This window comes from Eleutherodactylus coqui, chromosome 4 (assembly GCF_035609145.1).
Source record: "Eleutherodactylus coqui strain aEleCoq1 chromosome 4, aEleCoq1.hap1, whole genome shotgun sequence".
NCBI classification, from domain to species: domain Eukaryota; kingdom Metazoa; phylum Chordata; class Amphibia; order Anura; family Eleutherodactylidae; genus Eleutherodactylus; species Eleutherodactylus coqui.
This window is the reverse complement of record NC_089840.1, coordinates 290,352,200-290,486,703: the sequence shown is the minus strand read 5'-3', so window position 1 is coordinate 290,486,703 and position 134,504 is coordinate 290,352,200. Positions and strand designations below refer to the sequence as shown.

The 134,504-nt window shown below is 45.2% G+C and overlaps 2 protein-coding genes across 3 annotated transcripts; one reads left to right on the top strand and one right to left on the bottom strand.

Moving 5' to 3' along the window:
- Positions 1 to 14,759: 14,759 nt before the first annotated feature.
- LOC136626388 (pancreatic lipase-related protein 2-like) lies at positions 14,760 to 80,234 on the bottom strand. 2 transcript variants are annotated; one of them, XM_066601388.1, is made up of 14 exons: positions 80,046 to 80,234; positions 79,924 to 79,968; positions 78,816 to 78,864; positions 73,033 to 73,190; positions 69,023 to 69,148; positions 67,954 to 68,088; positions 62,826 to 62,934; positions 42,161 to 42,259; positions 31,438 to 31,566; positions 29,340 to 29,458; positions 29,143 to 29,263; positions 25,507 to 25,618; positions 18,270 to 18,437; positions 14,760 to 14,891 (listed from the first exon to the last, which is right to left on the bottom strand). In XM_066601388.1, exons 1-14 carry the CDS (start codon positions 80,148 to 80,150, stop codon positions 14,828 to 14,830), a joined length of 1,539 nt encoding a protein of 512 aa, XP_066457485.1. In that variant the 5' UTR covers positions 80,151 to 80,234; the 3' UTR covers positions 14,760 to 14,827. The 2 variants fall into 2 exon arrangements, with proteins under 2 accessions (XP_066457485.1, XP_066457486.1); XM_066601389.1 differs by lacking the exon at positions 25,507 to 25,618 and having other exon boundaries at positions 80,046 to 80,232.
- Positions 80,235 to 88,201: 7,967 nt separating this feature from the next.
- Positions 88,202 to 113,794, top strand: LOC136626389 (pancreatic lipase-related protein 2-like). The gene is made up of 12 exons (XM_066601390.1): positions 88,202 to 88,333; positions 90,191 to 90,342; positions 91,207 to 91,332; positions 94,142 to 94,276; positions 94,369 to 94,477; positions 94,652 to 94,771; positions 97,156 to 97,284; positions 107,126 to 107,244; positions 107,426 to 107,552; positions 110,611 to 110,722; positions 111,030 to 111,200; positions 113,401 to 113,794. Exons 1-12 carry the CDS (start codon positions 88,264 to 88,266, stop codon positions 113,483 to 113,485), a joined length of 1,455 nt encoding a protein of 484 aa, XP_066457487.1. The 5' UTR covers positions 88,202 to 88,263; the 3' UTR covers positions 113,486 to 113,794.
- Positions 113,795 to 134,504: the final 20,710 nt, after the last annotated feature.

Sequence of the window (134,504 nt, the reverse complement as noted above, 5' to 3'; positions counted from 1 at the left end):
AGGAGCGCCAGGCCAAATCCCAAAACTTCAATGGGACCCTTACTAAATTTAACAAAACTAATCCTACCTCTAGGTCCTGACCTGGGCAGTCCCTGAGGGCCAGTGGATTTTGGAAGCGGGTGACCAGAACCCTATTGTCAAGGAACCTCCTTGACAGAGTCCTAATCTCCTCAGCCCCCAAGCCCCAGTGACGGATAACCTTCAGAACTGGCGCAACGTAAGCCGGGAGATGTCCATGGGTTGAACAAAAATCTTTCACACGCCCTCCTGTCTCCCATTCCTGGAAGAAAGGCTGAAACCATGCCTTAGAGGAGACTACCCACAAAGGAGACCTTCCAGTATTCCAGAAGTTTGCTATATTGGTTTTAAGAAAGGTATTCACTAGGAATACCACGGGGTTGACCATACACAACCCCCTAGTCTCCTTGTGCGATATGTGACCTCCCGCTTTACTAGGTTTAGTCGGTTCCCCCACAACAGCTGGAAGAACAGACTATAGACCCGTGTCCAGAGAGGCTCCGGCAAGATACATACACTGCCCAAATAGATTAACAACGGGAGCAGGAAAGTCTTGATAAGGTTAACCCTTTCTCCCAGGGACAAAGACCATCCCTTCCACTGGTCAACCTTCTGACTGGCATCTTTCAGTTTACCGTCCCAATTTCTCCCTGGGTAATCACCCTGGCCAAACTGGATGCCTAAAACTTTTGCAAATTCTTGAGGCTCCGGGAGAGTGTCCGGGAGACTGAAATCAGGATCTCCTCCCCCCAGCCAGAGACTTTCACACTTGTCCCAATTGACTCGGGATCCGGAAGCCTCCGAATACCTAACCACCTCCGACATCACCCATCCAGCCTCCTCCTTGGACGAGACAAAGATAGTGACATTGTCAGCGTAGGCCACCGCTTTAAGTGCAGACTCCGGCCCCTCCAGGCCCATCCCGACCCCGCCAATGGTCCACCACTCAACCGCCTTAAAAAGGGGTCAATTGCAAACACATATAGCAACAGGCTCAAAGGACAACCCTGGCGGACACCGGACCCCACCCCAAAGGGGCACCCGACCCAACCGTTCCCCAGCGGAAAACTCTCAGCCCCTGCATACAAAACTTTAAGCCAATCAATAAACCCTATTGGTAAACCATATCTCAGAAGGACTGACCAGAGGTACTCATGGTCAACCCTATCAAAGGCCTTGGCCTGATCCAAGGACAGCAAGAGCCCTTTCCAATTACCGGCCCTACCCTGTTCCACAGCTTCTCGGACACCCAGTATAGCACTAAAAGTACTTCGGCCAGGAACAGAGCAGTGCTGATCCCCCGAAAGTAGTTTGGGTGCAAAATGCACCAGCCTGTTAAAAATGATCTTTGCAAGAACCTTCCGATCCGTATTGAGAAGCGCTATGGGACGCCAATTCTCAATACTGGATGGATCTTTACCCTTTGACAAAATGATCAGGGCCGACCTCCTCATTGACTCTGGCAGAATGCCTGAGAATAGACATTCGTTAAATATCTCGGTCAACAGGGGAGGCAACAGCTCCTTAAAGGTCTTATAAAACTCGGATGTTAGGCCATCCGGACCTGGCGTTTTCTTAAGCGCAAGCCCATCAAAGGCCAGTCTCACTTCCTCTTCCCTGATCGGTTCTGTCAAAACGTCAAGTGACGACCCCACCCCCTGCTCAGGGATGGCATCAGCCAGGAAAGCCGACATCTTGACTCGATCTAGATCCTTCCTTGCCAAAAGGTGTGAGTAGAAAGATCTGACGACCTCCAGGATCCCTGAACTGGACCTTTTCAGAGATCCTGTACTATCAACCAGACCCGTTACCAACCTACTATTCACTGACAGCTTACAGTTTCTGTAGGGGTCAGGTGAGCGGAATTTCCCGAAATCCTTCTCAAAAACTAAAGATGTGTGCCTATCATACTGACATCCCTTCAGCAAGGCTTTCACCCTGGAGGCCTCCTCACAGCTGCCCCCAGTCGAGACAATTTGCTCGAGTTTCCTCCTCAAAGCTTGATATAAACGGTACTAGGTCAAACTTCTGAGGTTTGAGAGCTCACGGAAATATTTTGCAACCCGTTTCTTGAAGATCTCCCACCACTCTGACTTACTGTTTCAAAAGCCCATAAGTGGAAGCTGGCTCTGCAGAAATTCCTCAAAGGACTGTCTTATTTTCACCTCCTCCAAGAGTGCCGAATTTAACTTCCATAAACCTCTTCCCATCCGAGGGGTTTCTGAAACATTCAGAGAAAACATAATTAAACAGTGATCGGCGAATTCCACCTCCACCACCAGAATTGGTGAGGAGACAGCCTCCTCCTTTAAATAAAACCTATCTATTCTAGATCTACAACTACCTCGATAAAAAGTGAACCCCATGTCGCCTGTGGTGTGCCGAACGTGGACATCCACCAGGCGAGCCTCACTCACTATATTATTCAAAGCGACGCTGTCGTAAGCCAACTTGTCTCTGGTACCTCCCCTATCACAGAGCCTCGAGACATTATTGAAGTCTCCGCCAAAGATCACCAGTCGGCTCGTAAAAAGAAAGGGCTTGATCCTTATGAAGAGGTCCTTCCTCTCGTTCTTGCTCTGAGGACCATAAATATTTATGAGCCAAAGCTCTTGATCTCTCATAAGGATGTCCAAGACCAAGCACCTCCCCATTTCCACCTCGATTACCCGTCTTCATTCTACCGCTGCGGTTTTAAAAAGAACCACCACCCTGCTATATGGCTCGGCCGCAAGAGACCAATAGGAGGGCCCATGCGTCCACTCCCTCTTTGCTTTATGGATACTGGCCAGGTCTGTTAGCCTGGTCTCTTGCAAAAACAAAATATCAGCTTCATTCCGGCTGAAAAAAATCAAAGGCCATAAAGCGAGCCATATCAGACTTAATGCTAGTGACATTAATGGTCGCCAACGTCAACGGGGTGAGTGCCGCCATCAAGGGTGATCGAGTTGGACAGCTCTCTTCTTTACATTACACGATTCCTCACCAGAATCCCTACCGCCCCTTTTTAAACACTCCGACATGTCCATTTCTACAATATTTATATTTTTTACATGATTATTTATTTCTTTTTGCAAACCCCCCTCCAGATTCGGAGAGGAGCCCTCACCTTTGTCCCGTGGCACTGAGTCTCCCCTAACCCCCGGAGGAACTTGTGGCCCCCCAGGGGGGAGGGGAGCGACGTCCCCCACCGACACTACTCTATTCCTTGGCTCCTCCTCCTCCTCTAATGAGGAGGATTCAGGGTCGCCTCTTTCCAGAGTCTGAAAGTGGTTTGTTAAAGTGACCAGAGGGGAGCCGGTTTGGCCCTCCTTTAGCATCTGACCTGGAGGGGGAGAAGATTTCTTTTTCCCCTTCTTTTTATTCTGTTTACCCTTCTTACGTTTTTCTTTTTGCCATTCCCTACTCTCCTCATCCACACTGTCTTCTGGATGGGAACTTGATAGGGAACTGGACCTTTCCTCCTCCTCTCTCGCCAGTCTCCTGACCTCTTCCTCCAAATCTCTGCCCCTTATGTCCTCAGAGGTGGTCACTGGCCCTTGGGAAACAGGGACCAGGGTCATCCTACTGGATTCCCCCCCCCCCCCTTCCCCTGCCTCCTTTTGGGACATCTGCTGTCTGGTCTTACTCATTCTTCCACCTTTTTTCATCACTGGACCTCCAGACCCCCTACTTCCGCCCACCCCCTCTCCAGCTGAGGCCCCGCTGCCCCGAGGTACCCCAGTCGGATCAGGAGCTACATTAGTATGGGCACGCTGAGGACAGCGACTGAAGGGGTGTCCTAGGACACCACACAGGTTGCAGCGAATGTCTGTACACGAGGCGGCATGGTGACCCTCTCTCCCACACAATGTACACATCAGTTTGGTACATGCCGCACTGAAATGTGTGGGGTCACCGCACTTGTGACAGACCTTCGGCTGCCCCTGGTAAAAGGCCAGGATCCTATCTCTTCCTAAGAAAGCAGAGGAGGGAATGTGGGTGACAGAGTTTCCGGACCGCCTCAATTTCACCAGGAAAGTCCAGGCTCCAGACCAGATGCCGTACTCGTCACGGTTCTTTGTGGGGTTGCCCTGCACCTCCCCGTAACGAGATATCCAGGTCATGATGTCAATGAACGACAGTGACTCATTACGGGTTAAAATGGTCACTGACTTCACCATGTCCTGGCGGGAAACGGGGATCACCTCGAAATCCCGCCAGTCGGGCCTAGTCTGAACCAGCTCAGAATTCGACCAGAAAAGTTCAAGACCTTGTGACCGAACAAAGCTGATATCAAACTCTGAGGTGCCAAATGGATGTATCAGGGCAAAGATGTCATATGCCCTGAAGCCCATATTCAGCAGGAGCTCAACCACCTTTCCCCGTTTTGGGCATGTATCTCTGCTACCTATATGCCGAAGACTGGCCCCCGGTTGCCCGCTTGTTGGGAGTGACCAATTCCCTCTATTCTCTCGGAAGGCCCCAAGTCCATGCCGCTGGATCCAGAACTCGAGGTTAACCTGCTCACCCTCTATATTGGCCGCCTTTTCTCCCCGCCTCAGGGCCTCCAAGAGACGCCGCTGTAAATTTCTCTGTCCAGCCCCACGGGAAAAAGGCCTCTCTGCCCCCCCCCCCCCCCCGGTAACCGCTCCAGCATAACTTTTGGGGCCAGGCACCACCGGGAGGGGAGATGGGTCAGACACAGCCCCCACCGCACCCCCCACCACTGCAACATCAGCCCTGGCCTGTTCGTGGGCGCCAGTCATATTATCTGTAGATAATGCTGCATCTCCACCAAAACCATCTGAAGACGCAGCACCACTAACCATAGCACCGGATGGGTGGGCAATCATCCCTACAGCATCCCTTTCTGGAAAAACTGCCCTCCCATCCCTAGACTCCTGCCTTTGTACCTCGGCAGAGGAGGTGACCAGGTTTTGAGCCTCCCCTCACAATCTAGGACCGACTACACCCTGCATGGACCCCTCGGTCACCATAATGGCCGGGCTAGCCTGCACAGCCGGACACCCTTCTGACTTTCCTAATCCAGAAGAAACACTCTTTATATCACTCACACTCTTTAAATCACTTACGATTTCCCTTCCCACTGCATCTGCCACTACCATCCCAGACATCCTCTCCTCCCCTCCTGTAACTCCGGATCCACTACCATCCCCAGCATTCCTACTACCACCCTCCTCCTTTGCAACCACAGTAGATATGCTACACCCACCCTCATGTAGCCCCTTCCCCTGGACCTCCTTCGCACTTCCACGTCCCACCACCTGCATCCCTGTTGACACTACTACCCCTGAAACAGGAGATGCCTTCACTGCAACTGCCATTTGACCTCCGTGACCTGATGTCACCGATTTTGCCACTATAACGTCACTAGGCTCCGCCCCCTTCCTAGATGCCGGCACCGCCGCCGATGCCCTGGTGTCTCGTGCTGCCGGAGCAGCTGTGATCCTGCGCCCAGACTCTGACACCGCTGCTGAGGTCTGCCTGCTCTGGGCATCAGGATTCACCTCTGATAAGGTGATAGCCTGCACCCCCTCCCCGGATGCCTGCGTGCTCCGAGGGGCGGGGTCTGTCTCGGAAGACGGCACGCCACCCATGAGCGTGCAGTCCATGGGAGTCTCAACATCCACCGCAGGTGCCTGACTAAAAACGGATGCCATACCTTTCCCTCCCTGCTCAGCATCCAACACCATTTGTGGTACTGGGGTCGGCTGAGCAGGGGGGTCTTTACCATCCTCCCCCTGGGTGCCGCTGGGAAAGATTCTCTCCCTCTGATCCATTCCCGGGACCACCACAGATGCCGAGTCTGTTTGACCAGAGGGGCTAGGAAATGGTACAAAACGGGTGCATACGACCTGTAATTGCTTCTTCTTCTTGTTCTTCTTCTGCTTGCCTTTTCCTGATCTTTCTTTGCACTCCTCAGGTAGGTCGTCCCCAAAAGAAAGATTGGACATATTAGTAGGGAATTCCATTCTTTTAATTTCTGCCATTAAAAAAACACCTTCCCCCTCCCTTTCCTCCTCATCTGAGGAGTAAGAAGCACTCAGCCTTGGGCTAGGCTGCCATGGGGGTATGGGCTGGGAAATCTCCACAGGTGATAGATCTGGAGACGCCCTGCAGGACATCACACCTGGAGACGCCATTACACCTGCCTCATCCTCCTCACTGTCAGACACTGAGGTCACTGCTAACTCCTTCCCAGAGAGGTTCCTTATGCTGTCGAATCTCTCTTGGTTGCTCAGTCTTTCTTTAAATCCACCAGCATTCTGTAAAATGTATTCTTTTCTAGTAGAATAAAGCTTAATGGCCTCTCTCACCTTCCCCATCTCTTCTGATATAGTGACACGGTCCTTTCTCTTTGTAGCAGTCTCTGCCCGAGCCTTTAAAGATTTCAGCTCCATCTGCAGCTTTTTAAGCTTCTGACCGCATGCCTCAAATTCATTAGTACATAGATGAATTCTGGTACTATACTTGTTGGTAGTCTCCCCGGGACGGCGCTCACCCCACCCCTTGTACTGGATAAGGGAATCGCCACCATCCCGTCCTTGGGAAGACTCACCTTTCTTTCCAGGTTGGCCTGCACTCTCCATGGAGTCTTGCTGCATCAGCCTCTGGGATCTTCTTAGTCGCTCTCCTCCTGAGACCAGTAACACACCGTCATTCCCCACTGGTCTCACCCGGGGAATGGTGGAGGATGTGCTAGGTTGCACACTCATGGAGGCCCTCTCACCTCTCCAGGGAGAGGGAAAGGGCTCCAGACACGTCTGCTCAGTAGCTCAGCTCTGCTCAGACTGCAAGGCTCCACCTACTCCCAACCTACTCCAGCCCCCTTGTTGCAGTCCTGGGTAGAATAGATGATGGGAGAGATCTCTGTACTGACCCCTGATATATCTATACATAGTTATTAGATCACCCCCTTGTTACAGTCCTGTGTATAATAAATGATGGAGAGATCTCTGTATTGACCCCTGATATATTATACATAGTTATTAGAGCGCCCCCTTGTTACAGTCCAGGGTAAAATAGATGGTGGGAGAGATCTCTGTACTGACCCCTGATGCATCTATACATAGTTATGAGAGCGCCCCCTGGTTACAGTCCTTGGTATAAATAGATGATGGGAGAGATCTCTGTATTGCCCGCTGATATATTTATACATAGTTATTAGGTCGCCCTTCAGCTGTCTTTTTTTCTAAACTACATAATCTCAATTTTGATAACCTCTCTGGGTCTTCTAGTCTGCGCATTCCACTTAATACTTAACTGCCCACCATTGTACCCGCTCAAGCTCTGGTATGTCCTTCTTGAGTACCTCTGGTCTTCTCCACTGTGATTGTCCTTCAGTTCTTTCACATCAACTTCGTGATATTAACAATGGTGGTACACATATACAGATCTAATTATCCTTCAGTATAAATACACATCCATGCTCTTTTTCACTTAGAACACATGATGCTCCAAATTCATTGACCTGAAATGCATCCACCTAAATCCTATGGTCACTGACCTTCAGATTCTAGTCTGAGTCTTCCCAACATCCATTCTTACACCTTGCCCATCCCAAGCCTGGTTCTTACTCAAGGTCATTTTACAATGGTTTCCCTTGCCTATGATGTCTATCAGGGGGTGGCTGTTTGACTCATTTGAATAAATAAACCAACACCCTTCTTTGTCTCTGCAACAGTCCATCAGCCAGTTCTCTGTGTTGACATTATGGGCAATAAAAGGGCCTGCTGCTGCAACCGAGCTAGGATCGAAGGTTCCAAAACCACTGGATCAGTTAATTTCCCCTCCCTGGAAACCCCTTTAAAGTAGGACACATCCGTATGAATGTTTATTCAACTGAATGCTATGTCTCAGTTTGGACACTAGTAACATGATTGCCACATCAGCTTATTTGAGGAAAGTGCTTGTTTTCATTATATTAATTATTTTAAAGTGGGTTTTGTGGACACATGAGCAAATTAATCTGCCACTGAGACAAACTGATTCACTCCTGATTTCCAAAAGGAAAGGAAGAATACAAAAGTTATTCCCAAATCTTGCATCTGAAGAATCCATTGACTCCACTTGTGTTTTGATTGTCAAAGACTTTTCCAAGCTTGTTGATAGCTTGTGATAGACCCTCCTGTGGGGTGGAACTTTACTCTCTCTCATAGGAGAAATTCATTACAGATGAAGTGAGAAGGCTAAATGAATCTTGACTTACCTAAGTCTACAGAGATAAATGTGTATTTAGGTATCTAATTTCTCAAGGATGAATGTTTCCTTAGTCCCCTAAGTCCCCAGGACTAAATGTCTCCTCAGTTTCCTAACACTCTGGGGGTGAATATCTCAATTCCCAATGCCCCATGGGTGAGCGTCTACTTAGAGATCTAAGTCTTCAGGGATGAATGCCTCCTTAATTCCTTGAGGAAACTGAGGAGACATTCACTCACAGTGACAAAATCCCTAGGTTTGAATGCTTACTTGGTTCCCTAAATCCTCAGGAATTCATTGAATTGTTAATGTTAGATAATTGATAAAGTTAAATAAATGTCAACTTAGGGTCCATGTAGATGGGAAAAGTGTTGGGGAAACTAAGCCCGACACTCGTCCATTCATGTCCTCGCTCCCGCGCTGTCACACTGGAGCTAGTACTGCTAGCTCACTCACAGAGCAGCCAGCAGGAAGGTGTGGTGGCTGCAGGAGATTTCTCTCCCCGAGCTCCCCCGTCCCTCTCCATTGACTTAACATAGCGTAGGTTCAATACTGAGCGGCTGCTATTTACACTGAATGATGAGCTATCAGCTCATCGTCCTTTGTTTATGCTGGGTAAATGATGGACGATGAGCTGATCGCTCATCGTTTAGTGTAAATAGTGGTTGTTCAGTATTGAACGATCGCTATGTTAAGTCAATGGAGAGGGGTGGGGGAGCGCGAGGGGAGAATTCTCTTCCTGCCGCCCCACTATGTGCTAATGATACTACCCCGTTTCCCTGAAAATAAGACATACCCTGAAAATAAGACATAGCATGATTTTCCAGAATTTTTGAGGATGCAAAATGATTTTTGAGGCTTTTTGAGGATGCTTGAAATATAAGCCCTACTCCAAAATTAAGCCCTGCTAACAGTTAATTTAAAAAGTCAATTGAAATAGTGTTCAGGCAGCTATACATGTAAAAAAGTTAAACCTTTTTGAACAAAAATTAATATAAGACACTGTCTTATTTTCAGGGAAACACGGTAGCTCACGGCCAACAGCACGGGAGCTAGCTTGTGCGGGGATGAGTGTCGGGCACAGTTTGCCCGACACTTGTCCCGTCTAAATGGCAAATTAGTTCCCTAAATCCCCATCTATGAATGTCTGTTTAGGGGTCCAAGTCCTCAGCAATGAAGATCTCTTCAGTTCCCTAATTCTCTGGAAGTGAATGTCTACTCAGTTCCCAATGTCCATGGGGGTGAAAATCACCTCAGCTTCCTAAGTCCCCAGCTATGAATGTCTATGTAGTTCCCTAAATCCTCAGGAATTCATTCAGTTCTTAAAGTTAGATAATTGATAGACAACTAAGTTGATATTTAGTCAACTTTATCAGTAATCAATGTTTCCTTAGTTCCCTAAGTCCCCAGGAGTGAATATCTTCTCAGTTCCCTAAGTCCCTAGGAATGAGTGTCTACTGGGTTCCCTAAGTCTTTTGGGATACATGTCTCCTCAGTTCCCGAAATCTCCAGGAATGCATACAGTTGTTGCTTCACAGGAATCAACAATTTTCATTGTTGATTCAAAAGCACACAAATTAAAGGGTCTCCTGCTGCTGGCGTTCCAGTGATCTTCTGTAATAGAACTGTAGAGTAGGAAGGGACCTCCAAGGTTATTTGGTCCAACGACCTGCTCAATGCAGGATTCACTAAATCATCCCAGACAAATGTCTGCCCAGCCTCTGTTTGAAGACTTCTATTAAAGGAGAATTCACCACCTCCTGCGGCAACCTGTTCCACTCATTGTAGAGGAATCTGTTTTAATCCCCTGCAATGCCCTCAAAAGGCACTCATTACCTTGTTTGGACTACAGCTTCTAATTTCAACTTTTTTTTTTTCGCAGCCATTCCTTGCAGGGAGATTCTGGCTTTGGAGTCACCCCTGAAGAGCTTTGTCGCCCTGTTCCGCAAAGTGTCGTCTTCTTGTATCTGCTGCATATTCACTGCTTATGAATAAACCTTCTGTGCTTCATCCTGCCACGTGTCCTATTATTATTACCAGAACAGCAAGTGACATGCATTTTCTAGACCTCGAAGAGGATGTCCAGGATGCTTTCTTCCATAAACCGCGCCATTTCTATCCGTGAGTTATGTCTGGGATTGTAGTCCAGCTCCACTGAAGTGAATGAGGCTGAGCTGCAATATCACACACAACCTGTGCATAGAAGTGGCGCTGTCTTTGGAAGAAAGTCGCCATAGCATAGTAAACCTGGGGACTCTTTACAAATAACAAGACGGTGAATGACTGCCCCTAGGTGCTAAGGCATGTGATAAATATGGTGACAGTTTTTAGCATCCTCTTACCTTATGTTAGTTCCTCATGGTATCTGCAAACAGCCCAAGGGCTTGGCTTCACTAAGAGGGAGCGTGGCTTAAACAATTCTTTTCCTGTCAAATTGCACCAACATTTTGGCGCAAAACCCATTTAAACATTAAACCAACTAAGAGGTTATATAAACAAAGACCAGACAGTCTAAACATGCAAAAGATTTATCATCAAGCATGAGTCAGTCTGATAAACAATTGTCTGCATAATGTTGGGTTTGGACATGAAGGTCTTACTGAGGGATAGCTAACAGCAAGCGAGTGACTCATGAGCATTCAAACGAGTATGTAGTGAGTCATGAGCCTTCAAACGAGTATGTAGTGACTCATGAGTGTTCAAACGAGCATGTAGTGACTCATGAGCGTTCAAACGAGTATGTAGTGACTCATGAGCGTTCAAACGAGTATGTAGTGACTCATGAGCGTTCAAACGAGTATATAGTGAGTCATGAGCGTTCAAACGAGTATGTAGTGACTCATGAGCGTTCAAACGAGTATGTAGTGACTCATGAGCGTTCAAACGAGTATGTAGTGACTCATGAGCGTTCAAACGAGTATATAGTGAGTCATGAGCGTTCAAACGAGTATGTAGTGACTCATGAGCGTTCAAACGAGTATGTAGTGACTCATGAGCGTTCAAACGAGTATGTAGTGACTCATGAGCGTTCAAACGAGTATGTAGTGACTCATGAGCGTTCAAACGAGTATGTAGTGACTCATGAGCGTTCAAACGAGTATGTAGTGACTCATGAGAGTTCAAACGAGTATATAGTGACTCATGAGCGTTCAAATGAGTATGTAATGACTCATGAGAGTTCAAACGAGTATGTAGTGACTCATGAGCGTTCAAACGAGTATGTGGTGACTCATGAGAGTTCAAACGAGTATGTGGTGACTCATGAGCGTTCAAACGAGTATGTAGTGACTCATGAGCGTTCAAACGAGTATGTAGTGACTCATGAGCGTTCAAACGAGTATGTAGTGACTCATGAGCGTTCAAACGAGTATGTAGTGACTCATGAGCGTTCAAACGAGTATATAGTGACTCATGAGCGTTCAAACGAGTATTTAGTGACTCATGAGCGTTCAAACGAGTATATAGTGACTCATGAGCGTTCAAACGAGTATGTAGTGACTCATGAGCGTTCAAACGAGTATGTAATGACTCATGAGCATTCAAACGAGTATATAGTGACTCATGCACGTTCAAACGAGTATATAGTGACTCATGCACGTTCAAACGAGTATATAGTGACTCATGCACGTTCAAACGAGTATGTAGTGACTCATGAGCGTTCAAACGAGTATATAGTGACTCATGAGCGTTCAAACGAGTATGTAGTGACTCATGAGCGTTCAAACGAGTATGTAATGACTCATGAGCGTTCAAATGAGTATGTAGTGACTCATGAGAGTTCAAACGAGTATGTAGTGACTCATGAGCGTTCAAACGAGTATGTAGTGACTCATGAGAGTTCAAACGAGTATGTGGTGACTCATGAGCGTTCAAACGAGTATGTAGTGACTCATGAGCGTTCAAACGAGTATGTAGTGACTCATGAGCGTTCAAACGAGTATGTAGTGACTCATGAGCGTTCAAACGAGTATATAGTGACTCATGAGCGTTCAAACGAGTATGTAGTGACTCATGAGCGTTCAAACGAGTATATAGTGACTCATGAGCGTTCAAACGAGTATGTAGTGACTCATGAGCGTTCAAACGAGTATGTAATGACTCATGAGCATTCAAACGAGTATATAGTGACTCATGCACGTTCAAACGAGTATATAGTGACTCATGCACGTTCAAACGAGTATATAGTGACTCATGCACGTTCAAACGAGTATGTAGTGACTCATGAGCGTTCAAACGAGTATATAGTGACTCATGAGCGTTCAAACGAGTATGTAGTGACTCATGAGCGTTCAAACGAGTATGTAATGACTCATGAGCATTCAAACGAGTATATAGTGACTCATGCACGTTCAAACGAGTATGTAGTGACTCATGAGCGTTCAAACGAGTATGTAGTGACTCATGAGCGTTCAAACGAGTATGTAATGACTCATGAGCATTCAAACGAGTATATAGTGACTCATGCACGTTCAAACGAGTATATAGTGACTCATGCACGTTCAAACGAGTATGTAGTGACTCATGAGCGTTCAAACGAGTATGTAGTGACTCATGAGCGTTCAAACGAGTATGTAGTGACTCATGAGCGTTCAAACGAGTATGTAGTGACTCATGAGCGTTCAAACGAGTATGTAGTGACTCATGAGCGTTCAAACGAGTATGTAGTGACTCATGAGCGTTCAAACGAGTATGTAGTGACTCATGAGCGTTCAAACGAGTATATAGTGACTCATGAGCGTTCAAACGAGTATGTAGTGACTCATGAGCGTTCAAACGAGTATATAGTGACTCATGAGCGTTCAAACGAGTATGTAGTGACTCATGAGCGTTCAAACGAGTATGTAATGACTCATGAGCATTCAAACGAGTATATAGTGACTCATGAGCGTTCAAACAAATATATAGTGACTCATGAGCGTTCAAACCATCGCCTTCTATCTGCTTGCTAATTGTGCAGGTAACGCTAGTTTTTGAGATCGCTCTTTGATCATTCGTCTGCCTTTGGACGGTTTCCCCTTCAGACTATCATCTTCGAACTATTTGACCGTTTTATCATTGCTGGGTGGAAAATCAAGCAACAGCTTGGCGATACAAAGGATGCGACAAACAAGTAAATTCTTGTTTGTTATTTTCTTGCTGGCCGCGTTCACACTGCAGGGTTATTGTTCGTATTCGCTCGATGTAACAATTAATCACAAGATGATCGGCCCGTGGCAATGATCGATAGTGCATATTCTGCAGAGTTTACAGTACGAGCCGTGTGGAGGGGATTTGAAAAACCTTCACATTGTGCAGATATTTTCTGCGACAAAAACACTGTTTTTGAAAAACGCTGCGGATTTTGATGCTGCAGTATGTCTGTTTAAGCCGTGGAATCACTTTGCAGAAGTTAACCCTTGAAATGCAGAAGTTAAGCAAGTGAAAATGCAGCCAAATCCCCACCATCTCGGTTGGAAATTGGCCACCAGAATTTCTTGCGGAATTGCTGAGGATATTCTGTTGCGGAATGCCTGCAGTGATTTCATCCTGTGAGTAGGAAACCTTAGACAATATTAGTAAATCTGCCCCTTTGTGCTTCATTTATTTGCAAGTTCAATTATCTGCTTGTTGTCAGTGAATAGAAATGTTCTTGTTTACATTCGGAGGATAAAGCTATTTCAGAACTTGCCTTGCCAGCACAGGTAAGTGTCTGCTACAATTGTATCCAGTCTGGATACTTCTCTGTGAGATGAACATCCTGGACTCCAGACTGATACATGTTACTTGCACTGATACATTGTAACAAACTATCAGGATTGATGATAGAAATGAAATCAGAAGCGTTTTGTTGACTGTTCGCTTGAATAGTCGCCATGGAGCACCAGACCTGCAGCAGTGATGTGTGCGCCCACCCACCGCAGATTGCCCAGGGGTGAAAGAAGTCAGAGCAGCGGTGGGATGTCCTATTGATGCGGTCCCTTTAATACCAGAGCTGTGGCCCCGTTTACTTTCTACAGGAAGGACGTCACCAGTCCCCAAGGGGTAAAGGTGATATCTGTCTGTGGAACGCTTTGACAAATTCATGACAATCTCATTATGCCAGAGTGAACCGTAGGGAACATTCGCGTTCATCCTGGCTTCTGTTCTCTGGAGCCGATGGCAGCCCCATTTCACAAAACAAAACTTTATTAACCTGTTCATGAAGTATTTTGGATTATAAACCTCTCATACATGATGTACAGGCTGGTAGTCTGCAGTAATAGATGATATCACTAGTATTAGGGGGGTGAATCTCATGTCATTATTTTAGTGATGTCATCAGTACCAGGAAGACTATTGTTATAGGGGGTACTTTTACTATTGGGGACACTACTAGGCCCATTATTATTAATGGGGACCATGTTGGGCCACAATTACTTTCGGATGCACCAGGAGGTGGGGCTGTGATCAGTGATGTCATCACCAAGGGGTGGGACGGTGACTTCCTCTCAGACATGATATACAGGTTGGTTGTCAGCAATAATAGATACAAGTTTGTCAATCAACAAGATCAAGAAATGTGACATGAAATACATTTTTATTCTGTGCCTTTATTGGTTGTGCCCATCTTTCTGACACGTTGGGTGGGTTATGGGCAGGGCTTCAGCGTCTGGGTGCCTTCTTCACTAGTCTCACCACCACAGAACCTATACCTGACAGAAAATGGAAGACATAGGTCACACATTATACAAGGTTTTATTTCTGCCTGCAGGAGGTTAAGGTGAGCATCGGTGCAGTGTTAAATACAGTAGGGATCAGTGATCCTCATGCCTAGCACATACAGATCTGGGAATCAACATGTAATCCATATAGTAAAATCCACCGCTCTGATGGATCTCCACTAGGGTTGCCACCTGACCGCTAACTCACTAAGTTGAAAGGCTGTGGCTGGTATTGATTTTTTACAGACCATATTAATATCCGGTAAAATATAATTAGGGGCTGAGAGCTCCTGTGGCGGGCAGCAACCCCCCATTATCAGGTCACTCCCACCCTCTTTCTACCTCCTCTTCAGCCATTGCTGCTGTAATAATAGGCTGTGAGAGCAGGAAGGGATTGAAATATGTGATAATGTGGGGTGCTACCCCGCCGGAGGTAGAGGATAATGAGGGCACAAAGAAGGGGCCTTATTACAACTAGGAGGCACTATTAATATTGGAGACACTGCTTGGGACACTATAACTACTGCCGACACTATTACTATTGGGGAAACTACTGCCGGCACTATTACTATTGGGGACACTGTTACTATTAGGGACATTACTTGGAGCACTATTAATATTGGAGACACTGCTTGGGACACTATTACTACTGTGGGCAATTCTACTATTGGGGGAGCTACTGCCGGCACTATTACTATTGGGGACATTACTTGGAGCACTATTCTTATTGGGGGAACTATTTGCATCCCTATTTCTACTGGGGGCACTATTACTATTGGTGGCACTATGAGGGAAACTGTTACTATTGGAAGAACTAATGGGGACACAAATACAATACTGAAGGTATTGTTACTATTGAAGTCACTTTTACTATTGGAGACACTACTAGGGGCATTATTACTATTGGCGGCACTACTAGGAGCATTATTACTATTGGCGGCACTACTACTATTGGTGCCACTACTGGGGGCACTATTGCAATTGGGGACAATAATGAGAGCACTATTACTATTGGGGGCATTATTATTATTTGCGATACTGTTAGGAACACTATTACTTTTGGGGGCGCTACTGGTGGGCACTTTTGGGGTACTTTTACTATTGGTGACACTACTAGCTTCATAATTATTATTGGGGACACTGTTGGGGCACTATTACTTTTGGATGCAAAATTGGATGCACTATTACTATTTTGGACATTCACTATTGGGGACACTACTGGGGGCACTGTTAATACTGATGGCACGGTTACTATTGGGATAACTACTGCGGGCACTATTACTATTATGGACACTTACTATATGTGGCACTACCGCGGGAACTATTACTATTGGGAGCATTATTGGGGCACTATTACAATTGGGGACAATACTAAGAGCACTATTACTATCACTGCCTTTATTGCTACTGGTGACACTACTGGGGACATTATTATTATTGGTGCTACTAATGGGGAACTATTACTACTGGGGGCACTTTTAATATTGGAGACACTACTAGGAACACTATTACTATTGGCTGTACTATTACTCTTGGTGGCATTATTAGTATTCAGGACATTATTATTGGGGACATTACTAGAGACACTGTTACTATTGGTGCCACTATTGAGGGCACTTTTACTATTGGTGCCACTACTAGGGGCATGCTATTACTATTGGGGACACCATTACTATTGGTGCCACTACTTGGGGCATTATCACCATTAGAGACACTACTGAGGAAACTATTACTACTGGGGGCACTTTATTTTGGGGACACTACTAGGCGAACTATTACATTTGGTGCCACTACTGAGGGCACTATTACTATAGGTGGTACTTTTACTATCGGGGACACTACTAGAAACATTATTATTATGGGGAACACTGTTGCGTGAGCAAGAGCTTAAGACTGCATTTCTGCTGCCTTAACACTCTGTGCCACACGAGGCTCAGAGTGTGACACTATTACTATTGGTGCAACTAGTGGGGGGCATTACTGCTATTGGGGGTACTTTTAATATTGGGGACACTACTAGGTGCATTGTTATTATTGGGGACACTGAGGGTAATATTACTATTGAGGCACTATTACCATTTGGGACACCAAAACTATTGGGACACTTCTGAGGGTACTATTACTATTGGAGGTAGTATTTCTATTAGTACCACTACAAGGGGCAATATTAATAATGGTGCTACTAATGAGGGCACTACTACCATTGGGGGCACTATTATTATTGGATACATTACTAGAGCACTTTTACTATTGGTGCCACTATTGGGAAAAATTTTACTATTGGCGATACTACCAGGGTTCTAATTCTATTGGGATGACAATTGAAAGCACTTCTGAGGTCATTATTTCTATTGGGGCACTATTATTATTGGGGAAACTATTACTATTAGCGTCACTACTGGGGGCACTATTACTTTTATGAGCATTAGTGGAGTCACTGTTACAATTGGAGACACTACTGAGAGCGCTATTACTATTGGAGGAACTAATATTATTGGAGGCACTACTGGGGACATTATTATAATTTGGGCACTACTGGAGGCACTATTATAATTGAGGACACTATTGAGGGCACCATTAATGTTGGGGGCACTATTTTTATTGGAGATACTACTTGGGGAACTATTACTATTGAGCACAGTAATATTATTGCTGTCAGTACTGGGGGAGCTATTACTATTATGTCCCCTACTCAAGGTGGTGGTACTATTTGGGCCACTACTGAGGACGCTGTTACAACTGAGGGCACTATTACCATTCAGGACACTACTGGCAGCATTTTTACGATTGGGTGCACTACTACTATTGGTACTACTACTGAGTGCCCTCAATAGTGCTCCAAGTAATAATAGTCCCCCAACTAGTGGCACCAATAGTAATGGTGCCCCTCAATAGTGCCCCCAGTAGTATTAGTGTCCCATTACTATTGAAGGCACTATTATTATTGGTGCCACTACCGAGGGCACTATTATTAGTGGCACTCTTACTATTGGAGCAACTATTGAGGGCACTATTACTATTGTGAACACTATTACTATAAGTACCACTACTAGCAGCACTTTTACTATTGGGGACAGTATTACTATTGGTGCTACTTCTATGGGCACTATTACAGTTGTTGTTACTACTGGGGACATGATTATAATTACTGGGGGTAGTGAAGTGGGCACAATTTCTAGTTGAGGCCACTAGAATAATGGATGCAAAAACATGCTGTGATAAGCCACACAGCCAAATACACCCCCTCTAACCTTGCTGGTATTTTTTGAGGACAAAGGTGGCAATCCTAATTTCCGAAAAAGTGCCATGGACTGTGAGGCGTAACAAACCCTAAACCTGCAGGATGCACACAGTGATCAGCATACATACTCAGTTCCATCGATTCCAGATGTCACGGTCACCGAATCTGCCAAAATGGTTGGCTTATGAAATGGGATGAGAAGAGTTGTTTCATAGATAAATGTAACCTGGATAACAGGCGGAGGGCAGGGGCTGTCAATGAATGCCGAGTACACGCCTCCAAGAGACACACTGCCACTGTGAAATGAAGATCATGAAACTTAGCATTGCACCAAGGATATATATATGCAGGACAGAAGTTGTACTGTGTAGAGTATATATCTAGAGTATATATTTATAGTAATGCAGGTCCCAGAGATGGCCTGCAGGGCACTGAAGAACAGGCAGACTGACTGATATTTAGCAGGGAAAGCTGTATGGGTGTGTCTGAAGGAGACAAAACCTTTAGACACACAGAACTGTGGGACTGTGGAGTTCCTCAATGTTGGAGGAGACTGCTTTCTCTGGGATCCGGGCTTGTGGGTATTATTGTATCTTGTCACCACCAGAAAGCTAGGGATTTGACAGGGCTTGGATGAACGAACTCCCCTGTCACGCACCTAGCTCCCGAGTGGGTGACTTCTCAAAGGTGCTAGCAGCATAGTGTGTAGCATTCTTTTTCTTGCCCTGGAGGGTTAGAGATTAATTTACCTGTTAGGCTTAGATTATCAGCTGAAAAGGCTTCCATGTTACAGCTGCAACCTGGAAGCATTTAAAGCAAATAATGTAAGCCTAACACCAAAACATCCCTAATAGAGATGAGCGAACGTACTCGGATAAGCACTACTAGTCCGAGTAATGTGCTTTATCCGAGTATCGCTGTGCTCGTCTTGAAAGATTCGGGGAGCGCCGCTGCTGACAGGTGAGTTGCGGCGGGGAGCAGGGGAGAGCGGGCGGGAGAGAAGGAGAGAAAGATCTCCCCTCCGTTCCTCCTCGCTCTCCCCTGCAGCTCCCCGCTCCGCGGCGCTCCCCGAATCTTTCAAGACGAGCACAGCGATACTCGGATAAAGCACATTACTCGGACGAGTAGTGCTTATCCGAGTACGTTCGCTCATCTCTAATCCCTAACCCTCCTGGCAAGGCAAAAATCAATACACTGTTTACCTGGGGAACAGGCTGCTTATTTATGTGGCCGGACTTATGGTGCTGCCTGCAAACTACTCTGTTGATCAGAGCTGGCCCCACCGTTGCTCATCAGTAGTTACATGTGACAACCGCCGGCTCCCCGCTTCCTCCTTGCTGGCCAAGGTCATGGGAAGGGAGGTGGGAGAACACAGGTGGCATGGAGAGTCACAGGGGGGCTGCTAAAAGGGAGAGGAGGCAATCGTCTTCCTCCACAGTCAGCAGTGACACTACAGCCGCCAGGGACAGTGCCGCCAGGGAGAGTGAAAGCAGCCCCGCTAATAGGAATTGGAGCCCAGAGTGAGTGCAGCACTGCTGGGGGAAGGCTGCTGCTGCCTGCAGTCACAGTGGGGCCAGCAGCACACACAGTAAACTCACATCAGGAGACCACAGTGCAGTGTAGATTGCAAGGACCTGCTGTGAGCCCCAGAAAGTGGAGCCTATCCGGAACAGGGGGCGTCACCCCCATGTCAAGCACCCTGTATCTTGTCTCCACCACTACTTCCGGTGGTGACAAGATACAATAATACCGGGTTTGTGAGATCCCGGGGAGGAGCATATAAAGCTTGGTTATTCTGGGACCGCTGGAGGGAATGTGTGTTTGAGGCTGACAATGTGCAGGAGAGTCTGAGTCTGGAGAAGCAGTCTGTGTGTTCTGCTGAGCAATCCATGGCACAGAGAAGCACTACAAGTACCAGAAACCTCCTACCTGAGCAGATTAGGCTACCAACAATCTGAGATCTGGAGGAAGGAAAGAGTAAGGTGGGGGCTCTGGTGCTGCAGCGATCAAAGCTGCTGGAATCCCCCCTGATATAAAGGGGGGGGGGTCTTAATTTCGTAGAAGAGATACCAGAAAAGAATGTAAAGGAGAAAACAAAAAAGGAGAGCAAAAGCAGCCTAAGGTGCAGAAAAAAACGTGTGTATGTGACAGGGGGCATTAGTCTGGCTGCAAGGTAAAAACAGGGCACCCCCACCCCAAAATTGCCTGGTTTGGATGCTGCAGTGAGTTTGAGGCATGGGAATGAGGAAAAAATAAGTTAAAAGTTTGGGTCCTTTGCCCCTGTTTCAGTTAGTGTGGTGACAGAAACAACCAGTAGGGCGACCTGCATAAGACATGGCAGAGTGGTGAGAGGGAATGCCAGTACGGCCAGTGATGCGACAGGTGCTTCAGGGTCAGGATCTGAAGTCTGACACACCAGTTTGCTGGTTGCAGGCACCTAGTGATGCAGAGACTTCTGGCAAAAGTAGAAGAAAAACAATAAATGCTAACCATGAAAGAAGCTGGGGAGGGGGTGGAGACATTTCAATGGTTGCAACTGCACAAGCTGGGGCAGAAGTATCACCCCGTAGGTCTACCAAGGCCCAGTTGAAACCTGGTCCTAACCCAAGATCTGGTCTAGATAGTGAAGATGAGGGCATGCATACCGTATTTCTTGTGCAGCCCAGGGTTCTGATGCTTTTAAGTTCTCAGAGACCCAGGCTACTCTTAGTGATCAGAGTATGGAGGCACCTGCTGCACAACTACATATATAGAGTTTCTCTGGGTAATCAAGAGGGGTCACTGGTACCAGTTGCTCCTCCTGTGGTGACAACCTCTGGTATGAGTTATGCCAGTGTCACCGCTGAAGGGAGGGGGTTTTCCTTGTCTCCGGGCTCTAAGGAGGGTGTTTTGCAACAGCGTATCCTGGAGGCTTTACAGAAGGGGGAGAGTACAATCACAGTTTGAGGAAGAGAGGTACTACAAGTTTAAAATCATCTTTGACACTTTCAACACAGGCCTAGGTATTTCAAGAGGGTTCATGTGTGACTGGCGATTATGAGAAATCTATAGCATAGATAACACACAGACCTGGTGACCCCCTAACACCAATTTAGGGACCATTAACATTTCACATCCCTAATCATTGGACTAATTAAGTATTTATTCCTCTGCTCATCCTATTCTGGTATTGTTTTAAGTGCAAATTAATCACACCATGTCTCTGTCTTTTCATATGTATGTGTGTATATATATGTATACCTCTTCGAATCTATTCCATTAAGCCTGAGGAAGAACCCTAAGTAGGTTTGAATTCAAGAAAAGAAGCCTCTCACCTTCTGCCACTGTTAAATGCTCATTCGTTCAGTGTATGTTGCAGTTACATATACTCATGTCCTGCCACTTGGTCCTGGTGGTTACACTTGGCTTATAGCAAACTTGTACGGAGGAATATGGACGTATAACGAGCATATATTACAACTGCTTTATTGAACACTAGTGCTTAATGAAAGCGCTACATTAAGCCTAAGTAGGTTTGAAAGCTCGCTATAACATCATGTATTTTTGTTAGCCATTAAAAGGTATCATATCAACAAGACTATTTGTCTTCTCTTGCTGAGAACAATCACATTTTGCTCTACTGGCCAACACGGTACCAACATTTTTACTGGATAGAGAAACATGACTTAGGTGCCTTCCAAGAGCAAAGAAGGAAGATCATATGCTCAACAGGGGGCACTGAGTCTCCTTCTCATGAAGGCATAGTTCCTTCTGAGGAGGGGCTACTCTGGGGCTTGGAGACAAGGACGGCGGGGTCAGGGAACCCCTTGCTATAGATACATTCATGTGTAAAAAGAGAAATAAGGTGCTTTCCTCCTGACCCTGAGGAAAGGGGTGTGAGGAAGAAAGCTGTCTAATTTAATTATTCCTGATAGCGGCACTCACTTTGCTGATGTTGGCCAGATGGTCAAGAGCAGGGTGGTGAGGTTCTTCCAGGAACACTCCAACCTCAGCTCCCTGGACAAGTACTGCATATATCAGGGCCTGAGGAGAAAATTTGAACATTTCGTTTTGACTGAAGATAACCATGAGGAGATCTCCATGGTGAAATCTTTAAATCAAGAAATACCAGTACGTTAGACACGCATCCTTGGTTTTTGAGAGGAATTTCAGGAAGTACTGTACACCAGACCTTTAAAGAAACTGTAGCATGTCAGTGAATTGTAAAGTTGTCACTGAACTGATTGATAAAAGTTTAGTACCGTGTTAGCCAGTAGAACAAAGTGTGATTGATCTCAGTAAGAGAAACCAAGTAATCCTGTAGATATGAGACCTTTTAATGGCTGACAAAAATACATGATGTTATAGCGAGCTTTCGAACCTACTTAGGGTTCTTCCTCAAGCGTAATTGAACAGATCTAAAGACACATACACATGATGACATGAGAGGGCACACATATGGTAAGATTAATTTAAAGGGGTTGTCTCGCGGCAGCAAGTGGGGTTATACACTTCTGTATGGCCATATTAATGCACTTTGTAATGTACATCGTGCATTAAACATGAGCCATACAGAAGTTATTCACTTACCTGCTCCGTTGCTGGCGTCCCCGTCTCCATGGATCCGTCTAATTCTGATGTCTTCTTGCTTTTTTAGATGCGCTTGTGCTGTGCGGTCTTCTTCCTGGTGAATTTGGCCGCTCGTGCTGGAGAGCTGGTCATCGTAGCTCCGCCCCGTCACGTGTGCCGATTCCAGCCAATCAGGAGGCTGGAATCGGCAATGGACCGCACAGAGCCCACGGTGCACCATGGGAGAAGACCCGCTGTGCATCGTGAGTGAAGATCCCGGCAGCCATCTTGGTGAAGGAAGAAGTAGGAAGAAGGAAGACGTCGCAGAGCGAGGATTCGGGTAAGTAATATAATTTTTTTTTTTTTAACACATCCCTTGGGGTTGTCCTGCGCCGAACGGGGGGCCTATGGAAAAAAAAAAACGTTTTGGCGCGAAACAACCCCTTTAAACTTAAAACGAATTCCAGGGCAGGCTGAGAAGGCTCAGACTTGATGTGATTAATAACAGATAAATAGCAGTAAATACTTAAGTAGTCCAGTAACAAGGAATTTGAAAGTTTTATAGTCTCTAAATAGTTGTTAGGGGGTCACCAGGCCATCATATTACCTCTGCTCTAGATTCTCATATTCTCATATCCTCCACTGATGCAAAAAAAACCACCTCCGAGATTCATTACATTTTCAATAGTAGCAAAGATGGTTATAAACCTGTTTTCCTAAATCTTCTGTGATGTTGGGACTTGAAATTGCCTATTAGTATAATAACTTTCCTATCTTGTATCTTGTGTTCATGACAAGAAAAAGGTATGCAAGAAGGAGACTGTATGTAAGGGGTAACTTGAAGAGCAGGCCTCTGATTGACAGGGGTTGCCCCCGTCAGGAGTGCAGCGACGTGCTAAAAAGCATGGAGCATTTCCAGCTTCAGTGCCCCTTTAATACAGACGTATGCCAACAGGTGGGGGTCTCCATAGGCTGGCATCAGCTGGCACACCTCTCCTATGCGGAGTGGGCTTATGGAGCCTTCAGAGGCCTTGGTGGCAGGGACCGCTGCACTTTATTTCTAGTTAGCCTAGTGGTCAGGTTCCACATCTGGAGTGCACGGTGTTTAATCTCGACGGAGCTGAAAGTCCTCCCCGTGGATACGGTATGTAGGAACATCCTGGGTGACCTGGTGAAGGTGCGTTCTTTGGAGTATGAGAGGCTGGGCACATCTAAGGCTTCTCTCCTATGGAGAAGGCTTGTTTTTCATTAGGGACAGTCTTATCCTACATTTCTAGGGATGGAGAAGAGAGAGAGTAGGGACAAGATGGTGGCAGGAGGGACAGTATAAGGGTGGTTTCTTTAAAGGGGCACATTAAGGACAATCTAGGGCAAAGAAAGAATAGGGAGACCTTTTTAAAAGAAGCAAAAGTCCATTGTGATGTCTGTGCCCGGCTTATCATCTCCATTCCCAGTGGGGTGGGGGGAGTGCACCATGAAGCTTTTTGCTTTGGTTTGGGCAAAATGAAAAAATAGGGTTGCGGGTAAGCTAAACTTAGGCATTTGGGCTATGTGAATAGTGTATGTATGGTGTATGATATGTATGTTGGTTTATTATGTTTTTATATGTATATATTCACGTTTTGGGTGGTAGATAGCCTGGGTGGGTAGTTGGGGGGAGGAGTGGGATTCATGCCAATGGATAACGGCGATCACGTAAAAGTTAAAAACCAGCTAATGTTTAATGTTCCTTTTGGTTTGGGCCCCGTTGTGCATACAAACAGAAGACTAGAGCCACAATGGGTATGTTTCTGATCACCGGAAAAACAGGGGGATCCATTTTGGGGTGCAAGTCTTCATTCATATGTGTGTTGTACAAAACAACTATTTTTAAATTGACACAATTGCCAAAAAAATGAAAATCATAATTTTTTCCTTCTGCTTTTCTTAGATTCATTCAAAAACTGTGGGGTCAAAATACACAATGCACCCCTAGATGAATGCATTAAGGGGTCTAGATTTTAAAATGGGATCATTTGTCAGGCTTTCTGTCGTTTTGGCCTCTCGAGGGCTCTACACGTGGGCAAAGGGGCCTAAAACACCTTCGAGCAAAATGGCTGCTCTGAAAGCCACCCGCTGTTCCTTTCGTTTTGGGCCCCGTTGTGCATACAGACATGATATTAGGGCCACAATGGGTATGTTTCTGAACACAGGACAAACTAGTGTATTTATTTTGGGGTGCAAATCCTCATTTTCATGTGCACTATAGAAAAAACTGTCCTTAAAATGACATATTTGCAAAAATCTAAAATTTATTTTTTCTCCTCTAAATTGCATTAACTCCTGAAAAGAAAATGTGGGGTCAAAATCCTCCTGACCCCCTCAGTGAATACATTAGAATGTGCGTTTTTTTTAATGGGGTTATTCTGATACCTATGAGCCTTTGCAATCTTGGCTTGGTGTAGGAAAACAAAGTGTTTCTCAAAATGTTGATTATTAATTGTAAATTTGTACGTCTCCTAAATGGTTAAAAAAAACTAAGTTTTTTCAAATGTGCTTCCAGAATAAAGTAAACAGATGGAAATATATACTTCATCAAAAATGTGTACAGTATGTTTGCACATAATTAAGATATTGAAGTTGAAAATGTGAAAAACTTGTTTTTCGGTGTGGCCATTCCGTGAGAATTCCACTGAAATTCCGTCCCGTGTGACCCCAGACTAACTGTGCAATGTGTGTATACTGTATATACACATTGTATAATTATTAGTTTTTTACAGTACAGCAGAACTGGTCCTGTGCAGTATATAGGTATAGAGAAGGGATCCTGCTAATCACCTGTATATTTCGTGATCAGCGTGGAACTCAGTAGAGTTATACAGACCAATTGTGATGGATCCGTAAGTGCTGCTGTCGCCTTTAGTTGGCACAGTCACCTTATATCTGTAGCCTGCGGACAAAGAGCGGACATGTCATGTGTGGAAGCAGTAAGTTTTACAATATTATTAGACCTGTAACCATTAGGATAGGCAGGGGTGGGCTGGGCCAGTGGGTAGGAAGGCATGAGCCCTGGGGGGTCCAGTTCCTCAGCAAGTGTTCAGGGCTGCCTCTCCTACTACCTACTGGAGTTAAAAGCTACAGAGGGAGCTTTTTTTAAAAAGTGAGGATCACAGATGAAGCTCTGTTAAAAAATTGGGGCCAGAGAGGAAGCTCTATAAAAACTTGGGGCTATGGAGGGGTCTATATTACAAAGTGAAGACCACAGAAGGGTCACTTTCACTGAGTGGAGGCTACAAAAGAGTCACTATGACTTAGTGGGCCCCCGTAAAGAGCAACAGACGTACACTATGACTATGGGGATACAATGTGTATTAGGGTTTTTACCCACTATTATTTTTTTTCGCCGTGTTTTTTCTTTCAATTGTCAATGGTAAGTTTTAATGTTAAAATCGCATTGCACAAAAAAATGCAAAAACGCAAACTTGCTTTTTTTGTGCGCTGCGATTTTAACATTAGTAAGCCCTATTAACATTTTTTTTTGGGGGGGGGGGGGAAACGCTTCGAATTCATAGCGAAAAAAAACCCCTAGTGGGTAAAAGCCCTTACTGTGCATAAAAATGCACCCATAATACGCTCTTCTGAAACTGGCCCTATAGAGAAGGAATATGAGTTTTGGTTCTGGTGCTGTATTTATGTTATGAGCTAGGTTCTGGCGCCATGTATATAGTTGGCCTCACTGGCTTGTGGTGCTCAATGGCCACACATAGTTTTGCCAGTAATGTGGGAGGCCATGTCTTGTCTGTGTGCGGCCAGCTGCGCCATGTTTCTCCACCTTTAGGCCGCCTTCACACAGAATCTCCACAGTGGAATTGGCTGCAGAAATGCTGCATCATTTACAGTACAAGCCATGTGGGGAGATTGCTAACATTTCTGTAATATGGAGCAGAAAATTTCTGCATCGAATCTGCAGCAGTTTTAATAAACAGTGGGAATTCTAAATCCACAGTATCTATTTATGAAATAGAAGGGCAGATCTGCAACAAACACCACTGCAAAATCCGCATTATTCAGGTGGGCATTTGGCCACTGCAGATTTACGGCATATCTGCTGCAGGTTTTCTGCTGGGGAATGGCACCCTTAGGGTGGACCACTGCTCATTGGCCAGTGGCATGTGCATAATTCCTCTCCTCCTCACACTTATATTACTTCTCTGACCCCCCCCCCCCCCCTTTCTTCAACTAGTTATGCTTCTCATCCTTCTCAAACAACTGTTACTTTTCCTCCTACTTACACTAGTGCTACTTCCCATCATCCTCCTTACCGTAGTGCTACTTCCCATCATCCTCCTTACCGTAGTGCTACTTCTGTTCCTCCACCTCCTCACACTAGTAATACTTCCCATCATCCTCCTCACACTAGTGCTACTTCACCTCATCCTCCTTACCGTAGTGCTACTTCTGTTCCTCCACCTCCTCACACTAGTGCTACTTACCATCATCCTCCTCACCGTAGTGCTACTTCTGCTCCTCCACCTCCTCACACTAGTAATACTTCCCATCATCCTCCTCACACTAGTGCTACTTCTGTTCCTCCTCCTCTTCACACCAGTAATACTTCCCATCATCCTCTTCACACTAGTGCTACTTCTATTCCTCCTACTCACACGAGTGCTACTTCCCTTCCTCCTCCTCACATTAGTGCTACTTCCCATCATCCTCCTCACCGTAGTGCTACTTCTGTTCCTCCTCCTCCTTACACTAGTGCTGCTTCTATTCCTCCTACTCACACTAGTGCTACTTCCCATCATCCTCCTCACACTAGTGCTACTTCTGTTTCTTCTCCTCCTCACACTAGTGCTACTTCTGTTTCTTCTCCTCTTCACACTAGTGCTACTTCATGTCATTCTCCTCACACTAGTGCTACTTCTGTTCCTCCACCTCCTCACACTAGTGCTACTTCTGTTCCTCCACCTCCTCACACTAGTGCTACTTTCTGTCATTCTCCTCACACTAGTGCTAATTCTGTTCCTCCACCACCTCACACTAGTGCTACTTTCTGTCATCCTCCTCACACTAGTGCTACTTCCCATCATCCTCCTCACCGTAATGCTACTTCTGTTCCTCCTCCTCCTTACACTAGTGCTGTTTCTATTCCTCCTACTCACACTAGCGCTACTTCCCTTCATCCACCTCACACTAGTAATACTTCCCATCATCCTCCTCACCATAGTGCTACTTCTGTTCTTCCTCCTCCTTACACTAGTGCTGCTTCTCTTCCTCCTTCTCACACTAGTGCTACTTCCCATCATCCTCCTCACCGTAGTGCTACTTCCTGTCATCCTCCTCACCGTAGTGCTACTTCCTGTCATCCTCCTCCTTACACTAGTGCTACTTCTGTTCCTCCTCTCCCTCCTTACACTAGTTCTTCTTCTGTTCCTCCTCCTCCTCACACTAGTGCTATTTCCCATCATCCTCCTCCTTACACTAGTGCTACTTCTGTTCCTCCTCCCCCTCCTTACACTAGTTCTACTTCTGTTCCTCCTCCCCCTCCTTACACTAGCTCTTCTTCTGTTCCTCCTCCTCCTTACACTAGTAATAATTCCCATCATCCTCCTCACACTAGTGCTGCTTCTCTTCCTCCTTCTCACACTAGTGCTACTTCCCATCATCCTCCTCACCGTAGTGCTACTTCCTGTCATCCTCCTCCTTACACTAGTGCTGCTTCTATTCCTCCTCCTCACCGTAGTGCTACTTCCTGTCATCCTCCTCCTTACACTAGTGCTACTTCAGTTCCTCCTCCTCCTCCTTACACTAGTTCTACTTCTGTTCCTCCTCCCCCTCCTTACACTAGTTCTTCTTCTGTTCCTCCTCCTCCTTACACTAGTGCTACTTCAGTTCCTCCTCCTCCTCACACTAGTAATACTTCTCCTCCTCTTCCTCACATTAGTGTTACTTTTCTATCCTCCTATCTGTGAACCACCAATACCTCCCAGAAGGCGGCACTTTCCAAAACTTCTCTCTGATGCCATGTACTTCATCATCAGACTCAGCTCTGATGTCCCTATGCACATACTGGGGCACCACCACACTATTCTAGCCATGGTGGTGGGAATATTCCTTCTGGCGGGTCTGTATGCACCAAAAGACCACCACCACCATATGTCAACCTGCTGCCTACTGTGAGATGAGAGAGGCAAGACCAGCTGTGGGAGGGAAGGGCATCATACCTTTCCCTTACTGCGGGTCGTGCATAAACCCCACAGAGAAACTGTACAGCAGTTGCCCATAGCAACAGATTTAGCAAAATTATGAAATTTGGCTCAAACGAATTTGCAAAAGTTGGCCAGTACGCCATTAGTTCTACTTCTCATCACCACATTACTACTATGGCTACTAGATGGCAGCATCCTGCTAGTAAAGCTACAACTGCTAACCACCACCATCACCATCACCATCATATTGCTAGAGACGTACGTCCGAAATCGTATCGCGGTCCAGTGTTCAAGTAGTAGACCCGGCAGGAGGACGCATTCTGGGGTAGTGTGTAGTAGCCCATCAGGGAGCAGCTGCCATTAGTACAGGGGAAGCCATCGCCCTGGTGGGGAGAAGGATGGTTCAGCTCATTACTGTGATCTGATGGATCATTCATGGGCCGCTGTGCTGGGACTTACCTTTTGGAATGCGCTGTAGTCGGAGGCGCAGTAACCCATGAGGCCCTCAGGTTTTTGAATTGATTCTATGAACACGTAATAGCTGTTAACATGGCTGCACAACGCGAAGTCTCGGGCCACTGGCAGGATGCAAGGACATGAAACGCGTAGTCAGTGATGTTAATAGTGGGACACGGGGGGTAGTAATAGCCAGATTTTACTGCAGGGGGCATCCAGTTTTATGTAAATAAAGCAAATAAATAAACCATTTAAGATTTCCACTTGCTGTCAGTAATGAGAGCGCTCTTGTTTGTAGGCAGCGGGTCCGGCTCACAGCGGTTTTGGGGTTTTTTTTGCAACGATAACCACTTTTCAGCTCTGTTATCAGGGCTACATATGTGCCGGGTTTAAAGTCTCTGAGTGTTAAGAAGTATGTTCTCATTCAATGACCGCAAGCAGAGGTGTTGAAATTGGTGTGGAAGCACAAAAAAAAAAGAAAAACTCATCATTGACCGTGGCATCTAAGTAGTTAAACGGCTGGGGCTAGAGCCATCTCCCAGGCATTAGAGCAGGGTGTTAGCGGTATAAGGGTATGCTCACACAGCGGAATCCATCAGGGGTTACACCTTTGGGGTATATTTGCACAAATTTCCAAATTTTCAGACAGAAAAATTAGAAAATAAAAGGAGGTAAATAAAGCGTATTATTCTAACTGATTTAATTCACACGGGTGATTTCTTTTAATTATTTTTTTTTTATTGGACAAACAGGCTGAGGGAAAAACATTTCCTATTTTGCTGCAATTTTTGGATGCGATTAAAAAAACATATTGCGCTCGTTTGATTCGATTGGGATCTGCTTTTATTGCATGGAACAAAAAAAATATGCAGAACCCTTAATTACATCATTTGGCCCATCATGTGTTTTTCTATAAAACACATTGAAAAATTCGGATAAAAATAGTGTAGAAATATCACAAAAAAATTATGTTAAAATTGGTCCGATTTTTCAGCGCTGAAAAAAATACCCCCCTCCCCGTGTGAATATTCCCTGAAGCTGCGCCGAACTGCGGATTACTGTGGTGGATTTTACCCTTGTAAATGGGCAAAATCCGTGAGCGGAATTTCCAACACGGTTCTGCATTTACAAGTCACAAATCACAACGCACATTTTTCTGCCAAAGGCGACACGGATTCCCATACAAATGATTGGGATTTGGAATTTGGTACAGAATCCGCACCAACATCTGTACCAAATCTCACCGTGTGAACATACACTAATAGAGCCGGCTCCCACAGCTTCTGTGCTCACGCCTTCATAGTAATGTGCAATTACAGCGGCTTTCCTTAACTGTGTAGCTACTATAATGAAATGGTACATCGCAGGGTAAGAAAGGGTTAAACGCAGCGTCTTTCTGGCTGTATGGGCTCATTCACACGGGCATATGCAGATTTTGGTCCGTGAATACGCAGTGTTTAGCAAGTTCCTGCGCATTTCAGCCTTGCTCTTATTGGATATGTATGTAGCATGTGTATTGCCTGCGGATTTACAGGGTCCCATTCACCTCAATAACCTATTTTGGCGCATAATACAGACCAAAATAAGACATGCTGCATTTTTTTTACTTAAAGTTACATGAAAAATATGTAGATGTGAATAAATGCTTTGATATATAACGGGTTCTCTTCACTCTGTATTACATGTTTAAAAAAAGCACTTATAATATGGTGTGTATTTACACCCGTGTGAATGAGCCCTTCGGGTTCAATCTCTCAATGGTATCTGCGCTGCACATTACACCCACGTGAGTGACATCTAAGTTTGTATGTAAGGGATTCGCTGTTATACCTGGGATGACATATGGGAGGGGCGCACTACAATGAAGAACTGCTGTCAGTGGCTGCCAGACGTAGAACCTAAAGCTCCTGGACAAATGTGGATCAGGGCCCCAAATACTTTATGGGTCATCTACTCATAAGGGACAGAGGAGGCTTTAGGGCCCTCGAACTGCAGGGCCCCGAAGCAGCTGTGGCCGGCTATAAGACTGTTACCCCAAACAGTAGACCCTGTGGTCTTCATGCACGTGATGGCTCATATTTCTGTCACACTGTGTAGTTACCGCCAACTAAGCCCAAAGATTCGGTCACGTTCATGATCTGACTCCCATCACATCCCGTCATGTGTTTTCCTCCATTTAGGAAGAAGTCCTTGTGACCAATTAATCTCTCCGTCCCAAGTCCAAGTGTACCTGAAATAAAAATGGCACAGGCAATTTAGTGGAACCTTCACAGCTCCATCCAGACTATTCAGTAGAAAACAACTTGTTTCTGATCAGTATTGATGAGAATGACCTGAAAGATGCTCCCATCTCAGATCAGTAGTGATGAGAATGACCCGGAGGATATTCTCATCTCAGAACAGAAGTGATGAGAATGACCCGGAGGATATTCTCATCTCAGAACAGAAGTGATGAGAATGACCCGGAGGATGTTCTCATCTCATATCAGTAGTGATGAGAATGACCCAAGGGATGTTCTCATCTCATATCAGTAGTGATAAGAATGATCCAGAGGATCTCCTCATCTCATAACGGTAATGATAAGAATGACCTAGAGGATCTTCTCATCTTAGATTGGTAGTGATGAGAATGACCCGGAGGATGTTCTCATCTCATAATGGTAGTGATGAGAATGACCCGAAGAATGCAGTACATGTTGGTCAGGATGATTCCTGACATCCTCCACTGACCCCTTTTAGTGAGGAGCTGTTACTATCCACAGGATCTCCTTTCACTGGATTCTCAGAATATTCTCCACACCGTTACATGAGAAAACCACACGCAGCTGGCAGTGACATCCTGGCTCCGGCTAGTCCAGCACCGATGACCAAGCCTCATTGGAAGTTGCTCATATCTCTGGATTTTCCCATTTTATGTGGATGCACACAAAAACATATCCACAAAAAAGTTGTCACATGATTTCATCCTGTACTCCGGGGTCATGGGGAGAATTTCCATACAGGAAGCACCAATTGTGATAGGGCTGGGCGATCTAATAAAGGCTGTCATTCAGTGTAGGTTCCTATTCTACATTCATCAAGTTTCTCTGTGTAACAAAGTCTGCAGAGGGGGATATTACATGCAGATGCTGGTGGTCTCTCGATTTTGTCACTTCCATGTGCTATTTTCACATGTTCATGATGGCTGCCGCTATCTTTAGACTACCTGATCACACAAAGTGTATTAGTAGTGTTAGGACTATCAATGCACTATACCTACTCTGTGATTGGTCAATGCTGCTCACATGATCAGTGCTGGCCAATCATAGAGCACTGAATAGTTGTTACGTTTGTATGGGCAATTGAGCACCGAGCCAACACGAATGTTGCCAATAAGATAGGGAACACAAGGTGAAACAACCACATATTAACACCTCTCCCTATCTTCTACTAAGAAAGTTGACCAAGGACCTACGTGAATGGGGACATCACCCCAATAAAGGGTGGCCTAGCGGTCTTCGGATCTGGGCCCTTGCTGCCCCTAGGAACCCACGCACCCTGGATAGGACACATACACATGTTACCACCGACAGGTACAACTAGACAGAGTAAGAAGACACACAGAGCCATAATCACATCATACAGCAGCAAACATGCAACCATTAGTAGCAGATGTAAATGCTATAAATACCAGGTATTAGTTGACATTTTGATCCCAATATGGAAGCTAGCAGGCCACGTCACGGCTCCTGGCTATACCGCTAGTCCCTACACTAACCAGGAGTCCAGCAACACAACCAAACAAAACACAAACCTTTTTTGTAGCCATCGTGCATAGAGCTTGCTTATACCACACAGAAAGAGAGAATGAAAACAGAGAACGCTGACCACACCCACACCTGGGAAGACAGCTGACCATACCCACACCTGGGAAGACAGCTGACCACACCCACACCTGGGAAGACAGCTGACCACACCCACACCTGGGAAGACAGCTGACCACACCCACACCTGGGAAGACAGCTGACCACACCTACACCTGAAAAAGCTATAGACAGCTTTTATGTGTACTGGCCTAGAATGATTGGCTGACTGGAGACACACACACACACACACACACACACACACACAAGCACACATACAGACAGTACAATCCCCACACATGACATTACTCTACCTTTAAAAAAGGGGCCTCTGGACCCTTAAGGCATTAAAAAAAAATTGAAAAAATTATACAACTCCTCCAAACTAGAGATGAGCGAGCTTGATGCTCGTTCGAGCATTAGGGTACTCGAGATGCTCGTTACTCGAGTCGAACACCACGTGGTACTCGAGTCAATTCCATTTCCTTCCACGCATGTTTAGCGCCATTTTCTAGCCAATAGACATGCGGGGAAGGCATTACCACTTCCTGCTGTGATGTGCCAGCCCTCTGCCCACCAACAGCAGTGAGTGGCTGGCCAATCAGGAGACCGCTGAGTACTTAAACTGGTCCTGCCCGCGGCTCGCCTCAGACGCATGCTGGCAGAGGATAGGGAAAGTGCTGCTGCTGATATAGGGAAAGTGTTAGCGTAGGTCCTGTCTTCAAGAACCCCAACGGTCCTTCTTAGGGCTACATCTGACCGTGTGCATTATACTTGTGGCTGTCTGGGAGCAGTAGTGCACAAGTTGTTGTTTTTTTTTAACATCTGTCCCTCTGCAGAGCATGACAGCTATAGCGGCTCACTTTCATTGCTAAATAGTACGCAAATATTTCCTGGCCCACTGCAGAACAGCATTTCACAGATACCATTCTATGTGTTGGGTGAGGTTGTCCCTGTTATTAGCACTGTTCACTGGCTGTATAGCTTTCTGTCCCTGGGCAGACCATTGCAAAATTCCCCTTCCTTGGGTGCGGTGGTTTGTTGTTTTTTTTTCTTTTAAAAAAATATATATATCACTGCAGAGCATTACAGCTCTCAGTCTGCTGTGCATTAGGCTGGCTGGGAGCAGTAGTGCACCAGTTGTTTTGTTTTTTTTTAACATCTATCCCTCTGCAGAGCATTACAGCTATAGCAGCTCACTCATCGCTAAATAGTATGCAAATATTTCCTGGCCCACTGCAGATCATTGCAGCTATACCGTCCTATGTGTGCAGTGCCTTAGGCAGAGGGCTCACTCTCATCACTAAGTAGTACACAAATATTTCCTGGCCCACTGCAGAACAGCATTTCACAGATACCATTCTATGTGTTGGGTGAAGTAGTCGCAGTTATCAGCACTATCCACTGGCTGTATAGCTTTCTGTCCCTGGGCAGAGCATCGCACAATACCCTTTCCTTGGGTGTGGTGAAGTTGCCCCTGTTATTAGCACTGTTCGCTGGCTGTATAGCTTTCTGCCCCTGGGCAGAGCTTCGGACAATACCCTTTCCTTGGGTGCGGTGAAGTTGCCGCAGTTACCAGCACTATCCACTGCCTTTCTAATTTTCTCCCACTCCATACAGCCTCTCTATTGTATACAAGTCTCTGTGAGCGGTAAATGACCCCTCCGTATCAGTGCTAGACAGCGGTTTAATTATTTCCGGTCACAGCATAGAGGCTCCGGTATCTACACGTCTCTGTGTGCAGTAAATTAGCCAGAGTTCTCAGTGCTATACGGTGGGGTAATTTATTTGGGCCCTTCTCTACCCTTAATCCGACATGATGAGGAGTAGGGGTAAGGGTCGAGGATGAGGACGCGGCCGCGGGCGTCCAAGTGAGGGTGTGGGCGCAGGCCGAGGTCTTGGGCGGGGTGCATGACAGCCAACTGCTGAGGGATTAGGAGAGTGCCAAGTCCCTACGCTCCTATCACAATTTGCCGGTCCGCGTGGTAGACCTTTACTACAAGGGCAGTGCAAGCAGGTCCTGCCGTGAATGGCAGATAATGCGTCCAGCAATGTATCAAACCCCCAGTCTTCTATGCAGTCCACTACTCCCGACCTAGGGACTGCACCTCTGAATCCTCTGGCTGCTACTCCTTCCTCCCAGCCTCGTCGCTCCAGGAAAATGACAGATTCTGAGCAGGCAGACTCCCAGGAACTGTTCTCAGGTCCCTGCCCAGAGTGGGAAAAACGGTTCCTCTCTCACCTGAGGAGTTTGTCGTGACCGATACCCAACCTTTGGAAAGTTCCCGGAGTCCGGGTGATGAGCCTGGGGACTTCCGGCAACTGTCTCAAGAGCTTTTTGTGGATGAGGATGATGAAACACAGTTGTGTGTCAGTCACATAGTAGTAAGGGCAGTAAGTCCGAGGGAGGAGCGCACAGAGGATTCGGCAGAAGAGCTGCTGGATGATGAGGTGACTGACCCCACTTGGCTTGCTAAGCCTACTGAAGACAGGGCTTCAGAGGGGGAGGCAAGTGCAGCAGCAGGACAGGTTGGAAGAGCAGTGGGGTGGCCAGGGGGAGAGGCAGGGCTAGAGCGAGGAATCCCCCAACTGTTTCCCAAAGCACCCCCTCGTGGCAAGCCTCCGTGCAGAGGGCTAGATGTTCAAAGATGTGGATGTTTTTTAGTGAGAGCGTGGACGAACAGTGGTGTGCAACTTGTGCCGCACCAAGATCAGCCGGGGAGCCACCACTACCAGCCTCACCACCACCAGCATGCGCAGACGTATGAGGCCAATCACCCCACAAGGTGGGACGAAGGCCATTCACAGCCTCCGGGTCACACCACTGCCTCTTCCCCTGTGCCACAACCTGTGCCACAGATCCAATCCCCCTCCCAGGATGCAGGCACGAGCGTCTCCCAGCCTGCACCCACACCCTCACCTCTACGGTCCTCCACCCCATCCAGCAATGTCTCTCAGCGCAGCGTTCAGCTGTCGCTAACACAAGCGTTGGAGCGAAAGCGCAAATATGCTGCCACCCACCCGCACGCACAAGCTTTAAACGTGCACATTGTCAAACTAGTCAGCCTGGAGATGCTGCCGTACAGGCTTGTGGAAATGAAGGCTTTCAAAAACATGATGGCGGCGGTCCCACACTACTCAGTCCCCAGTCGTCACTATTTTTCCCGGTGTGCCGTCCCCACCCCTACACCAGCACGTCTCACGCAACATTACCCGTGCCCTCAACAATGCAGTTACTAGGAAGGTCCACTTAACGACGGACACGTGGGCAAGTACAGGTGGGCAGGGCCACTATATCTCCCTGACGGCACATTGGGTGAACTTGGTGGAGGCTGGGACCGTGTCAGAGCCTGGGACCACTCACATGCTACCCACACCAAGAATAGCAGGACCTTTTACAGTGCTGGTATATGCGGTGTATTATGCCACCTCCTCCAAACCAACCCCCCCCCCCTTCTCCTCCTCTGCCACCTCCACCTCTCAATTACGCAGTTTGAGCACGTCGGTAGCACTCAGCGCGGAAGCACAGCGGTGGGCAAGCGTCAGCAAGCCGTGTTGAAACTAATCAGCTTAGGTGATAAGAGGCACACACCCTCCGAGCTGTTACAGGGTCTGAAGGAGCAAACTGACCTCTGACTTTCACCGCTGAGTCTTCAACTGGGCATGGTCGTGCGTGACAATGGCCGTAAACTGGTGGCGGCTCTGCAGCTTGGCAGCATCACACACGTACCATGCCAGCCGCACGTCTTTAATCTGGTGGTTCAACGGTTATTGAAAAACTACCCCCACTTGTCTGACCTGCTCGGTAAGGTGCGTCGCGTGTGCGCACTTTTCCACAAGTCCGCCACGGATGCTGGCACCCTCAGGATACTGCAACGTCGGTTTCAGCTGCCAGAGCACCGACTGCTGTGCGACGTGCCCACATGCTGGAATTCTACGCTGCACATGTTGGCCAGGCTGTATGAGCAGCGTAGAGCACTTGTGGAATACCAGCTGCAACATGGGCGGTGGAGTGATAGTCAGCCTCTGCAGTTCTTTACAGAGGAGTGGGCATAGATGGCCAACATCTGCCAGGTCCCCGGAGCCTACCCAAATGGTATGCGGCTATCATTAGCGTTACCATCCCACTGCTTTGCCTGCTGAGAAGTTCGCTGCCGACGCTTTGCAGTTAGAAGAGGAGACGGGGCATCCTCCTAGTGAGGGCAGCGATGTGTTGCGTACTGGGACTCTGGCACACATGGCTGACTTCATGTTAGGCTGCCTTTCCTGTGACCTACGCGTTAGACACATTCTTGCCAACACGGATTACTGGGTTTACACCCTTCTCGACCCACGGTATAAGGAGAACCTTTCTACTCTCATTCCCGAGGAGGAAAGGGGTACGAGAGGGATGCAATACTACAGGGCCCTGGTGGGAAAAGTGATGCTAAAGTTCCCATCTGAGAGCGCTAGCGGTAAAAGACGCAGTTCAGACGCCTATACTCTTGCTATAGAAATCTTACAGGGGTTCGCTTATACTTTTGCTACAGAAATGTTACTGGGGTCTGCCTATACTCTTGCTACAGAAATGTTACTGGGGTCTGCCTATACAGCTGCTACTGAATGGTTTGAGAAGTTCACCTATACTCTTGCTACAGAAATGTTACAGGGGTTTGCCTATACTTTTGCTACAAAAATGTTACTAGGGTCCGCCTATACTCTTGCTACAGAAATGTTACTGGGGTCTGCCTATACAGATTCTACTGAATGGTTTGAGGGGTTCGCCTATACTCTTGCTACAGAAATGTTACTGGGGTCTGGCTATACTCTTGCTATAGAAATGTTACTGGGGTCTGCCTATACTCTTGCTATAGAAATGTTACAGGGGTCTGCCTATACTCTTGCCATAGAAATGTTACAGGGGTCTGCCTATACTTTTTCTACAGAAATGTTACAGGGGTCCGCCTATACTCTTGTTACGGAAATGTTACTGGGGTCTGCCTATACTTTTTCTACAGAAATGTTACAGGGGTCCGCCTATACTCTTGTTACGGAAATGTTACTGGGGTCTGCCTATACTTTTGCTACAGAAATGTTACAGGGGTCTTCCTATACTCTTGCTATAGAAATGCTACTGGGGTCTGCCTATACTTTTGCTACAGAAATGTTACAGGGGTCCGCCTATACAGTTGCTACTGAATGGTTTGAGTAGTTCGCCTATACTCTTGCTACAGAAATGTTACAGGGGTTCGCCTATACTTTTGCTACAGAAATGTTACTGGGGTCCGCCTACACGTTTGCTACAGAAATGTTACTGGGGTCCGCCTACACGTTTGCTACAGAAATGTTAGTGGGGTCCGCCTATACTCTTGCTACAGAAATGTTACAGGGGTCTGCTTATACTTTTGCTACAGAAATGTTACTAGGGTCCGCCTATACAGTTGCTACTGAATGGTTTGAGTAGTTCGCCTATACTCTTGCTACAGAAATGTTACAGGGGTTCGCCTATACTTTTGCTACAGAAATGTTACTGGGGTCCGCCTACACGTTTGCTACAGAAATGTTACTGGGGTCTGCCTATACTCTTGCTACAGAAATGTTACAGGGGTCCGCCTACACGTTTGCTACAGAAATGTTACTGGGGTCCGCCTACACGTTTGCTACAGAAATGTTACTGGGGTCCGCCTACACGTTTGCTACAGAAATGTTACTGGGGTCCGCCTACACATTTGCTACAGAAATGTTACTGGGGTCTGCCTATACTCTTGCTACAGAAATGTTACTGGGGTCTGTCAATACTCTTGCTACAGAAATGTTACTGGGGTCCGCCTATACCCTTGCTATAGAAATGTTACTGCAGTCTGCCTATGCTGTGGGTGCACAAAGACTTCCCATTTGTGATGTTTTACCTGTCTGGCACAAATACACTGACTGACTAGGGTAGAAATGTGGGCCGAGGTACTTGGCGGGGTGAAACTCTGCCATGTTTGGGCACTCTGTTTTCCTCATGTGTAATACCATCTTTCAGTTCCTTGGCCTCGCCTATGCTGTAGGTGCACAAGGACTTCCCATCGCAGTGTTTTACCTGTCTGGCACAAATACCCTGACTGACTAGGGCAGAAATGTGGTAGAAATGTGGGCCGAGGTACTTGGCTCGCCTATGCTGTAGGTGCACAAGGACTTCCCATCGCAGTGTTTTACCTATCTGGCACAAATACACTGACTGACTTGGGCAGAAATGTGGGCTGAGGTCCTTGGCGGGGTGAAACTCTGCCATGTTGGGGCACTCTGATTTCTTCCTGTGTAATACCATCTTTGTGCACCCACAGCATAGGCAAGCCCAAGGAACTCAAAGATTTCGCATTGCGGTGTTGAGCTATCTGACACCTACACAGAATGAATTGTGTGTGGACACATGGATTTCCCATTGCTATGTAACTCACGGCACCTTGGGTCACACAAGGTGGAGGCTGGGACCGAGCCTGAGCCTGGACCCGCTCACGTGCTTCCCACACAGAGTATTGCTGCATTGTGGAGATGTGTAGAAGTGCTGGCACCTGAGTCCCCTTTATACCCACGTTTGCGGCTCCTGACAATTTTGTGACAGAGGTGGCACGGGATTGGAATGATGATCATACGTTAATTTATCATCAATTCTCAACAGCATTGTGGGCTATCACCCACACTTTCAAAGAGGGTCGCTGCCTGGCCCTGCCAACCCTCTGCAGTGTGTGCCTCTGGTTCCTCCTCATCCAGTACGGGCTTATAAATAGACATGAGGGTGGTGTAGCTATGAAGCGAGCGTGTGGCATGAGGGCAGCTGAAGGCTGGGCAGGGAAAATTTTGTGTGCGCTGTGGGCACAGGGTCATGCGGGGGGTTGGACAGCAATGCCAGCATGTAAACCAGGAGAAGAGGCAGCGGTGTCACCCGCAGGCAGTGATTGTCCTTGGTTGCAATTAGTGTGGTGCTTAGCTAAGATGTTCCAGCGCGTGTGCCTTGCTAATGAGGGTCTGTCCCAAGTAAATTGTTAGGGGGATGATCGCCAGGCTCTTGCCCCCATTTTGGCTTAATAGTGGGACCTGGGAGCCTGAGATGCAGCCCTGCATGCTGCCCCTGCCCTTCCCTATCCGTTTCTGTGGTGTTTCCATGACTTTCTGATGTTTTCTGGTGTTTGACAAGTCATGACCTATGCGGAGCATCGGTCCCATATAAAAATGCTCGAGTCCCCTATTGAATTCAATGGGGTTCATTACTCAAAACGAGCAATCGAGCATTACGAAAGGTTCGACTGAAGCAACGAGCACCCGAGCATTTTGGTGCTCGCTCATCCCCACTCATGTGTACAGGATTTATCTAAATACACCCTGACACCAAGGCAAAGATGGCAAATAGGAAGGAGTAACAAATTGTGCACCTTAAACTAGAACCTCTGGGCTTTGCACAAATGGTCTCAGTCACAGAAGTCTGCAAAAAGAGTGCATAGCCCAGAGAGAAAAGTTAGAAATCCCTCCTGCTGACATAGTGTGCACAGGACCTATCCATACAGGCCTAGTGCAGACGCCAGCCAGTCAGCAGGAGAAGGGAATATTAATACAGATAGTGTCAAACCCAGGAGAAAGTCAGCACAATCTAAAGACAACATAGTGCATAACATAACTATGAACACCACTCAGAAGTCATGCATGCCACTAATACAACCAAAGCAGTATTGAATCACCACACCCACCATACAAGGAGAAGGGGTGCCAGGCAACACCCACCTGGCATACAAGGAACTCTGTGGCCGGTATCACCAGCCTGCACCACACACAAGAACATCAGATGTTTGGAGACCGCACCTTCCAAGGGAAAGGGAGAAACTTGTTGGTTCATGCATCTGTGCAGACACCGTACCACACACTACTCAGTGCACGCACCCCAGAATTCAAAGAGGGGAGGGACAGCAGGTGTCCAGACCGTCCTCAGGGAAGATGGAGCAATATGCTCCAACAAACACATGCAAAGACACCACATCCTGAGCAAACACCAGAAGCAAACGCAACAGTCATGACACTAACACACACCTGACCACCCGTAACACAGACGTGTCACTAACATAACATCATGCAACATAATACAACACAAACGTGTTACTAACATATCACGCCCGGACACAGACGTGTCACTAACATAACATCATGCAACGTAATACAACACAAACGTGTTACTAACATATCACACCTGGACACAGACGTGTGTGGACAAGTGAGCACCTCAGCCAATCACAAACAGCTCTTCAGCAGGCGGGGATTTTAAATCCCCGCCTGCTGAAAGATCAGCACTACAGAGCTGGGGACAACGAGGAGAAGATGCGGCTGAGCCCTGGCAGCTGAAGGGAGGTAAGTATGTATTTTTTTTGTTTTTTAAACCCCTTTTACTAGACTTTCAGGGAAAGGCTTATATTTAAAGGCCTTTCCTGAAATCAATTGACGGCAGCAGAATCCTCTACCGCAACTGACATGTGTGACAGCTGCGGTAGAGAATTGAAGAATTCCTCTGCTGCATCTGTAACAGATGTGGCAGGTCCAGCAGCAGGGAATCCTTTTTACTAGCGGAGATGAAGAAAACATCTGCCGCACGCAGCAGATGTGTTCTTTATCCCCGCGGAAGTCCTGGCAGCGGCGGAGAGGTAAGTATATTTTTTATTTTTTTTTTACACTAAAATTTTTGTTTTTCAGGGAAGAGCTTATATGTAAAGCCCTTCCCTGAAAAAGAATGCAAGGGTACAGGCAGATCATTGTTTTCAATGGAACCACCGTCAGTAGCCACGGCTCCATTGAAAACAATGCAGGGACCTGCATTCACGTGTGTTTTTGCACATACATGGGTGCGCACCTATGTATGCACCCATGTACACTCAAAAACACGCTCGTGTGAGGCCACCCTTAAGCAAAGTACAAATAGCAAAATACTGTAACTGGGAAATAAATGCAGAAAGAAAGAGGCAGAAACAAGGACGTCACCTGCGTCTGTATGGAGGGCCACAACAAACCTCGCAACTGAAGGATTAACTACAACTTCATCAGTCTCATTACTAAAACCGGGACCGGCCGCATCCAGAACTGAGGAGAGAGAGCAAGTAACGGATTTCATCACAACATCACATGACACCAAGAAATTACCAAATCATACTATAACCAGAGATGCAAATAATGTCTAAACGTGTAAATAAATAGTAGTTATATAGGTCAGCATTATAGTAGTTATATTCTTGTACACAGGGAGCAGTATTATAGTAGTTATAGTCTTGTACATAGGAGCAGTATTATGGTAGTTCTATTCCTGTACATAGGGGGCAGTATTATAGTAGTTATATTCTTGTACATAGAGGCAGTATTATAGTAGTTATATTCTTGTACATAGGAGGCAGTATTATAGTAGTTATATTCTTGTACATAGGAGGCAGTATTATAGTAGTTATATTCTTGTACATAGGAGGCAGTATTATAGTAGTTATATTCTTGTACATAGGAGCAGTATTATAGTAGTTATATTCTTGTACATAGGGGCAGTATTATAGTAGTTATATTCTTGTACATAGGAGGCAGTATTATAGTAGTTATATTCTTGTACATAGGAGGCAGTATTATAGTAGTTATATTCTTGTACATAGGAGCAGTATTATAGTAGTTATATTCTTGTACATAGGGAGCAGTGTTATAGTAGTTATATTCTTGTACATAGGGGGCAGTATTATAGTAGTTATATTCTTGTACATAGGGGGCAATATTATAGTAGTTATATTCTTGTACATAGGGGACAGTAATATAGCAGTTATATTCTTGTACATAGGAGGCAGTAATATAGTAGTGATATTCTTGTACATAGGGGGCAGTATTATAGTAGTTATATTCTTGTACATAGGAGGCAGTATTATAGTAGTTATATTCTTGTACATAGGAAGCAGTATTATAGTAGTTATATTCTTGTACATAGGGGGCAGTATTATAGTAGTTATATTCTTGTACATAGTCGGCAGTATTATAGTAGTTATATTCTTGTACATAGGAGCAGTATTATAGTAGTTATATTCTTGTACATAGGAGGCAGTATTATGGTAGTTATATTCTTGTACATAGGAGCAGTATTATAGTAGTTAGATTCTTGTACATAGGGAGCAGTATTATAGTAGTTATATTCTTGTACATAGGAGGCAGTATTATAGTAGTTATATTCTTGTACATAGGAGCAGTATTATAGTAGTTATATTCTTATACATAGGGGACAGTAATATAGCAGTTATATTCTTGTACATAGGAGGCAGTAATATAGTAGTTATATTCTTGTACATAGGGGGCAGTATTATAGAAGTTATATTCTTGTACATAGGGAACAGTATTATAGTAGTTATATTCTTGTACATAGGAGGCAGTATTATAGTAGTTATATTCTTGTACATAGGAGCAGTATTATAGTAGTTATATTCTTGTACATAGGGGGCAGTATTATAGTAGTTATATTCTTGTACATAGGGGGCAGTATTGTAGTAGTTATATTCTTGTACATAGGGGGCAGTATTATAGTAGATATATTCTTGTACATAAGGAGCAGTATTATAGTAGTTATATTCTTGTACATAGTCGACAGTATTATGGTAGTTATGTTCTTGTACATAGGAGGCAGTAATATAGTAGTTATATTCTTGTACATAGGAGCAGTATTATAGTAGTTATATTCTTGTACATAGGGGACAGTAATATAGCAGTTATATTCTTGTACATAGGAGGCAGTAATATAGTAGTTATATTCTTGTACATAGGGGGCAGTATTATAGTAGTTGTATTCTTGTACATAGGGAACAGTATTATAGTAGTTATATTCTTGTACAGAGGAGGCAGTATTATAGTAGTTATATTCTTGTACATAGGGGGCAGTATTATAGTAGATATATTCTTGTACATAAGGAGCAGTATTATAGTAGTTATATTCTTGTACATAGGGGACAGTAATATAGCAGTTATATTCTTGTACATAGGAGGCAGTAATATAGTAGTTATATTCTTGTACATAGGAGGCAGTATTATAGTAGTTATATTCTTGTACATAGGGAACAGTATTATAGTAGTTATATTCTTGTACATAGGAGGCAGTATTATAGTAGTTATATTCTTGTACATAGGAGGCAGTATTATAGTGGTTATATTCTTGTACATAGGGGCAGTAGTAATGTAGTTATATTCTTGTACATAGGGGACAGTATTATAGTAGTTATATTCTTGTATATAGGGGGCAGTATTAAAGAAGTTATATTCTTGTACATAGGGGGCAGTATTATAATAGTTATATTCTTGTGCATAGGGGGCAGTATTATGGTAGTTATATTCTTGTTCATAGGGGGCAGTATTATGGTAGTTATATTCTTGTACACAGGGGGCAGTATTATGGTAGTTATATTCTTGTATATAAGAGGCAGTATTATAGTAGTTATATTCTTGTACATAGGGAGCAGTATTATAGTAGTTATTATCTTGTACATAGGAGGCAGTATTATAGTAGTTATATTCTTGTACATAGGAGCAGTATTATAGTAGTTATATTCTTGTACATAGGGGACAGTAATATAGCAGTTATATTCTTGTACATAGGAGGCAGTAATATAGTAGTTATATTCTTGTACATAGGAGGCAGTATTATAGTAGTTATATTCTTGTACATAGGAGGCAGTATTATAGTAGTTATATTCTTGTACATAGGAGCAGTATTATAGTGGTTATATTCTTGTACATAGGAGGCAGTATTATAGTAGTTATATTCTTGTACATAGGAGCCAGTATTATAGTGGTTATATTCTTGTACATAGAGGACAGTATTATAGTAGTTATATTCTTGTATATAGGGGGCAGTATTATAGTAGTTATATTCTTGTACATAGGGGGCAGTATTATAGTAGTTATATTCTTGTACAAAGGAGCAGTATTATAGTAGTTATATTCTTGTACATAGGGGGCAGTATTATAGTAGTTATATTCTTGTACATAGGGGGCAGTATTATAGTAGTTATATTCTTGTACATAGGGGGCAGTATTATAGTAGTTATATTCTTGTACAAAGGAGCAGTATTATAGTAGTTATATTCTTGTACATAGGAGGCAATATTATAGTAGTTATATTCTTGTACATAGGGGCAGTATTATAGTAGTTATATTCTTGTACATAGGAAGCAGTATTATAGTAGTTATATTCTTGTACATAGGGGGCAGTATTATAGTAGTTATATTCTTGTACATAGTCGGCAGTATTATAGTAGTTATATTCTTGTACATAGGAGCAGTATTATAGTAGTTATATTCTTGTACATAGGAGGCAGTATTATAGTAGTTATATTCTTGTACATAGGAGCAGTATTATAGTAGTTATATTCTTGTACATAGGGACCAGTATTATAGTAGTTATATTCTTGTACATAGGGGGCAGTATTATAGTAGTTATATTCTTGTACATAGGGGGCAATATTATAGTAGTTATATTCTTGTACATAGGGGACAGTAATATAGTAGTTATATTCTTGTACATAGGGGGCAGTATTATAGTAGTTATATTCTTGTACATAGGGAACAGTATTATAGTAGTTATATTCTTGTACAGAGGAGGCAGTATTATAGTAGTTATATTCTTGTACATAGGGGGCAGTATTATAGTAGATATATTCTTGTACATAAGGAGCAGTATTATAGTAGTTATATTCTTGTACATAGTCGACAGTATTATGGTAGTTATATTCTTGTACATAGGAGGCAGTATTATAGTAGTTATATTCTTGTACATAGGAGGCAGTATTATAGTAGTTATATTCTTGTATATAGGGGGTAGTATTATAGTAGTTATATTCTTGTACATGGGGAGCAGTATTATAGTGGTTATATTCTTGTACATAGGGGCAGTATTAATGTAGTTATATTCTTGTACATAGGGGACAGTATTATAGTAGTTATATTCTTGTATATAGGGGGCAGTATTATAGTAGTTATATTCTTGTACATAGGGGGCAGTATTATAGTAGTTATATTCTTGTGCATAGGGGGCAGTATTATGGTAGTTATATTCTTGTACATAGGGGGCAGTATTATAGTAGTTATATTCTTGTGCATAGGGGGCAGTATTATGGTAGTTATATTCTTGTACATAGGGGGCAGTATTATGGTAGTTATATTCTTGTATATAAGAGGCAGTATTATAGTAGTTATATTCTTGTACATAAGAGCAGTATTATAGTAGTTATAATTTTTGTATATAGGGGGAAGTATTATAGTAGTTATATGCTTGTACATAGGGGGCAGTATTATACTAGTTATATTCTTGTACATAGGGGGCAGTATTATAGTAGTTCTATTCTTGTACAAAGGAGCAGTATTATAGTAGTTATATTCTTGTACATAGGGGGCAGTATTATAGTAGTTATATTCTTGTACATAGGGGGCAGTATTATAGTAGTTTTATTCTTGTACATAGGGGGCAGTATTATAGTAGTTCTATTCTTGTACAAAGAGGAAAGTATTATAGTAGTTATATTCTTGTACATAGGGGACAGTATTATAGTAGTTATATTCTTGTACATAGGGGACAGTATTATAGTAGTTATATTCTTGTACATAGGGGGCAGTATTATAGTAGTTCTATTCTTGTCCATAGGAGAGGATAGACGTGTGCTTGTGAGCTCCCAGTAGGGAGGAGGCATGGCCTCTGACCCAGGAGGAAGTGAGTGCAGCTGGGCTGACGATCCTGGTAGAGCCCAGAGCCTGGAGGGTGGCTTGCAGCATGGAGATCAAGAAAGTTGTAACCAGGAATTGGTGGCTGGTGAGATTACTGAATCATGTAAAGCATTTGGATTGAGTATAAAAGTGACTAAGAAAAGTTTATTTAAACTGGAAAGACAAATTTTGAAGTTAAGAGAAGAGATTAAGATAGAGACGGATGCAAAGACAAAGCTGATGAAGTGTGAGTGCCTGGATAATTGCACACGTGAGCTTGCTATATTAAAGGAGCGACTAGACAAAGAAGCAAATGCAATACCTAAAGTAGAAAACTGGGTAATGGAGAAAAAGAAGGAGGCCAGAGTGCAAAACATGAAGAGGGAGGCCAGAGTGCAAAACATGAAGAGGGAGGCCAGAGTGCAAAACATGAAGATTAAAGAAGCCATTGAGAAAAAAGGTACTGATTATAATGTTGTGTATAGTATGGTGGAGCAGGGAACCCCTCTGAGATGTGTGGGTGCAGCACCTGGAGGGTCACTTCTTTCAGGGTCATTGAGTATGGGAGCTGAGCTATCAGACTCTGAAAATGCTGCTAATACTGAGGAGCAAAATATGACAGTCAATGAGGGGTTAATTGCAAAGGACTCTGTTTGCTGTGCTGATGAAATGAATGCAAGTAGTAATCTGGTGTATGCTTCAGGTACTGACATTGTAAATGAAACACTGTGTAGCGTAATGAGTGAAGAGACAACTACATGGACTGGAGCAGATATGGTGGAGATTAGTGAAGGCTCTCAGCCATCTGCAGAGGAGTGTATACAGCAATCTGCAGGACAGTCTCATACCACCGCAGGTGTGTCTACAGGACAGTGTGAAACCACCGCAGGTGTGTCTGCAGGACAGTCTCATAGCACCGCAGGTGTGTCTGCAGGACAGTGTGAAACCACCGCAGGTGTGTCTGCAGATCAATCAGGAGTCAGTAAGCCTGCTGATGAGGAAAGGTCAGGCACTCATCCCTCTGCTGACCGTCCACAATTCAACAGACTATTCTCCAATGTTACAAAGTCAGCTACCCCTCCACCACAGAGGAGAAACGCTGTCAGGATTAAGTACACGGGGCCAGAGGAGAACATTCCCTCCAGACTGTACATTGGGAAGAGTCTCCTAAAAGACTTTATGAAGTTTAAAGCCTCTGAGGTGTACGCTCTGATCCATATCCCCTCCAGCAGGATCTACGACATCAGCTTTAAGCTGCAATATGACTTGGATGCATTCTGGAGTATATATAATGACACAAGGGGACAGTCAATCTGGGAGTATCTCCAGGTGATCCAGCTGTCCAAGCCTCAGGTGGTGAGGGCCACCATATTGTTCCAGTCTGAGGTGGTGGCACTGGCAGATCTGGAGCACTGGCTGAGTAGGCAATGTATGATCATGAACTATCCAGAAAAAATCTATGATGAGGAGGGAATCTGGAATGGTGGATATACTGTAAAGATCCAATTAGAGCGAGCCAATGGTGTGACCAGACATCTACCGCACTCCTTCTATCTAGGCTCAGAGAGAGGAATATGCTATTACCCTGGTCAGCCTCGTCTATGTCATAGGTGTGGGGGCAGACACCTCGCTTTCAACTGCTCTCGAGTCAAGTGTTCATTATGTGGACAGTTTGGACATTCAAAAAGCGATTGTAGAGGACCCGTCATTTGTAACCTGTGTTTAGGAGCAGGTCATACATTCCGGGAGTGTCCACATGCAGAACACAATAAAGGAGGTGATGATATCGGCATAGAGCCCATGGAGGAAGGTAAAGAGGATGTCGCCGCAAGAGCAGATACAGCCCCAGAATTCAACAGTCCTAATACTAATGTAGTGCAAAGTACCAGTGACCCCGCTTTAGAGACTGATAACTCACCCGCTGCACTACAAGTACCAGCAAAGGGAGAGATGGATGGTCCTCCCACTGCACTACAAGTACCAGCCACCGAGAAGGCATCTGATGGAAAAAGAAAAATCCTTGCTGTAAGAAGTGAAAAATCCCCTGTTGTACTACAAGCACCAGCTATTGAAGAGAAACCTCATGAAAATAAGAAAGTATGCAATAAATCAGTTGCTAAATCACCTGAACAGAAGTCATGTAAGGCTACAGAACCCTCCGACTGAGCCACAAGGCCCAGACGCCCCTCTGTGGATGAAGAGGGGTTCCAGGCGGTTAAAAGAAAGAATAAAACTGCTGATCCTGCTAGAAAAGTCACCGCAGCAAAGAAAACCCCGGATCAGCCGGTGCTGGCCATAACCTCCGGACAGTATGAAGTGCTGGGAGAAGAATCAGAGGAGAAGTCAGAGAAAGAATGTGTCTCTTTACATAACTCTGATGACGACTTTCAGGAAGATGAACCTCAACCATCAGTGTCCACCAAAAGATGGGGCTCTGCAGGTGATAGCAGCGGACGGAGGAGGAAAAGCAAGAAAGATCAGTGACTTAAATGAGTTTGAGAGTCTGCTCTATAAATGTGAACAGTGTAAAGACTAAGAGCAGGAGGCAGGCGATCTACCAGCGGCTGTCAGAGGAGAGATCTGATGTCTTCTGCTTACAGGAGACCTACCTGAAGAGTAATGCTGATGTGTATGCAGCCAGGAGGGACTGGAGACATGGAGCATCATTCTGGTCCTTTGGATTGGAGAGAAATGATGGTGTGGGAATTCTCTTCAATAAGGACGTAGAGGTGGAGAGGGTCCTGGAGATCAGTCCAGGCCGGTGTCTGATGCTGGACTTTATACTGGACACTATATATTATAGAGTTATTAATATCTATGCTCCTCAGACTAGAAAGGAGAGGAGGGAGTTGTTCCAACTGATGAAGCCGTATTGTTTTACATCTCGGGTGTTCATAATGTGTGGGGATTTTAATAGTGTCTCCAGTAATGTAGATAGAACCAGTAGTCATAAACCACTAAGGTATGATGAGAACTTCCTCAATACTCTGGTTCAGCAGGCTCATTTAGTTGACCCCTATCGCTTACAATATGCTAAGAGATCTTACACCTATCATAAGGGAGGTAATGCCAGCAGAATAGATCGTATCTATATTAAGAAAGGCATGAAGTGCACCAAGTATAGGATCAGCCCCATAGAGTTCTCTGATCATTGTATAGTCAGTGTCACGCTGGGTCAGGATGGGACCGGGGTCTGCGGTCGGGGATACTGGAAGATGAACAGTTCCCTGCTGCAGGATCCACCGTTTATTGAGGCCTTCACTACCTTCTATACTGAGCGGAGGACTACCCAATGTATGTTTGATGATACGGCAGAGTGGTGGGAGTGCATGAAAGGGGACATCAAGCAGTTTATGATTAGAGCTGCCAGGAGACACAGTAATGTGGAGTATATGAAGTATTCTATGCTGAGACGACAGCTGAGTCGCTTGTATGGTCAGATGAATGGTGGGGAGAAGGTGGACGGAGCGAGCATCAGCCAGATAAAGCAGAAGATGAAAGAACTGCAGTATGATCGCTTCAAGTCTCTTAAAGCTGAGGGACAGTTTGATAGTTGGAGGGTTTACACCCCTGACCCTTTTATTGCCTGTAAGAATAGGGTTAGTAAGAAGCTTATGACTGGGCTATTAGATGAGAACGGGACGGAGCAGTCAGAGCAGAAGAAACTCCAACAGATCATTGGAGATTACTATGGGAATCTTTTCAAAGGGGGGCAGATTAGGGAGGATGACATTAAATGCTATCTGAAGAGTGCGACTCTGCCCAAATTAGACCCAGTGCAAGCAGAAGGCATGATTGTGTCCATAACTGAGGAGGAAGTGAAAAGAAGCATTGACTCCTTAAAGCCCAAGAAGAGTCCGGGGCTGGATGGCCTGACCAGCGAGTTCTACAAAGAGTTCAGAGACCTACTAGCTCCAGACTTGGTGCAGGTTTATAATGATTCCCTCTCTGCAGGGAAGATGCTCGACTCTCACTGTAAATCTGTGTTGGTTCTTTTGGCAAAAAAGGGAAATTTAAAAGATATTAAAAATTGGCGCCCACTGTCTCTGCTAAATACAGATTATAAAATCTTGGCCAAGATCTTGTATTATAGACTAAGTGATGTGGCGGATGAATTAATTATTGCTAATCAGACATGTGGCGTAAAAGGCCGAACAATAGAGGACTCACTACTACTGGTGAGAGAAGCCATAACCTATATGAAACTGCATGGTGAAGGGGCATATGTGGTTGGCTTAGACCAGAGTAAGGCCTTTGATAGAGTTCATCATGGATACTTGTATCAGGTGTTGTTGGAGTATGGCCTTCCGGTGCGCTTTGTACAATGGCTGCAGGTTCTCTATAAGGGAGCGGTAAGCCAACCCCTGATTAATGGTCACCTAGGAGATCCCTTCAGGATTATGTCAGGGGTGAGGCAGGGTTGTCCTCTCAGCCCACTATTATATGTCTTTAGTCTGGACCCATTCCTGAGAAAGCTACAGGCTGATGGGGATTTACAGGGGTTGAGGTGTCATCTTCATGGGAAAGTTGAAGTTATAAAGTTTAGTGCTTATGCGGATGATGTGACACTTCTGGTGACGTCTGCAGATGATTGTGCAGCACTTGAGCAGGACATAGCAGAATTTTCCAGAGTCTCAAATTCAGTGGTGAATATGGAGAAGAGCGAGGCATTGTGGTTAGGGAGAGATAGCGAAGTCTTTTCGGTGCCCTTCAGGCAAGTTCAGGATAAAATTAGAATTTTGGGAGTTGAGTTTGGAAAAGTAGATGAAGGGAAGGTGAATTGGGAGGAGAGGCTGGCGGTGTGTGAACAGAAGGAGCGGAGCTGGAAGCATTGGAGGCTGACATACCAGGAGAAGGTCGGCCTTATGAGAAGATTCCTGCTTCCACTCTTTTTGTACATCTCAGTGGTGTTTCCAGTGCCAGATAGTCTGCGGCCCAGACTAACCAATGTCTTCTTCAACTTCTTGTATGGTAGTAGGGTGAGCATAGTGAAGAGGAACATTGCCTATCTCCCTCATAGGGAAGGAGGACTCTCCATGCCTTGTCCAGAATTATTCTTAAACTTGATGTTTTTGATGCGAAATTTCTCATTCTGTAAAAATTCGGTGCAGAAACCTTGGTGCTATCTGTTCAAGAGCCAGATCCAGCAATTTGTATCTGTATGGTCGGTAGGTGATGCCATTAAGAGGATCTCGGGACGTATTAAGAACAACGTGTCTTGGTATGGAGTACATATCATCAGTAAGATCATTAAGTGGAGGATTTTGTATGATGAGGTCAGATTGTCCAGTAGGAAGGAGATCTATGACAAATTGTTGAGATCTCAGTTCAGTGTCCAGATACAGCTGAGGGGGGCGCCACATTTAGATGTGAAACAGACTGCACAAATCTTACAGGATTCTAGAGTGCCTACACACATGAGGGATGTGGCATGGCTGGCATTTCATGGGAAGATGTATGTCAGAGACAATTTGAAATGTCGCAATGTAACAAATAGATCTTGTCCTAGAGAAGAGTGTGGTCAGTGTGTAGAGACTATGGAGCATCTTCTTTTAGACTGTCCATTTAGTATACAGTTATGGGAGGCGGTGTCTCTGGCCCTGCAGTTACCCCAACTGAGATGGCAACCATATTGTCAAGTAGTATATGGAGACTTCCTGCCTCAGCTTAGTGAATATAACAGAAGTACTCTATATGTGATAAATGTGGTGACCGTGTACCATCTGTGGTGTGCAAGATGCTGTCTGGTCATCAATAAGGAAGTCAACTCCTGTAATAATGTCATGAAGAACATCATTGAAAGTCTGAAAACCGTATATAAGAAAGACTTAGAAAACAATGTACATAGTATAAACTGGAGGAGGATCCGGGTACCAACGTCTGTGCGGGTGTGCTGAAGTTTATTTTGTTCTATTTTTCTGTTTTGTTTATCTGTTTTCGTTGTTGAATCTTATGTTTATATTGTAATAATTTTGTTGCAAGTTTTTAAATAAAAAGATCATTATAGTAGTTATATTCTTTTACATAGGGGGCAGTATTATAGTAGTTTTATTCTTGTACACAGGGGGCAATATTATAGTAGTTCTATTCTTGTACATAGAGGGCAGTATTATAGTAGTTCTATTCTTGTACACAGAGGGCAGTATTATAGTAGTTATATACTTGTACATAGCGGGCAGTATTATAGTAGTTTTATTCTTGTACATAGAGGGCAATATTATAGTAGTTCTATTCTTTTACATAGAGGGCAGTATTATAGTAGTTATATTCTTGTACATAGGGGGCAGTATTATAGTAGTTATATTCTTGTAGATAGGGGGCAGTATTATTGTAGTTATATTCTTGTACATAGGGGGCAGTATTATAGTTGTTATATTCTTGTGCATAGTGGACAGTATTATAGTAGTAATATTCTTGTATATAGTAGGCAGTATTATAGTAGTTATGTTCTTGCACATAGGGGGCAGTATTATAGTAGTTATATTCTTCTACATAGGAGAAGTATTATAGTAGTTATATTCTTGTACATAGGGGGCAGTATTATTGTAATTATATTCCTGTACATGGGGGGCAGTATTATAGTAGTTATATTCTTGGACATAGGGGGAAGTATTATAGTAGTTATATACTTGTACATAGGGGGCAGTATTATAGTAGTTATATTCTTGGACATAGGGGGCAGTATTATAGTAGTTATATTCTTGTACATAGGAGGCAGTATTAAAGTAGTTCTATTCTTATACATAGCGGGCAGTATTATAGTAGTTATATTCCTGTACATAGTGGCAGTATTATTTTAGTTATATTCTTGTGCGTAAGAGGCAGTATTAAAGTAGTTATATTCTTGTCCAAAAGGGCCAGTATTATAGTAGTTATATTCCTGTACATCGGGGGCAGTATTATAGTTGTTATATTCTTGTGCATAGTGGACAGTATTATAGTAGTAATATTCTTGAATATAGTAGGCAGTATTATAGTAGTTATGTTCTTGCACATAGGGGGCAGTATTATAGTAGTTATATTCTTCTACATAGGAGTAGTATTATAGTAGTTATATTCTTGTACATAGGGGGCAGTATTATAGTAATTATATTCCTGTACATGGGGGGCAGTATTATAGTAGATATGTTCTTGCACATATGGGGCAGCAGTATAGTAGTTATATTCTTGTACCTAGTGGCCAGTATTATAGTAGTCATATTCCTGTACATCGGGGGCAGTATTATAGTAGTTATATTCTTGTACATAGGAGCAGTATTATAGTAATTATATTCTTGTACATCGGGGGCAGTATTATAGTAGTTATATTCCTGTACATCGGGGGCAGTATTATAGTAGTTATATTCTTGTACATAGGGGCAGTATTATAGTAGTTATATTCTTGTACATCGGGGGCAGTATTATAGTAGTTATATTCTTGTACATAGGGGGCAGTATTATAGTAGTTATATTCTTGGACATAGGGGGCAGTATTATAGTAGTTATATTCCTGTACATAGGAGCAGTATTATAGTAGTTATATTCCTGTACATAGTGGCAGTATTATATTAGTTATATTCTTGTGCATAGGAGGCAGTATTATAGTAGTTATATTCTTGTCCATAGGGGCCAGTATTATAGTAGTTATATTCCTGTACATCGGGGGCAGTATTATAGTAGTTATGTTCTTGTACATAGGGGGCAGTATTATAGTAGTTATATTCTTGTACATAGGGAGCAGTATTATAGTAGTTATATTCTTGTACATAGGAAGCAGTATTATAGTAGTTATATTCTTGTACATAGGAGCAGTATTATAGTACTTATATTCTTGTGCATAGGAGGCAGTATTAAAGTTGTTATATTCTTGTACATAGGGGCCAGTATTATAGTAGCTTAATTCCTGTACATCGGGGACAGTATTATAGTAGTTATATTCTTGTACATAGGGGCAGTATTATAGTAGTTATATTCTTGTACATAGCGGGCAGTATTATAGTAGTTATATTCTTGGACATAGGGGGCAGTATTATAGTAGTTATATTCTTGTACATAGGGAGCAGTATTATAGTAGTTATATTCTTGTACATAGGAGGCAGTATTAAAGTAGTTCTATTCTTATACATAGCGGGCAGTATTGTAGTAGTTATATTCTTGTACATAGTGGCAGTATTATATTAGTTATATTCCTGTACATAGTGGCAGTATTATATTAGTTATATTCTTGTGAGTAGGAGGCAGTATTAAAGTAGTTATATTCTTGTCCATAGGGGCCAGTATTATAGTAGTTATATTCCTGTACATCGGGGGCAGTATTATAGTAGTTATGTTCTTGTACATAGGGAGCAGTATTATAGTAGTTCTATTCTTGTACATAGGAGGCAGTATTAAAGTAGTTCTATTCTTATGCATAGGGGGCAGTATTATAGTACTTATATTCTTGTACATAGGGAGCAGTATTATAGTAGTTCTATTCTTGTACATAGGAGCAGTATTATAGTAGTTATATATTTGTACATAGGGGGCAGTATTATAGTAGTTATATTCTTGGACATAGGGGGCAGTATTATAGTAGTTATATTCTTGGACATAGGGGGCAGTATTATAGTAGTTATATTCTTGGACATAGGGGGCAGTATTATAGTAGTTATATTCTTCTCCATAGGGGGCATTATTATAGTAGTTATATTCTTCTCCATAGGGGGCAGTATTATAGTAGTTATATTCTTCTACATAGCGGGGCAGTATTATAGTAGTTATATATTTGTAGATAGGTGGCATTAATATAGTACTTATATGCTTGTACATAGCGGGCAGTAATATAGTAGTTATATTCTTGTACATAGGGGGCAGTATTATAGTAGTTCTATTCTCATACATAGGAGCAGTATTATAGTAGTTATATTCTTGTACATAGGGGGCAGTATTATAGTAGTTATATTCTTGTACATGGAGGGCAGTATTATAGTAGTTATATTCTTGTACATAGGGGGCAGTATTATAGTAGTTCTATTCTTGTACATAGGAGGCAGTATTGTAGTAGTTATATTCTTGTACACAGGGGGGCAGTATTAAAGTAATTCTATTCTTGTACATAGGAGCAGTATTATAGTAGTTATATTCTTGTACATAGGGGGCAGTATTATAGTAGTTATATTCTTGTACATAGGGGGCAGTATTATAGTAGTTACACTCTTGTACATAGGGGGCAGTATTATAGTAGTTATATTCTTGTACATAGGAGGCAGTATTATAGTAGTTATATTCTTGTACATGGAGGGCAGTATTATAGTAGTTATACTCTTGTACATAGGGGGCAGTATTATAGTAGTTCTATTCTTGTACATAGGAGGCAGTATTGTAGTAGTTATATTCTTGTACACAGGGGGGCAGTATTAAAGTAATTCTATTCTTGTACATAGTAGCAGTATTATAGTAGTTATATTCTTGTACATAGGGGGCAGTATTATAGTAGTTATATTCTTGTACATAGGGGGCAGTATTATAGTAGTTATACTCTTGTACATAGGGGGCAGTATTATAGTAGTTATATTCTTGTACATAGGGGGCAGTAATATAGTAGTTATATTCTTCTTCATGGGGGGGAAGTATTATGGTAGTTATATTCTTGTACATAGCGGGCAGTAATAAAGTAGTTATATTCTTGTACATAGGGGGGCAGTATTATAGTAGTTATAGTCTTGTACATAGGAGCAGTATTATAGTAGTTATATTCTTGTACATAGAGGGCAGCATTATAGTAGTTATATTCTTGTACATAGGGGGCAGTATTATAGTAGTTATATTCTTGCACATAGGGGGCAGTATTGTAGTAGTTATATTCATGTACTTAGGAGGCAGTATTATAGTAGATATATTCTTGTACATGGAGGGCAGTATTATAGTAGTTATATTCTTGTACATAGGGGGCAGTATTATAGTAGTTATATTCTTGTACATAGGAGGCAGTATTGTAGTAGTTATTATCTTGTACACAGGGGGGCAGTATTAAAGTTATTCTATTCTTGTACATAGGAGCAGTATTATAGTAGATATGTTCTTGTACATACGGGGCAGTATTATAGTAGTTATATTCTTGTACATACGGGGCAGTATTATAGTAGTTATATTCTTGTACATAGGGAGCAGTATTATAGTAGTTATATTCTTGTACATAGGAGGCAGTATTAAAGTAGTTCTATTCTTATACATAGCGGGCAGTATTGTAGTAGTTATATTCCTGTACATAGTGGCAGTATTATATTAGTTATATTCTTGTGAGTAGGAGGCAGTATTAAAGTAGTTATATTCTTGTCCATAGGGGCCAGTATTATAGTAGTTATATTCCTGTACATCGGGGGCAGTATTATAGTAGTTATGTTCTTGTACATAGGGAGCAGTATTATAGTAGTTCTATTCTTGTACATAGGAGGCAGTATTAAAGTAGTTCTATTCTTATGCATAGGGGGCAGTATTATAGTACTTATATTCTTGTACATAGGGAGCAGTATTATAGTAGTTCTATTCTTGTACATAGGAGCAGTATTATAGTAGTTATATATTTGTACATAGGGGGCAGTATTATAGTAGTTATATTCTTGGACATAGGGGGCAGTATTATAGTAGTTATATTCTTGGACATAGGGGGCAGTATTATAGTAGTTATATTCTTGGACATAGGGGGCAGTATTATAGTAGTTATATTCTTGGACATAGGGGGCAGTATTATAGTAGTTATATTCTTCTCCATAGGGGGCATTATTATAGTAGTTATATTCTTCTCCATAGGGGGCAGTATTATAGTAGTTATATTCTTCTACATAGCGGGGCAGTATTATAGTAGTTATATATTTGTAGATAGGTGGCATTAATATAGTACTTATATGCTTGTACATAGCGGGCAGTAATATAGTAGTTATATTCTTGTACATAGGGGGCAGTATTATAGTAGTTCTATTCTCATACATAGGAGCAGTATTATAGTAGTTATATTCTTGTACATAGGGGGCAGTATTATAGTAGTTATATTCTTGTACATGGAGGGCAGTATTATAGTAGTTATATTCTTGTACATAGGGGGCAGTATTATAGTAGTTCTATTCTTGTACATAGGAGGCAGTATTGTAGTAGTTATATTCTTGTACACAGGGGGGCAGTATTAAAGTAATTCTATTCTTGTACATAGGAGCAGTATTATAGTAGTTATATTCTTGTACATAGGGGGCAGTATTATAGTAGTTATATTCTTGTACATAGGGGGCAGTATTATAGTAGTTACACTCTTGTACATAGGGGGCAGTATTATAGTAGTTATATTCTTGTACATAGGAGGCAGTATTATAGTAGTTATATTCTTGTACATGGAGGGCAGTATTATAGTAGTTATACTCTTGTACATAGGGGGCAGTATTATAGTAGTTCTATTCTTGTACATAGGAGGCAGTATTGTAGTAGTTATATTCTTGTACACAGGGGGGCAGTATTAAAGTAATTCTATTCTTGTACATAGTAGCAGTATTATAGTAGTTATATTCTTGTACATAGGGGGCAGTATTATAGTAGTTATATTCTTGTACATAGGGGGCAGTATTATAGTAGTTATACTCTTGTACATAGGGGGCAGTATTATAGTAGTTATATTCTTGTACATAGGGGGCAGTAATATAGTAGTTATATTCTTCTTCATGGGGGGGCAGTATTATGGTAGTTATATTCTTGTACATAGCGGGCAGTAATAAAGTAGTTATATTCTTGTACATAGGGGGGCAGTATTATAGTAGTTATAGTCTTGTACATAGGAGCAGTATTATAGTAGTTATATTCTTGTACATAGAGGGCAGCATTATAGTAGTTATATTCTTGTACATAGGGGGCAGTATTATAGTAGTTATATTCTTGCACATAGGGGGCAGTATTGTAGTAGTTATATTCATGTACTTAGGAGGCAGTATTATAGTAGATATATTCTTGTACATGGAGGGCAGTATTATAGTAGTTATATTCTTGTACATAGGGGGCAGTATTATAGTAGTTCTATTCTTGTACATAGGAGGCAGTATTGTAGTAGTTATTATCTTGTACACAGGGGGGCAGTATTAAAGTTATTCTATTCTTGTACATAGGAGCAGTATTATAGTAGTTATATTCTTGTACATACGGGGCAGTATTATAGTAGTTATATTCTTGTACATACGGGGCAGTATTATAGTAGTTATATTCTTGTACATAGGGGGCAGTATTATAGTAGTTATATTCTTGTACATAGGGGGCAGTATTATAGTAGTTATACTCTTGTACATAGGGGGCAGTATTATAGTAGTTATATTCTTGTACATAGGGGGCAGTAATATAGTAGTTATATTATTCTCCATAGGGGGGCAGTATTATGGTAGTTATATTCTTGTACATAGCGGGCAGTAATATAGTAGTTATATTCTTGTACATAGAGGGCAGTATTGTAGTAGTTATATTCATGTACTTAGGAGGCAGTATTATAGTAGTTATATTCTAGTACATAGGGGGGCAGTATTATAGTAGTTATATCCTTGTATATAGGAGGCAGTATTATAGTAGTTATATTCTTGTATATAGGAGGTAGTATTATAGCAGTTATATTCTTGTACATAGGGGACAGTATTATAGTAGTGATATTCTTGTACATATGGGGCAGTTTTATAGTAGTTATATTCCTTTACATATGGGGCAGTATTATAGTAGTTCTATTCTTGTACATAGGAGGAGTATTATAGTAGTTATATTCTTGTACATATGGGGCAGTATTATAGTAGTTATGTTCTTGTACATAACAGCAGTAATATAGTAGTTATATTCTTGTACATAAGAGCAGTATTATAGTAGTTATATTCTTGTACATAGGGGCATTATTATAGTAGTTATATTCTTGTAGATAAGGGCCAGTATTATAGTAGTTATATTCTTGTATATAGGGGGCAGTGTTATAGTAGTTTTATTCTTGTACATAGGAGTAGTATTATAGTAGTTATATTCTTGTACATAGGAGCAGTATTATAGTAGTTATATTCTTGTACATATGGGGCAGTATTATAGTAGTTATGTTCTTGTACATAACAGCAGTAATATAGTAGTTATATTCTTGTACATAAGAGCAGTATTATAGTAGTTATATTCTTGTACATAGGGGCAGTATTATAGTAGTTATATTCTTGTAGATAAGGGCCAGTATTATAGTAGTTATATTCCTGTACATAGCGGCCAGTATTATAGTAGTTATATTCTTGTACCTAGGGGGCAGTATTATAGTAGTTATATTCTTGTACATAGGGGGCAGTAATATAGTAGTTATATTCTTCTCCATAGGGGGGCAGTATTATGGTAGTTATATTCTTGTACATAGCGGGCAGTAATATAGTAGTTATATTCTTGCACATAGAGGGAAGTATTGTAGTAGTTATATTCATGTACTTAGGAGGCAGTATTATAGTAGATATATTCTTGTACATAGGGGGGCAGTATTATAGTAGTTATTTTCTAGTACATAGGGGGGCAGTATTATAGTAGTTATATCCTTGTATATAGGAGGCAGTATTATAGTAGTTATATTCTTGTATATAGGAGGTAGTATTATAGCAGTTATATTCTTGTACATAGGGGACAGTATTATAGTAGTGATATTCCTTTACATATGGGGCAGTATTATAGTAGTTCTATTCTTGTACATAGGAGGAGTATTATAGTAGTTATATTCTTGTACATATGGGGCAGTATTATAGTAGTTATGTTCTTGTACATAACAGCAGTAATATAGTAGTTATATTCTTGTACATAAGAGCAGTATTATAGTAGTAATATTCTTGTACATAGGGGCAGTATTATAGTAGTTATATTCTTGTACATAGGGGGCAGTATTATAGTAGTTATATTCTTGTAGATAAGGGCCAGTATTATAGTAGTTATATTCTTGTATATAGGGGGCAGTGTTATAGTAGTTTTATTCTTGTACATAAGAGCAGTATTATAGTAGTTATATTCTTGTACATAGGGGCAGTATTATAGTAGTTATATTCTTGTAGATAAGGGCCAGTATTATAGTAGTTATATTCTTGTATATAGGGGGCAGTGTTATAGTAGTTATATTCTTGTACATAGGAGCAGTATTATAGTAGTTATATTCTTGTACATATGGGGCAGTATTATAGTAGTTATGTTCTTGTACATAACAGCAGTAATATAGTAGTTATATTCTTGTACATAAGAGCAGTATTATAGTAGTTATATTCTTGTACATAGGGGCAGTATTATAGTAGTTATATTCCTGTACATAGCGGGCAGTAATATAGTAGTTATATTCTTGTACATAGGGGGCAGTATTATAATAGTTATAGTCTTGTACATAGGAGCAGTATTATAGTAGTTATATTCTTTTACCTAGGGGGCAGTATTATAGTAGTTATATTCTTGTACATAGTGGACAGTATTATAGTAGTTATATTCTTGTATATAGGGGGCAGTGTTATAGTAGTTTTATTCTTGTACATAGGAGTAGTATTATAGTAGTTATATTCTTGTACATAGGAGCAGTATTATAGTAGTTATATTCTTGTATATAGGAGGCAGTATTATAATAGTTATATTCTTGCACATAGGAGGCAGTATTATAGTAGTTGTATTCTTGCACATAGGGGGCAGTATTATAGTAGTTATATTCTTGCACATAGGGCGCAGTGTTATAGTAGTAATATTCTTGTACATAGGAGGCAGTATTATAGTAGTTATATTCTTGTACATAGGAGGCAGTATTATAGTAATTATATTCTTGTACATAAGGGGCAGTATTATAGTAGTTCTATTCTTGTACATAGGGGGCAGTATTGATGGTAATGTCCTTCGCGACGGTTCCATCGACACCCTAGCTTCTGGCATGATTTCAAATGTGTGATAAAAAAATCTAACTTGGTCTTAAAGGAGCGGGCACAGGTGGCACAGTATAGTAATCCACTGGAATTGTACGTGGAATTATAGGAGGGCTTTGGGCAAGTTTTCCGAATTTGGTGTCCAGTTCTTCAAGGCGGAATTGTTTAAATTGTTTTGACAGCATTTCGCCATTCTAGTCTTTGCTGAGCAAGCTCCTCCCAGGTGTCATGTGACGTTAGGTGCCACTTCATGACATCCTTATATCTAAGGTATTGGCCTCCTTCTCTGTGTTTTCTTGAGGAAAGTTCTGAATAGAACACAACTTTGGGCGGTCTTGAAGAGTCCATCCACACCACATGGCCACACCATCCAAATCGCCCCTGCATAAGCATGGATTCCATGCCAGCTAAGTTAGTTTGACGCAATATTTCAGTGTTTGGCACATGATCCTTCCAGCTCACATGAAGGATGGCCCAAAGACAGTTTATGTGGAAAATGTCCAAACGCCGGATATCGCCTTTACAAAGGCACCCCATTTGAGATGCATAGAGTAATATCGGTAATATAATTACCATATAAACCAGAAGCTTAGTTTGTAATTTGACATTGTGCAATTTCCAAACTCTTTGAGTTTGCCAAAGGATAGCAGCAGCCTTGTAGAAGAGATTTCTGACTCGAGACGATTGTTGCTGCGTATCGAGTTCTCAAGATATCAAAATGTCAATACTTCTTCTTGAAGATATGATACCTTTTAATGGCTAACAAAAACACTTGATCTTATTGTAAGCTTTTGGACCTCTCAGGATCCTTCCTCAGGCTTAATGAAACAAGCCTGGATGGGACATACATAAATACAAATGTACACACATGGAAAGGCACAGACCTAGCAAGGCTAATTTGCACTTTAAAAAATACCAGATGAGATGAGCAGAGAAGTAAATACTTAATTAGTCCATAAGGGGCAGTATTGTTATAGTTATGCCTTTGATTCTGGCTTTGACTCAAAAGATATTTTTCAGTACATACAATGATTTATCACTATATAGTCTATAATTAATTTGGTACTTACTTGTCATTTTTTCAATTCCAGGTCGCCTTTTTCCAGCTTCACCTGCTGCGTGGGCCCCGAGACTATGTCCAATCATGTGAATTTTAGTCAGTGAACAGTTATATTCTTTCTAAAAGGCAATATGAGTAATTTTCACCATTCAGGCATTCACATTTGGGACCATTCATGTGAGTCTATGAAAATGATGCCTATTATAGGACCCAAGGAGGCTGGATTTTCTCTCAGTACTCAAATGGATATTTGGGGTCCTCTATCTTGCTTCTCACTGATTAACACATTTGTCCAGCTCACTACATTCCAGCCTTTATTGTTTGTACACTCCGTGGATGTTGCTGTTACTTGGAATCCCCAGGCCAGCAAGGAGCATGAGTGTCGCAGCTTGTCGATCGTGACAGCATCGTGGTATGGTGGCCGCGACGCAGTGTCAGACCTGTCGCCTTGTGGCTATGCAGGACAAGAGTTAATGCATACTGTGCAGAGATTGCTTTGCTATCCCTCTGTATGCTGCATAATGTCTTGCTATTAGTCATACCTGGGAGAGGGTTTGGGATGTGGTTCTCTAGTTGCTCTTCCTATCAGCAGGTGTGGAGAATTTTATATTCATACCCCTCCCTTTCCTCCTTGCTGGTTATTCAGTTCACTAGAGGAGAGGTTGGAGTTCATGTGATCCTATAGCCTGGCTGACAAGCTCCCATTTCAGTAAAGTGCTGCTTTATCCTTTCTGTTGTTTTTGGTTACCTCTATTGTTTGCATTGTGGTGTCAGTCCATCTCTTCAGGGGTTTCTATAGGGATAGTCAGGGCCCAGAGGAAGACAGTGGGGCTTTCCTTATCAGGAGAATAACTCTGCTTGCAGGAAGGGACTCATTACTTCCCTGTTTGGTAGGGACAGGTTCCATCTATCTGGAGTGGTGCTCACTTTCCCGCATTATGTGGTGTATTATTATATTTGAATTTTGGGTGAACGCCACCCTGCGTCCGTGATGAGCGGGGGGCTCATGTGCAGCACGGACATCACAGTGAGCTTGCTAAATGCAGGTAAGAAAATCTGGCATCCAATCTGACTTGAAATAAAAAAAAATCAGCGGCTTTATTTCATAGAATACAAAATAGGTGGATATCCATACCACTTATACGTCTTGAGCTAATTAATTACTCTCATGAATCGTGATACCAAATATTGAAGGGGTTGTGAAGTATCCTTCGCAGGATAGGTCATCAATAGTAGATCAGTGGGAATCAGCATCCCCATAGATCATCTTTTTGCAGGCTTGTTTTCATGCACTGACATGATTTCTGCAAGAAGCACACAGCTCTGTTCTCACTGAAGTGGCCAGGTTTGGTATTACAAGCAATGTTTCCATTCACTTCAATGGTAATTTTGCCTGTAGTACCAAGCCTGGCCACTACAGTCAGAATAGAGATGTCTGCCTCCTGCAGAAATTATCTCCATTTACAAGCGCACTTGCCCATCGTACAGCTGAACACTGGGGGTCCCACGTGGCAGACAATCACTGATCTACTATTGATGACCTACCCTAAGGGCAGGCTCACACAAGCGTAATTGAATGGTGTATAACGAGTGCATAATATGCTATGAACAGATCCATTGAAAGTACATTGATTTTCATTGATACATACACATTTGCGTATATACATTGTGTATAATATGTGCGTAATAAAGAATGCCTCATGTTCTATTTTGCTGCGTATTACATGTGTTAGAGCCCTGTTGTTGACAACTGCACCACCTCTTTAAGCACAATCCTCATCCTGATATCGAAGCATCTATCCTGCAAACAGAACATAAATGTAAATAACTCCATAGATGTACCGCAATTATACCTGAGGCCAGAAGGAGAACTTGTCCTCAGCCGGAGTGTCTAGAATGCATCCCTATTACACAAGGGCCTCTGGCGGTCTGCGCCACAGACAGGTTTAACCGCTTTCTCTTCTATTGACATAGCTCACAAACTGGGGACTAGTCATAAAGCACCCGGAGGCATGTGATATATTCTGCAAACCAGGATTGTGTCGTTCCTGATTGTTTCACCCCAGTGGCATACATAGATGTGAAGCGGCCACATAGCAAAAACTTAATGAGGTTGTAAACTATTGGTGGCCTTGCCTTAGGATTGACCATGGATTGTAGATGGGTTTGTATGGAAGGGATGGTCGTTCCACATGGCAGGTGCTGACTGTTTCTGACTGCTGACACCTGCCTGCAACAGCAGTGATAAGCATGAATGCTGATCGGGGCTATTAACCCTGTAAATGCTGCTGTCAGTTCTGACAGCTGCATTTAAACCTCCAGATCTTTATTCTGTGGCCCCGGACTAATAACAGTGATCTGATGATAACAGTCCATGTTACTGTTAGCAGTGATCTGTAGTCACAGACATGCAGCCAAGAGGCACATTGCATCCTCTCCGGATGTTTGCAAGCCCCGGTACGCAGAGGGAATCCCTGTGACATCATTACTCTCGACACATAGTTGCAGTGCGGCGTCTTCCTGAAGCCTTTACAACTCTACTAAGTAACAGTCTGAAGCCTGACTCGGGGTGCGGGGCTCATAGGGTATTAGTAGATGTAATGACGGCAGTCATATCATGAAGCCCACATAGATGGTATCTCACTGCACACAGGCGTTTCCACAGATTAAACCGTCTACATCTACTCTCTACCTGATCTGTGAGTCGTGTGAACCTCAGTGTGTATTCTGCACTAGTAGAGCCCGCAGGGCAGGTGGAGAAGAACACATACAGGATCTTCGCCATCCTGGTTTGCGTGGTACGTCAGATGCCTCCGGGCGCTTCATGACAATTCCCCAGCTTGTGAGAGAGACTGCCAGAAGACACTGTGTAATACAGAAGCCTTCTGGATGATCAGACTGAGTGCATCTTCTCCTACCTGCCTCAATTTAACAGATTTATATATACTGCGTATATTGAGCCATTTACATTTGTGTTTTTTAGCAGTATTTATGCTCTTATGCCAAGATTGTGTTTAATGTTTCTTCCTGGGCTACTGGTATCGACACGGCCCACCGGAGACCAGATGGCGGAATGTCTGCCCCCATCATAAGAAAAAAATGTGTGTATATAGCACTGATAGGCCTGCCTACGTTTAATGTGTCATAAAGTAGCAAGATAGCAACATACCCCCTGCAGAACAGCTCAGTACATAAATACAGTACCAGAACCAAGCTCAGTAACTCATGTTGATACGGCACCGGAAGCGAGCTGAGTACATACATACAGCACCAGAATGAAGTTCAAAACATAAATACAGCACCAGAACCAAGCTCAGTACATAGTGTAGATACAGGAGAACTAAGTGACTGTGTTGTGAGGGCAACAATGGGTTGACAGCAGCGTATCGGAATATCAGAGGGGAGGAGACAGAACCAGGAGGAGGATCATTTATGTAGTGCCACATGACACTACTGCATGGAGGAAGAAGGTCATTTGGCTGGGCAGATCTAAGAGGGTGGTCGCCCCCAGCCTACATCCATTTGTTGCCCACTGTAGGCTGGTGCTGGCACCCTCTGCACCTATACAGGTTGCACTTAGCTAAGGCCGGCCATGGGCAGCAAGCTTGGTTAGAGCAATTAACCAGCGTTCACATGTGAGTGACCGGGGGGGGGGGTTAATGTTGTGAATCTGTTATATATTGCAGCTTTTGTGGTCATGTGTCCAGACTACAACTAAGAACCGCCAGGTTCGTAATCTGTAAGTGTCCTGGATGTCTGCTTCTAAATGGTCTTTTTTATACTCTACTAGCTTACCCGTCGCGCGTTGCTGGGAAGACAGACAGACAGACATACATTCATTTTTATATATCTAGTGTAGTAATGCATAAAGGACAGACATACATTCATTCGTTTTTATATATCTAGATAACAACCAATCGCAGCGCAGCTTTCATGTTACCTCAGTGGTATAATATATAGCAACCAATCAGAGCACAGCTTTCATGTTGCCTCAGCAGTATAATATATAGCAACCAATCACAGCACAGCTTTCATGTTACCTCAGCGGTATAATATATAGCCACCAATCACAGCACAGCTTTCATGTTACCTCAGCAGTATAAGAAATAGCAACCAATCACAGCACAGCTTTCATTTTACCTCAACATTCTCAATATCCAGCAATTGTCTTGCGAAACGTTCGGCGGATGCATCATTTTCTGGTTGAACACTCATCCCGTTGCTCGTAATGCCTTTTGCTTTCGTGCTTGAGATGGAAATCAAACGATCTTTGTCTGGGGGGCATAACTGTCGATGACGCTAGTACGTGCGCCACCTATCGTAGGATAGTTGTACTATGCCAGTAATCTTCGGAGGAGTGTACTCAGCAACTTCCCAAAGTCTCATGGCAATTGGATGAATGGTGTAGTAATGCATAAAGGACAGACAGACAGACATACATTCATTTTTATATATATAGATGACATCAGGAAGGGAGAGAATTAGATTCCGTATGTAAAATTTGAACGCTAATTCTTTGGCGCTTAAAATTAAATAATCGGGTTGGGACCCATTAGCTTTTCCTATTTATGACATAATCAATGATCGTGCAAAAATTTCAAGTTTCTATGACTTTGGAAAGTGAGAGAATTAGTTTCCATACGTAAAATTTGGACGCTTATTCTTTTGCGCATAGAATTGAATAATCGAGTTGGGACCCATTAGCTTTTCCGATTTATGACATAATCAATGCTCGAGCCAAATTTCATGTTTCTACGACATCGGGAAGTGAGAGAATTAGTGACAATGATGGAAATCGAACGATCTACGTGGGGGGGGGGGGGTCATAACTGTCGACGACGCTCGCACGCGGCCATTTATCATAGCATAAATGTACTATGCCTATAATCTTCCCAGGAGTGTACTCAACAACCTCACAAAGTTTCATGGCGATCGGATGAATGGTGTAGTAGCGCATAAAGGACAACCAGACAGACACACAGACAGACACACAGACACACAGACAGACACGCATACATTCAATTTTATCTATATAGATGAAATAAGGCCCCTGAATATTCACCCGCGTCGGACGGGGCGCCGTGTTTTTTCACCTCCTGTTCCTGCGTTGTTTTCTCGCACTCCTGAACTTTACTCACCATAGTGGTGTTAATGAAGAAGGCTATTTCGGCCCCCACGACCTGCACGTTGTTGATTGCTCGGGTATAAATGCTGCTGGCTCCTCTCCTCCAGTCCACGCACACGCAGTTCATGTCCTCCTTCATTAGTATGTTCTGAAAGAAAGTTTTAGCAGGTTCACATCCTGATGGGCTGTGGGCGCGGGCATCGTGTCACCCACACCAGTAATAGCTATAATATTGTATTTTCTGGTGGCACCCCTTTTGCACTGGTGACCTTGGCACCCTGCACAACCAAATAGGTCACACACTTACGGAGTTGTACCAAGATTACAAGCAATCAACTGTCCAAGAGGATAACTTGCTGATTGGTGGGGGTCTCACTGCTGATACCCCTGCCAATCTCGAGATCACTGTCCCTGGACCGACTCCCCGGTCCAGGGACAGTGAGGAGGAGACTGAATGGAGCGCTGGTTGTACAAGTGCAGTGCTGCTCCATTCACTGTCAATGGGGCTGCGCAGACAGAGCGGCACCGACTTGGGTATTCCCGTCAGCCCCGCTGGAATGAATGGAGCGCTCTGTGTTCTGCATTGCACCGGTTCTCTTTTATTCCATCTTGAAATATAATATCAATAAATTGACAACCATTGTCCCTTTTGAATGAAGGGGAAGTGGGTTGTCTCAACACATTGTAACACTGTCTGATCAGTATAGTCCTCTGTTATTCCTCCTGGTAATTCATTGATAAGTTGACAAGTGGGTGGTACCATTCCCTGTTGTCGATAAGGGGTGCCCTTGCACACTCTGGCACTGTCCAATCAATGCTGATGATGTCAGACTGTATAAGGACACACCCCAATGACAGGGGGAATAGTAACTCCCAGTTGTCAATTTATTCATACGTTTTCAAGAAGAATAACAGAGGAACAGCACCGTGCACCACCCTACTCTGCTTGTTCAATGACTGCCAGGCATAACTAGCAATGGGATTCTTGTAGACTCTTCATCACCATTGTAGTCAATGACAAAGAGAGAGGAGACCCCCCCCCCCTTCTGCTCCCAGATGTTGGGGCGTCTCTGTACAGTTACCTTACACACGGTCTTCAGCCAGGGGTCATCGCCCTTCTCTAAGTAGCCATGGATGATGAACACCGTTTCTTTCCGGCAGTCAAAATGTGATTGTTTAAATGTGGAGAGATCTCTGGCACTGAGGATCTGGAAGATGGAAGAAACAGAGACGTCCGCTAGGGCCACAGTGACAACTCCTCTGAGAGCGACATACTGGACAGACCAGCTTGTAACAAGAGAGCTGTGGATGACGGGAGTAGAATGATAAGATGCGGAGGGGATGATAGGAGTATAATGATGAGATGTGGAGGAGATGATAGGAGTATAATGATGAGATGCGGAGGGGATGATGGGAGTATAATGATGAGATGCGGAGGGGATGATGGGAGTATAATAATGAGATGCGGAGGGGATGATAGGAGTATAATGATGAGATGCGGAGGGGATAGTGGGAGTATAATGATGAGATGCGGAGGGGATGGTCGGAGTATAATGATGAGATGTGGAGGGGATGGTGGGAGTATAATGATGAGATGCGGAGGGGATGGTGGGAGTATAATAATGAGATGCAGAGGGGATGGTGGGAGTATAATAATGAGATGCAGAGGGGATGATGGGAGTATAGTGATGAGATGCGGAGGGGATGATGGAAGTAGAACGATAAGATGCGGAGGGGATGATAGGAGTATAATGATGAGATGCGGAGGGGATGGTGGGAGTAAAATGATGAGATGCGGAGGGGATGGTGGGAGTAAAATGATGAGATGCGGAGGGGATGGTGGGAGTAAAATGATGAGATGCGGAGGGAATGATCGGAGTAAAATGATGAGATGCGGAGGCGATGATAGGAGTATAATGATGAGATTTGGAGGGGATGGTGGGAGTATAATGATGAGATGCGGAGGGGATAATGGGAGTATAATGATGAGATGCGGAGGGGATAGTGGGAGTATAATGATGAGATGCGGAGGGGATGATGGGAGTATAATAATGAGATGCGGAGGGGATGGTGGGAGTATAATGATGAGATGCGGAGGGGATAGTGGGAGTATACTGATGAGATGCGGAGGGGATAGTGGGAGTATAATGATGAGATGCGGAGGGGATGATGGGAGTATAATAATGAGATGCGGAGGGGATAATGGGAGTATAATGATGAGATGCGGAGGGGATGATGGGAGTATAATAATGAGATGCGGAGGGGATGGCCGGAGTATAATGATGAGATGCGGAGGGGATAGTGGGAGTATAATGATGAGATGCGGAGGGGCTGATAGGAGTATAATGATGAGATGTGGAGGAGATGATAGCAGTATAATGATGAGATGCGGAGGGGATGATGGGAGTATAATGATGAGATGCGGAGGGGATGATGGGAGTATAATGATGAGATGCGGAGGGGATAGTGGGAGTATAATGATGAGATGCGGAGGGGATGGTCGGAGTATAATGATGAGATGTGGAGGGGATGGTGGGAGTATAATGATGAGATGCGGAGGGGATAGTGGGAGTATAATGATGAGATGCGGAGGGGATGGTGGGAGTATAATAATGAGATGCAGAGGGGATGGTGGGAGTATAATAATGAGATGCAGAGGGGATGATGGGAGTATAGTGATGAGATGCGGAGGGGATGATGAAAGTAGAACGATAAGATGCAGAGGGGATGGTGGGAGTAAAATGATGAGATGCGGAGGGAATGATCGGAGTAAAATGATGAGATGCGGAGGCGATGATAGGAGTATAATGATGAGATTTGGAGGGGATGGTGGGAGTATAATGATGAGATGCGGAGGGGATAGTGGGAGTATAATGATGAGATGCGGAGGGGATAGTGGGAGTATAATGATGAGATGCTGAGAGGATGGTCGGAGTATAATGATGAGATGTGGAGGGGATGGTGGGAGTATAATGATGAGATGCGGAGGGGATAGTGGGAGTATACTGATGAGATGCGGAGGGGATAGTGGGAGTATAATGATGAGATACAGAGGGGATGATAGGAGTATAATGATGAGATGCGGAGGGGATGATAGGAGTATAATGATGAGATGTGGAGGGGATGATAGGAGTATAATGATGAGATGTGGAGGGGATGATAGGAGTATAATGATGAGATGTGGAGGGGATGATAGGAGTATAATGATGAGATGTGGAGGGGATGATAGGAGTATAATGATGAGATGTGGAGGGGATGATAGGAGTATAATGATGAGATGCGGAGGGGATGGTGGGAGTGTAATGATGAGATGCGGAGGGGATGGTGGGGGTATAATGATGAGATACAGAGGGGATGATAGGAGTATAATGATGAGATGTGGAGGGGATGATAGGAGTATAATGATGAGATGCGGAGGGGATGGTGGGAGTATAATGATGAGATGCGGAGGGGATGGTGGGAGTATAATGATGAGATGTGGAGGGGATAGTGGGAGTATAATGATGAGATGCGGAGGGGATGATGGGAGTATAATGATGAGATGCGGAGGGGATGGCCGGAGTATAATGATGAGATGCGGAGGGGATAGTGGGAGTATAATGATGAGATGCGGAGGGGATGATGGGAGTATAATGATGAGATGCGGAGGGGATAGTGGGAGTATAATGATGAGATGCGGAGGGGATGGTCGGAGTATAATGATGAGATGTGGAGGGGATGGTGGGAGTATAATGATGAGATGCGGAGGGGATAGTGGGAGTATACTGATGAGATGCGGAGGGGATAGTGGGAGTATAATGATGAGATGCGGAGGGGATGATGGGAGTATAATAATGAGATGCGGAGGGGATAATGGGAGTATAATGATGAGATGCGGAGGGGATGATGGGAGTATAATAATGAGATGCGGAGGGGATGGCCGGAGTATAATGATGAGATGCGGAGGGGATAGTGGGAGTATAATGATGAGATGCGGAGGGGATGATGGGAGTATAAGGATGAGATGCAGAGGGGATGATGGGAGTGTAATGATGAGATGCAGAGGGGATGATAGCAGTATAATGATGAGATGCAGAGGGGATGATGGGAGTATTATGATGAGATGCGGAGGGGATAATGGGAGTATAATGATGAGATGCGGAGGGGATGATGGGAGTATAATAATGAGATGCGGAGGGGATGATGGGAGTATAATAATGAGATGCGGAGGGGATGGTCGGAGTATAATGAGATGCGGAGGGGATAGTGGGAGTATAATGATGAGATGCGGAGGGGATGATGGGAGTATAATGATGAGATGCAGAGGGGATGATAGGAGTATAATGATGAGATGCAGAGGGGATGATGGGAGTGTAATGATGAGATGCAGAGGGGATGGTGGGAGTATAATGATGAGATGCAGAGGGGATGATAGGAGTATAATGATGAGATGCAGAGGGGATGATGGGAGTGTAATGATGAGATGCAGAGGGGATGATGGGAGTATAATGATGAGATGTGGAGGGGATGATGGGAATATTATGTTGAGATGCGGAGGGGATGATGGGACTATAATGATGAGATGTGGAGGGGATGATGGGAGTATAATGATAGATAAGAGGGGAGAAGATTACAGGATGATAATGGAGGAATGGTTGGAGGGGGAGGTGAGGATAAAAGGAACATGATGAGATAATGATGAAGAGATGAGAGGATGATGGGAGTGTGAGTGCGGCTGAGGGGTATATGATGGAAGGATGATGAGAGTCTCAGTTGAAGTATTCCGTTGTCATGCCGGGATGAAGAGTCATCCAAGCAATCTAGAGTCATTCACAGACAGACCCTGAACCCCTGGTGCCGCGGACTACAACCCCCAATGAACAGGAAGCTGATATCAATCTGCAGTTAGATGAGTACAAGCATCTGAGTGGTGGATCTGGTCTGCTGAATAGAATTCGAGTCCCTTATAGCTTGTACATTATAGGACATTTATGGCCCTGACAGGAGATCAATCCTTCAGCTTCAGCTACAACCAAGGTGCCCAGTGGAGCGCAGAGTATTTCAGGAGAGGAGTGGGCTGATATGGAGTATGGAAGGATTGGGATCACCTTACCTGGTAGTCATCCATGTTGGCCTTCGTGAACAGTAAGAATTGAGTGTTAATTTCTTCTGGACTTTGAGGGAATTCAGAGATCGGCCTCGTGGGTGATCGGTATGGAGATTTATTTGTGAAGCATCCCAGGTCTTTGTAGCACTTTGTTTCACCGATATCTGAAAGGGTAAGAGATGTCTTATATATACAGTCAGTTATGCTATATACACAAGGCCACAATCGCTTCTGCATAGCCAGTTGTACTGATTTTCCAGTCACATCCAGAGCTGCATTCACAATTCTGCTGTATTATTTATGCCATAGAAACAGGACTATTCGACTAGATGCCTGGTAACCAAACTCTGCATATGACTAGAACAGAGGTGTCCAATCCACGGCCCCAAGGACGCATGCGACCCAACACAAAATGGTAACCGTAATGCATTCTGAGATTCTCTACACCTCAGACGTTCCGTGCGCCGGTGGTGACTTGGAGAGGAAGGTAAGCATTTGATTATTAAGAGCAGTGGTGTAACGATCGTAGTCGCAGCGTGTGAAGTCGCGGCGGGGCCTGGAGCATCAGGGGGGCCACTCAGGCTGATCTGCAGGCGGTGGTACCTGGCAGCAGCAGCTTCCGTCCACAGACAGGCCCATATAGATGATGAGTCCAGTGATTCTCCTTACTGTCCTTCCAAGTCCTGACCATTTCTACCCATTATCAAAGTGAGAACAAGAAACAGTGGTCCCATATTGGACGGCCCATACTGAGGGTCCCTCCCTTTGTGTCAGAAACGGGTCCGTGCCATGAATTGCATGGGAGCTTGGATAGGTTTCATGCAGAAGCAGGAGCCGACTCCAGTCTGGAATCCATATAGCCTGGTGGCGGCAGAGGTTATTTGGCACAAGATGGGGGTTGTTTGGGGGCACAGTGAAGGACGATGGGAGATTTTTTGGAAGACTATTGATTAGTGATCATGAATTTGGGACCCACTCAACGATTCTAAAATACTTTTCGAATGGTCCACTCCATAAGTAGGATTATTATGTGAGGACCTTTTAATTATCTGTGGTGGCCGATATCACGAAAATTATGCACTGAACTTTTTATTTTGCTCATCCCCATTCGTTACTGTTTGTGTATTTAATGTGCGCCAAGACAAGTCAACTTATTCCAACGTGGCCCAGAGACACCGAAAGGTTGGCCACCCCTGGACTAGAAGATGTAACCCAGCAGAAGGCAACACAATAACAGCAACAGTTATTTTCCCTCCTGCACATTGTAACAAAGTCTCAGAATGTCATCATAGAAAGTGTTACAGTAACACTAAAGCCTCATTGACATCCGCACTGGAGGCTCTGTTCAGATCCGGCACCACATCCAAGATGAGATACATGATCTGCCCATCACCATTTAGCTTTCCTTTATTCAATGCCATCGCAGAAGCAAAAAAACAGAAGCCCTCGAATTGAACAGCGCTGAATGGACCCAATTAACTACAATGAAGTCATTGTGCCATCCGTTATACCGCCTGCCGTGTTCCCAGATAATGTAATGCTGCCTGCTGTGCTAGTTCGCCATGATTCCAGCCTCAGACACAGATGTGAACACAACTGTAGTGCAGCATGCTGCGCTATCTTGTTGGTGAATAGCTTAAGCAGCATGCCGGAAGCTGGACGGATCCACCCATTACAGTCATTGGGGTCTGCTCGCTGCCATTCAGGTCTGGCACTTTTGGAATTTATGCTGATTGGCTCTTATAATGGAAGTCGTTCTAGTTACCTGCAATAGGTGTGCATGTGGCCTCCCCTCCCCCACTTTCTGTACCCCCAGAAATGTAATACATTGTGTCCCCAGACATATAATACACCATACCCTGATATAAAGCATAAAACTCACTGTGACCCTAAAAATACATAATACTAAGTGTGCCCCCTGAAATAAATTATACCATACTGTACACCAGGAGCAAACATAGAGTTTATGGGGCTACATAGAAAAACCTAGAACTGGGTCCCTGAATCCCCCCCACCCCCCCCCCAAAAAAAAAAAACATATATTTTGTAAGACAACTTTTATAACATAGTGCTGCCTCATTAATATAACAGTGCCCCTTGTTGCTCTTATTAGTATAATTGTGCAGTAGCCAGTTTCCCTTTTCATGCCCCCTACAGTAGCTAGGACCCTTTTGTGCCCCCTACAGTAGCTAGGACCCTTTTGTGCCCCCTACAGTAGCTTGGTCCCCTTTTGTGCTCCCTACAGTAGCTAGGTCCTCTTTCATGCCCCCCCCCCCCCCCCCACACACACACACACACACACACACACACACACACACACACACAAGCTAGGACCCTTTTGTGCCCCCTACAGTAGCTAGGTCCTCTTTTGTGCCCCCCACAGTAGCTAGGTCGCCTCTTGTGCCTCCTACAGTAGCTAGGTCACCTTTTGTGCTCCCTACAGTAGCTAGGTCCTCTTTTGTGCCCCCCACAGTAGCTAGGACCCTTTTGTGCCCCCTACAGTAGCTAGGTCCTCTTTTGTGCCCCCCACAGTAGCTAGGTCTCCTTTTGTGCCCCCCACAGTAGCTAGGTCCATTTTATGCCCCCCACAGTAGCTAGGTCTCCTTTTGTGCCCCCTACAGTAGCTAGGTCCTCTTTTGTTCCCCCTGCAGTAGCTAGGTCCCCTTTAGTGCCCCCTACAGTGGCTAGGTCCCCTTTTGTGCCCCCCCACAGTAGCTAGGTCCCCTTTTGTGTCACCTGCAGTAGCTACGTCCCCTTTTGTGCCCCCTATAGTAGCTTGGTCCCTTTTGTGCCCCCCACAGTAGCTAGGTCTCCTTTTGTGCCCCCCACAGTAGCTAGGTCCCCTTTTATGCCCCCCACAGTAGCTAGGTCTCCTTTTGTGCCCCCTACAATAGTTAGGTCCTCTTTTGTGCCCCCTACAGTAGTTAGGTCCTCTTTTGTTCCCCATACAGTAGCTAGGTCCCCTTTAGTGCCCCCTACAGTAGCTAGGTCCCCTTTTTGTGCCCCCCCCCCCCCCACAGTAGCTAGATCCCCTTTTGTGCCCCCCCACAGTAGCTAGGTCCCCTTTTTTGCCACCTACAGTAGCTAGGTCCTCTTTTGTGCCAACCCCCAGTAACTAGGTCCCCTTTTGTGCCCCCCCCCCCACAGTAGCTAGGTCCCCTTTTGTGTCACCTGCAGTAGCTTGGTCCCTTTTGTGCCCCCTGCAGTAGCTAGGTCCCCTTTTGTGCCCCCCACAGTAGCTAGGTCCTCATTTGTGCCACCTACAGTAGCTAGCTCCTCTTTTGTGCCCCCCCCAGTAGCTAGGTCCCCTTTTGTGCCCCCCCACAGTAGCTAGGTCCCCTTTTGTGTCACCTGCAGTAGCTTGGTCCCTTTTGTGCCCCCTGCAGTAGCTAGGTCCCCTTTTGTGCCCCCCACAGTAGCTAGGTCCTCATTCGTGCCCCCTACAGTAGCTAGGTCCTCTTTTGTGCCCCCCCACAGTAGCTAGGTCCCCTTTTGTGTCACCTGCAGTAGCTACGTCCCCTTTTGTGCCCCCTATAGTAGCTTGGTCCCTTTTGTGCCCCCCACAGTAGCTAGGTCTCCTTTCGTGCCCCCCCCCCCCCACAGTAGCTAGGTCCCCTTTTGTGTCACCTGCAGTAGCTACGTCCCCTTTTGTGCCCCCTATAGTAGCTTGGTCCCTTTTGTGCCCCCCACAGTAGCTAGGTCTCCTTTTGTGCCCCCCACAGTAGCTAGGTCCCTTTTATGCCCCCCACAGTAGCTAGATCCCCTCTTGTGCCCCCCCCCCACAGTAGCTAGGTCCCCTTTTTTGCCACCTACAGTAGCTAGGTCCTCTTTTGTGCCAACCCCCAGTAACTAGGTCCCCTTTTGTGCCCCCCCCCCCCCACAGTAGCTAGGTCCCCTTTTGTGTCACCTGCAGTAGCTTGGTCCCTTTTGTGCCCCCTGCAGTAGCTAGGTCCCCTTTTGTGCCCCCCACAGTAGCTAGGTCCTCATTTGTGCCACCTACAGTAGCTAGGTCTTCTTTTGTGCCCCCCGCCCCAGTAGCTAGGTCCCCTTTTGTGCCCCCCCCACAGTAGCTAGGTCCCCTTTTGTGTCACCTGCAGTAGCTTGGTCCCTTTTGTGCCCCCTGCAGTAGCTAGGTCCCCTTTTGTGCCCCCCACAGTAGCTAGGTCCTCATTTGTGCCCCCTACAGTAGCTAGGTCCTCATTTGTGCCCCCTACAGTAGCTAGGTCCTCTTTTGTGCCCCCCCACAGTAGCTAGGTCCCCTTTTGTGTCACCTGCAGTAGCTACGTCCCCTTTTGTGCCCCCTATAGTAGCTTGGTCCCTTTTGTGCCCCCCACAGTAGCTAGGTCTCCTTTCGTGCCCCCCCCCCTCCACAGTAGCTAGGTCCCCTTTTGTGTCACCTGCAGTAGCTACGTCCCCTTTTGTGCCCCCTATAGTAGCTTGGTCCCTTTTGTGCCCCCCACAGTAGCTAGGTCTCCTTTTGTGCCCCCCACAGTAGCTAGGTCCCTTTTATGCCCCCCACAGTAGCTAGGTCTCCTTTTGTGCCCCCTACAGTAGTTAGGTCCTCTTTTGTTCCCCCTACAGTAGCTAGGTCCCCTTTAGTGCCCCCTACAGTAGCTAGGTCCCCTTTTTGTGCCCCCCCCCCCCACAGTAGCTAGATCCCCTTTGTGCCCCCCACAGTAGCTAGGTCCCCTTTTTTGCCACCTACAGTAGCTAGGTCCTCTTTTGTGCCCCCCCCCCCCCCAGTAACTAGGTCCCCTTTTGTGCCCCCCCCCCAGTAGCTTGGTCCCTTTTGTGCCCCCTGCAGTAGCTAGGTCCCCTTTTGTGCCCCCCACAGTAGCTAGGTCCTCTTTTGTGCCCCCCACAGTAGCTAGGTCCTCTTTTGTGTCACCTGCAGTAGCTAGGTCCCCTTTTGTGCCCCCCACAGTAGCTTGGTCCCTTTTGTGCCCCCCACAGTAGCTTGGTCCCTTTTGTGCCCCCTGCAGTAGCTAGGTCCCCTTTTGTGCCCCCTGCAGTAGCTAGGTCCCCTTTTGTGCCCCCCACAGTAGCTAGGTCCTCTTTTGTGCCCCCCACAGTAGCTAGGTCCTCTTTTGTGTCACCTGCAGTAGCTAGGTCCCCTTTTGTGCCCCCTACAGTAGCTTGGTCCCTTTTGTGCCCCCTGCAGTAGCTAGGTCCCCTTTTGTGCCCCCCACAGTAGCTAGGTCCTCTTTTGTGCCCCATACAGTAGTTTGTTTTCACCTTCAGTGGCCACATTACAGTCAAATAAAAAAATGACTATACTCACATCTTAGCTCCCTGCCATTGTGCTGGCAGACTCCGCTCTCCTCCTGGCAGTCTGTCACATGATCTGACCATGTGACTGCTGCAGTCAATCTGCAATAGTCATGTGATCAGGTCATGTGACTTTAGTACCAGAAGGTGACCAGAGGGACAGTGACTCAAGCGGCCGGCATGAACGAAAGAGGTGAGTATAGTCAGTTTTTTATTCTGTTGACAACTGACTGGGGACGGGGTAGGTAGGAAACTGAGTGACTGGGAGAATGGGTCCTAAAACCAGGTGTCTCCTGGGAAAAACTGTGTCCGTAACAAGAATGTTCTCATTTACTGACAGCAAGCAGTAAATGGAGGGAACTAAACTCCAAAGTCTGTGATAAAGCTACTGAACGTGTTATTATGCAATGATCGTGTATCACATACTGCACAGCAGCTACCTCCAGACTCTCAGGCTTACTGAGAGGTTGGAGACCAACGTGGTAAAGTGGTCAAATCCTGGAATGCATCAGATTTCTTACCTTCTACAGATATAACCAGGAAGAGTGGCTGCAAAAGCACCAAAAACATCTGGAAGGGAAAACACTGATGGTTAGACCCGGAGGCTCTATAGGGTTCCAGGAGATTCTAAGAGGTTCCATAAGGTTACAGTATATGGGTGTTCTATGTGCTTCTATGAGGTTACATGGATTTTTAGGACTTTCTATGAGGCTCTATGAGTTTCTAGGAGGTTCAAAGATGTTCAATAAGATCATATGGGATTATGTGATGCCCTATAAAGTTTTATGATATTCTATGAGGTTTTTATGGAGTTCTATACAGTTCCATGAAGTTGGGTTCCAGGGGTATTTTAAGAGCTTATATATTCATTATTGGGGTTCTATGATTACATAGAGGTTAATGAGGTCCCATGGAGTTCTAGGGGATTTAATGAGGTTCCACTAGGTTCTATAAGGCTATATAGTTGTACAAGATTCTATAAGGTTCTATGAGGCTCCCTGGAATTTTATGAGTTTCTATTGGGTTTTATAAGATTCTATAAGGTAATTATGGGTTTATGGAATTCCATTGTCTACAAAAAAAACAAGCCCTCACAGAGCTCCGCTGCCAGAAAAATACAAATGCTCTGGGTCTTAGACTGTAACAATGCAGTCAATGGCTTTCTTTAAAAATGTGTCTTTAGTGTGCGAAAGTGGTTTAAAAAAAAGGCAAAAGAAAACATATAAACCTGGTATCGCAGTAATGGTGCTGATCAGATTAAAAAAAAGTTATGGGTCTTATACTGTATGGGGAACTCTGTAAAAAAGAAAATGGAATGTCTGGACATTTTTTCCATCTTTTCCCTCAAATAATGTAATAAAGTTGTACAACACATTATATGGACCCCAGAATGCGGCCAGTAAAATATCTAATGCATCTTATTAACAACAAGCCCTTATACAGCTGTCAGCGAGTTATGGTCCTGGCAGTGCGACAGTGAAAAACGCTTGGTCCTTAAGGCACAAAGCAGGCCGGTCACTGAGGTGTATAAGAATCCAGCTTCATATATGTTCACGGACTTCTGAACCTGAGTGACAACTATCAGTATCCACTACAACGCTCTACCCTGAGAACCATGATGTATCTTACCTCCATCCACATCCTCACAGATCGTCTGCTGATGATTACAACAACCTGATGAAGAAGCAGAATGAAACTGCAGTACCTGAAAGTCTACAGCAGAAGTATCCCATATGTATTGCAGCACTCACCGGAGTCCGGAGCGGCGACAGATACTGAGCACTCGGAGTGACTGCAGAAGACAAGTGTGCCCCAGGACACATCAGACAGTGCATGACATTATGAAATGTACACATCCACCTACTTAATACTGGTAATAATTCTCTTCAGAGAACACGGAAGGATCCGAAATTATATGTATCCATCCAAACAGAAGCACACAGCAGCGCTGCCAACTTCCTTCTGGATTACAGCAAAGGAAAAAAATTCACAGTGCAATGCAGTATGCAGAGGAGTCAGATGAAACTGTAGTGGCCCGAAACATGTATATCTGGTCCCTCCACAATTGTCATGAATGTTATGTCTTTTACCGTGTTTCCCCGAAAATAAGACACTGTCTTATATTATTTTTTGACCCAAAAAGGGCACATTGTCTTATTTTCAGGAAGGAGGGGGGTGGCTTATCCTCACCTGGTCCACAGCGTCCCGCAGCATCCTCCTCGTCTCACCGCTGATCTTCTGCTGGAGACGGGGCTTTGAATACCCGGCCTCCAGCAAAGCGAGCACTGTGATTGGCTTATTGAGCACCAGCTGTGATTGGCTGCCAGCGCTCAAGGGGCCAATCACAGTAATCACTTTGCTGGAGGCGGGGTATTCAAAGCCTCGTCCCCCAGCAGAACATCAGGTGTGAGATGCGGAGGGCGCCGCTGCAGCACCGCCAGAGACCATCGGGACGCCGCAGACCAGGTGAGTATTGTTTTTTTTCTTTTTGTGGGGCACCTGAGATAGGTCCTATTTTTGGGGAAGGCCTTATATTTCAAGCCTCCCCCGAAAACCCTATAGGTCTTACTATCGGGGTAGGACCTATTTTCAGGGAAACACGGTATGTGTATTGTACAGCTGCATCATGTAACAGATTAATGTCTGAAAGTGGCTGGGATATGTCTGGAAAAAGTATCAAGTTTGTCTAGTCACGTAGTGTTGTATGAATTTAAATGTGAGTGATTGAGCATTAGGTGTGGTCTTCAGTCTATTTCTTCTGGGTTCCCTAAGAGAGAGGGCCAGCCACATGGGGGTACCTTCAACCCTCATGCCGTGAAGAGAATGGAAGCAGAGGAGAGTATCCTGAGGCCCCCAATTCCAGGAACCGCCTGTGGAGTAAGAAAGAAAAGAGAGTCCGCCGTGCAGAGTTTACACTAGAGAGTACAAGTGAGTGTGAGTGGGGTATTTCCTTCACCTGTCTTCCTCTGGAGTGTTCCCTTTCCAGAAGCGGAACCTTACAGATAACATAGACTGTAGGTCTAGTGCCATCCTTAGCTTTGCTCCCTGACTGTCATCTTCTAAACTATCTTTTCTGCACTGGCGTGTAAAGTTGTATATTTTCAAACAAGTGAAAGTCTCCAGTCACTGCCCATTCCCAGTGATTGAGGTTTCAACATTAACAGTGTGTGGACTCCATTATTTCTACCACCGGAGAATCAATGGTGAGAAGGAACGGTGGCTTCTACAGTCCACTACACACCTATACAGGTAACCAATACCCAGTGTTGCCTGGAGGAGACCTAGCAGTACCTTGGCTGAGGTTACACGCTTCCCTTCGGGGCTGAGTCTGGTAGAGAAACCGTGACAAGTGCCATCTCTAACCCGCCAGCTCCTCAGTGTGGGCCTTGTGTCTTGGTTGCTGCTGTACGTTACATAGCTACTTGTAGGACTCCACATGGCAGGTAAAGTGATGAGGAGATATGTGGCAATGAACAGTAATGCTCTTTACTTCTGCAGCAAAGTGACAACAAAGTATCGGCCGCTTAGGGTCAAGTTACAGTCTCTTTTAGCACACAGCAGATCTGTTGTGCCTCCGTTGGTTGAAATGTACAGCTCTCTGGAAATATACAGTCACGGTCTCTTTGGTTTGAGGCTTCAAGCCTTTATGCTGTCTGAGGTGAAGTGTCAAATGGCACTCCCCCCTCAGTGCAAAAAAGCCCGACTTATTTTACAGACATTGAAAGCACCAATGCACAAGATGCCCAATTATTACATGAAGCATTGAGAATTGTCTGAGGTAACAGAGTAAAAGTTTCCCCAGTACTGTCCCCAATAGTAATATTGACCATGTTAATGGCCTCAGTAGTAATAGCGACTCCATTAATGACCCCAGTAGTAATAGTGACCCCAATAGTGGTTCCAGTAGTAATAGTGATCCTCTTAAAGTCCCCAGTTGTAATAGTGAAGCAAGAAGTAAGTGTCCCCATTCGTGGCCCAAGTAGCATAGTGACCGGCACAGTGACCCCAGTAGTAATAATAACCCCCGTAGTGGCCCCCCAATATTAGTATTAATAATGCCTCCCTATACTGGACTTACAGCCTGTCAGGGCTCAAACCCAAGAGTTCCTGGTGTTCCAGGTGGTAGCTCTATCTGCTGAGCTATTCAGCTCCCTGGACAGCCTCCCTGCAAAACCTTGTCCTTTCTTCTAATTCTTATATTTCCCTGACTGGCGCTACTCTGTTTTCCCTAATTAGTCTCGCTATATAAACCAGGCCCTATCCCTCCCTCCTTGTGTGATTATTGAGCTTTTGCCTTATTCAAGTTCTATTACTTACTGCTCCTCTCTACACGATTGCTGCTATCCTTTACCAACCTCTGGCTAAATCCTGACTACACTACCTGCCTGCTCCCTTGTACTGCAACAGATACTGATCCATTACCGACCTCTGGCTAATCTGACTATGCTACCTGCCTGCTCCAATGTATTGAAACAGATACCGACCTGTTACCGATTCTTGACCACGTTATCTGCCCGTTCGGGTTACAACAGGAGCCTCCAAACGTGCTCCAGACTGTTACAGAATAATCGAGCTAAACGTGGAGTCCATACCATGGTCCGTGCGCCTTCCATAGTAATGTCATCTCGGGCAATCAATGCCACAAGCAGGTCCCCTGTGATCAGGTTTGATTGTGGCAATAGCAACCTATATCAGCAGAAAGCAGGGCACACCAATAGACCAAAACATCGGTAACTTATACTTAAGCCCATAATGCTCCAGGACGTACAGTTACATCATGCAGCATCGGGGTTTGTATGGAGCGGGATCAGGAGCCGATTCAATGCAGGTACTGGTTGTCTTTGACAGCGGACACCCACTTGCAACAACCAAAATCAGTACTTCATTCTGACAGCGGTATTTAAATGCCCTGATCAGATTTTGGGGTTCCTGAATGGTCCCCTGTGATGAGATTACGGGTTGCCGTTCAGTTGTCATGGCAGCTAGGGGCCTATTAAAAGCTCTTGGGATTGCCATTGCAGTATAATACAATACTATAGTATTACATTATGATGCAGGTGCAGCGTCCTGTAGAGTAACCTCGGACACATGACATACTCTGAGGAGCTGGGAGGGTAAAGTGTTAGCTTGTCATGGCGGCACTTACCAGGCTCCCTCCTGAAGGGACACACTTAGCCAAGGCCAGGGCAGTGCTGGGCCTCTTCCAGACACCCACGGAATAGGGATGCCCAATAAACAGGATAACAGGAGTAGAGGGATTTGTCAAAAGTGATGCCACCATTCCGATACCCCCCAGCATGAACATCGGCGGGGAAAATAAATGAGCCACAGACAGTTTAAAGGGGTTGTCCCGCGAAAGCAAGTGGGGGTATACACTTCTGTATGGCCATATTAATGCACTTTGTAATATACATCGTGCATTAAATATGAGCCATACAGAAGTTATTCACTTACCTGTTCCGTTGCTAGCGTCCTCGTCTCCATGGTGCCGTCTAATTTCAGCGTCTAATCTCCCGATTAGACGCGCTTGCGCAGTCCGGTCTTCTCCCTTCTGAATGGGGCCGCTCGTGCTGGAGAGCTGCTCCTCGTAGCTCCGCCCCGTCACGTGTGCCGATTCCAGCCAATCAGGAGGCTGGAATCTGCAATGGAACGCACAGAGCCCACGGTGCACCATGGGAGAAGACCTGCGGTCCACCGTGGGTGAAGATCCCGGCGGCCATCTTCGCAAGGTAAGTAAGAAGTCACCGGAGCGCGGGGATTCGGGTAAGTACTATGCGGTTTTTTTTTTTAAAACCCTGCATCGGGTTTGTCTCGCGCCGAACGGGGGGGCTATTGAAAAAAAAAAAAAACGTTTCGGCGCGGGACAACCCCTTTAAGTACACCAGGTCCCCAGGGAACGGTCAGTGCCGGGAATTAACTTTACTGTAAACTTCACTTTGGGAATACAAGGCATAAATTCAAATGATACATTAGTGCAGGTAAGACAGAGGATATGAGGTCAGGGAGGAAACTCAGGATTACACGGGTCCACGTTATCTGACAGGTACCGCTCCTGGACTGGGAACACTCCGGAGGAAACAAGGAGTAGGGTCACTCCACAGACACTCTGACAGAACAGTACCTCCACCGGTGGTCCCAGACTTCAGATTACTCGCGTGTGTAAGACAAACAATTACGTATCTCTGCACGAGGCCTTGACAGACTAGACTTGCTCTCTGCTCACACTGTCTCTTTGGGGCTCACTTAAAATTGGAATTGAAGACACGCATTCCGGGAAAACCTATCCTCTTCCTCCATCTTCAACACACAAGGGCTGAAGGTGCCCTCATGTGTCTGTGTTTTCTAGCAGCTCTGGAAGATGGAACCTGAACTGAACTCCTTTCCTGCTCTCAAGCACTCACATTTATACCTTCTTTCACACCATGTGACAGAATTGATACATTCACAGGCAGACAGCTCATATCCTGCAGACATTAACCCATCACTTGCTGCAGCTGTGCAATGCACACAACAGAACAAGACATTTTGCACAGTGCATCAACACAAGACATTACATGTATGACATAATGAAGGGGGCCAGAAAAGCTTGTACTGGGCCACTACACAGGAGCGATCAGACAGTCTCAAATTCCGCTCACCTATGGGGATTAAAAATAAGTTTAAAAAAGTTTTAATTATTAAAAAAAAGGTAGTAAACGTTTTTAAAAAACCCTTTTACCGAACTTATTTAAAAAAAATAGTAAATAAAGAAAACATTTGGTGTCACTGTGTCCATAAAAGTCTTATCTATCAAAGTAACAGCATTTATCCCACACGTTGAACATCATCAGGAAAAAAAATATACACAATGTCAGCATTACAATTTTTTGGTCACCCAGTCTGCAAGAAAAAATTGAATGGAAAGTGATAAAAAAAGTCACATGTCCTTCAATATGGTACCAATGGAAACTGCAGGACGTCCCACGAAAAACTCATCCTGCATAAAACAAGCCCTCCGGCAGCTACGCCGATGCAAAATAACAGAGGAAGGATTATTTGAAAGGGAGGAGGAAACAAACTAAATTAGAAAACTTAGGCTGGTCCTTGAGGGGTTAAGGAATGGAAAGCTGACAGGTTCCCTCTACAATTCTATTTTTGACACCCAGGACTTAAAGGTGCTCAGTAGTGCTGAATTTTGTGTCCTCCATGGTCGCTTCTGCGTAAAGGTAAATGATGCCCACTGTTAACCCCCGAGGTCACTGACTTTATCCCCATCCTCAAAAACAAGTAACACTGGTAATTACCTCTTGGTAAGTCGGATGAATCGGTCCGGAGCGTCTCATCAGGCCATGTGGTCACGATCACTAATACACTCATTATAAAAACGTTCCCTCCCCTTAAGTGTTGTCGGATGGAAGGAAACCTTCTCTATGTGATTGTAAAGTTGATATAACGAAGTGATTACAATATCAGAGCGAAAGGATCATTTATTGTGGTGAACCGACCCCTTGTAGGGAGGCTCTAGTACCCTGTTGTACCACCTCTAGCTTGGGTACAAGATGTGATACGGGCGGGCATGGAGGCTCTAGTACTCTGCTGTACTGCCTCTAGCTTGGGTACAAGATGTGATACGGGTAGGCATGGAGCCTCTAGTACCCTGTTGTACCACCTCTAGCTTAGATACAAGATGTGATATGGGTGGCCATGGAGGCTCTAGTACCCTGTTGTACCGCCTCTAGCTTGGGTACAAGATGTGATACGGGGGGCATGGAGGCTCTAGTACCCTGTTGAACCACCTCTAGCTTGGGTACAAGATGTGATACGGGCGGGCATGGAGGCTCTAGTACCCTGTTGTACCGCCTCTAGCTTGGATACAAGATGTGATAAGGGCGGGCATGGAGGCTTTAGTACCCTTTTGTACCATATCTAGCTTGGATACAAGATGTGATACGGGCGGGCATGGAGACTCTAGTACCCTGTTGTACCATATCCAGCTTGAATACAGGATGTAATATGGGCGGGCATGGAGGCTCTAGTACCCTGTTGGGCTGCCTCTAGCTGGAATACAAGATGTGGTAAGGGCGGGCATGGAGGCTCTAGTACCCTGTTGTACCGGCTCTAGCTTGGATAAAAGATGATACAGGTGGCATGTAGGCTTACAAGTGTAGGGTAACCACTGTTTTAAAGGTGTAGAAATGTGGTTTAATGGACTTTCCCAACAACCCCCTGTTGTGGATGAATTGGTTTAGCCCTGTCCCTGGACATTGGTAAGAAAACCACAGACAATGAGTTAAAAGGTGGATATAAAATTGGAGGGGGGGTCCCGGCAAAGAGAGTCTGCAGCACATGGGGATCTGAGTGGAAGCAGCCCCTTTCAGTTGGGCAGATATTCTCCCGCAGGCAAGAGAGCTGCTCCATACTAGCAGGAGACCAAATAAGTAATAGTTATCTGTATATATATATATATATATATATATATATTATATATACACATAATATACACATACACGTACATACATGCATACACACACATTTGGTGCTGTGTGTAAAGTACAGTAGGGGAACATATACTTTAGTTTTCATTCCCTTTCAGTTGCTCTGTGCAGCTGATGGCCCCAACTTTTATGTTTGGTGTTTTGGTCACCAATATGACTTATTGGTAACCACTACGTTTTAAGCATTTCTGATTGATCATACACGGCTCTATCAAACCCACAGTGTGATCAGTGTATAAGATAATAGACTAGACAGGGACTGGTATCCAGAATAGGGATGGCGACATTTTTAGGTGACCGCTGGCCCATAGGGAGAGTAGTGGTCCAGTTACACTGATAGACCAGTGTAGTATAGTTAGGCTTGTCATCATCATCTGCCTTCCCGTTTGGTGATTGTCGGATGAAGAAGCTTCTAGTCATCATCATCATCATCATCATCCTCCCTCGTATCCTGACCTGCAGCAGATCATCCTGTTATGTCTGAGGAATGCTACATTTTCTGCCAACTACAGGGGCCCCAGCCTCAAGATTTTTCTTTAGTTTTGACTTCTGAGGTAATGTGCATGGGACTCCCTGCGCATATATATATATACCTGGGTACAACTAATTGTGACTTCTAGCCTAAATATTGACTACTGTTATATTCAATGTAATGTATATCTCTGCTATCTCTAATTATGACTTTATAAAGTTGCTCTGATGGTCTTTATCATTAGTGATGTTGCCTAATTTGCATATAGAATCAGTCGCCTGTTCATGGTAATGCATAGGTAATTCTCAGGCAGAGATCCTTGTTATGTCCTGAGTGGAGGCGCTGACATACAACCCATGTATACACCTGTTCTAACACTCAGCGGAGGTGCCAGGTCTCCTTGTCCCATATGGGTTAGTGCCAGGGCCTGTTGGGGAGGGTTATTGTCCATACCCCCCCCCCCCAACTATGGTTACACAGGTTCTTGTGGAGACATTCATGTGACGTACTTGTGTGTGCAGTCGAGTATTATCCTGCGGGGGAAACCAAAGCCTTTCTGGCCTCACATTAGCCAAGCCAAAAACTCACTGCACACAGTTGAGGGGCGAAACCCCCGAAACAGCTGTCTGTGTATGGTATTCTGGCATGGCTTACAAATCCCAGTCATTGTTACAAGTTTTGTCTAAAAAGTCTGACATTGACGTGTAGGAATGTTGCCTTCCAATAGGTGGCGCTGCAGAGGTATTGTTCCATCTTTCTATTTGCATATTTCCCAGAGGAGCATGCATGGCCTTACAAGTCTCCTCATACCTTCTAGGTGCTTTCTTTTGAAGAGTAGACACAGCTCCCTGCTCTGGAGGACACCAGGGATGTTATGGGTTACTGGGTAATGCTTTCCTCTCTGTATGAGACAAGAACGCTAAGCATTAACTCTCTGGAGATAGCAGCTGATAACAGAGAGTCCAAGCACTGTTGCATATCTGTTTCTATATTACATTTAGTTGCTGATCACCTTCACATCTGATGTCTTGCTGCTTCTTCCAGATAATGGCTGCTATCATCCCTGTTCTCTCAGTGCTCTCCGTTTTTCAAGGTGAGTGATAGATTCTTTATCAAAGCATCAGATTCATGATATTATCGATATGTAATGCATAGCAGATACTGTATAATATACATTACATATTACACAGCAAATACAGTACATGAAATAATACCCACCAGAAACTGTATATAATACACAGCAGATACAGTATACTGTAAATACACAGCATGTATAGTAGAATTCACTGCAGATATATTACATTACTGTATATAATACACAGCAGATACAGTATACTGTAAATACACAGCATGTACAGTAGAATTCACTGCAGATATATTACATTACTGTATATAATACACAGCAGATACAGTATACTGTAAATACACAGCATGTACAGTAGAATTCACTGCAGATATATTACATTACTGTATATAATACACAGCAGATACAGTATACTGTAAATACACAGCATGTACAGTAGAATTCACTGCAGATATATTACATTACTGTGTATAATACACAGCAGATGCCATATATAATATACTGCAGATATAGTATACTGTATAATTCACAGCAGATATGACACATTAAAAATACATAAAAGAGTAGACAGTGTATTGTATAATTCACATTAGAGTATATATTATACAAGAGATACATTACAGTGTATAATACACAGCAGATACAGTATACTGTAAATACACAGCAGATGCACTATACATTATATAATTCACAGCAGATACAGTATATACTTTACAGCCGAAATGCAGAATATAAACTCAAGCTGGTATAAACCGTATAGGCTGTTTATTATATACTACATAGTGGATACAGGATATAAAACACAGCACATACAGTATACTGTTTTCTTATAAATCATGTCACTTCTAATGGTTACGATCGTGTGGGCAAACAAGCACGGGGCCCACACGATCACGACCAAAGAGGACTGGGTACGCACACGGGTTTCTAGCAACTGACCCTGTTCTACACGGGAGGGTGGCATGGCCCTACCTGAGTGGGGACATTGCCCCAATAAGGGCGGCCCAGCAGTCTTCAGATCTGGTCCCTAGCTGATCCTAGGAGGCACGCACCAGAACAGGACACATTCACACGCAACATGACAGGGACTGAACAACAGGATACACAGAGCCAGAATACACAGCATGCAGCAGCCAAATGCAAACACTAGTAACAGATAGGAAGCTGAATGTAAATACTAGGTATTAGTTGATATTTTGTACAAAACATGGACACTAGCAGACCACTTCATGGCTCCTGGTTATACTGCTAGACCCTACACTAACCAGGAGTCCAGCAGAACCGGACAGAGTTCACACAGAACGCTGCAACAGGACACAGGTCACACAGCAAGCTGACACAAAACTGACAGAATATAAACAAACAAACGGACCTGAACCAGCAAGACACAGATCACACAGCAAACTTCAACAGACAAGGATTCATGACTGCTCACCCTGAACACCAGACAGAGACTGACCAGGAGCTGGGTTTATATGTAAGCACAGACCCACGAGATTGGCTAGCAGGAAGAACCACACCCAGCTAGCTCAATCATTAACCCTGAGAGTGCTGTGCTGCTGGAAGCACAGTAGTACAACATGTCTCATCAGCACACGTAACACTAATCACATCTCAGGGCTCCACTTATGTAGCTTTATTTGTCTGCATGGAGCAATGGTCTCTTCATCTGTCTTCAGATTGCAAGGAATGTCACCATGTACCAAATCATCTAGAGCAGAGGTCAGGGCTTGCTGGGAGTTGTAGTTGCATCATACCGAGATCACTGCTGTAGAGTTTGTCATTGTATATTCATATTTTTGCACCCTTCAATCTCATTAATGCTGAGCAATATATAGAATATGTGATGTATGCCCCATATATTAGGGAAGGTGTGCTACGACAGGCTGGGCTGCTTCACCGATTCTCCTCCATGGTCGGGAACTCAACAGAGGCCAATCAGCTGCTTACCCTGGTCTCCGGAGAAGACTAACACTCGGTTCCTGCTCTACACCAGGGACAATCTGAACACATATCAGGTCAGTCCAGCCACGGTTTCCATGTATTGTAATGCTATACATCTTCTGCATCGAGGTTTACAGGACATGTTATGAAGAGGGGTCCTCTTATTTAGTGGGCAGAGTGCAGAGCTCTTAAAAAGGGCTTCTATCACTCTGGAGGACCCAACAAATGTGTAGATTACACAGAAGGACCACTGATTACAATGAAAACAGTAATAATGAAAAGGTTTGGTCCAATAGAGCAAAGTGTGATTGTTCCCAGCAAGAGAAACCACGTAATCTTGTAGATATGATAGGCGTAGGCTTGAGAGCTCGCAATAACATCATGTATTTTTGTCATTAAAAGGTATCATATCTACAAGATTCTTTGTTTCTCTTGCTGGGAACGATCACACAATGAAGACAGTATAATGCTTCATTTCACCTGTGGGGGTGCTGCAGGCGATAGAACACCGTATATATCCAGGGATTTTGAAGAAGTATACAGCTAATGCAGGAGTACAGCACATGTACATGGAGGGTGGGGATACAGCCAAGGGCATAACTATAGAGGATGCAGGGGATGTGGCTGCACCCAGGCCCAGGAGCCTTAGGGGGCCCATAAGGCCTCTCTTCTCCATATAGGGAGCGCAGTACTATGACTAAAGCATTATAGTTGGGGGCCCTGCCCCAGGTTTTGCATTGGGGCCCAAGAGCTTCAAGTTATGCCTCTGGATACAGCACATGTATATTGAGGTCAACCTGCAAGTGAAGGGGCTTCATCGGCAACCTGAGGGGGAGTTCAGGTTAACGCTCGATGACCCAGAGATACAACAGGCTTTACTGAACACTCAGTGATATTCTCAGGATGAAGTTTGTACCTCTCCATTGTGTCCTCCGCAGGAAGTCAGCGCTGCCAATCACAGCACAATCACTAACTCCAATTTTCGAACAAATCGACCGACTCACTTCATTATTCATGGATTTATTGATCATGGACAGAAGAGCTGGCTGGTGGACATGTGCCAGGTGGGTGCATTACCAGGAAGTGATGCTGTAAGGACTGGTAAGGGGTTCAGAGGAGCGGCCCTCTATTATCTGGATAAGAGGGGAGGTAATTAAGGACTGGGTCATTTATTTCACTTGCCAAAAGGTCATAGCTCACCTCCTCCCCTCCCTGTACACTGACCTCTGTATATCTAACAAGACATACTGACTATACTCACCCATAAAAGTCAATAGATGATAGACACAGCTTACACCCCCTCCCTGCACAGGTCACAGAGCATGCACACAACACTTTCCCATAGAAGTCAGTGAGTCCCCTCCTGTCAACTCACTGTCTCTCTGCACAGTTACGTCTGTACATATCACAGAGCATGCTCACCATATACTTCCATAGAAGTCTATAGGTAAATGTCACAGATCACCTCCTTCCCTGTCCTGCACATATCACATAGCATGCTCACTACACTTTGCCATAGACATCCATAGATTATTGACACGGCTCACCTCCTCTTCCTCCCTGCACAATGACCTTTGCACGCAGCACGCAGCATGCCTACAGAACTCTTCAATAGAAGTCTATAGCTGATGGTCACATGTATGTACGGGACACATTACCTATAACCCCTTCCCGCCCAATACACAACTTAGCTGGGAAGCAGTTCCTTCCCCAAGGCTTAAACTTACACCCTATGGATGGCATGGACTCATCAGTCACAGCTGGCTGCCACTGCATCCGAGCTTGTGCCATCCACAGCAGGAGGCAGCTGTGACTGATAGAGGGCCTACTGCCACAACAGCGGGAATCTGTGAGAACACCTTTCCCTGCCACTAACCTCTTACATGGCGCAATCAATGTTGATCACTGCATGTAAGGGGTCCACAGAGGGAGGGCACTGCAGTGTAGTATCATAGCGGTCATAAACTCACAGGTTCAAGTCCCCGACAGAAACATAAAAAATGCAAAGAAAAAGAACAATAGTAAGAAAAAAACTCTCCTCTTTGTTTCAAAAAAGAAAACCACATTTGGTATCGTTACATCCGTAATGCATCGTGCAATATATTGAACACACTCTGTCCCACACAGCAAACAAGTTAAAATGCTGTTTTTATTCATTTTTTCCTAATTAGAAGAGCAAAAAAAGTAGTCAGAAAAGTTGTATGTACCCCAAAATAGCAGCAATGAAAAAACAAGCCCTCACAGAGCTCCGTCCATGGAAAAATAAGAAAGTTATGAAACTTTGAATGCAGCGAGGTAAAAAAAAAAATTATATATATTCCAAATTGAGGCTGCATTCACATGAACATATATCAGCTGGGTTTTCATGCCCAGCCGATATACGGTGTCCTCATCTGCAGGGGGGGGGGGGGGGGAGGATAGAAGAGCCAGGAGCAGGAACTAAGCTCCCGCCCCCTCTCTGCCTCCTCTCCGCCCCTCTGCACTATTTGCAATGGGGAGAGGTGGGACGGGGCGCGGCTAATTCTCAAAACTTAGCCCCGCCCCTGCCTCTTCCATCCCCCCCCCCCTGCAGATGAGGACGACGTATATCGGCTCGGCGTGAAAACCGAGCCGATATACGTTCGTGTGAATCCAGCCTAAGGGTTTTTATTGTGCAACTGGGAAAAAACATAAAAAATATACATCATTTTGAATTAATCAGTAGCACTTAAAAAAAAGCTGTGGTGGAATCGATGTGTATTTTCTCCCTGCACAAAAAAGTAATAAAAGTTGTACAATGCATTATATGTACCAATAAAGCTCCGCCCACAAGAAGCACGCCCTCATAGGGTCATGTTGGTGGAAAAAAGGTTTAGCTTTTGAAAAGTCGAAATGAAAATGGGGTTAATAGCTGGTAACGAGCTTTAAGGAAATCATTCAAAACTTACAAAGCTTTACTAAGTGGTTTAACAAAAGCCAAATAAAGAAAATACACACAAGTGTAAAAACACAATCTAAAAAAATCCCCACATAACAATATGAATCCCAGAGAGCAGAATACAAACCAGAACAGATATATATCATGACGTATGTCTGACAGATTTAGTGATATACTGTATATATTCTGGTATTCTGCTCTCTGGGGGTCATATTATGTGGGGATTTTTTGTGTTTTTATACTTGTGTGTATTTCTGTGTTTTTCTTCATATGATTCTTCTATATGTAATACGTATATTTTCATACATCCTGCACTCCAGTTTACTTTTCTTCTGTCTGCCCTTTACTAATAAGAACATATGACACATGTAATATGATTCAGTGTGAAACATGCCAAGTGGCGATGATATTGTTCTGGTACAAAGTCCTGCCCCTCCCGTGCCGGGATCCTCATATCATCCCGGGAGGCCGGCAGCAGCGATAAGGACGTATCTTGTGTCAGGCGCCGGGCAGGCGGTCTAAGTGTCAGCAATACTCCTGCATTTCTGGTATCAGCAGTGCTAAATTCTGTCTGTCACTAGTAGGGACCCCAGAGCCATATATAAGGACCTAAGGACCACATAGAGGGACCTACGGGTGGCATACAGTGGATCCAAGATCTGCATACAAGGAATCCCACAGTAACAAATAGGGGACCCCAGAGAAACAAAACAGGGGATCCAAGAGCCACATATACAGTGTAGGTACCCAGGAGATACATATAGGGAGCCAAGGGCCACACACTAGAGATCCAAAAGGCACATACAGGGGTCTTAAGAGCCACATACAGGGGACGCCAGAGCAACAAAACAGAGGATCCAGAAGTCACATACAGGGAGCCAAAACCTGCTCTTATATGTCCCACATGAATGGGCCCCGGGCCCCAGCTTATCTCACCTCTCACCGTGTTATTTCAGGCCATGTTACAGGTGGAGGACGTGAACTGTTTCTGCGTTGACTGGAGCGGAGGATCCCAGACGCTGTACACGCAGGCCGCCAATAACATCCGAGTGGTGGGGGCAGAAATCGTCTATTTCCTTAACACCCTCTCAGTAAGACCACATGTTGGGGCCACAAAGTGCACAATCTCACTTTACATCATAGTTACGACTTTCACTTTTTCAATGATTTTTCTGCTTTATAGAACATATTTCACTACCCCCCCTCTAATGTTCACCTGATTGGGCACAGCCTGGGGGCGCACGCCGCTGGTGAAGCTGGAAAAAGACGTCCGGGGATCAGGAGGATAACAGGTGGGTGACCGATATCTCCAGATGTGCAGGGAAGGACATGGAGTACGAGATAATAGGGACAAGAATGATAAGCGGCATCTACAAACTACACCCGAGCTCACCGTGTGATATGTGGGCTGTGTACTGGATAAGATGCTAACCCGCTAATATCTGATCTCCTGATCCTGCACACAGGACTGGATCCCGCTCAGCCGTACTTCCAGGACACGCCCCCTGAGATCCGATTGGACATTACTGATGCTCTTCTTGTAGACGCTATTCACACCGATACATCATCAGCTATACGGAACTTAGGTAACACCACAATGATAGTGACCACAGGGGGTAATATCTATATATACTTCTGTGCAGTAGACCACAGTGTATAATATATAAGACCTAGCCACAGAGTGTCTCCACGAGCAGAATAGTGAGCGCAGCTCTGGAGTATAATACAGTATGTAACTCAGGATCAGTACAGGATAAGTAATGTATGTACACAGTGACTCCACCAGCAGAATAGTGAGTGCAGCTCTGGAGTATAATACAGGATGTAACTCAGGAGCAGTACAGGATAAGTAATGTATGTACACAGTGACTCCACCAGCAGAATAGTGAGTGCAGCTCTGGGGTATAATACAGGATGTAACTCAGGAGCAGTACAGGATAAGTAATGTATGTACACAGTGACTCCAGCAGCAGAATAGTGAGTGCAGCTCTGGAGTATAATACAGAATGTAACTCAGCATCAGTACAGGATAAGTAATGTATGTACACAGTGACTCCACCAGCAGAATAGTGAGTGCAGCTCTGGGGTATAATACAGGATGTAACACAGGAGCAGTACAGGATAAGTAATGTATGTACACAGTGACTCCAGCAGCAGAATACTGAGTGCAGCTCTGGAGTATAATACAGGCTGTAACTCAGGATCAGTACAGGATAAGTAATGTATGTATACAGTGACTCCACCAGCAGAACAGTGAGTGCAGCTCTGGAGTATAATACAGGATGTAGCTCAGGAGCAGTACAGGATAAGTAATGTATGTACACAGTGACTCCACCAGCACAATAGTGAGTGCAGCTCTGGAGGATAATACAGGCTGTAACTCAGGATCAGTACAGGATAAGTAATGTATGTACACAGTGACTCCACCAGCAGAATAGTGAGTGCAGCTCTGGAGTATAATACAGGCTGTAACTCAGGATCAGTACAGGATAAGTAATGTATGTATACAGTGACTCCACCAGCAGAACAGTGAGTGCAGCTCTGGAGTATAATACAGGATGTAGCTCAGGAGCAGTACAGGATAAGTAATGTATGTACACAGTGACTCCACCAGCACAATGGTGAGTGCAGCTCTGGAGGATAATACAGGATGTAACTCAGGAGCAGTACAGGATAAGTAATGTATGTACACAGTGACTCCACCAGCAGAACAGTGAGTGCAGCTCTGGAGTATAATACAGGATGTAGCTCAGCAGCAGTACAGGATAAGTAATGTATGTACACAGTGACTCCACCAGCAGAATAGTGAGTGCAGCTCTGGAGTATAATACAGGATGTAGCTCAGGAGCAGGAGAGGATAAGTAATGTATGTAAATAGTGACTCCACCACCAGCAGAATAGTGAGTGCCGCTCTGGAGTATAACACAGGATGTAACTCAGGATCAGTGCAGGAGAAGTAATGCATGTCTGCATTACAGCGGGGTAGAGGAAAGACCTGGTTACAAGTGGCTCTACCATCTCCTCCCTTAGAGGGTAGCTCAGGACCCTAACCCATTACCGCAGGGGGAGTTCACAAAACAGGCAACCGGGGTTACCTGTAGTCCTGTTTGTCACTCATGATGACACAGTTATGTCCTCTGCAAAGGATCTATCAGATTTAGTAAAATAGTCTACACAAGAACCGAGAACGGTCGATTCTGTTCATTTACTGAAACTCTTGAAACTATGTCTAAACAAAAACAGTCTTTGTACAGAAGGTAGTACTGAAGCAGGGAGGCTTCTTGGGGCATTTGTACAATCCACAGTCTCAGTTATCTGTAGGAATTCACTCTCCCACCATACACTCACGTTTCTCTCACTTAGAAGCAGTTTTCCATTCCTCTGGTAGCATGTAGTACCTGCGGTTTACACCGATGCGTTCCAATCATGTCCAGGCTTTCACTCTCCACGGATGGAGGCCATAGATAACCTCTTTGCAGCGTTGGGCCCTGGCGGGAACAGAAGACCACCACTCTGACTTTTCCATGTCTCCTCACACAACACTGGCTAACTGACACAAACACTGACACCATCCAACTGACTCTCTCTTGACTCTATTACATGACCACACTTTTATACCTCATAAAAGACAAAACGATACATTTTCCAGACATACCCAGACATAACCAGAAATTAACCCATTCATGCTTGCAAAGACTCAATACACATAAATCTGACTCATTCCACATTCAAGACAATGCACAAGACAAACACATAACATGTATTCTGAGGTCCTGGAGGGGACCCTAAACTCTGGGCAACTACATGGCCACAGTGACTCCACCAGCAGAAGAGTGAGTGCAACTCTGTAGTACAATGCAAAAATTGTCCAGGGACTCAGAACTGGACATTCTCTTGCAGGTAATAAAATGAGGAGTGGTGTACAGAAGAAGTAGTTGTCACAGTCATTATAATTTATTATTGTCTTCAGGCACCGGAGGTTACGGGATGAGTCAGACGGTTGGCCATTTGGATTTCTTTCCGAATGGAGGAGAACATATGCCGGGATGTGAGAAAAGTCAAGTCATTAGTCATGTGAACCCAGATGACATCTCATCCTGTAATTATACACATCATTATCACCTCATTCTGGGATAACTTAGCAGATGTGTGGTAGCATGGAGGGAAAGACAGGAGACCAAGGTCTAGCTGGGAATGCAACAACCATCAGATGAAGACTAAAGAATTAGCAGCACAGGTCCACAGCCAAGACAGGAATAAAAGTCCTCCCTAATTGCTAAGCAGGTGTAACAGGTAGCAGAATTCTTCCATAGACACTCCCACCAGTGCTAGAGAAAGCGGAGAGGAAATCCAAATCAGCACTAGCATAAACCAGACCTCCGTGAACAAAAACCAAAACCTGTCCCAACAGTACCTCCTCTTCTAGAAGGGGCCCCAGAACCCTTAAGACCAGGTCTATTTGGATTACATCTATGAAAATTCTTAACTAGATGATCCATATTGATATTGGCCGGAACCCATGTCCTTTCTTCTGGCCCGTAGCCCCCCAATGCACTAAGTACTGTAACGAATTCCTCCCTCCACGAGAGTCCACAATGTGAGTGACCTCAAATTGAAGATCCCCATCAACCATCACCAGGGTAGGAGGAAACAAACCATTCTTTGGACGGATATACTTTTTTAACAGAGATTTATGAAACACATCTGTAATCTAAAAGAGTTGGGAATCTCCAATCTAAAGGATACATAATTAATTATTTCTGTGATTTTAAAAGGACCAATAAGCCACAGACCTAGTTTGAAAGCCTGTTTGAGTTTTGTTTTTAGTTAATAACCAGATCCAATCTCCAACCAAGAATTCAACCCCCTAGGACCGCCTGACATCCGCCACCCACTTGAAATTTTGTACCGACCTCCTAAGGTTTTCTTTGATCTCATCCCAAACCACTTAATTTTAGAGTAGAATTCATTCTCCAGAACCTCTTAAAAAATTTTGGAAAAAAACCACAAAACATGGATAAAAACCATAATTGCATAAAAAAGGTGATGTGCCTCTAGACTCTAACGATCTATTATTAAGAGCAAACTCTGCTAAAGGTAAAAACTCTGACAAATGTTCCTTATTTTCTGACACAAAACATTTCAAGTACTGATCCAAATTTTAATTACACCTCTCTATCTGGCTATTACTCTCTGGATGATAGAGAGGGAAAAGAGAGTTGTATATCTGAACGAGTACACACAAACCTTGAAAGAAACCAGGCCCCTCAGTGAAAGATGATACTAAGAGGTAACCAGTGTAATCTTACGATATGAGAAACAAACAATTTGACAAATTTTGGCACATCTTGATCAACCACAACCAAGATGGCCAGGTTTCCCTCAGAAGGTGGCAAACCTGCAATGAGATCCATGGCCAAATGAGTCCAAGCTTTCACAGTAATCGGTAAAGTTAACAACTTCTTAGCTGGGAGATTCCAAGGAGATTTAGTTCTAGAACAAACCTCACATGAGGAAACAAAACTAAAAACACATTCCTATGTAAAGCTGGCCACCAAAAAGTTCTTGTAAGTAGTTTCTGAGTGTTATAAATCCCAGGACCGAACTATGCTGTCAGGACAGTGTCCGGGATATGGGGGTCCCTGAGATATCCCGCAACCCCTGTCCCTGCCTACTTGCCCCCCTGAGCTAACCCCCAGGGCGACAACTGGGCGGCGGTCCCTACCCTGACTAGGGAAGCGGGACACGGGAAGACAAACAGACACAGACAAAACAACGGTAGAATGGTCAGACAATCCGGGTTGGCAACAAGAGGGTACGGAGTACGGAGGGGTCAGGCAAAAACGTAGTCAAGTCCAAAAGCAGGTGTCAGGAAAGCCGGGGTCACAAAGAGTAGTCAGGATAAACGCGGGTGCAGCTGGAGAACCAAACTAACACTGGCAAGGGCTGAAAGGAAAACACACATATTTAAATGCTGTCAGCGCTCCCGCCCCAGAAGCTGATTGGGGCGGGGAGCCTGACAGCAGCAGGGCTAATCAGGGAGGTGCTGGGGGCACGCCCCCAGTCTTGCTGCACAGACAGTTACTAGGGAAGCCAGCCTGGTAGTCAAGTGACTAGAAGCACCAGCTGCCTCCCTAGCAACCCGGCGGCGACCAGTCTTACAGCGGCCCGGGGAGATCACAAGAACCGGGGCTCCCCTATGCCGCACTCCTGTAACCCGGGTGGCAGGACCGGTGGTGTGGGCACGGCGGCCCCGAGAGTTGCAGGTTCTGACAGTACCCCCCCTTCTACGGGGGGACACCGGACCCCCATGGCCAGGTGCGGGCTTAAGCGGGAAAGCCCTGTGGAATGACTGGACTAGGCGTGGCGCATGAACGTCCCTGGCAGGGACCCACGTCCTATCCTCAGGGCCAAATCCTCTCCAGTGGACCAGGTACTGCAGCACACCTCTAACCCGTCGGGCATCAACAAGCCTTTCTACTTCATACTCCAGTTCCCCCTGTACCAGAGAAGGAGGGGGCGGGTTCTGGGTGGGTAGAACTGGAGTCACATACTTCTTAAGCAAGCTTTTGTGAAAAACCTTGTGGACCTTCCAGGAGTCAGGAAGTGCCAACTTATATGACACCGGGTTGATAACCTGCGAAACAGTAAATGGGCCAATGAACCGAGGAGCAAGTTTCAGGGAGGGAACCTTAAGTCTCAGATTCTTGGATGACAATAAAACTTGCTCCCCGACCACAAAAGGTGCAGAGATAGTACATCTTTTATCTGAGTATTTACGCAGTTTCTCTTGGGAACCCTGAAGGTTCTTACGAACCTGGGCCCAAACTGTGCACAGTTCCTCAGAGGATATGTCAGCGGCCGGATTGTTCGAGACAAAAGGAGTAGAAAGCGAGAATCGGGGATGGAACCCATAGTTACAAAAAAAAGGTGACAATTGGGTCGACGAGTTAACATGGTTGTTAATAGCAAATTCGGCGAGAGGTAAGTAGTTGGCCCACTGATACTGGTCATCAGAGACAAAAAGTCGCAGGTACTGGATAAGTTCTTGATTCATCCGTTCCGTTTGTCCGTTACTCTCGGGATGGAAAGCGGAGGAAAAAGACAAATTAACGTTTAGATTTTTACAGAAAGCTCGCCAGAAGCGAGCGACGAACTGAACCCCTCTATCTGACACAATATCCTCGGGGATCCCATGTAACCGAACAATCTCCTTGATGAACATTTCAGACAGAAGTTTGGCGTTAGGCAACTTGCAAAGCGGAACAAAATGTGACATTTTAGAGAAACGGTCAACTATTACCCAAATGACCGTATTCCCCAGCGAGGATGGCAGATCAGTAATAAAATCCATGGACAAATGGGACCATGGCCTGGACGGAATGGGCAAGGGAAGAAGAGGACCCTCAGGACGTCTCCTGAGATTCTTCCCCCTTGCGCAAACCGGGCACGCGGACACAAATAACCGTACATCCTTGGCCATGTGCGGCCACCAATAAAGTCTGGATACTAACTCCAGAGTACCCCTGATGCCGGGGTGTCCAGCTAGGACTGAAGCATGTGTCTCCTCTAACACTTTCAATCTCAGTGACAACGGGACAAATAATTTGCCTTCCGGAAGGGCTACAGGAGCTGATTGTTGAGCGGCGTGTATGAGAGGTGAAAGGTCGGAGGAGACAGCAGCGAGGACCACCCCAGGGGAGAGAATGCTCTCAGGCTCAGACTCGGAAGGTTCCGGAGAACCAAAACTCCTAGACAGGGCATCAGCCTTGACATTCTTAGAACCGGGTCTATAGGTAACAACAAAATTGAACCGAGAGAAAAACAAGGCCCAGCGGGCTTGCCGAGCATTTAACCTCTTAGCGGAATCTAAATAGGTGAGGTTTTTATGGTCTGTGAGTACCGTGATCTGGTGATGGGCTCCTTCCAAAAAATGCCTCCACTCTTCGAAAGCCCACTTAATAGCCAGCAATTCTCGGTTGCCTATATCGTAGTTCCGTTCAGTGGAAGAGAACTTTCTAGAAAAATAGGCACACGGTCTAAGGTTAGTGAGTGTGGAGGGACCTTGGGACAGTACCGCTCCCACACCAAACTCAGAGGCATCTACCTCCACCACAAAAGGGCAGGACAGATCCGGTTGTACTAGGACGGGCGCAGAAGAGAACGCCGCCTTTAGGGTATCGAAGGCCCTCAGAGCCTCAGAAGACCAGGTACTCACATCTGCTCCCTTTCTGGTGAGGTCCGTTAGAGGTTTAGCCACCACGGAGAAGTCTTTAATGAACTTGCGATAGTAGTTGGCGAAGCCGAGGAAGCGTTGAAGGGCTTTCAATGAACCTGGCTGGGCCCACTCCGTGGTGGCTTTCACCTTCTCAGGATCCATCTGGAAGTCGCATGGCGTGATGATATACCCTAAGAATGATATCTTTTGTACCCCGAAAACACATTTCTCAAGTTTAGCAAACAGCTTGTTATGTCTGAGTCGAGCTAGCACAGTCTGAACATGAGTATGGTGACTCGGCAAGTCGGAGGAAAAAATCAGAATGTCGTCTAGATATACAACAACGAACACCCCCATGATATCCTGAAACACTGAATTCATGTACCCCTGAAAAATGGCGGGGGCGTTACACAATCCAAAAGGCATAACTAGGTATTCAAAATGACCGAGGGGCGTATTGAAGGCGGTTTTCCACTCATCCCCCTCCCGAATGCGGATGAGGTTGTATGCTCCCCTGAGATCAAGTTTAGAAAATCATTGGGCACCAGCGACCTGGTTGAGGAGGTCAGGAATGAGTGGAAGAGCATACTGGTTTCGGACTGTGATTTTATTTAGCTCTCTATAGTCAATACAGGGCCGGAGACCCCCATCCTTTTTCTCAACGAAGAAAAACCCGGCACCCACCGGGGATTCTGAGGGCCGGATGTGCCCCTTGGCCAAGCTGTCCTGGATATAGTCCCTCATGGATTCTCTCTCTGGAACCGTAACATTATAAATGCGGCCCTTAGGAAGTTTGGCCCCAGGAATCAAGTCGATTTTACAGTCCCATTCCCTATGAGGGGGCAGAGCTTCAGATAATTGCTTGGAGAACACGTCAGAAAACTCGGAGAGGTAATCTGGTAGGGGACTCCCCTCGCAGGTGGAGATTCCCACCTTCACTGGACAAAGGTGGTTGGCACAGCGGGGACCCCACTCTACCAGTTCCAACGTGTCCCAATTTACTACCGGGTTGTGCTCCCAGAGCCAGGGGAGGCCTAGGACGACGTCCACAGACAAATCTCTCATCACCAGAAAAGTGCAGGTTTCAACGTGTAGGGCTCCTATAGTAAACCTTACCTCAGGGGTAACCAGATTAACTACCCCTGCTTGCAATGGAGTGGAGTCCACTCCTGAAACAAAAATCGGAGTCTCTAAACGTAACAAAACCCCGGACAGTTGAGCAACGAAATTAAAGTTAACGAAATTAGCAGCAGCCCCAGAATCAACGAAGGCTTGCCCAGTACGGTGGAAAGCATGAAATTCTAGGGTGCAGGGCAATAACATTTTGGACAACACAGGGAGTACCTTGGCTCCTAGACAGTCCTCCCGACAACTGCCTAGGAGCGGAAGTTTTTCCTGCCGTGGCTTCTTAGCGCAGGTTGCAATGCGGTGACCCAGCTCCCCACAGTAGAAGCAGAGGTTCTTCTTCAGGCGGTATTCCCGTCGTTGCTTGGGGTTCATGGCTCCCAGCTCCATGGCCTCGGTGGTGGGAGGTAAAAAGGTCGGGTCAGTCGAAGAAGTGGGCGTGGGGAGTGGGGTGGTCCGAGCGGCGTGTCTGGCCCTCAAACGTCGGTCGGCCCGAATAGCCAGCGACATGGCTTGCTCCAGGGTTCTAGGCTCCGGGTGGGCCACGAGTAGGTCCTTAAGACCCTCAGACAGACCGGTCAAAAATAGGTCTTTTAGGGCGGCATCATTCCACCCGGATTCTGTACAATGTTGGCGGAATAGAGCGCAGTAGTCCTCCGCCATCTTGCGACCCTGGCGCAGGGCCAGAAGCTTGGAGACTGCGTAGCCGGCCCGGTCGGGTTCGTCATAAATTTGACCCAAGGCGGAAAAAAAGGCGTCAAGGGATAGTCGGGTGGGAGAGCCAGCTGGTAACAAGAAAGCCCAATTTTGGGGCTCTCCCCTCAGGCGGGTAATTACGATTCCCACTTTCTGGTATTCAGTACCAGAGGAGTGGGGGCGGAGATCAAAGTAGAGCTTGCAGCTCTCTCTAAATGCAAAAAACTGACCTCTCTCTCCGGAGAAGCAATCCGGAAGCGTGGCTCGAGGTTCTGACATTGTTCCTGGAGCGGAAGGGGGCTGCATGGGACCTGCAGTTGCCACTTGTTCCTGTAGCTGCAAGCGGGCTGTTAGGTCCTGGGCAAGGGTCGTAAGGACCTGGACCTGGTTCGCTAAAGCCGCCACGGCCTCCATCGAGGGGCTCAAAGTTGCCGGGCGGATGCAAGGGTCTGACCTTCGTTCGGCCAGTGTTACTGTCAGGACAGTGTCCGGGATATGGGGGTCCCTGAGATATCCCGCAACCCCTGTCCCTGCCTACTTGCCCCCCTGGGCTAACCCCCAGGGCGACAACTGGGCGGCGGTCCCTACCCTGACTAGGGAAGCGGGACACGGGAAGACAAACAGACACTGAGACAAAACAACGGTAGAATGGTCAGACAATCCGGGTTGGCAACAAGAGGGTACGGAGTACGGAGGGGTCAGGCAAAAACGTAGTCAAGTCCAAAAGCAGGTGTCAGGAAAGCCGGGGTCACAAAGAGTAGTCAGGATAAACGCGGGTGCAGCTGGAGAACCAAACTAACACTGGCAAGGGCTGAAAGGAAAACACACATATTTAAATGCTGTCAGCGCTCCCGCCCCAGAAGCTGATTGGGGCGGGGAGCCTGACAGCAGCAGGGCTAATCAGGGAGGTGCTGGGGGCACGCCCCCAGTCTTGCTGCACAGACAGTTACTAGGGAAGCCAGCCTGGTAGTCAAGTGACTAGAAGCACCAGCTGCCTCCCTAGCAACCCGGCGGCGACCAGTCTTACAGCGGCCCGGGGAGATCACAAGAACCGGGGCTCCCCTATGCCGCACTCCTGTAACCCGGGTGGCAGGACCGGTGGTGTGGGCACGGCGGCCCCGAGAGTTGCAGGTTCTGACATATGCAACTCCGAAAGCAATCTTAAATGTACAGAAACAAAAAGCTTTCGCTCAGGTAGACCTGGCAGAGCTAAATCTTGTGCCTTAAGAACTTGTCCTCCAAATCTAATGACATCGCCCAAACCCCTACTCTTTCAAATAGAATGGGTGTTGGAGGTTTGTGTGAGACCACTGGAACAAAACTCCTGGAAAGTGCACCCACTTTGACATTTTTACTGCCAGGATGATATCCGACCACAAAGTCAAAATGGGAGAAAAACAATGACCACCACACCTGCCTTGGAATAAGTCTCAGCTGATTCAAGGTAAATCAGAGTTTTGTGGTGCATGAAGACCGTCACCTTGTGTTGAGCCCTTTTGAGAAGATGGTGCCACTTCTAAAAGGTCCACTTAAAGGAGTTGTCCGCCGGCGAAACTGATTTTTTTTTTCCCCAATGAATGCCCTGTAGTGGAGAAGCATCACACATTACAGCTTTAACCATGAAAAACGATATTTTGCTCACCTTTTTATTCCTTTTCTTACCTTATAAAGTTTGCCTGAAGGATTTTTCAAAGATGGCGCCGCTGGGTAGTTCCCATGATGCACTGCTGCCTCTCTCTCCTCAGTGCGCGCTCCCGATGACACCGGCCACATGACTGGAGGACTGGCATGCACGCTTCACTGCTTTGAATGGAGCCAGCAGCCGGCTGGCCCATTCAAAGTAATGAAAGAGCAGGGAGAGCAGTGCGATCTGCTCCTACAGCTCTGACAGCAGTAGCAGGAGATTCCTTCATCTCCCCGGCATGTCCCCTCATCGCTGGACACTGCAGTGTCACAGCCTCCAGTGATGAGGGAACATGCTGGGGAAGATGAAATAATCTCCTGCTACACCTGTCAGAGCAGATCCTGATCTGTAGCAGCACTTTCAATAGCTGACGATCGTCGGCTATTGAAAGTGAAAGTAGCACCAAGCATGCCCTACACACACACACACACACACACACACACACACACACACACACACACACACACACACACACACACATACACATGCCCCCCCCCCCCTTCCCCCCCGGACTTCTGACAGCCCGGCCGACACCAGCAGCACACACGCCCCCCCCCCTTCCCCCCCCTTCCCCCCGGACTTCTGACAGCCCGGCCGACACCAGCAGCAGCACCCCCCCCTCCCAGGGACTCCTGACAGCCCGGTCACCACCAGCAGCACACACACCCCTCCCCCTCCCCCCCCTGCGAGAGCCCGGCCGTCCACTTACCCCCCCCCCCCCCGGGACTCCTGACAGCCCGGTCACCACCAGCAACACACACACCCCTCCCCCTCCGCGTCGCCCCCCCCCCCCTGCGAGAGCCCGGCCGTCCACTTACCTTACAGATGCCAGCAGCCGCGCGCCCCCTGGGAGAGGTTCCCAGCAGCTGAAGTTCTACTGCACATGCGCAGTAGAGAGCAGAAGTGAGAAGCGCGTCCCCGGCGTCCCGTCAAGACCTGGAGCCGGCCCGACAAGAAAAGAAGATTTCTTGTCGTAACCAGGGACGACCGAGGAGCAACACAGGGGGGGGCACCCCTACAGGTAAGTCAATAACTTCTGTTTGCCTCATTTACCATGCACAATGTATATTACAAAGTGCATGGAAATGGGCAAACAGAAGTAATGAGATGTAATGTTTATGGCCGGACAACCCCTTTAATAGCTAACAGTTCTCTGTTACAATGGTGACAATATGACCCAAAAATGTAATCTCTTGAATGGCAAGGACACAATTTTCTTTTCTAACAAATCAATCATTCTCCCGCAGTTTATGTAGCACCTGATGAATATGCAAAATACGAGAACCATAATCAGGCGAAAAGATAAGAATATCATCAAGATAAACAAGTACGAAATCACTGAGAATCTAGTGTAACACTTCATTAATAAGAGCCAGAAAACAGCAGGAGCATTTGTCAGACTGAAGGGTATTACCAGGATCTCAAGGTGTCCCTCAGGAGTGGTAAAGGCCGTTTTTGAATCATCCCCCTTTTTGATCAGAATTAAATTGTACACACCCCAAAAATCCATCTTTGAAAACCAGTTGTCACCATTCAATTGACTAAACAAGTCCAGAATGAGTGGCATTGGGTATGGGTTTCACTTAGTGATTTTATTGAGCTTCCTGAAATCTAGACAAGCAAACCCCCATCCTTTTTTTAACAAAGAAAAAAATGGTGGCTAGCAGAGAATCTGATGGATGTTTATGACCTTTTTCAGACTGTCCTGAATGTAAACCTTGAGAAACTGTCTTTCAGGAGCCGTTAGGTTGTCCTGGGAGAGAAGAGGGGCAGGCATTCAGATACTGTCCCATTACTGATTTGACCACAGACTGTGAAATGCAGTGAGAAGTCAGGGCAAGAAAGTGCAGGGCAGTGAACTACTGGCAGAATGTTAGGCTTGCTACATCTCCTCTGCATGAAAATAGATTGAAACAGCAGAGCAACAGAATAGTGGTAAAGACCATCTGAAAATCAGAACTTAGACATACAACACGGTACAAACAGCAGCACATGAGGAGACTCTGGGGGATTTTTGAAAACCTGTTAAAAACTCATGTGCACTTTTTATTTTAGATTTTCAATTCAATAAATGGTATCATTCAAAAATACAATTCGTCCCACAAAAACAGGCTGTGTGGCTATGGAAAAAAAAGTCATGGCACTTTAAAGGCAGGGACAGAAAAGCTAAACGGCCTGGTAGTTAAAGGGGTTAATGTTTGTCTCTTCTGTTTTCAGCACTTTATAAGTTTCCTGCCTGCAATCACCTGAGGAGCTACATGTATTACACCGAGAGCATCCTCACGTCCGACGGCTTCGTTGGATTCCCAGGGTCTTCATACAGCGATTTTCTAGAAGTAAGTTATAGAGGATGAACAACCATCAGCATCGGAAGGGGATGTAGCGGAATGACACCGGGGAGGTTCCCCATGTCCATGTCACCTGCCTCCTGAGGGCACACAGCAGGGTGCAGTATGGTAATGATGGCTGCGCCCCGTACCTGCAGTGATTTTACAGTCCATGTCCTGATTTCCTCAGGGTGTTGGGTTCCCGTGCCCCAGTGGCGGCTGCCCATGGATGGGACACTACGCCGACCAGTACACAGGCATCACCGCCGCCACGCAGACGTTTTACCTCAACACAGGAGCCCAGAAAAGCTTTTCTCGTAAGTGATATTGCAATCTTTGTACAAAGTCTGTTATTTGTACTGGTTGCTTTGGAATATTTCTGAGCCACCGCCATCCGGGAATCACTGCAAACCACCGGGAGCCAATACAGGAAATAGAGGGCATCATGATAATAGGATCTATACAGATACTGGTTTATCTGTCTTCTGACACTGGATGATGGCTTCCCTCTAACACTGGGTCCTTTGCATCCCCCCATAACAATGTGTCATCCACAGATCCCCATAACAGAGCACAGATCCCCAATAACAGTGTGTCCAATGTATCCAGTGTATCCCCCATAACAGTGCACAGATCCTCCAAAGATCCCCCATAAAAGTGTTTCAGCTCCAGAACCCCCATAACAATGTGTCATTCACAGATCCCCATAACAGTGCACAGAACCCCTATAGTAGTGTCCCCTCCACAGAGAACCTATAACAATGCGTCCTTCACAGATCCCCATAACAGTGCACAGAACCCCTATAGTTGTGTCCCCTCCACAGGGAACCTATACCAGTGTGTCAGCTGCAGATCCCCATAACAGTGCACAGATCCCCTATAGTAGTGTCCCCTCCACAGAGAACTTATACCAGTGTGTCATTCACAGATCCCCATAACAGTGCACAGAACCCCTATAGTAGTGTCCCCTCCACAGAGAACCTACACCAGTGTGTCATTCACAGATCCCCATACCAGTGCACAGATCCCCTATAGTAATGTCCCCTCCACAGAGAACTTATACCAGTGTGTCATTCACAGATCCCCCTAACAGTGCACAGATCCCCTATAGTAGTGTCCCCTCCACAGAGAACTTATACCAGTGTGTCATTCACAGATCCCCATAACAGTGCACAGATCCCCTATAGCAATGTCCCCTCCACAGAGAACATATACCAGTGTGTCAGCTGCAGATCCCCCATAACAGTGCACAGATCCCCTATAGTAGTGTCCCCTCCACAGAGAACTTATACCAGTGTGTCAGCTGCAGATCCCCCATAACAGTGCACAGATCCCCTATAGTAGTGTCCCCTCCACAGAGAACTTATACCAGTGTGTCATTCACAGATCCCCATAACAGTGCACAGATCCCCTATAGTAGTGTCCCCTCCACAGAGAACTTATACCAGTGTGTCTTTCACAGATCCCCATAACAGTGCACAGATCCCCTATAGTTGTGTCCCCTCCACAGAGAGCCTATACCAGTGTGTCAGCTGCAGATCCCCATAACAGTGCACAGATCCCCTATAGTAGTATCCTCTCCACAGAGAACCTATACCAGTGTGTCAGCTGCAGATCCCCCATAACAGTGTACAGTGTTATAGTATTCTATACATAGTAGTTAAGAATGTAGCGGCAAGATTTTTTAATAGAGGCTCCAACTGTTCTGATTACTAAGATATTTGCCTTTCCTAAACTTTTGAGCCAATATTGCGGTCCTGCGTGATCGGCTGTAGGTTGTTTTTTCTTTGTCTATATATATAAATATGTTAAAATTTCAATAAAAACATATTAAGCATAAAGAGTGCACAGATCCCCCATAACAGTGTGTCAGCCGCAGATCCCCCATAACAGTGTGTCAGCCGCAGATCCCCCATAACAGCGCACAGATCCCCAATTACAGTGTCTCTTCCAAAAATCCCCATAAGTGTGTCAGCCGCAGATCCCCATAACAGTGCACAGATCCTAAATAACAATGTGTCTTCCACAGATCCACCATAACAGTGTCATTCACAGAACCCCCCATAACAGTGCATTCTCTTCACACTCCATCAATAACAGAGTGTCATCCATATGCAACCAGCCAGACTGTGGTGGGGTGGGCAGCAATTATGGCATTCAGGGTGGTGTCGCTGCTTTCCCTCACTAGCGGAAGACTGTGTGCAGTTGAAAAATAATCATGAAGTTTTTGCCTATTTGGGCTACCCGTAAAGTTGGATAGGGTGAGATGAATACTCGTCAAGTTCTTGACGCTAGTCTGTATACAGACCCGTGCGGGACAATATAATAATAAAATGGGAAAAATAAAGTGTCCTTACCCCTGAAGAGTAGCGTGGTACCTTAGTGCAGATGTTACGGTGGTGAGAAGGGACTCCAGGAGTTTAACTTTGAACTAGTAGGAACATTTTACTCAGAAGAAGAATCTTTTCATCATCTTACACATTACTTCTTTACTTGAGGTAGTTTCATTTCTATTCAATATGCAGGCACTAGTACAGAAACTCCATCTGTTAGTTAGGGCACTCTATCAAGTGCAAAAGCACAGGAATTCTTCTCTGTCCTCTATGATCTGCCCGCCCTCCTGCTTATTTCACTGTATCTTCCATCTCTTTAGGTATAAATCTTCTTCTCCCCTTTTGTTATTGTTTATTGTGTTTTCTTCTTCTGTCATAATTACTTGAACTGATTCCTTTTCCTTAAAGTAACACTCCATTTGTACTCACACTTGACTCCTCCTCACTGCACTGTCTCTCAGATCTGCTTCTTTTTTCCTTCTATAATCTTGATTAAGCCCTGGGCTCCACTCCAATGCTGAACGCTTCCTTCTCTTTTTTTTAATCTCATCTCTCCTAGTCAACCATATTCTAAGACAGCTACATTCTAACTAGGTAAATGGCACAAAAAGGAACAAGATAGGGTTTTCTAACATGGTGTGAGCACTAAAACAACTAAACTTTACATTCTTAAAAACTCTACATACATTCAGGCAGTAACCACATTGTTTTTATAGAGTGTACAAATCCTGTACACCACACAGAGATCCACTATAACAGTATGTCATCCACAGATCCTCCATAAGAATGTGTCCTCCACAGATCCACCCCATAACAGTGTGTCAACTGTAGATGCCCTAGCAGTGTGTCCTCCACAGATCCCCATAACAGTGCGTCAACTGTAGATGCCCTAGCAGTGTGTCCTCCAGAGATCCCCATAACAGTGTGTCAACTGTAGATGCCCTAGCAGTGTGTCCTCCACAGATCCACCCCATAACAGTGTGTTAACCGCAGATCCCCATAACACTTGAATATATTGATGGCTCTCTGATTTCTCTTGCAGGTTGGAGGTACAGTGTTTCAGTCCTCACTGCCGGGAGCGCCATTGTTCTGGGAAAATTAGCGGTGTCTCTACAAGGATCTAATGGGCAGACTCCAGAATACACAATATACATGTATGTAATCACTAAACCACATCAACCAGCTGTCCTGAGGGTGCCCTCATGTAGTGGGTGGTGTAGGGTGGTAGGCAGAACAGCATGGTGGGTGGAGTAGGGTGGTGGGCTTGCTCTGTATAGGAGAAGGCTGGGTTTATCTATGATAACGTCTTGCATATATAAATATAGGAAGGGGGAATAACACTAATATATCTGTATACTGACCCTCATCGTTTTTGGTGTATTATGGGGGAGGAGCACTGGTGTTTCATTCATTGATATAAAATGTGCGCCATGTTCACCCATCTTCTGTTTCCCTCTACAGAGGAATCATTCATTCAAACACTGTATACACAAACTTCATAGACGCTGAGCTCCAGGTTGGATCCATCGCTCAGGTGACATTCGTCTGGCACAGTAGCCTTCCCAGTATCTTCTCCCACCCCACACTGGGAGCCTCCAACGTGACCGTACAGTCCAGGGAGGATGGAACAGTGTAAGTGCTTAAAGGCTCCACCCACTAGTCAGCAGTGTCCATTCACATTGGGGTAATAGCAGAGACTGGAATACCCTGGGCAAACTGAACCCACTTAAGTGCTGTATGATGTGTTATGTATTGCTGTCCCACGTGGAAACCATATGGTGGTATTATGAGGGCTGTGTATAACAGTGTTATCTCTGCACTATATGGCAATATTCGATGAGCTAAAAGTAACCGTAGTATCCTGGCATGGTATGGTGGTATTATTTGGGCTGAGTTTTGCAGTATTGTTTTGTCCCTATATAGCTATATAATGTGGACTGCATATAGCAGTATTGGCTTGGCACTATCGTATATGGCAGTATTATTTTGGCTGTACATGACAGAATCATCTTGGCACTATATGGTGGTATTATGTGGGCTGTATATAGTAGTATTATCTTGGAATTCCATAGCAGTTTTATGTGGGCTGTATGTCACATATTATCTTGTCAATACAGTAGAATAAGGTAGTATTATTTTGGTTGTACTTGACAGGAGACTCTTGGCACTACAGTATATGGCAGTATTATGTGGGCTGTATGTGACCGTATTATTTTGCAATACATGGTGTAATTGGATCGGCGGTCCGAGCGCTCTCGCTGGTATGACCGCTTATCACAGCAGAGCCTCGATCGATCGCTCTAGCAGGATTACAAGCGTGGAATTTTTAGAATACAGGTGGATCTTTACCCAGATTTCCCAGCATGCATGCAGACCGGAGGCTCAGATCACCCCCTGCTCCATTCTAACAACTCAGCTTCCTGCAATACTCCCAAATACATGCTGCAACCACCAGCTTGTTACAGGTAAACTGGAACCCAGGCTTATGAATTAATAACACAATCTTTAGAGTTTATGGTTGGTTTTAAAATGGACAAGGCTGACTAATAAATTGTAGATTTATGCTAGAAAAAAATAGCAGTGCAGATATATACACATATACAAAAGAGGTTGTTACACAGGAGTATAAGGGGATACAGGTATACACATCTAGACAGTATTTTAAAATAAACAGAAGAAAATAAAGGAAAAATACCAGATTTGGGATACACAGCCCAAGGTTCTGCTGGTCGGAGTTCCAGGAAGCGGAGGGACAGTCCATATGCAGCATACCTCCATGGTCTGGCAATTTGGACCTGTGGAACGCTAAATTATAAGGGATCTCTCTATACACACTTTCCCCCACCCCTTCTGATGTCATTCAGGAGGATTGGGGTGGTTTCCACATTTTCCCCATATCTCATCGGGAAGCCCTCTGATGAGTAATGTAGGCCTAACATATCTGTAGTCCTGATTTTATCTAATCATTGATATCAAAACAGGTCTCGGAAATTATAATCCGGTACGTGAATATGCCATTTGGGGGTGATACTGACCTTGCACCGCAACGTGTAGATGCATTTCGTTCAGCTGGCCCACCCAATTTTGAAGATATAATCCATATTGTTCTGGGACCTTCGTACATCCAATAATCTTTATTATTACATCCTCCTTTAATTTGTCTGTCGGTGCCGGTACGTCGGGGAGAACTGAGCCATAGATGAATGAGCTTCCTGGAACTTCAATAATGATCCAAACAATGCGACTTCCTCATGCTAATTCTAGCTAAGCAGACAATTAGAGCCAGAAGACTTAGGCCGGCTGTCCATGGGTGATGCGGTATCCCGCCGCCCGGGAGCAGGAGCCGCTGCCGAATCTCCGCCGGTCAGCCCTATCTAATAGATCGCAATGGTTCTCCACTCGTGGACAGGTGCCGGCGCTATGGGAAGTGTCGGCTGGCGTGATTCGCCAGCGGTTTACCGCCGGGGAAATCACTGCCGTGGACAGAGAGCCTTAAGGAGAATGGAGGGGCTTATTTACATCACAGCTAAGGTAAGGTAGCACAATTATCTTGCTAAATGCAAACAACCAGCAGGCAGGAGGGAGGAAATAGATACCACTGGTAATTTTTCAGGCCCCTCACCTAACTGCAGCCGGTCTTTAGATCACATATGGTGTTATTAAATGGGCTGAAATTATGAGAAAACTGTCTATAAAGTGTGGTGGAGTGCAGTTCTTTACCCTCGGTCCCACATCTGGGTCTGCAGATTGTCCACTACTCAGTAACTAGTCCTTCAGTTATCAGACGCCTTACAGATTGTACTCCACTAATCCCACATCTCTCTCTTTACAGGAGCTCCTTCTGTGGCAGCGGGACCATCAAGGACCACGTCCACCAGATTCTCAGTCCCTGCACCGCCCATTCCCCGCCTGTTTAAAGATACATAGATGTAGCAGAGTTGGGTAAGGCCTCATGCACACGGGCGGATATGCATTGCAGAATCTGGATCGGGGGTCCGCCTCTGAGTTCTGCAGCCAATACGGCCCACAGCATGCTACGGAAAAGTGATTCTTCATGCAAACGAGTGGAAATCAATTGTGGATGGGAAATCGCAACAAGCTCCATTTTCGCACGGATTCCACGTGGACAGCTTCCAATGAAGTCAACAGAAACCATCTGATACGTGGCCCTTCTGCACTTGGCATTGCAGAAAGGTCACAGATTCAGTATCATCGCTGGGTGAGGAAAAGCAGGAGTTTAAAAAAAACATCTGTACTGCGCACATCTGACAGCGAGCCGTGCGGACCATCCACCGTACAGACTGCAGAAAAGGAAAGTAGGTACGTGCGGATGCAGCTGCTGCCAGGGCCTCATTACACATGCAGAATACGACCCGCCCATGTGCATGAGGCCTTAGTCAATTACCATAACTTATAGTAACATTATGAGTCGTGTCATTTGTAGTTTTACATAGGACTGCAGCTGACATCTACTACATTATCTGTCCTCCGAGAGTTATCACTGTGTTATCTGTGGGGTTACATAGGACTGCCGGTCACATCTACTACATCATCTGTAATCAGAGAGTTATCACTGTGTTATCTGTGGTGTTACATAGGACTGCAGGAATCATCTACTACATTGTGTCCTCAGAGAGTTATCACTGTGATCTGTGGGGTTACATAGGACTGCAGAGGACATCTACTACATTATCTGTCCTTAGTTATCACTGTGTTATCTGTGGTATTACATAGGACTGCAGCTGACATCTACTACATTATCTGTCCTCGGAGAGTTATCACTGTGTTATCTGTGGTGTTACATAGGACTGCAGCTGACATCTACTACATTATCTGTCCTCGGAGAGATATCATTGTGTTATCTGCGGTGTTACATAGGACTGCAGCTGACATCTACTACATTATCTGTCCTCAGAGTTATCACTGTGTTATCTGTGGTGTTACATAGGACTGCAGGAATCATCTACTACATTATTATAATGCACAAAGAAACAAGTGAATGACAGACTCAGCTCTGCTACATTTGTGCATACTGTGAATAAAATGCCAGATCCTCCACTAGTGTTTGTAAAGACACTTCATGTTGTACCACTTTTCCTGGTGCCCCCAAGTCCTGGCATCCCAAGCCTCTGGTACCACCAGCACTTTTGAGTCCTCGTCCACAAGCCCCAAGAGTGTTCTACGCAGCCTGACCGATGAAGGGGCTCACCCCGAAACGTGTATCTGATGGTTTCAAATTGATTTAATAAAAGAAGTTGCCCCCCTTTGTCCCCCGATCTTATGACATTTATCGGAGAGTCGCACCTAAAAAACAGGTTTTTTTTCCTATACTCAATGTATATTATATTGACCTCTCATAATTATTATATTGGACCAGTGACCCCTTCAGAATCGTGACTGCAGCTCTGGATGTGGCTGGAGTATAACGCATAATGTAATGCAGTATCATCACTGCAGCTCTGGCTGTGCTTCGAGGATAAGACATGATATAACAGCAGAATTGTGACTGCAGCTCTGGATGTGACTGGAGTATAACACATAATGGAATGCAGTATCATCACTGCAGCTCTGGATGTGACTGGAGTATAGGACATGATGTGATTCTTGGTCAATAAAAGTATGAAGAGGTTTTGTACAATTGCTGACTGTTTTCACTAACAATTAGCAACATTTCACCTTCTTCTCCCTCCTCCTCTCCGTATTATTCTTCTCCCGGTACAGAAATCGCTGATGTGTCATCAGTAGTAATTAGCACAGATTGTGTTACCTGGAAACCGCAGAGGCCGGAGATCAGCAGCTGCAACATACAGATCAATAATCAGTGATCGCAGGTCAAAGTTCAGTGCAAGTGTGAAAAGGGAGTGAAATGCGTGGAACAGTTCTAAAGCCAGCACTTCATATCCAGGGATCATGCTAAGGGGGTCTTGTATGTATACAGTGTGCAAACACTACAGGAATATACACAATATACTCGTTAGTAGACAGGGAATTAAATAATTCAATATACAGTACATGAAGATAATGCTGCCATACTGCCCATACATATACTGTCCCGCTATACTATACACAAGTGTCTCATTATACAGTACACATGAATAACACTGCTATAGAGTACACATATCATACCATCATGTAGTACATAGGAATAACACTACCATACTGCACATAGAAAAATGCCAAATATATACAAATAACAGTGCCAAACTGTACATAGAATAAATGCCACTTCATACACATAACACTGCCATAGTGTGAATAGAATGACTCTCACTATGCAGTATACATACGTCTGCTACAATGTACACATAAATTATACCACTATATACGGTAGTAGATATGAATACTGCTATCCTACACACAGAATGGTTCCTACTATATAATACAAAAAGGTAATGTCACCATGCAGAACATATAAATGAAGCACAGACCTAAGAGAAGGAAAGCAGCGGGGAATGAGATGGCGATCACGTTGGCTCTGCTGCTCCTAACGGAAGGTAGAATGCGATCTGGTGTGGTTGCGCACAGTGGTAAAGCTGGCAGCTTTTACTGCAAGCTGCCCGCAGAGGCGGCAGGATAAGGCGATACCCCAGTGAGGCGCTACCTGCCGAGTCAGATAGGTGACGATGTTGTTTTGTCATGATGCAAGACTGTGTATGGGTAGGGAGCCATGCCGAACAAAATAATGAATACAAAAAGTTAAAGAAATCAGTATAACGGAGGTAGAACCTCTCTTCCCCCTGGAGCGCGGAGTTTGGTACCTCAGTGCAGGTGGTGAGTTGGTGAGAAGGGACTCCACGAGTCGGGTTATAAAGTAAACCAAAAATAGATTTATTTTTCCAGAGCAGATGAGAATTTAGATTAATTTGCTTCATACAGTTCACATGAGAGGACTTAACATGGTGGTGGTCATGTGTACTGTATAGTGGGATTAGTTATATGTACAGTACACATGACCACCACCATACTGTACATATAATTAACCCCACTATACAGTACACATGACCACCACCATACTGTACATATAACTAATCCCACTATACAGGAGACATGGCCACTACCATACCGTACATATAACTAATCCCACTATACAGGACACATGGCCACTACCATATTGTACATATAACTAACCCCACTATACAGTACACATGACCACTACCATACTGTACATATAACAAATCCCACTATACAGGACACATGGCCACTACCATACTGTACATATAACTAATCCCACTATACAGTACACATGACCACCACCATACTGTACATATAACTAACCCCACTATACAGTACACATGACCACTACCATACTGTACATATAACAAATCCCACTATACAGGACACATGGCCACCACCATACTGTACATATAACTAACCCCACTATACATGCCCACCACCATACCGTACATATAACTAATTCCACTATACAGTACACATGACCACCACCATACTGTACATATAACTAATCCCACTATACAGTAAACATGACCACCATACCGTACATATAACTAATCCCACTATACAGCACACATGACCACCATACTGTACATATAACTAATTCACTATACAGTACACATGACCACCACCATACTGTACATATAACTAATCCCACTATACAGTACACATGACCACCACCATACTGTACATATAACTAACCCCACTACACAGCACATATGACCACCGCCATACCGTACATATAACTAATCCCACTATACAGGACACATGGCCACCACCATACTGTACATATAACTAATCCCACTATACAGTACACATGACCACCACCATACTGTACATATAACTAACCCCACTATACAGTACACATAACTACTACCATACCGTACATATAACTAATCCCACTATACAGGACACATGGCCACTACCATATTGTACATATAACTAACCCCACTATACAGTACACATGACCACTACCATACCGAACATATAACAAATCCCACTATACAGGACACATGACCACTACCATACTGTACATATAACTAATCCCACTATACAGTACACATGACCACCACCATACTGTACATATAACTAATCCCACTATACAGTACACATGACCACCACCATACTGTACATATAACTAATCCCACTATACAGTACACATGACCACCACCATACCGTACATATAACTAACCCCACTATACATGCCCACCACCATACCGTACATATAACTAATTCCACTATACAGTACACAGGACCACCACCATACTGTACACATAACTAATCCCACTATACAGTAAACATGACCACCATCATACCGTACATATAACTAATCCCATTATACAGCACACATGACCACCATACTGTACATATAACTAATTCACTATACAGCACACATGACCACCACCATACTGTACATATAACTAATCCCACTATACAGTACACATGACCAGGACCATACTGTACATATAACTAATCCCACTATACAGTACACATGACCACTACCATACCGTACATATAACTAATCCCACTATACAGGACACATGGCCACTACCATATTGTACATATAACTAACCCCACTATACAGTACACATGACCACCACCATACTGTACATATAACTAATCCCACTATACAGTACACATGACCACTACCATACCGTACATATAACTAATCCCACTATACAGGACACATGACCACCACCATACCGTACATATAACTAACCCCACTATACAGGACACATGACCACCACCATACCGTACATATAACTAACCCCACTATACATGCCCACCACCATACCGTACATATAACTAATTCCTCTATACAGTACACAGGACCACCACCATACTGTACACATAACTAATCCCACTATACAGTACACATGACCAGGACCATACTGTACATATAACTAATCCCACTATACAGTACACATGACCACTACCATACCGTACATATAACTAATCCCACTATACAGGACACATGGCCACTACCATATTGTACATATAACTAATCCCACTATACAGTACACATGACCACCACCATACTGTACATATAACTAATCCCACTATACAGCACACATGACCACCACCATACTGTACATATAACTAATCCCACTATACAATACACATGACCACCACCATACTGTACATATAACTAATCCCACTATACAGTACACATGACCACCACCATACTGTACATATAACTAATCCCACTATACAGTACACATGACCACCACCATACTGTACATATAACTAATCCCACTATACAGTACACATGACCACCACCATACTGTACATATAACTAACCCCACTATACATGACCACCACCATACTGTACATATAACTAACCCCACTATACATGACCACCACCATACTGTACATATAACTAATCCCACTATACAGTACACATGACCACCACCATACTGTACATATAACTAATCCCACTATACAGTACACATGACCACTACCATACCGTACATATAACTAATCCCACTATACAGGACACATGGCCACTACCATATTGTACATATAACTAACCCCACTATACAGTACACATGACCACTACCATACCGTACATATAACAAATCCCACTATACAGGACACATGGCCACTACCATATTGTGCATATAACCAATCCCACTATACAGTACACATGATCACCACCATACTGTACATATAACTAATCCCACTATACAGTACACATGACCACTACCATACCGTACATATAACAAATCCCACTATACAGGACACATGACCACCACCATACTGTACATATAGCTAATCCCACTATACAGGACACATGGCCACTACCATACTGTACATATAACTAATCCCACTATACAGCACACATGACCACCACCATACTGTACATATAACTAATGCCACTATACAGCGCACATGACCACCACCATACCGTACATATAACTAACCCCACTATACATGACCACCACCATACTGTACATATAACCAATCCCACTATACAGCACACATGATCGCCGCCATACTGTACATATAACTAATCCCACTATACATGACCACCACCATACTGTACATATAACTAATCCCACTATACAGCACACATGACCACCACCATACTGTACATATAACTAATGCCACTATACAGCACACATGACCACCACCATACCGTACATATAACTAACCCCACTATACATGACCACCACCATACTGTACATATAACCAATCCCACTATACAATACGCAATAAGTAAATATTGAATGAAATCTAATAAAAGTAATATAATAATTAGAGATGAGCGAACACCAAAATGCTCGGGTGCTCGTTACTCGGGACGAAATTATCGCGATGCTCGAGGGTTCGTTTCGAGTAATGAACCCCATTGAAGTCAATGGGCGACCGGAGCATTTTTGTATTTCGCCGATGCTCGCTAAGGTTTTCATGTGTGAAAATCTTGGCAATTCAAGAAAATGATGGGAACGACACAGAAACGAATAGGGCAGGTGAGGGGCTACATGTTGGGCTGCATCTCAAGTTCACAGGTCCCACTATTAAGCCACAATACCGGCAAGAGTGGGCACCCCCCCCCCCCAACTGTCAGCGTCAGCATACAGATCGTTCTCCTCTGCCACAGCTGTTACAGCTGTAGCAGAGAAGAACGATGTTAGCCTATTGAATTCAATGGAGCCGGCAATACAGCCGACTCCATTGAAAGCAATGGGCTGCCGGCGATCGCGGGATGAATTGTCGAAAAGGGCTTAAATATATAAGCCCTTCCCTGCAATTCATCCAGAAATGTGTTACAATAAAAATATATACCGGCGTATAAGGCGACGGGGCGTATAAGACGACCCCCCAACTGTCACCTTATACGCCGGGAATACAGCGGAGCAAAGAATAAAAATCATTACTCACTTCACCGGGCGTTCTGCGGTGCTCCTGCAGGCTGTCGCTCCCTCCTGGTTCCCGGCAGAGCATTGCTTTCTCTACGAAGGGCTTTAAATCCCCGCCTCCAGAAACACACGTGCCTTCAGCCAATCACAGCCATTCAATTACATCATTGTCATTGGCTGTGATTAGCTGAAGGCACGTGTGTTTCTGGAGGCGGGGATTTAAAGCCCTTCGTAGAGAAAGCAATGCTCTGCCGGGAACCAGGAGGGAGCGACTGCCTGCAGCAGCGGCGCAGAACACCAGGAGAAGTGAGTAATGATTTTTATTCTTTGCTCCACTGTATTCCCGGCGTATAAGGTGACAGTTGGGGGGTCGTCTTATACGCCCCGTCGCCTTATACGCCGGTATATATTTTTATTGTAACACATTTCTGGATGAATTGCAGGGAAGGGCTTATATATTTAAGCCCTTCCCGACAATTCATCCCGCGATCGCCGGCAGCCCATTGCTTTCAATGGAGTCGGCTGTATTGCCGGCTCCATTGAATTCAATGGGCAAACATCGTTCTTCTCTGCCACAGCTGTTACAGCTGTGGCAGAGAAGAATGATTTGTCTTCTATATGTTCTCAATGGGGTCGGCGCTGCTGCCGCCGGCCCCATTGAGCGCATATAGAAAAGAGAAATCGCAGATAGCACATAGGTGCGATCTGCGATTTCTATGGCCTAAGAAGGACCGTTGGGGTTCTTGAAGCCTAAAATCACTCCTAACACTCTCCCTATAGCAGCTCCGGCATCAACAACACTTTCCCTAAACTATGTCAGAATGCATCTGTGGCGAGCCGCGGGAGGGGCAGATTTTGATACTTGGGTGACACCTTATCTCGCCAGCCACTCACAGCAGGGGGGTGGTATAGGGCTTGAACATTGCAGGGGGAAGTTGTAATGCCTTCCCTGTCTTTCTATTGGCCAGAAAAGCGCGCAAATTTGTCAGGGAAGAAAATGAAAGTAACCCGAACATAACGTGGTGCTCGTTAAGAGTAACGAGCATCCCGAACACCCTAATATTCGCCCGAGCATCAAGCTCGGACGAGTACGTTCGCTCATCTCTAATTATAATGATTTATGAAAACTAAAAAGAATCAAACAGTCAAATGAGAATTAAAGGGCTACGGAGGCCAACATGAATCAATGAGAAATAGCTGCATCTCTAAAATGAATTACAGGAGGAGACCACAAGAGGGCATATAGGGGAAAAGCCCGGCAATAGCAAACAGTCTCCACTAGAAGTCATGGGAGTTCATTTTTCTGGGAATCTCTGACAACCACATAGTATTAGAAATTTACCACAAGATGGCGACAACAAAAAGTAAAAAAAAAAAAAGTAGGGCATGAGACCAGTGGAAGGATTTATTACATGAGGATCAAATAAATGTCACAGCTTTTAATGTATCAGATCTGCTATTAATTCTGGAAGGGATAAATGCAACCTGGACCACTGTAGTTTGCAAAGGGCACACTGACTTCTATAGGAGAGTGTTGTACGCATGCTCCATGTTTCGCACAAAGGTCATTATAATAATAATAATCTTTATTTGTATAGCGCCAACATATTCCGCAGCGCTTACATAGACAGGGGGATACAGAAAGACAGAAGTACAAACATTACAGAATCACGGTTACATAGTAATCAATTGACGGAAACAATAGGGGTGAGGGCCCTGCTCCAACCAGCTTACATACTACAAGTAATGGGGGGGATACAGAAGGTAAAGGGGCTGGAGATATGCACCGTATGGCGAGGTGGAGAGTGAGCGATGCTATACACATAGACAATGGTCAGACATTTAGCCATGTGACGGCATAAACAGTATGACTGCAGGGGCAGTTTATGGTGGTTAGCAGGGATTGCAGTCAGTAGGTCAGGGAGCATGTTATCAGGTGGAGTACAGAGGGGTTTGTTTAGGGAAAGCGGTATGCCTCCCTGAAGAGGTGCGTTTATAGAGCACGCCTGAAGTGCTGCGAGTCCTGGATTGCCTGGGTTGTCTTTGGTAGTGCGTTCCAGAGGACCGGTGCTGCTCTGGAGAAGTCTTGGAGGCGGGAATGAGAAGTTCGAATTAAAGGGGCGCTCAGTCTGGTTTCGTTAGCGGAGCAGAGAGCCCAGGCTGGGTGGTGGATTGAGATGAGGGAGGCGATATAGGGGGGCGCTGCGCTGTGGAGGGCTTTGTGGATGAAGGTAGCGAGTTTAAGTTGAATTCTGTATTTAACAGGCAGCCAGTGCAGTGACCGGCACAGGGCAGAGGCGTCCGAGTACGGCTGGACAGGAAGATGAGCCTGGCTGCTGCATTCAGGACAGATTGGAGAGGGTAGAGTCTGGTGCAGGGGAGGCCGATCAGCAACGAGTTGCAATAATCGAGCCGGGAGTGGATGAGGGCAACAGTGAGCGTTTACAGCGTGTCCACTGTGAGAAAAGAGCAGATTCTTAGGATGTTCTTGAGGTGCAGCTGACATGTTCGGGCCAGAGATTGGATGTAGGGGGTAAAGGAGAGATCGGAGTCGAATATGACCCCAAGGCAGCGGACGTGTTGTTTGGGAGTTATGATGCCACACACTGAGATGGAGATGTCAGGATGAGGTCGATTAGTGGAGGGTGGAAATACCAGCAGGTCAGTTTTAGAGAGGTTTAGTTGTAGGTAGAGAGGACATGGTGTTAGAGACAGCAGACAGACAGTCGGTGATGTTTTGGGGTAAAGGTGCAGAGATGTCACAGGAAGAAGTGTATAGCTGGGTGTCATCAGCATAGAGGTGGTATTGGAGACCAAATCCCCTGATGGTTTGTCCATGGGATCTTACGCTTTATTAAAACCTTACCAAACTCTTATAAATAACCGACACAGACACCAATATTGGATAAATAAGGCCGCGGTGTTTATTAACGGGGTTACAAACATTTGGGGAGAAATATAACCAATAATAACCAGAACACTTGCTGTAAACTCTGTTTTACAGACCCAAGTTTATTAACCAATCAATAACCATAACAGTTCATGTAAACTCTGTCTTACAGACACGAGTTTACCACCGCCAAACTCTCCCCAAGTTTACCTGCCCACCCGCCTAATGCGGGCGACAATCCCCCACCAGACCATGGCATCCACTAATGACATGGCCCCCCCAACACCCGCAGCCTCCTCAATCATCTACACAACTCCATAATAAAAATATCCAACACAATCTCTGACAAGTATACTAGATCATTCCTATGGAAGCCTGGAACAAGACCTTCCAAATCAGCATAACTAAAAAGAAAACATCCCCCCTGGCGTGAGCTCTACCACCGGGGTAACCCTTCTCCGAATTCTCTCGCTATATACAGACCTCAGCAATGACCATAATAATCGAGGAACAATATCTGAAAAAACCATCACTGTATCTGGAACCTTGTTTCAATGCTCCACATCTCCCTTCAATGTCCCATGACATATCAATGTGTTCTCTTCTATGTCATTAACCCCTAAGTGTAAAATTACAACATCTGGCCAGGGCCCACATGACTCTCTAAGCCCACGTGACTCTCTAAGCCCACGTGCCTCTCTATATCAGTTCAGCCATTAACCCTTTCCAATCTACTGTCTGACCTGTGAAGACATTATGATTTAAGGCTGTACAGCTCCGATGTTGGAAGACATCCGTCAGGGTTCTCTTATTGTATAGTGCCAGCCTCTCTGCTGTTGGAGCCTATCCAGCGTGTCACCTCATGCAGTACTGGCTTTAGCCACCATATAGCGCTGTTGTATAATGACAGAAAAAGAATAAGCTCCCTAGGAAAACCAGGATACAAAGTGGACTGGAAAGGGTTAATCCACTCCACCTCATACATCTATTACCGTACCAAGAATTTCAAACTGTGATCTGTACAATCCCAAATTTTTTCGTAATAACAGTGATCCGCTGCCTTTCTCCAAGCCCAGTAAATAAAAGAGTGTCCAACAATCCACACAATACTTTACTTAATTTCTAAAATGAAAAAAGAATTAGTCCACCATATTATTCAGGCGTATGTACAACTTAAACTGAGATGAACCCCATCTGTCTACTTTTTCTTCAATACAACCCCACCTGTAAACAATTAAGCACCATTATATATTAAAAGCAAGATAATGACTCCATCATCCCTGTCTCCCCGGAAACAAGACAGGGTCTTCTACTAATTGTTCCATAAGATCTTACTTTTGCCATGTATAGCTGCCTGGACACTATTTACATTGACTTTTTTTTTTCTTTAACTGCAACTAGGGCTTATTTTTGGAATAGAGCTTAAAGTTCAAGCATCCTCAAGAATCCTGAAAAATCCTGCTAGGGTTTATTTCTGGGGTAGGTTTTATCTCCAGGGAAACAGGGTACATGGATCAACAAAGAGCCTGGTGCTTGCGGGCACAGACACAAACGCCTGCAAATTCCTAAGCAAGCATATATTCTCATAAAAGAGAGCAAACAAGCGAATTCACACCCCTTTACCCATTTCGTCTTTTTTTTTTCTTTTTAATTATTATAAAGCTCCCATGGTTTGCCACATCCTTAAGGCCCCAAAGTCACATCTAAACAGCTCGACCTCATATGCTGATCTACACACTTCAGGCAATACTTTTACCGACTTCCCTAGTAAGCTACATGTGATAGCAGAGTGTTGATCAGCGGCGGCGTACACTACTGCCTTACAGCCCCTGATCAGCGGCGTACACTACTGCCTTACAGCCCCTGATCAGCGGCGTACACTACTGCCTTACAGCCCCTGATCAGCGGTGTACACTACTGCCTTACAGCCCCATATCAGCGGCATACACTACTGCCTTACAGCCCCTGATCAGCGGCGTACACTACTGCCTTACAGCCCCCGATCAGCGGCGTACACTACTGCCTTACAGCCCCTGATCAGCGGCGTACACTACCGCCTTACAGCCCCTGATCAGCGGCGTACACTACTGCCTTACAGCCCCTGATCAGCGGCGTACACTACTGCCTTACAGCCCCTGATCAATCGCTCTACCTGAAAAACAGAATTAATAGGTACCAGATTATGCCATCTTTGAAAGAAAGCCATACCCGACAATACCTTCCACACTGAGCTCTATGAGCTGCATCCTAAATGTTGGACTGTTCTTCCCCGAATTGCTGCATCAGCAAGCAAGACAATAAGATAGCAGCTGCATTAATCTCACAGCGACCATCTCTGACATCAATAAGAGGTTATATGTTAGACATAATCTGACTACGAACTAACTCCTGCCGACCGGCTCTGACTAACAATCACTCCATAGCCATTATCCACTGATGTCAGCACCTCATGATAACTCCTGCGGACCGGCTCTGACCAACAATCACTCCATAGCCATTACCCACTGATGTCAGCACCTCATGATAACTCCTCCACTTCCACAAGCTCCCATCACCAAGCTGACTGACCATTAAAGTCACAGATACCAACCATAAACTAGATCCTGCTTTAGCTCCCTTGACATCTGCACATGCGATGTATGGGCCTTCCAACCGCACATCACCACACATAACCTGCGGGAATAACAGCGACCAATAATAATCACCCGTGAAGCAAAGAAAAACTGACCTGCTAACGGCTGCAACTCCCTCCATGTAATCGTCCTTCATACATAATGTCTGACTAATTAACCCATAAACTACACACCCCTGACATTGGCAATTAGAAAAACCATCACAATGCTATCAATTAAATACCTAAAACCTCCAACCGAGTACACGGCTATACCATTTTTTCCGCTCGCCAGCGGCACCCCAAAATCCTTCATCCTGACCACATGCCCTCTAAAACTTGTGCATACCCCATTACCATGATGCCCCATAAACAAAAATCATCTAAGTAGTGTATTATACCAGCATCAGGGGATTCCTTCCTCCCACCTACTCTAACAATGAGGATAGTCCTAAATAATAATAGGATGCCTTAGATCCCATCGGAAATGCCATATCAAAGCCAATGTAGTCACATGATGCATATCTTACTGCCAGCAGCTCAGGAGCCCCTCAGCATTCAGATACAACTGCTTGGAGTAAGATAGATGATAAATAACCAGGAGGAGATGGACTCCTTCTCTGGTATCACCCTTAGGGCTCATGTCCACGGGCAAAATGAGATTTAAAATCCGCAGCGGATCTCCCGCGCGCGGATCCGCACCCCATAGGGATGCATTGACCACCCGCGGGTAGATAAATACCCGCGGATCGTCAATAAAAGCGATTTTAAAAAAAATGGAGCATGAAAAAATCTGGACCATGCTCCATTTTCATGCGGGTCTCCCGCGGGGACGGCTCCTGCGGGCTTCTATTGAAGCCTATGGAAGCCGTCCGGATCCGCGGGAGACCTAAAATAGGAATTTAAAGCATTTACTCACCCGCAGCGGGCCGCGAAGCTCTGCTCTTCCTCACGGCCGCATCTCCCTTGCTTCGGCTCGGCGGATGTGCCCGGCGCATGCGCGCGGCACGTCGACGACGTGCCGGCGACGTGCCGCCGGCGTCAGGAATTCATCCGCCGGCCGAAAATGAAGATCCGGCCGTGAGGAAGAGCAGAGCTTCGCCGGTCGCTACGGATAGGTAAATGCTTTTAAATTGCTATTTTCAGCGCTCATGTCCGCGGGGCAGGAGGGACCCGCTGCAGATTCTACATGTAGAATCTGCAGCGGATCTGATTTTCCCCGTGGACATGAGGCCTTAGAGGGGACAACCTCAAATTGGAAAAAAAAAAAAGGGGGGGGGGGGTATCAAAATGACCGGCAACTCTGCCCTCATCTATGTGCTTAGCAATTTAACTATCTCAGGATCATAAATAACGGAAATTAATTTATTAACCCCTTCATAGCTGATTTCCTTTAACTCATGCACATATAGGCCGTACCAGGAGCCTTCTTTAATGAGCCGGGCCTACTTCCCATATGAGAGCCTCACTGGAGTCTGGCCCTATTGCAGGAAATTCTCTATTTCCTGGATGGCAAGGAATTTGTACGGATTTCTGACTAAAATAACCAAAAACAATAACCGCTCCATTACCTCGATACCATAAATGTAACCACACATCCAGGTAGTGAAGCTCCCCGACGATGGCTGACAACCACCTCACTAGTTACACCGAGGAAACACCAACACCCCGGTAACCATCATTAACCATCTCTGTTCCTCCGGTCATCATTAGATTCTGCTTCTTTATATGAAAGTAACAGTTATAAAACAACAAGTAATTATAAACCAAATCCGATTAACAGCAGCAGCCGCCTCAACCACAGACTGCGGTCAATGGTTACCTCACAGCTGACAGTCTGCATACAGGGGTTACCTCACACCTGACTGCCTGCATACAGGGGTTACCTCACAGCCGACAGCCTGCATACAGGGGTTACCTCACAGCCGACAGCCTGCATACAGGGGTTACCTCACAGCTGACAGTCTGCATACAGGGGTTACCTCACAGCTGACTGCCTGCATACAGGGGTTACCTCACAGCTGACTGCCTGCATACAGTGGTTATCAGAGCTGACAGCCTGCATACAGTGGTTACCTCACAGCTGACTGCCTGCATATAGTGGTTACCTCACAGCTGACTGCCTGCATATAGTGGTTACCTCACAGCTGACAATCTGCATATAGTGGTTACCTCACAGCTGACAATCTGCATACAGGGGTTACCTCACAGCTAACAGTCTGCATACAGGGGTTACCTCACAGCTGACTGCCTGCATACAGGGGTTACCTCACAGCTGACTGCCTGCATACAGTGGTTATCAGAGCAGACAGCCTGCATACAGTGGTTACCTCACAGCTGACTGCCTGCATATAGTGGTTACCTCACAGCTGACTGCCTGCATATAGTGGTTACCTCACAGCTGACAATCTGCATATAGTGGTTACCTCACAGCTGACTGCCTGCATACAGGGGTTACCTCACAGCTAACAGTCTGCATACAGGGGTTACCTCACAGCTGACTGCCTGCATACAGGGGTTACCTCACAGCTAACAGTCTGCATACAGGGGTTACCTCACAGCTGACAGCCTGCATACAGCGGTTACCTCAGAGCTGACAGTCTGCATACAGCGGTTACCTCAGAGCTGACAGTCTGCATACAGCGGTTACCTCACAGCTGACTGCCTGCATACAGAGGTTACCTCACAGCTGACTGCCTGCATACAGGGGTTACCTCACAGCTGACTGCCTGCATACAGGGGTTACCTCACAGCTGACGGGCTGCATACAGGGGTTATCTCACAGCTGACGGGCTGCATACAGGGGTTACCTCACAGCTGACGGGCTGCATACAGGGGTTACCTCACAGCTGACGGGCTGCATACAGGGGTTACCTCACAGCTGACGGGCTGCATACAGTGGTTACCTCACAGCTGACAGTCTGCATACAGTGGTTACCTCACAGCTGACAGCCTGCATACAGGGGTTACCTCACAGCTGACTGCCTGCATACAGGGGTTACCTCACAGCTGACAGTCTGCATACAGTGGTTTCCTCACAGCTGACTCTCTGCATACAGTGGTTACCTCAGAGCTGACAGTCTGCATACAGCGGTTACCTCAGAGCTGACAGACTGCATACAGTGGTTACCTCACAGCTGACACCTCACAGCTGACTGCCTGCATACAGGGGTTACCTCACAGCCGACAGCCTGCATACAGGGGTTACCTCACAGCTGACTGCCTGCATACAGCGGTTACCTCACAGCTGACAGTCTGCATACAGGGGTTACCTCACACCTGACTGCCTGCATACAGGGGTTACCTCACAGCCGACAGCCTGCATACAGGGGTTACCTCACAGCCGACAGCCTGCATACAGGGGTTACCTCACAGCTGACAGTCTGCATACAGGGGTTACCTCACAGCTGACTGCCTGCATACAGGGGTTACCTCACAGCTGACTGCCTGCATACAGTGGTTATCAGAGCTGACAGCCTGCATACAGTGGTTACCTCGCAGCTGACTGCCTGCATATAGTGGTTACCTCACAGCTGACTGCCTGCATATAGTGGTTACCTCACAGCTGACAATCTGCATATAGTGGTTACCTCACAGCTGACTGCCTGCATACAGGGGTTACCTCACAGCTAACAGTCTGCATACAGGGGTTACCTCACAGCTGACTGCCTGCATACAGGGGTTACCTCACAGCTAACAGTCTGCATACAGGGGTTACCTCACAGCTGACTGCCTGCATACAGGGGTTACCTCACAGCTAACAGTCTGCATACAGGGGTTACCTCACAGCTGACAGCCTGCATACAGCGGTTACCTCAGAGCTGACAGTCTGCATACAGCGGTTACCTCAGAGCTGACAGTCTGCATACAGCGGTTACCTCACAGCTGACTGCCTGCATACAGGGGTTACCTCACAGCTGACTGCCTGCATACAGGGGTTACCTCACAGCTGACTGCCTGCATACAGGGGTTACCTCACAGCTGACGGGCTGCATACAGGGGTTACCTCACAGCTGACGGGCTGCATACAGGGGTTACCTCACAGCTGACGGTCTGCATACAGGGGTTACCTCACAGCTGACGGTCTGCATACAGGGGTTACCTCACAGCTGACGGTCTGCATACAGTGGTTACCTCACAGCTGACAGTCTGCATACAGTGGTTACCTCACAGCTGACAGCCTGCATACAGGGGTTACCTCACAGCTGACTGCCTGCATACAGGGGTTACCTCACAGCTGACAGTCTGCATACAGTGGTTTCCTCACAGCTGACTCTCTGCATACAGTGGTTACCTCAGAGCTGACAGTCTGCATACAGCGGTTACCTCAGAGCTGACAGTCTGCATACAGCGGTTACCTCAGAGCTGACAGTCTGCATACAGTGGTTACCTCACAGCTGACACCTCACAGCTGACTGCCTGCATACAGGGGTTACCTCACAGCTGACTGCCTGCATACAGGGGTTACCTCACAGCTGACGGGCTGCATACAGGGGTTACCTCACAGCTGACGGGCTGCATACAGGGGTTACCTCACAGCTGACGGGCTGCATACAGGGGTTACCTCACAGCTGACAGTCTGCATACAGTGGTTTCCTCACAGCTGACTGCCTGCATACAGTGGTTACCTCAGAGCTGACAGTCTGCATACAGCGGTTACCTCAGAGCTGACAGTCTGCATACAGCTGTTACCTCAGAGCTGACAGTCTGCATACAGTGGTTACCTCACAGCTGACACCTCACAGCTGACTGCCTGCATACAGGGGTTACCTCACAGCTGACAGCCTGCATACAGTGGTTACCTCACAGCTGATAGTCTGCATACAGTGGTTACCTCACAGCTGACTGCCTGCATACAGTGGTTACCTCACAGCTGATAGTCTGCATACAGTGGTTACCTCACAGCTGACAGCCTGCATACAGGGGTTACCTCACAGCTGACAGCCTGCATACAGGGGTTACCTCACAGCTGACAGTCTGCATTTACCAATTACCTCAGAACAGTCTCCTGCAGCGCTCAGTCACCTCAGCGCAGCGCTCAGTTACCTCAGAGCTCAGTTACCTCAGCGCAGCATTCAGTTACCTCAGCGCAGCGCTCGGTTACCTCAGAGCTGTTACCTCAGAGCTGTTACCTCAGTGCAGTGTTCAGTTACCTCAGAGCTCAGTTACCTCAGCATAGCGCTCAGTTACCTCAGAGCAGCGTTCAGTTACCTCAGAGCAGCGTTCAGTTACCTCAGAGTTCAGTTACCTCAGCGCAGCGCTCAGTTACCTCAGAGCTGTTACCTCAGAGCTGTTACCTCAGAGCTGTTACCTCAGAGCTGTTACCTCAGCGCAGTGTTCAGTTACCTCAGAGCTCAGTTACCTCAGCGCAGCGTTCAGTTACCTCAGAGCTCAGTTACCTCAGCGCAGAGTTACCTCAGAGCTCAGTTACCTCAGAGCAGCGTTCAGTTACCTCAGAGCAGCGTTCAGTTACCTCAGAGTTCAGTTACCTCAGCGCAGAGCTCAGTTACCTCAGAGCTCAGTTACCTTAGAGCAGCGTTCAGTTACCTCAGAGCTGTTACCTCAGCGCAGCGCTCAGTTACCTCAGAGCTGTTACCTCAGCGCAGCGCTCAGTTACCTCAGAGCTCAGTTACCGCAGAGCTGTTACCTCAGCGCAGCGCTCAGTTACCTCAGAGCTCAGTTACCTCAGAGCTGTTACCTCAGCGCAGCGCTCAGTTACCTCACAGCTGTTACCTCAGCGCAGCGCTCAGTTACCTCAGAGCTGCGCTCAGTTACCTCAGAGCTGTTACCTCAGCGCAGCGTTCAGCTACCTCAGAGCCCAGCTACCTTAGAGCCCAGCTACCTCAGCTCAGACATGAAAGAATTAATAAAACACAACTGTTAAGCAGACATACATTCCCCATCATCACCCTGACTCGCCGTTTCTTTACAGCCTAGTAAGGGTTAACACTAACACATTTAAAACTGACCAATCTACCTTAGGGGGCGCTCACACGAAGACCCCGGTGCCCAGCACCTAGTGAGCCAAAGCCAGGAGCAGAGAGGAAGCACAATGGAAAGATTCACATGTCTTCCCCATAATAGACCCACTCCTGGCTCCGGCCCGCCAAAAACTGAACACAAAAAACGCCGTGCGAAATCACTCCCAACTGGTACACAAGCTAAATCCATCTATACACAGGTGCCAGTGACCAGGGGTACCACCTGGTAACCGGGGGTCTCACCACTTGTAGAGCTTCACCTGTACGCTGAACCTGCAGCAGTACAGGACTTGGTGTTGGCATCTGCTGGGCACTGTTCCTGCTGGCGTTGGCATCTACTGGGCACTGTTCCTGCTGGCGTTGGCATCTGCTGGGCACTATTCCTGCTGGCGTTGGCATCTGCTGGGCACTGTTTCCGCTGCCAGGTTTGTCGCCTCCGATCGGATGAAGGTAAAGGCAGCCCCTACGTTCGCTCCGCTGGTGGTTCTCTACTGACAAGTCCTCCTCAGATACAAGTGTTCACACAATGTCCTCTGCAGCTCCTCCTGGCCGGCGCTGCTGACAAGTCCTAAGCTGAAGCGCAGGGGATTCCAGACATCTGTGCAGCTATTCCTCACCGTCCGCTTCATACACACCGATGATCAGCCGCTGCAGGAGGTCCTCCATCTTCACAGAGGATCTGAAGCTGTGACAGGAATGGTGAGGGGAGCTGACAGGAACAGGGAGCTGTCACCGGGATGCTGCTTTCTCTCCAGATGATGATGGCCCACATCTCTGCACCTCCATATCTCACTGCTGCTCCTCCCAGCTTGTTCCTCTGGGCCAATCACCAGCCACTGTCAGGCCACCAGATTCTGCCTGACAACCACAGCCATTTCCCGCCATTTCTCTACAGCCAATCATCTGCTGCTGCCAACCAGTCCATCACTGGGCAGAACTCACTCTCTGCCATCTCATCTGACCCAGTAATGACCTTTGTAACATATCTTGGTTAACCAGAAAATCTTCTCCATAGAAGGTGACATATCATCCATCCATCATGTACATAAAGCTCCCAGATCCCATGAGGCTCCATAGAAGGTGACATATCATCCATCCATCATGTACATAAAGTTCCCAGATCCCATGAGGCTCCATAGAGAGTGACATATCATCCATCCATCATGTACATAAAGCTCCCAGGTCCCATGAGGCTCCATAGAAGGTGACATATCATCCATCCATCATGTACATAAAGCTCTCAGATCCCATGAGGCTCCATAGAAGGTGACATATCATCCATCCATCATGTACATAAAGCTCCCAGATCCCGTGAGGCTCCATAGAAGGTGACATATCATCCATCCATCATGTACATAAAGCTCCCAGATCCCATGAGGCTCCATAGAAGGTGACATATCATCCATCCATCATGTACATAAAGCTCCCAGATCCCATGAGGCTCCATAGAAGGTGACATATCATCCATCCATCATATACATAAAGCTCCCAGATCCCATGAGGCTCCATAGAAGGTGACATATCATCCATCCATCATGTACATAAAGCTCCCAGATCCCGTGAGGCTCCATAGAAGGTGACATATCATCCATCCATCATGTACATAAAGTTCCCAGATACCATGAGGCTCCATAGAGAGTGACATATCATCCATCCATCATGTACATAAAGCTCCCAGATCCCATGAGGCTCCATAGAAGGTGACATATCATCCATCCATCATGTACATAAAGCTCCCAGATCCCATGAGGCTCCATAGAGAGTGACATATCATCCATCCATCATGTACATAAAGCTCCCAGATCCCATGAGGCTCCATAGAAGGTGATATATCATCCATCCATCATGTACATAAAGCTCCCAGATCCCATGAGGCTCCATAGAAGGTGACATATCATCCATCCATCATGTACATAAAGCTCCCAGATCCCGTGAGGCTCCATAGAAGGTGACATATCATCCATCCATCATGTACATAAAGCTCCCAGATCCCATGAGGCTCCATAGAGAGTGACATATCATCCATCCATCATGTACATAAAGCTCCCAGATCCCATGAGGCTCCATAGAAGGTGACATATCATCCATCCATTATGTACATAAAGCTCCCAGATCCCATGAGGCTCCATAGAAGGTGACATATCATCCATCCATCATGTACATAAAGCTCCCAGATCCCATGAGGCTCCATAGAAGGTGACATATCATCCATCCATCATGTACATAAATCTCCCAGATCCCATGAGGCTCCATAGAAGGTGACATATCATCCATCCATCCATCATGTACAGAAAGCTCCCAGATCCCATGAGGCTCCATAGAAGGTGACATATCATCCATCCATCCATCATGTACATAAAGCTCCCAGATCCCGTGAGGCTCCATAGAAGGTGACATATCATCCATCCATCATGTACATAAAGCTCCCAGATCCCATGAGGCTCCATAGAAGGTGACATATCATCCATCCATCATGTACATAAAGCTCCCAGATCCCGTGAGGTTCCATAGAAGGTGACATATCATCCATCCATCATGTACATAAAGCTCCCAGATCCCATGAGGCTTTCCCTCCTAACTGTCCCTCAAGCCTTACAAGGGTCCTCCTGTTTCACGGTCCCTACTCTAACGAGACACATG

Excerpts from the sequence above, each read along its gene's own strand:
- LOC136626389 (XM_066601390.1), top strand. The coding sequence starts at position 88,264 with ATGTCTTGCTGCTTCTTCCAGATAATGGCTGCTATCATCCCTGTTCTC. Across the intron at positions 91,333-94,141 it reads GGCTGGTGGACATGTGCCAG|GCCATGTTACAGGTGGAGGA; the intron begins GTGGGTGCATTA and ends GTGTTATTTCAG. Across the intron at positions 94,772-97,155 it reads ATCAGCTATACGGAACTTAG|GCACCGGAGGTTACGGGATG; the intron begins GTAACACCACAA and ends TATTGTCTTCAG.
- LOC136626388 (XM_066601388.1), bottom strand. The coding sequence starts at position 80,150 with ATGTGTACATTTCATAATGTCATGCACTGTCTGATGTGTCCTGGGGCA. Across the intron at positions 42,260-62,825 it reads TGGAATTGAAAAAATGACAA|TTCTGGATGCGGCCGGTCCC; the intron begins GTAAGTACCAAA and ends CTCTCTCCTCAG. Across the intron at positions 18,438-25,506 it reads GCTGATCACGAAATATACAG|TGGCAGTGTGTCTCTTGGAG; the intron begins GTGATTAGCAGG and ends TTCATTTCACAG.